The sequence below is a fragment of the Sorghum bicolor genome, chromosome 7, assembly GCF_000003195.3.
Source record: "Sorghum bicolor cultivar BTx623 chromosome 7, Sorghum_bicolor_NCBIv3, whole genome shotgun sequence".
NCBI classification, from domain to species: Eukaryota; Viridiplantae; Streptophyta; class Magnoliopsida; order Poales; family Poaceae; genus Sorghum; species Sorghum bicolor.
In genome coordinates, this window is record NC_012876.2 from 1,894,776 (window position 1) to 1,996,286 (window position 101,511).

Genomic DNA, 101,511 nt, shown 5'->3' on the forward strand with positions numbered 1-101,511 from the left:
ATTCATAACCTCAGTCTCAAATCATAGAAATGAAAGACAAAAGACATGCAATATAAAAATGAGCTATTTGTGCAATGCCCGCGGAGGTGGCACCGGGCCGTTGCCGGGCCGACCCCTAAAACTTGGGTGCCGTGGGCCAGGCTGTCGTGCCTCAAGGTGCATGGCTTTCTATAAACACAACCACAACTGCAGCACAAATGTTTTTACTGGTGGTTTACTTAATCTACCACCAATAGAAATATTTATTTTCACTGACAGTAGGTTATGTTGATCATCCATACAAATAATAGCGCCACTTCTAGAGATGGTTGTCTTCTTTTTGTGAAACCTAGAGGCATTTGTCTTATCCAACCTCCACTACAAAACCAATTCAAAAGGAACACTTATATAGAAGTGATAAATTTTCATGTAAGTTAAATGAAGATAAATTTTATATTAAAGTTATAGACAACCAGGCATACAAACTTCCACTTGAAAACCTTTTCATTTAAAATCATTTATTAGGAAAACAAACTTCTTATATCTAATATAAACAACACTCCATTTGAAAATAGGACCACGGTTCAAAATGGATGATACTTATGTGTTGTGGTATAGGATCAGAGTATATGGTGTGGTAACTGATAAGAAAGGCTCGCGCGAGGGGCAGGTTCTAGGTTCGAATCTAATTAAGAAATCACACGAATACTTATTTCCCACACAAAAAAATGCGACTTGGTAGGTGCACGAGGTGTAACGGCCATGGGGTCTTAAACCACACCATGAGTAGAAATTAATTCTTACCGCTGACAAAAATAGTTTGTGTGCTGGTGTTAGCAGCCACAGCTGCAATAAACGATCACTAGCAGTATTCTTAAAAGAATTGGAAGCAGTTTCCTTTTTCATGATGGAAAAGAGGATCACAAACAAGATGTTTTGCAAGCTCGAGAAACTATTACTCTATTTCAAATTGTTTGTCATTTTAGTTTTATCCTAACTTAAAGTTTTCTAACTTCTACCAATACATGTTTACAGTGAATATACTGACAGCTGGATTTTTTTAAAACATATTAACAACTGGATTTAATGAAACTAATCTTATGTCGTAGTTGCCTGTGTGTTTTTCTACAAACATAGCAAACACTTCAGAGTCTAACTTAGTGCGAAACTAAGACAACTTATATTTTAGACGAAGGGAGTATGTGCTAGACTGCTAGTTGTGAAGATGTTTGGATCCACTAGAGCTTATTTATTGTGAATTTTTAAAACTCTACCTAATTCAAAGAGGACGTCTTTCACAAATCCAAACTATACATAGATTGTAACAAACTCAGAAGCTGGAAAAAGCTTGGAGGCGCTAGCTTGCGCGAGGCAAAATTTAAAGATCTACAAGTGATATAGAGCTGATCCAAACAGGTCTTTACACCAGCCTTTAACAATGCACAAACCACATGCCAACTTTTCATAATCTCACTAGCTGATCTAAACCAGGTCTACCGTAAATCAAATCGCCCAAAATATTAAGCTATTGGGCAAGTATATTAATTAGCATTAATAGTAATAATAATTTCCTTTAGCAGAGACTCATAGTATATATGTTTGTTCATGCCTTGTTTAGATAAATTTTTTTTGAATTTTGACATTGTAGCACTTTTGTTTTTATTTGACAAACATTGTCCAATCATAGAGCAATTAGGCTTAAAAGATTTCGCGATTTACAGACAAACTGTGCAATTAGTTTTTATTTTCATCTATATTTAATACTCCATGCATGTGTCGCAAGATTCGATGTGACGAAAAATCTTGAAATTTTTTTTAATTTTTGAGGTAAACCAAACGAGGCCTAAGCCAAATGGGGAGCCCGGATAGGCAAGCCCATGAGCGTGCAAGGCACCTTTACTAATCTAACATTTCCATAACTAATAATTTTTACGCCCTAACTTGTCCCGCGAGTTGCATGATGAGGGTGAGAAATTTTTTCGAAAAAACACTTGCTTCACTACATTTTTTTTTGGATCAGATTGAAAGTAACAAAAGAGAAGTTAAGACGTCGTCCTTTATCCGATCCACGCGTGCATGTGAACGCTTGAGGCTGGGGAAGCCAACAAAATAGCTGATGGACTTCTCCCTTTGTTGCCTTGTACGGTTAGCATCTATAGCTAAGCTGTTTGTGCGTGTTGACACTTGTTAATTTCCTGATGGAGGCGGCCCTCAGTTAGCTAGGGAGCATTTTCACCTAAACTTGTGACTAAGTTGGTGCTTAACTCCGATCATCACTTTCCCATTTTCCTAACTGCAAGAAAGTGAATAAGATATCCACTTGCCCATCACATCCTTAAAGTACAACATGCATGCCCTAGCCTACTTTTTAGGTTTTGCTTGCTTGTTTGTCTGCCTTCCCACAAGTAAACATTTGGTTGCATACACAGGTGGTGGAGTGCCCATGATCCCTCATGCATCTATCTCTCCTTTTTTTTATTTTTTTTTTGTTAAATTCCTTCTCAGTTGTTAATTAAATTAGTAGATAGATGGTAGATGGATTAGAGGGGCAAGGTTTGGAGTAAAGCTTGTCATTAGCCCTATCTTAATCAACTAATCCGACTATCTTATATATATGTTGTTCTGCTTTCGTCTACCGTTGGGCATTGACTCCTCAGTGTGTCCGGCTTGATTGCCGCCGTTCGGTAATCATTATAAACGCATTCCGTCCAAATCCGCCCCAATAAATCTTTATGTTTTTGTGGCTTAGTAAATCAATTTCCTTCCATACTTGTCTTGGAAGAAAATGAAAGGTTTGATATATTATCTTGAGAAATAAAGTAGGAGGCAAAAATATTGTTGAAGTTTGATGAGCTGTCCCCGTGGCTGGCCCTTTCTGGACGTATGCTTATGTGAGTGTGTTTATAGATAATCAGTGTGGCTGTTGAATTAAGATGGCAAAGCAGTAGTAATAAATTGTTTTCCCGGCCCTTTGTGTTTCTTTAATCTCAACTGCTCATCACCTTTCGGCCTTCATTAGTGTGTGGCTCCCTTGTAATGCACTCAAATTTGAACACGGTAGATGAATCCAGAACATGCATATGCACCTAAACTTTTTGAAGGCAGGATATATTATGCCTAAAATGAAGAAGCATAAAACAAACAGTTTCCACTTTTGGACCACTTATTTCCCCGCCCCACTTTCAATTCGGATAAGCACATCGATTGTTTACTTTAGGTTTTATTAGTACTAATTAATCATTCAGCATTTATCTAAAAAATAATCATTCAGCAACACCTAACATTTGCAGGAAACACAGAGTGTGTAGTTAGGTTAGTTGTGCTTCAGCGCGCTCTTGACCAACACGGTGCCTAAGGCCATTGTTCTGAGTGCAAGTTTTAATTTAGGTCTACGGTTTCTAAGACTATCACAACACCTAAAAAACTTGGGACGTAATGTTAAATAATTAAAATTTCTCAGGCAAAGTTATATAATAAAATCAAATGAAAGATAGATGAAACATCCACTTTTAAATGAAAAGTTTCATTCTATGATTTTTATAGACATTTAATTTCATATCTCTCACAGATATTGATAATATTGTGGTAAGGTCACTTCTCCTTTCTCTTCTATAGACATGTTATAAAAAATGTCTACAGGATAGTCTATTAAATACAAATAAAACTCATGAAACTTGCACTCATAGCATTTAATATGGTGCTTTGCTTATGATTGGACATAGTTTGCGGGGAAATGATGTATATCTAGTTTAACAATGAGGAAATACTACATCTCTTCTCATTCGAAAAAAAAGAAAAAAATACACATCTCTTCTCGCATAATAAATTTCTTGCCATGTCAATATTTTTATCATGTGGGACACCCTTAATGATAATGAGTTAAAAGATCTCTATAAAATCTTTATTGAGGCTTTGTTTAGATCTAAGTTTTTTTGGGATTTTGATATTATAGCACTTTCGTTTTTATTTGATAAACATTATCCGATCATAAAATAACTAGGCTTAAAAGTTTCGTCTTGTGATTTATAGATAAACTGTGTAATTAGTTTTTGTTTTTATTTATATTTAATATATGTACCATAAATTCGATGTGACGAAAAATCTTAAAAATTTTAAACAAGGCCAAACATCAGGGCCTTGTTTAGTTCACCCTGAAAACCAAAAAGTTTTCAAGATTCCCTGTCACATCGAATCTTGTGGCACATGCATGAAACATTAAATATAGACGAAAACAAAAACTAATTATACAGTTTAGCTGTAAATCACGAGACGAATCTTTTGATCTTAGTTAGTCCATGATTAGATAATATTTGTCACAAACAAACGAAAGTGCTACAGCACCAAAAACTTTTCACTTTTCAGAACTAAACAAGGGACCGTTTGTTTTCACAAATGTTAGTACGTGCTGCTGCTGCAGCAGCAGCATGTACAGTCCGAGATGGCATCCGTACGTACACATGCGTGCCAGAGGATGACAGAGGAGGCCACGTACCTACAGTACGCTGACACGACATTGATCAATTTTCACAAAAATTTTCAAAATTTCATATATTCTTGAATCTTTGAACATATGTATAGAGTATTAAATATACACGAAAATAAAAGCTAATTACATAGTTTGTTTGTAATTTACGAGACGAATCTGTTGAGTCTAGTTAGTATATGATTGGACAATAATTGTCAAATACAAACGAAAATGATACAATAGTGAAAACCAAAAATTTTCGTGAACTAAACAAGACCTGATTGTCAACGTACTACACACCGCCACTAAAAACCAAAAGCTTTTCAAGATTTTCTGTCACATTAAATCTTACGACACATGTATTAAATATTAAATATAGACAAAAATAACTAATTTCACAGTTTTTTATAATTTATGAGACGAATTTTTTAAATTTAATTAGTCTATAATGAAACAATAATTATTAAATAAAAACGAAAATACTAATATAGTCAAAAAAAAACTTTTCACCTTTTTAGCTTATATAAAAGAATTTAAAAGAAAACATCAACGCCTCCGGCTCCGATCCGATCGTGTTCTGAGGACTTTCAGAGGTACTGTACTCCGTACGTCATAGCCTGCCGTCGCAAACGTACGTACGTACAGGTTGCTGGATCGGCGGCTCTGAGCCCTGTGACCATGCACGCACACTCATGGCTTGGACTGCGACCGGGACGTACACTACAGTACAGGTTCAGAAGCGCATCCATATCAGGAAAGACAAGTATTACAGAGACTTCCGTTCCGTTCCGTTTTGTGTACATCTGGACACGTACACGCAGGGCCGTCTACACCGTTGACTATGGTCTTATTTAGTTACAATTTTTTTGGCAAAATGAACACCGTAACACTTTCATTTGTATTTGACAAATATTATCTAATCATAGACTAATTAAACTTTAAAGATTCGTCATGCAAATTACAAATAAACTATATAATTACTTATTATTTTATTTATATTTAATGCTCCATAGGATATTAAATATAGACAAAAATAAAAACTAATGGCTTGTTTAGATGTGTGAAAAGATTTTGAATTTTGCTACTATAGCACTTTCGTTTGTTTGTGACAAATATTGTTCAATTATGGACTAATTAGGATCAAAATATTTATCTCACGATTTACAGATAAACTGTGTAATTAATTTTTATTTTTGTGTATATTTAATGTTCCACGCATTTGTCGAAAGATTCAATTTGATGAGGAATATTAAAAAAATTTCGGTTTGGGGGCGAACTAAAGAAGGCACACACACAAACTATCAAATCACATGTGATCTGATGCACCGTACGGTGTGTGTTCAATCATGGGAGCCTGTACGTACGTCTGGTGTGTCTGGTCCGTCCGGCCGAGAGTCTTTTGACCACCGACTCATCTGCGGCCGGTCTGCGGTCCAGCTCCAGCACGCACGTACTCCTACTTTGCAGCCTACTCCGTACAGTACGTATAGTAAAAGCTACGCCTCGCACTGCCGGCATGCCATCCGTCCACTAGTAGCTCACGTCAGATAATAATTTTATAAAAGATAATTACTTCCTAGAATCAGTCAAATGTACGCATAAAAAGCATTTTTAGCTAGAGAAACTAAACTTCTACACAAAACATAAAGGAAAAAAAAAGCTCTGCCAAACAAAACAAACCCACGGTGGCCCTTGCTCTAGTCACGCTACAGTCCAATCCATATACGGTATATACATGCACGCATACAGTGGCGCAGTAAGGACTGGTTCAGTTGGCAAAATTTTTTGGATTTCGCTACTGTAGCGCTTTCGTTTGTTTGTGACAAATATTGTCTAATTATAGACTAACTAGGGTCAAAAGATTCGTCTCACGATTTACAGTCAAACTGTATAATTAATTTTTATTTTAGTCTATATTTAATGTTTCATACATGTGCCGTAAGATTCGATGTGACGAGAAATCTTAAAAATTGTGGGAACTAAACAAGGCCTAGTAGTGTTTGTATTTCCAATACGTACGCAATGCACATGACAAAGCATATGTCTGCATGCATGTGCGGGCGCGCCACTGCTTAGCTTTACTGGGACACGTTCCCACGCACAGGACGGGGGCCAAAAAAAAATCCTCAAAGCTACTCTACCTCTACTCCAGCTAATAACCATGTGTAGAAAAAAAAGTGTGGCTTCTCCTGTGTCTACTATACTCATCTCATCTAGTATAGGAGTAGGAGCATATATATCCATTCAAGCATGGTTTCCTGCATTGTTTTAGGGAGAGCTCTAATATATTCTTTTTTGGGGGTATTGTTTCTTTATGGGTGAGAGATAAGGACCACAATTGTAGCTTTTGTTTGCTTGTTTGAGATCCAGCTAGTACTAGCTACTTGCATTATTATTGTTCTGCTTTTTAAGTGGGAAGTTTGGCAATTGGCATGGCTTTGAATTGATTTTCCGCTTGTTTTGTCTTGTATATGTTTGGAGATTGATTATTGGCCGGAAGCTAGGATAGATATGTTACCTTCATTTATTTATTTATTTATTTATAAAAATAGTTGTGCCAACAACAAAAAAGGGGTAAAAAGGTGGTGGTTCTAGCTACCAAATATATATATATATTCCGTTCACATTGAACTTGCGCCTGGCACATCATCAAGTGTTTGCAACTTTATTTCTTTGTTTTTTGTCTTGAATTATTCAGAGGAGGAAGTATTTCGTAAAAATTGTGTTTGCAGGTTTTTTTTAAACATTTTAACATAAGTTAGAAACAGGGTGTTTGATTGATGAGATCTTCGCACGACTCGTGTCACGACTCCCACGCCCTAGTGAGTACCGCCGCCACTGCTCTTGCTGCTCTCCCTTCCTTCCCTTTTGGCATCTCACGGAGGCTGGAGGTAGTGGGGATCCATTCTTTTCGATAAGTTTTCTAGTGGATCGAGTCTCGCAGTGTTAAGATTTCTCAATATCAAGTTTCTTGGTATTGGAGATTTATCTCCTCCTCCTCCCTAACAACGACAGGGGGTAGGATGGATTCGTTTCTCTATATCGGTTATGTGGAAGATGAGGGCGACAACGGCGTCAGCAACTTCCTCGGCTTGACGACATGAAGACTCGGCTTTCCAACCAGGACATAAAAGACGGAGATAATGTCGCCGACATGGAATATTTTTCTCTAGTTTCTTCTTTATTTTGTCATTGTTAGATCGGACCACGATGAAGGACCAGGGAGAATAATTTTTAGATCAGTCTTCCTTATTCTTTGGTGGCAGAAGAAGAAGAAGAAGAAAGACACACGTAAGAAGTTTCTCCACTTTGCCTACAGGAATGTTAGGCGTCGTTTGTTGGACACTATTCTCGGGTCTTTTGCCGAGGGTTTTTTTGTGCGGTCATCCATACGAATCGTCAAACATGTTTGGAGTTGAGATTTTGAGCTATACAAAGAGTGGGTACAATTTAATTTATAATTAAGTTTCTAGTTATACATAGTGTATTCCAGAGCGATTGTAACGTAATGATGTACTAAACTATGATCTAATATAATTCTTCTTTCTTTTTAAAAAATAAGTTAAAAACAAATTAACATCACTCTAATTTAAATCATAAATGGAAGCAGTATCTTCTAGTTGGATTGAAATAGAATGATACTTAAATAATAAATGAAGCAATATCATCATCACAAATCACAAACCCTTTTAATTAATAGAGGAAACTGCAAAAATGGTTGCATGGCCAGATCAAAAGAAATTTTCACAGAGAGAAAATTGAGCTTAGCATCATTTTGAGATCGCGACTACTAATTTTGTTTTATAAAAAAATGCGTGACTCATATTCCAAAATGTTTCTCATTGTAGTGGTTATTTTACTATAAAAAGGTATTGCTACATGATAAAATAATGGTAGGGTAGTACTCAATCCATCCCAAATTGTAAGTCGTTTGACTTTTTTAATATCAAGTTTGACCATTCGTCTTATTCAAAGTTTTATACAAAATATCACTTTTTTTGTTGTGTATTGTTTTATTAATAAAAGTTCTTTAAGAATGACTTAAATTTGACTATATTTGCACAAATTTTTTGAATAAGACGAGTGGTCAAACTTGGGGTAAAAAAAGTCAAACGACTTACAATTTGGGATGGAGGGAGTACCATTTATGGATTTCGACAGGTGAAGTAGTAGGATGAGACAAAAGTAACGTTAGTCTCGTTTAACATGGTGATTGTACCTTTATTTTTTTTTTGCATATCTAGGATTGTTTTAGGGAGAGGTTGTATTTATTCGTTTGTATTAGTTTATGGATGCCCATTTGATAAGGTGATGAGACATGATGATGACAATAAGCTTTGTTCAAGATCCAGTTACTTGTTGTTTTTCTTTGTATGTAGGTGGGGAGCTTGCCGCATGCCTTTTATTTTATTTTCCATGGTTTTTGTCTTGTATATGTTTGTATATTGGATGAAAGCAGGGGAGGATATGCTTTGGTTTCCATTTGTGCCAAGAGAAAAGAGTAAAAAAGAGGTGGTGGTTCTAACTATCGCACATGCATATATGTATTCATTCATTTGCGTACTGAATTTATAATTTGCGCGTAATACAGCATGTTGAGGCGTTAGTTATTCTCTGTTTCTTATTATTTCATTTGAAAAGTGGAAATATTTTGTAAAGTGTATGCTGTTCATGTATTTTTGTACATCCACATCTAAAAAGATGCATTTTTTTAAACCCTTGTACATCCACATCTAAAAAGATGCATTTCTTTGAACAAGTGAAGCAACACATCACATTGGAGTTTCCTAAAAAAACACATCACATTGGAACAAGAAATCTTCATTTTAAATGTATAAAACCCTATTGAGTTAGGAAAAAAAATCCCAGCAACACCACTTCCTCAAAAAAAATAAATAAAACCCACTTGTGTATAATATTATTATGGATTTCTTGGAAAATCGGCACAGCTTTTTAGGTAGGGCCAGATAAAAAAAATTCCTAAAGAGGAAAATGAGGTGAACATCATTATTTTGGCAGCAACTACTAGTTTTTATTTTTATTGTATAAAGATTCCAAAATGTTTCGTACTATTTTATTTTTTTTAAAGGGTACTATTTTAGTTATTTTATTAGCTATATATAAATCATCATCATCATCATCAAGATTGTAGTACGCGACAAAATATTGGTTACAGCACTATTTATCGATTTCGACAACAGAAATTGGTCCACAGATAAAAAGGTAGGCGAAACCCCTTTTTCTTCTCTCTCCGGATTGGTGAAAAAAAAAATCTAAAAAAGCTGTACTACAGAAAACACGTTGAATTCCCCGTCGTTGGATCCGAGCTGTTTCCATCCCATCTCCACAGTCCCTGTTCTGCGTCTGACGTGTCACTGTTCGCTTTGACACGCTTGACCCGCGGGAAGGGAAGGGAAGGGAAGCAGCCAGCGCCAGCGGCGCATGCGACAAGCCGACGACCAGTCAACCACGCCCTCACAGTGGCAAAACCGTAAATCCACCTCCCCCATCTGCCGTAACAATAAACCCGCGCTTATAATTAATTAATTAATTAACTAGGCCGCGTGACGCCAAGCGCCTTTTGCCGGTTCTGCCCCCCGGACCCGGGTTCACGGCACGGCGCCAAGCAACGGGCATCTCTCTCGGGTTCCCGCATTAAAAACCAAAGGACGAGCACGTGGGCCCCACGCGCGCCCCCGCTCTTAAACCGCGACAATTTCGGCCCCCGTTTCTTTACTGCGCGGGTGGCTAAATAAATAATTTAATATTCCCCCCGATAACCTAATTTATTTCGTTTTTTTTAATCCCGCAATTTCGCCCTCTCGGCCTCTCCCCAGCGCGCGCGGCGGCAGCGGCAACTTTTTTGCTTTTATTTAGTTTTGGCTTTTTTTATTTATTTCATTCGCTCGCCCCCCTTGCATTTCCGCCGCCCCCCCTTTCTTTTGCTCCTTCTTCGCCTCGCGACCTCCGCTTCGTCGTCCTCCTCCCGCTGCTGCTCTGTTTTATTTGGCGATTTTTTTTTCGCTGGTTCGAGGATTTTTTGGAGGAATATTTCGGGATTTTTGGGGGATTTTCTTTTTTGTGCGTGGATTTTTTTTCTTTTTTTTTTTGGGGGGGGGGAGGCGTCCGGGTGCTGCTGCTAAAGGAGGGGAGATGGGGAGAGTGTGCGTGAGCTCCAATGGCGACTGCTCGTGGCGGGAAGCTTAGTAGGAGGAGGACGACGACTACGAGCAGGCGGGCGCGTGCGGGTTGCTGCGTGCATGGAGGCCAAGCCGGTGGAAGCGAGTGCCGCGCCTGCTCCTGCGCCTCCGCCTATGGCGGTAGCACCGGTTACGGCGGCGCCACCAGAGGCGACGGTGAGCTTCCAGCAGGCGGCGCCGGCGGCGGAGATGGGTAGCTCGAGCGCCGTCCTGGTGCCGCCTCTAGCTACGGCGGCGGCGGTGGCGGGAGGAGGAGGCGGCGCCATGGCGCTGGGGCCGGTGCTGATGAAGGTGCCGAAGAAGCGCGGGAGGCCGCGCAAGTACGGGCCGGACGGGAGCCTGATCCGCCCGCTCAACGCCACGCCGATCTCGGCGTCCGCGCCCATGCCCACCGCCGTGGCGCCCGGGCAGTACACGCCCGCCTCCGCGGTGGGCGCCGCCATGAAGCGCGGCAGGGGACGGCCCCTCGACTTCGCCGCCGCCGCCGCCAAGCAGCAGCAGCAGCAGCAACAACACCATCACCAGCACCACCACCTCCAGCACCACCAACACCAGCAGCCGCAGCAGCAGTTCGGCTTCCACTTCAACTCCATAGGTAGGACTACTCCCAAATCTCTCGCTCGGATCGCATTTCCCCTCTGTTTTTTTTCCCTCGTACTAGTAGATTCATAGTAGATTAATTAAACCCTTCTAAAAAATGTATTAAAATTCTTTTTGGGATAATCCACAACCTATTCCAGAGATAAGGATTGGATTTTCTCTCTCGCTTTTTTTTCCCCGACAAATTCCTCGACTAGAGGAGATGAGCGGCGGTGGAGGGGCCAATGGCAGGAGGAGTTGTAATTGGGTGGCGGCGTCACCCGCTCACTCCTTGTCATGACACTGTCCGTGTCTGTCCCTCTCTTATCCGAATATTTCTTGTCTCCTCCACTCTACGCAGCTCACTCGTGCTGCACTGCATGATCAGATACTAGTAGTTCGCATGGTCAGGGACCTCAGGCAGGCAGGCAGGCTCATGCAGCCGGTTGGTGCGCTGTGTTCCAAGATTCGTGGCTCGGCCGGGGAGCAAAGTGGGGGCCAGATGGAGGCATATCCCTCTGCCTGAATCCGACCCCCGTTTTGTTGGTTGCTCTCAGGGCTTCTTGGTGTTCTGTGGTGGGGTTCAGCCGTTGTGGGGATGCCTGCCATGGTGGTGCTGCCTTGCTTGTGGTTAACAGTCCAGTCCTGGAACAAAATATGGGAGATATAAATCATTTGAAGATCCTCCTTGTTAGGTTCTACCACGGTCGGTGCCTTTTGTCATCCCTTGTCTCTAGGGTCTCTCTGGTAGTAGGTCTGAAGGTGATGGTCTGATGGATATAGTTCAGACATAGTACGGAGTATCTGTGTTTCCCAAGGTTGGTGGTGACAGTTAGTATGACTGGACTGAGAATGTAGAGTGAATGCTTGGGGGTACTAGAATACGGTGGTAATTGTTTGTATGACTGGACTGAACATTAACAGTGAATGAAATATTTATGGGATTCTGTACATGTAGAAGTGAATCATCGTTGGATGACGCAGCTGTGTCACTAGATGTTCATCTTTCTCATGATGTCGCACAGACCTGATTTCCTGATGAGATCACTGTCATAGATCCGTAATAGACTAAACTATCTTTTCTAGCAAATTGGCATTCTGCAGTCCTTTCATTTGGTCAGTTTGCTTTGCTACAATCTGCCGTTACTTTCTTAACAGCCTAATGTGTTGGCAGGTGACATGGTGGCATGTTCTGCTGGTGCAAATTTCACTCCGCATATAATTACCGTCGCTCCTGGTGAGGTATGGATCTAGATGTTATCTATGATGTGAACAGCTGCCATTTACACTTGAACTCATTTGGCGATTTCTGGTTGAGACTGTTTCTGAGTTCTGACCAGACAGTCTGTATATGTACCTTCATAATCTTTCTTACCTGAAATATCATTTTTCTGCATCTTCAGTTATAACATGTTCTTTTCTACAAATTTTGATGTGATCAGCTATATCATTTTATATCTGTTCACACATTTTGTTTCATATAATCACTTATAAGTAATGTGTTGAGCACAGAGATCCAAGGTTGCACACTCAGCTTTGTATGCTTTGCTTTGGTATGATTAGCCAAAGCAAGTCATGATACTCTTATTTCAGTATTCCTATCCATTCAGTTAGATAAGGATAGGTGAACACATCTTATTTGGCATTCCTGTTGAATTTGTCAAAGATTGAAATGAATTCTGCCTTTCTTTTGGCCTTTTCAATTCCTGTGTGTACATGCATTGCTCCTCTTACAGTTACAGCTACACTATTATTCCTTTTCCTGAAGTGGTCCGTATCCGTGTGCGAAATAGTGATCTGTATTTTCTCTGTTCGTTCAGGATGTGACGATGAAGGTTATATCATTTTCGCAACAAGGACCACGAGCTATCTGTATTCTCTCAGCAAACGGCGTTATATCGAACGTTACACTTCGTCAGCCTGATTCCTCTGGTGGCACGCTAACTTATGAGGTTAGCCATGCATGACGCTTTCACTCCCTTCATGGATTGACACACAAAAGTTCTTACTGGGCGCATGGTTTCATATGTATGTCTGTGTGGATGCAGACAAAGGATTTTGAGTGGTCCTACTTAACCCCATCTATCTGATGCCCTGTTTTGGTTGTAGGGACGCTTTGAGTTGCTGTCCTTGTCTGGGTCCTTTATGCCAACTGAAAACAACGGAACACGAAGTCGGTCAGGTGGGATGAGCGTGTCTCTTGCAAGCCCAGACGGTCGTGTTGTCGGTGGAGGAGTTGCCGGCCTGCTGGTGGCAGCAAGTCCTGTTCAGGTATGCGTTTGTTCACCCGCTTTTAAAGATTGAATGCCTGCCTATTAGTATGAAGCTCAATTGTACAGCTGAACTACCAAAACTGCATGCCTTGTGCAGTCTATGACCATAGTTGTTCCATCTATCCTTCTGATAACTATAGTCTGTCTGTTGCCTATATAAGCTCAAAGTGTAACTGAGTCAAGAGTATGTTCGGCAGATTGTGGTTGGGAGTTTCCTGCCAAGCTACCAGATGGAGCAGAAGAACAAGAAGCCACGGGTGGATGCGGCACCTGCCACCGTCCCACAGACGCCTCCTGCTGTCCCAATCTCGAGCACGGACACCCACAGCAGCGAGCAAGGGCAGCAGGCCCAGAGAGGGATGACCTCAACAGGAGCCTACGGCGCGGACCAGAGCTGGGCATCCTCTGCGCAGCAGCCGATGGCCGAGGTGTCCAGGACGCCGTCATCCGGGGACCTGAAGATGACTGCGTCTGGATCATGAGCCCTCTGAAACCCAGCTGGAGCTAGCCACACTGACTGGGAGCCAAGGTCCCCGCCGGAAGAGGGAAGGATGATGGATGTATTGGTTCATTTGTTCCTGACTTGTGAAAGATGTGTCTACTGCTGCAGATCTCGCACTAGGGCGGTCTAATTGTTGCTGTATGATGAGGCAGGCAGGAGGAGAGACTAACAACTGCATTCGCTGTAGCCGTGTGACCTTAGTGTGTTGTACCCAACCCCCCTACCTAGTAGGGTTTTGTAACACCCATTGTCGGAGAGTGCGTGCGTGTGTGTAGTAGCTATTACCATTACCACCACAGTTTGAGTGTGCTAGCTAGCGGCGTGTGTTGTTTAGGCGACCTTGTCGAGTAATTCTTGTGTTGGATTATTACCTTACCTTAAGTGCTGGATTAATTGGTACCCCTGTATCTGTATTGGATCTGGATCACCCCACTCCTGGATTAAATTAGCATCAGAAATTCTCCATGTTTACTGTTACTAGTCTGTTACTACTATACACACTATTTCCTCCTGTGTGTCGTGTGATGTCGTACGTAATTACGTACAGTACTGTTTGTTCACTGTGGCAGCGCCGCCTCGTTTTTGAGCTTGCATTGCATCACTGTGGCAAGTAGGAGTAGCTGGTGTGGGTTTATTATTTTCCATGTCTGTCAATGGGCCTGGGAGGACACGTCATCAGGTGACATCTTGGTACTGGAAGCTGTGTTTAGTTCAGGCCTTGTTTAGGCCGTGTTTAGTTCCTTGTGGGAAAAATTTTGCGACACTGTAACACTTTCGTTTGTTTGTGGTAATTATTGTCTAACTATGGACTAACTAGGCTCAAAAGATTCGTCTCATAAATTCCGACCAAACTGTGCAATTAGTTTTTATTTTTATCTATATTTGATACTGCATGCATACGTCTAAAGATTCGATGTGACGGAAAATCTTGAAAATTTTGGGTTTTGGGTGGAAGTAAACAAGGCCTAGTTCCGAAAACTTTTTGGTTTTCGGAACTGTAGCACTTTCGTTTTTATTTGACAAACATTGTCGAATCATGGAGTAACTAAGCTTAAAAGATTCATCTCGCAATTTACAGGTAAACTGTGCAATTAGTTTTTATTTTCGTTTATATTTAGTGCCTCATGCATGTGCCGCAAGATTCGATTTGACGGAGAATCTTAAAAAGTTTTTGGTTTTTGGGTGACCTAATTACACAGTTTAGCTGTAAATCGCGAGACGAATATTTTGATCCTAGTTAGTCTATAATTGAATAATATTTATCACAAACAAACGAAAGTGCTACAGTAACGAAATCCAAAAAAATTTCATATCTAAACAAAACCTAGGTTGCAATGAAAGATACTACTGTACTCCTACATCCTTCCTGCCACGGTCGCGGTCCGCGCGGCATCAAAAGAACCATCAAGTACCTTTTCTGGTCCACGGACCACGGGCTCCGAATTCCGATCCTCTCTGGACCGCGTCCGGTCCGGATGGATACAAAAGAAGAGAGATTATTTAAAATTATTAGTCGAACCTATTAGATATTTAGAAATATTTTTTATAATAAATTAACGAACAATGTTTTCAGCTATAGCTTTTTAGTCAAACAGCTCAGAATTGCAGAAGGTGGGGTCAGGCTCACGGAGCTCCAGCAACTCCTGCAATGGCCATGCAGGTGTGGCCGTGATGATTAGCACACGGTGGTCGTGGCTTTTTAATAACAACTAGTAGGAGTAATAATCAATAAAATACTCCTCCTAACTCGCGGTGATCAGCGAGCACGTGGTTGTGGACTTGTGGTTACGCTACGCACTGAGCATGGTTCATGGCACGGCCCGGTCACGAGGGCATACCAATACGACGACGAAAACGCCACAGCCATGCCACGCAAGCTTCAGCAGGTCACCTCCAGCAACGAACGACACCTTAGCTACTCCCGTTATCAACTTACTTGGGAGAGGGGGAAGAGGATTATACATAGATAAAAGCAAGGCTAATAATTACAATCGGCCACCGATGGAGTAAGATTTCTTCTCTTAGCTCATCTATATAGTAGTTAGCCTTTCATTATCAATATATAAACCACTTGCAGTGGTGGATCTAGCCAAAAACATAAATTTTATTAAGCTTAAATAATAATTACTAAGGTCTTCACAAAATTCGTTGGGGTCGACGGACCCGATGAACCCTCTAGATTCGTTCCTGCCCACTTGTCTCTCTTTTTGTCTAAGTTGGCTGTAAGTTTACGGTCCACTTCTCCTCTCTTCTCAACCTCAATATTTAGCCAGTTTACAACCTCTTATTACACTTGCTCTAAGGTGTCTTTTGATTCCATGATAGGCTCAAATGGATTACAAGGCATGCTTGCTGGCCTCACTTGTGTCCAACCCACTTCTCTGGTTCCACCCTAAGCCTGTTCGCTTGACTTTATCTATCAAATCTGTCAGTTATTCAGCAATATCAGGAGTATTTTTCTCTTATAACAAATCAGCAAACAATACTTTCAGTCATAGCTTCTCAACCAAACAAACAGGTTGTATAGCAACAGATATTTTTAAAGGGGCCGAACGAGACAAGCCAGGTGGGCCAACACGGCACAACTACGGCGCAGTGCCAGATAGTGTTCTTGAAAGATCAACACACGGCTTCCTTCAAACTCATCTGCGCGGTTAACTGTCCCAACAAAACAATTGCAGAGATGGTGTATGCACAGCATCCTGATGGAGGTGGTTGGTGCTTAGTATTCGCGGACATACGTGTTCAAGCTCTTGAATTTCAGTTTCTACGCCACAAAAGGGGTATACAAATATCTAATTTGAGCATCCTATGGGATAGAATCAACATACTGTTGCGGCCACCATGGAGTGGAGCATCACAGACCACACAAGATGCCCTAGCAACAATGAAGACAGGAGGAACTCTGCTTCTGTTAGTGAACACAGTGGTTGCAGGAACCAGATGTTTTTGGATCAAGGTTATGCCTGTCAGTGCAACAATGGATACCAGGGAAATCCTTATATCTATGATGGCTGCACAAATGATGAAGGTGATTTCATATATGCAAATCCCCTTCCCTAGTTTTTTCATTTTTCTTTTACCTATCACAAAATTGCTTAGTTCTTTTTAATTTGTCTTATACGATTATCTACACTTATGTATGTTAATGTAGATCACTTCAATGACTTCATTTTTGCATGGAATTATAATCCAAAACCAGTAAAGGAGAATTTTTCTCACCGGTGTGGGAACATTACTGTCCCATTTCCTTTGGCCTAGAAGTAGGTTGTTCTGCAAGGAGACTTTTCCAGCTCAACTGACCTGGCACATACTGTCCTTCAATACAATGACCAACTTCATGTGACATACATAGATGTGAGCGAGGGCCTTGTCACTTGTCAGCATGAAATTCAACTGAAGTTGGGAATATTTGACTACGGAACTGGATATGCTGATATATTATAATGAACCCGGCCTTTGTGGATCCTTTGGAATCAGCCTCTGCAAAGTGGGCGGTTGCTAATCTAACCTGCCAACTGGCAAGCGTCTGGACATGCTTGTGTGAGTAACCATTGCACTTGCCTCAGTGTTATGAGCTCCTCAGAAGGATATGTTGGTTACAGATGCAAATGCTCACCTGGTTTTGAATGAAATCCGTACATCCAAGATGGATGTTATGGTACTCCCTCCCACTCCTCCCCCTTTGACCTATTATGTATAACCATAATCTTTTTGCGTCGTTTCATAACAAAATTACATATTCTTTTTGCAAGTTTTGTGTCACCTTATATGTGAATATGGCTACAGATATTGACGAGTGTCAGCGGTCGCCAGGCATTTACAGAGGTGTAGTTTTTCATAATACCATATGAAATTTCACTTGCACTGAGTGTCTAAAAAGTCATGGCTGAAAATACTATTCGATGATTTATCGTGAGAGAAAAACACTGTTAGCTGATAGAAAAAATACGGCTTCTAAGACAAGCGAACGGGAGTAGCCAACAAGTTTCCTCCGATAGGATGCTATACTTGCGATTTTTGTGTAACAGCTTCTAGATTTTCAATTAACCGATAAAAAGTATTATTTAAAAAAACCGTGTTTTCCTCAGCTGCCGTGTGGAATGTGCCTGGCTGCTAGCCTGAAATTGACACATGTGGTTGTCTTTGGTCTATGCTCGGTCAAAATAGAGGCCACCATGACCAGAGCGAAGACTCTGTGATGTGTTTATACTACATCCAAATACACGCTTGAACAGGTAGATGAGCACACCACATTGAGAGATGGGCTGCTCTAACACCATGTTAGCTTTGCTCATTTTTTTTTCGCGAACAAGACCAACCGGCTCGTGTTTCATTAAGAGGTAAGGGAAAACAGCTGAAGTACAACAGGCTCGGCCATAGGCGAGAGACCAAGGCAGAAGCTCGAAGAAGACAGACCTAGCTACTGGAAGGCAAACCAAGTTTAACTTATTACAAAATGGTTAGAAGTGCGACCAGGAGCTAGCAAATGGCGAGATGCAGGAGAACCCTGCCTGAACCCACTCGTCGGCCTCAGCAGCAGCAGCTCGAGCAACCGCCACGATCGAAGATAAAATGTTGTCAAAAGTGCGCCTATTCCTTTCCTTCCAGACGCACCAACAGAGCAACATCACAAGGCAGTCGAAGATCGGCCTGGATTGGTAGTGGAACCGACCCCTTTGCTGCATCCACCAATCACCAATCCGCTCGTCGGACCAGGGCACGAGTACTTGTAACCCAACCGGCGCCAGAAGCTTGAACCACAACTCCCTAGTGAAAACACAGCCCAAGAAGAGATGTTCAATAGATTCCGGAGCTTGCCCACATAAAGCGCAATCGTCATCATCCTGAAGGTCGTGTCTTTTCCGCCGTTCAGCTGTCCAGAGCCTTTGATGCAGGACCAGCCAGAAGAAGAATTTCACCTTCGGCGGTACCTTGGTTTGCCAAATCTCCCTTGCCCCAAGCAGAGCCGCTGAACCATTGAAGAAGGCCCGATAAGCGGAGGAGGCAGAATACTTTCCGTCTGAAGACCATTTCCAAACAAATCGATCAGCCTGAAGCGGTTGAAGCACCACATCCTGCAACTTGTGCCAGACACGGAGGAATTGACAGATAACCTGTACTGTAAGCGCTCCCTTGATATCCCTTGCTCAACAATTCATTGCGAGGCCGTCTTTGACAGATCTCCGTTTTCCTGCCCGACTGACTGCAGCAAAAAGGTCTGGAGCGAAAGTGCATAAGGGGCCAAAGGGAGCCCAACGATCTGTCCATAGCAGCGCAGATGCACCATCACCAATAATCACTGAAGTGCTGCTAGCTGACATCGCCTCCACCGGCTTGCTTCCGCGGCAGGGAAGATCAGCCCAGCATCTCCCCGGGTCGGTCCTTCTCAGCCATTCCCAGCGCAGTCGTAAAGCAAAGCCAAAGAATCTGAGGTCCAGAATACCCAAGCCTCCAAGATGAGTCGGCCTACAAACAATTGGCCAGGCCACCTTGCAGCGCCCTGCAGCAACCGACTCAGTCCCAGCCCAAAGGAAGGCCCTGCGTCGTTTGTCAATCTGTGCAATTGCCCAATTTGACAGGCAGCAGGCAATACTAATATGGACAGGGATTGCCGATAGAGTCACCTTGACAAGGACAGTCCTTCCTGCATGATTAAGTAGACCCGACTTCCAAGTCGGGATTCTCGCTGCAATTCTGTCCACTAGAGCTTGCTCTTCGCATCTTCTTAGCTTTCTGAGCGACAAAGGAATACCCAAATATTTGCACGGGAAGCGAGTGAGTGTGCATGGGAACGCCTGCTGCACTATTGCCACCTGATCCTCAGAGCAGCAGATAGGGGAGACAACACATTTGTTAAAGTTGGTAATGAGTCCAGATGCACCAGCATAGAGGAGCAGCACCTGCTGCACACACTGAAGATCACTCTGTAGAGGCGCAACGAGTAGCACGACGTCGTCAGCATACAAGGACTTACGGTTGCAGGCCACTCTCTCGGGTAGAGGCGATAGTGCTCCCCGTCGATCAGCTTGAATAAAGAGTTCAGGCTTTCCATCACAATAACAAAGAGCATTGGTGAAATTGGGTCCCCCTGCCTAAGACCCCTTGCATGCGTTATCCTATTTCCTGGCCTTCCATTCATGATGATCCTGGTGCTAGAGGTTGACAGCAGTAATGAGATCCAGTCGATCCATCTTCTGGGGAAACCAATGTGTTGGAGTACTTCTAACAAGAATGGCCAGGAAACTGAGTCGAAAGCCTTCGCGATATCCAACTTCAACAATACTAGCCTTCGCGATATCCAACTTCAACAATACTGCAGCGACCTTCTTAGCATTTAGCCATCTAGAACTCAGCTGCACCGCTCTGAAATTATCATGGATTGATCTTCCTTTTATGAAGGCAGATTGGCTAGGTGACACAATCTCATGTAAACGCGGCGCGAGACGCCTTGCTAGACATTTGGTGAACAGTTTACTGAAACTGTGGATCAAGCTGATGGGCCTATAATCACCTAAGGAATTTGGCTGCTCCTTCTTCCGTATCAGGATCATGAGTGCACAGTTGAGGTGATAGAAACTTCTACCGTCCAGGGACCAAATAGCATTGAAAGCATTGACAATGTCTAGCTTGATTATCTCCTAGGCAACTTTGTAGAAGATACCGTTGAACCCATCAGGTCCAGGAGCACGGTCGGAAGGCAGGTCCTTCACTGCCGCCCAAATCTCGTCCTCTGAGAAGCAAGCGTCGATACCTGTCAGGTCAATTGTCGGCAAGAGCTCCTCGAGTTGCAACGAGTGCTGACGCTGATAGGGCGTCCCCAAGATCCTTTTGTAGTGGCTGTAAACCGCCTCTTCCTTGTCTTCCTCCGATGAAACCCAAGCTCCTTCATGAATCAGTTCCGGAATGAAGCTCTTTCTGTTTCTATGACAGGCCTGAAGATGGAAAAATTTTGTGTTAGCGTCTCCATCTTCCAGATATCTAATGCGCGACCGATGGCGGGCAATGGAGCGGGCCAGGGAAGCTAATCCTAGGCTGCGACACTTGAGTTCCCGACGCCAGGCCAACTCGTCCAAAGCTAGAGCTCTGGATTCTTGTGCTTTGTCTAGCTGGGCGATGATCTCCCTAGTCATGAAAAGCTGCGAGCGGATGCTGCCCACATTCCGCATGCTCCAACTTTGCAGCGCCTTCGCTGTTCGTCTGAACTTTATGTCAAGCAGTCGGCAAGCATCAACGTTGAGCACTTGGCAATCCCAAGCCCGAGCGACAGTCTCCAGAAAGCCCTCCATGCGCACCCAGAAGGGCTCAAAACGGAACCTCGGTCGAGCCCAAGGCTCCATGCATAGCTGCAGCAGCAACGGCGCGTGATCGGAACTGTCCGTTGAAAGTGTTCTTAGATGATGAGTGGTGTATTGTTCTGACCATGGGACAGTTGCAAAAGCTCGGTCAATGCGTTCCATGGTCGGGTGTCGGCGCTCATTGGTCCACGTGTAGAGCCTTCCGTGCAGGTAGAGCTCTTCCAGTGCTAAGTCATCAATTACACGCCTGAAGCAACGCATAGCTCTAAGGTTCAGCTGGTCATTATTCTTATCCGCAGCTTGATAAATAAGATTGAAATCCCCACAAACCAGGAGCGCCTGTAGGCTCTGCGCGTGTATCAATCTGAGCTCATCCAGAAAGTCTCGCTTGAGTTGATCGTCCACCGGCCCGTAAACAACAGCAAGCGTCCATGAAGAGGAGGACGAGTCCACTGCCTTCAGGTTGACAGACACAGAGAAACGACGACAGATCTGAGCCGAGGCTGCCCAGGCACTCTGCCGCCAGGCCACCAGGATGCCTCCAGAGGCTCCCTCAGAAGGCAGAAACACATAATCAAACAATCTTCCCATTATATCAAAGAGGATACAAGGCTGCAGCGCAGAGAGTTTTGTCTCCACTAGACAGATTAGGGAGACTCGCTCCCGAGTCACAAACTCACGCACTGCATCGCGACGTGCCCGCGAGTTTAGACCGCGGACATTCCAAATAAAGATTTTGTGATTTATCATGGTTCAATTAGACGACGACAATCCCTGCGTGCTTAGGCCGCATGAGCCCGGCGCGAATGCCGTAACGAATCGCCATGCAGCAGCACGTCCATGGCCTCTCTGGTGGATGGAGACAGCGGCAACTTGAAAGCTTCATGAAATTCCTCAAAGCTCGCCGCACCTTCGAGTTTCGTGCGCACTTGTATTCCTGCCTTCTTCATCAATACTTTCCTTGCTTGTGCTTCAGGCTTTGGCAGCCGGTTCTTGCTTTTGGCAGCTAGTCTTGCACTCCGCTTGGGCACAAGCTCAGCGTCTGATCTGAGACGAGTCTGCTCCATTCTAGTGATATGCGCCTTTGGAGTTGACGTCAGGATCGGCTGCTGCAACGGCTTCTTGAAGGCGGCAATGAAATCTTCTACTTTGTTCAGTGAATCAGCCTGCACGTCCAACCGAGCCTCCTGAACAGGCTGAATCACAGTTTCGTCTTCGACGGCCGCCTCGGTGGCCGGAGACGAGGGGTGGCCAGGGGATGCCTCTCCCTGCAATGGAGAGTTTGGTCCAGAGGACCCTTCAGGGCCAGACATGCACAAATCCACCTCCTCACCCAAGGGGCATGATGCGCCCTGGTGAAAGCCCTAGTTTGGTTTTGGATAATTGATGAAACCCTAAGTACTAACCTCTATACTAAGTGTGTGTAGACTTAATGAGGTTGGTACATGCCAAGTGATGGAGCAAGTAATGATCATGGTGATGATGGTGATGACCACAAGATGATCAATTGCTCAACTTGGAAAAGAAGAAAGAGAAAAACAAAACCCTATGGAGATCAAGGCAAAGGTATTGCTTAGGGTTTTGGTTTTGGTGATCAAGACACCATAGAGGGTGTGATCACATTTAGGATAGATAGCCGTACTATAAAGAGGGGAATTCTTTGGCTAAGCGGTTATCAAGTGCCACTAGGTGTCATTGTTCATGTGCATGCATTTAGAACCTAGTGAGCTAACTTAACTCCTTCAAAGAAAATGATTGTGAAAATGCTAACACACGTGCACGCTCGTTGGTACACACGTTGTGGTGTTGGCACACTTTGAGAAGGAGGTGGAGTTAGATTCTGACACGCGGCTGACGTTGGAGCACCGGACGCAGGTGTTGAGCGTCCGGTGCCCCTTTAAGAGCGTCCGGTGACCCCGTATTTCGCCCAGTGAAAGAGCCAACGGCTCTATTTGCTTGAGGGGCTATATATACGTGTTTGGCTGGCTTAGGGCTCTCACTCTTGGCATTCTAACATACTTGACATCCTTGTGAGCCTAAGCAAACACCTCCCACTCATCTCCTTCATAGATTACTCATCTTTGTGAGATTGGGAGTGATTCCAAGTGCATTTGCTTGAGTGATTGCATCTAGTGGCACTTGGGGATCGTTCTAGCTGCGGTTTTCTTGTTACTCTTGGTGGTTGCCGCCACCTAGACGGCTTGGAGCAGCGGAGGAGGATTGGCACGAGTTGGTGATTGTTCGTGGCCATCTCCCGGTGATTGTGAGAGGTTTGTGCCTACCTCGGCGGAGTGCCAAAGGCAACATTAGTGGATTGCTCGTGTCATTGAGTTACCTCACTTGTGGGTAGGTTCTTGTGGTGTCCTAGTGAAGACGAGGTTCGTGCAACACCTTTTAGCCACCGAACCACCAAGTGTTGGTCGACACAACGGGGACGTAGCGTGCCGGCAAGCACGTGAACCTCGGGAGAAAAATTGTGTGTCTCCATTGTGATTGTTCATTGAATTTCTCCCGGTGATTGGACTTCATATTATTGATTGGTTCATCCCCTCTACGCGGCGGTATAAAGATCATCCTATCCTTTACTTACCGCAAACTAGTGTAATTAGTTTAGTTGCTTACTTTGCCTTGTGTAGCTTAGTTCTCTAGTGTAACTTGTAGAGACTTAGTTCTTGTGTGCATAGTGATCATAGCAACTAGAATTGTTGGGTAGGTGGCTTGCAAACACCCTTTAGAGCTAGAACAAAAAGCTTCGCTTTGTTATTTACTAACTTCTTGCTCTAGTGAGTTTGTAGAATTTTTAAATAGGCTATTCACCCCCCCCTCTAGCCATATTAGGACCTTTCACCTGGGCCTGCGCCTGGCTGCTGTGAGACCGTAACGTCTGGTCAAGGTCCAGCCCCGTCGTGCACCTGATGCGCGCCAGACGACCTGCAAGAAGCTCGAAGTCGTCGTCTATGGCCTTCCGTATCAGCCCGCGTCCACTACGAAAAGTGTCGTGGCCACAACCAGGCCAGTCATCAATGGAATTTTTTTCCGCCTGCACATCGCCGGCACTGGACGCCCTTTGCGGCGTGCTCAAACATGCCTCCACGAGCATCGGGTCCCAGGCCCTAGTCTTGACAGGAGAGGGTGAGCACTGACGCGGGCAAACAGAGTCAAATTGCAGCCCCCCTTGAGCCGCGATCCGTGGGAAGTGAGCGTCATCCTCGGCAGTATTGCCGGGAAAGTGAAGAGCGCCCCTGAACGAGGCGACCGGGCACTCCCACTTCCCCACAACGATGGAGAGCCTCGAGTCACGTGGGCGACAGGCAGGCCCGGAGCCCGGCCCAAGTCTCGGCTCATCGGAGCGGCCGAATCTGGTGGTACGCGGGCGACGACGACCTCCGCCACTGCCTCCCTCGCGGAAACCAGGGTAGTAACCGTTGAAATTGCTGTCGCCACTGTCAGAGTCATCGTCCCCAAAATCCATTTCTTCATCGGACGATGGCGGCGGCGTATGCCAGTCTTGATACTCGATGATTCGGAGCCGTACTAGGTATCGCAAGGCTGGTACTTCATCGTGGATAATCTCATGGGGTCGTAGGTACAGCGGAGACCCCCCATCGTGAACCTCTTCCGGCTCCGGCACGGCCATTATGATTTCGTCCGGGATAAGGTCAGGATGAGCACACCAGGTAGCAACGAAAAGTTCGCGCTCATCATCGGGATCCGCCACAGCATCTGGATTGGCAATTTCCGCCTTGGCTCCAGCAGAACCAAGAATGCATTGGACCACCTCTGTCGAACGGGCGTGCGACGGTAAGCCCTTCATCCCTACCAGGCATCGGTAGCGGAACGCACCAGCCGATCCCAGGATCAGCCGCGACCAACGCCGCCAACGCAAGGTAAATGCTGCCCCCTCCGGCCTCTGGTTGTCAAGGACTCGCTGAAGGTCATCCAGATTGGTGAACCGCACAATGAAGTCATCCGGCCTTGTCCGCCGCACCGTGACCCGATCCGGCGAGACACCATAATGGTCGTGCAAATGTTGAAGAAGCAAGGCTGGAGTCACTGGCGGTCTAGTACCCAGCACCAGCGCTAGCAGGGCCATGGACAGAGCATCCTCGGCAGCTTGAAGCGCCGGCGTGCGGGGAACCACGACGAGCTGCCGAAGGGGTGACCGTGCACGCGTCCGCGGCGAAGCCGGCGGCTCCTCAGCCGCATGAAGGCGTGGACGGCCTCTGCCCCTCCCAGATCTGGAAGGGCCGGCGACAGCCTCCGCACCCGGCTCAAGGCTAGGAACGGTTCCCGCTGCCGAAGGCAGCGGCACCTCGTTCCCGCACGACGACCGGGCCGGTGCGTCGGCGTCGACTGGCAAACGCGCATTCCCGGAGAAGGTTGCCGCAACACCTTGCGCGACAGCAGCGGCGGGGGCCGGATCCGGAGAAGGGGGGCGCAGACCCGCGGGACCGACGGCGAGCGGCCGGTGGAGGCAGAACGACCTGAAATGGTGGACGCCGCTGATTCGCGAGAGCGACGACGATGGCCTCCTCTGCCCCGGCACCCGAAGTCCGCGGTCGGGGAGCGTCCCCGCTTGAAGGCGCCCCGACCAAGCGCCAGGCAGGAGCGCTCCTGGTGCCCCTCTCCTAGGCAGTGGAAGCAGCGAGGCGGCGAGGTGCAGTCAGCCTTGACATGGCTCTCCGACAAGCAGTTGAAGCATTTGCCCACGAGATTCGCGGGCACCGGGCGGCGTTGCACAGCCGTTCGCCGCCAGCGCCGGCGACTTGCCACCTCATGGAAACCATCCGCATCTGGCTGGGCCGACAGCCGCGGCGGATGGGAAGCCAGCACAGAGGGATGGGCGACAGGTGCAGGTGGCGGCGTTGGTGCAGCGGGCGGTCCCTGGAGGCGCCTGTGGCGACGGATCCGCCGCCGCCTCCGCCGCAAAACGGGAGCAGGAGTAGCAGCAATACCTTGGAAGGGCGACGCATCGTAGTCTCCAAAGGAAGCCTCGGAGTCGGTGAAGTGGATGCGGTCTCCGAAGCCTGCCCCAGGCGAGGAGAACGGCGTCGCATCCGGGTCGAGGGAGGTTGAACGCAGCACGAAGGACGCGTGAGCGGCGGCCGCGAGCGGCGGCAGCTCGGGGTAGACAGATCTGGCAGCATTCCTCGCAGCCCCAACAGCGAAGGTCCTTCCAGCCCAGGGGCTACGCGAGCCGGATCCAGAATCCATCTGGAGCGGAGAGCAGACTGGACGGCGGCGCCGGTGGTGGCTACCGGCGTTGTTATGGTTGGTGGCCGGCGGGGCCGGGGTGGCCGCCGGCGGGTGCGGACGGGGCTCTCGTTCCTGTCCGGTCACTGGCTTGCTAATCTAGGGCTTTGCTCGGATTCATTTTCTGTTTCTTAGGCCTTCTGTTAGCTTTGCTCATACTTGCATCCTTATGGACGGCAGCAGCAGGGACCTCAGAAGTAGCAAGGAGAACAGAGTCTCTTAGCCATCTAATCACCCACAAGGCCATGATCAGAAGGTTAGAGGCTAGATCTCTACAGGGGCATGGTGCCCATACAACTTCTTCCAATTACACCAGTCTTCCCTCAGCTGACACGCTTGCTGGCTGCCAAACAAGCTGCGGCAATCTGAGCTTTCAGTACCCATTTGGCATAGGACCTGATGATCGTTGCTTCCGGGGTCCTGACTTCAGGCTCTTCTGCAACGGCACCACTCAGGCCCCAAAGCTCTTATTACACGATGGTACCACAGAGGTTTCTAGCAGTATTGATAATTTCGTCTACAACAGCTTTGGAGCCTCTTTTTCTCCAGCAATAATCCCCATCAGGCCTGGTGTTCATGTCTACAACATGTCGCTCGAGTCTCCAGGGAATTCTTTTGCTATTATAGAGATCCTGGAGATTTTCATCGTTGGCTGCGACTTGGACGTGCTCTTGAAAGATCAGCAGACAGGTTCCTTCAAACTCATCTGCACGGTTAACTGCCCAAATAAAACGGTCGCAGAGATGGTGTATGCGCAGGATCCCAATGGGGCTGGTAATTGCTTCATGTTCGCTGACATACCTGTTCAAGCCCTTGAATTTCAGTTTGTGCTTCACAAAAGGGCTAGGAGGACTGAAAAAGTCTCTAGTTTGAGCATCCTATGGGATAGAATCAATATAACTGTTAATACTCCCATGGAGTGGAGCATCACTGACAACACAAGATGCCCCAGCAACCATGAAGACAGGAGGAACTCAGCTTGTGTTAGTGAACACAGTGGTTGCAGGACGCAGATGTTCTTGGATCATGGTTATGCCTGCCAGTGCAACAATGGATACGAGGGAAATCCTTATATCTATGATGGCTGCACGAATGATAAAGGTGATTTCATATATGCAATGCCCAGTGATTTATTTTGATCACCTTCCCTAATTGTTTAATTGTTCTATTGTCTGTCAAATTAATCAGTTCGTTGAAAAAATAATTTGCTTTTTCTATAGTTATTCAATTCAACTTCACAAAATTGCATAGTTCTTTTTTTTATTCGTCTGATATGACTATCTACTCTTATGTATGTTAACATAGATCACTTCAGTGACTTAATTTTTGCATTGAAACAGGGTATAATCCAAAACCAGTAAAGGAGAATTGTTCTCACCAGTGTGGGAACATTGTTGTCCCATTTCCTTTTGGCCTAGAGGAAGGTTGCTCTGCAAGGAGACTTTTCCAACTTAATTGCTCAGACCCAGCACATTCTGTCCTTCAATACAATGACCAGCTTTATGTGACATACATAGATGTGAGCGAGGGCCTTGTCAGCATGCAATTCAACTTAAGTTGGCAATATTTGACTACGGAACTGGATGTGCTGATATATTCTAATGAACCTGGCCTATTTGTGGATCCTTTGGAATCAGCCTCCGTGAAATGGGCGGTTGCTAATCTAACCTGCCAACTGGCAAAACAGAATGCGTCTGGATATGCTTGTGTGAGTAACCATAGCACTTGCCTCAGTGTTATAAGCTCCTCAGAAGGATATGTTGGCTACAGATGCAAATGCTCACCAGGTTTTGACGGAAATCCGTACATCCAAGATGGATGTTATGGTACTCCCTCCCACTCCTCCCCCTTTGACCTATTATGTATAGCCATAATCTTTTTGCGTCGTTTCGTAACAAAATTACATATTCGTTTTGCAAGTTTTGTGTCACCTTATATGTGAATATGGTTACAGATATTGACGAGTGTCAGCGGTCGCCAGGCATCTGCAGAGGTGTAGTTTGTCATAATACCATAGGAAACTTCACTTGCACTGAGTGTCCTCGCAACACGATTTATGATATAGGTGCAAATCAGTGCACACCAGCATCAAAGAAAAACTTCATGTTAGGTGAGTGCCATATTTGTCAATTCTGCACCAGACAATGTGGTCTTAATATATGCAAACTAAGGGGCATTATTCTTGTAGGTATCATAATTGGTCTGAGCTCTGGTCTTGGCATTCTTCTTCTAGGCTTAAGTGCAGTAGTGCTCATCAGAAGATGGAAAAGAAATTCCCAGAAGAAACTAAGAAGGAAGTATTTCCGAAAGAACCAAGGCCTTCTCTTAGAGCAACTAATATCATCAGACGAAAATGCAAGTGAGAAGACAAAGATTTTCTCCTTAGAAGAGCTTGAAAAGGCAACAGATAACTTTGATACCACCCGTATTCTTGGTCATGGAGGGCATGGCACAGTATACAAAGGCATCTTATCTGATCAACATGTGGTGGCTATCAAGAAGTCCAAGCTTATCAAGGATGGTGAAATCAATGATTTCATCAACGAGGTTGCAATCCTCTCTCAGATAAATCACAGAAACATTGTGAAACTCTTTGGGTGTTGTCTTGAAAGTGAGGTCCCTTTACTAGTATACGATTTCATTCCAAATGGTTCTTTGTTTGAAACACTTCATGCTGATTCTTCATGTAGTGGATCCTCGTTACCGTGGAATGATTGTCTAAGGATTGCCACAGAAGCTGCAGGAGCCCTGTACTATCTCCACTCTGCTGCCTCGATATCAATCTTCCACCGCGATGTGAAGTCCTCTAACATACTCCTAGATGGAAACTATACTGCTAAAGTTTCCGATTTTGGCGCTTCAAGATCTGCCCCAATTGATCAAACCCATGTCAGTACCAATGTGCAGGGCACCTTTGGTTACTTGGATCCAGAATATTACCAAACTGGGAAGCTAAATGAGAAGAGTGATGTTTACAGCTTCGGTGTGGTACTTCTAGAGCTTCTCCTGAGAAAACAGACAGTTTTTACGAATGAGTCAGGCATGAAGCACAACTTGTGCAACTATTTCCTTTCAGAGATCAAGACGAAGTCAGTTACAGAGATAACAGCTGCTGAATTTCTTGAGGAAGCCACAGTGGAGCAGATTGAAAAGGTTGCATCCCTTGCAGAGATGTGCTTGGGCTGAGAGATGATGAAAGGCCTGCAATGAAGCAAGTAGAAATGACACTACAGCTTTTACTAGCAGAAAGCATGAACTCATCTCATGTTCACACAGGAAACGTGCAAAACATTCAGCCTTTGCTGACAAGAAGAGTTGTAGCTTCTCGCATGCAATCCTCAATTGAACCAAAGGACAGAGGTAATGTAGCACCTCAGGGCAGCTACAACTTCTTTAGCTTGGAGCGAGAGTTTTTATCGTCAGCTAGTCTACCACGTTAGATGAATTATTGGTATTTATTACTGGCTACTGTTGAAATGGTTGGTTTTGCTTATCCCTATCAAATCTTATGTGCACAGATATATGACTACAGTAAGTGCTTCAATCTAAGAAGCTGAGCTGAATGTTGTCTGGAACCTGTAAACGCTGAGCATCGCGATATGCTGTTGCGTCTTTGTCTGAAGAAACCTAAAACTATTTCTTTTTTTGGGTCCTATTTGCTATTCTTATGGATTGACGCAGTGTCTCTAGAACTCTGAGTACATTTGTTATTTTAAATATGAATACTACATTTCTAGAAATAGCACCATTTTGAAGAATGGACTTATTTGGAACAGGATGTAATTAGTTAGTTGCCTTCAACTTAGATTGATCCACTTGTACAATTAGAAGCTATACTTAAGACAGTGAAAACCTGCACTGCCTAATTTCTAACAGGCAATCGTCAGTTCTCGCTGTCAGTTGTAGACCGGCTTCATTTTACTAGCTATAATATGCCTCAACTCAACCAGTTTCCGGATTGAAGTATTCTCCAATCGGAAGCAGTAGTTGTTTATTCTAAGACGAAACTAGCCCCAGAAATCAAAGAGAGAGGAAAACAAAAAAAAAAAGAACGCCAGCAAGCATTTCTGCTGGCTGTGAGGCATTTCAACAAACACTTTGGAAGCACTCACCTACAATTTCCGAGCTCAGACACCAGTCATCTCCAATTGTGATGCCCCATGGCGCGGCGCATCACCACCGTCACCGAGCGGCTGGTCCTGAACGTCCTGCAGCGGCAACTGCAACAGCGGGAGTGGCTGACATCGAACGGCGCGGGATTTGGGGAAGGAGGGAGTAGGGGGTAGAACACTAGAACAATGTTCACCTGAATTCAACTTGATAGCAATACACTCGTATTTTTTTAGATTTATTATTCAAGAATCTAATAGTGATATTAGGCGACGCGTCAATCAATCTCTTTAATGTTCATGGGAATAGAGTGTCGCAAGTCACTTTTCCAAATCGGTTGGTTTTTGTCACTTATTTCTATAAATAGAAAACAGAAATCAAAATTCAGGTGCTATATTCATGTGCCAAAGCTCAATTTACAGATTTGTTCTGTTATGTAAAGGTAGGGAAGTCACTGTGTTGATGCCTAACAAGGTTTTACAGAAACCGATACTGCCTATCAAAAGAAACCAATATCGAAGTCACAGAGCATCATCAGTATACAACTGGAGAAGGAAACCGAAGTTGCTATAAATCTCTTTAAAAAAATAATCGAAGTTGCTAAAGAGAAATATGACGTATCACATCCATCAGCACTAGTACATTTGTGTGGGCACTAGTACATTTGTGTGGCAAGTAATAAAAAAAAGTAAGTACAAAAAGAAATATGACGTATCTAACATGACAGCGTCAGATGATATCAACTACTCTTGCACGCACTTCCCATCGGCTTGCAAAACTTAGCATCCAGAACACATACGTATGTCCCAACCATGGTACTGACATAATCACCAAGAATGTGCTGATCCAATTGAACGCTGTCCATTACACAGATTTCCGTCTGTAAAAATGGGTCCCCTTCCATCTGACTATTAGCACTACATAAAAAGGACAACTGACTGTCACTTCCTCTAGTTAGCAATCAGCTTGGAAGGTGGCAACTCAAAAGTCAGTAAGTCAGGTACCTGATCCAGGAAAAGGACAAACATGTAAAAATCTACCTGCTTAAAAATTAAGGATTGCAAGACAGCCCTAGGCCGCTAGACGGCAGTGTGTGCACATTGTGTTCCTCTTTGGGGGTATAATGATTGCACAGAGCCCATTTATGCATCCATTTACTTCTGAGGCAACCCATGTACACATGATAATGACTAGAACCCATGACAAAGTCTCGCTAGGATCTAATCAAAATAACATGACCAGCCACCAATGTACCTAGCAATTGTCAATGAAATATAAATTGATAATAAACAGCATGGTACCGATTCTACAAACACATCAAGTGGAATCTGTCATTCATTGAAAACAGAGCAAAGGATGTCAATAATGGAAACCACAGGGGAGAAATTCATCGGCACAAACAACAAAAGCTGGGAAATAGTTTTTCCTATGAAAGATAAGCTATATACAATATATTGTTCCAAATTGTAAGTCGCTCTGGCTCTTCTACATACATAGGTGCATAGCCACAGCAATCTACTTAGAAAAGCCAGAACGACTTACAATTTGGAATGTTGGGAGTACTAGCAACCTAGGGAACCAAAGCGCAAACATAGAATTATAGAAACTAAAATCCCACAGATGCTCAAGCTAAAATGAAATAGTTTGTATAGTTCAACCTGGCAACAGCACTGTATTACTATGATTAAAACAAGTTCACAAACCATGTTCATACCTCAAGACATTAGCAGAATCATAATTGTAGTATCATGAGTCCTAATTCCAGCCATGATTAACTAGTACCAATCAAAAACATCCCCAAGATCATCATCATCACCACCATTTCCAAGATCATGCTCTTCTTGCACATCATCCATCTGTCCGCCGTGCTCTTCATTCGACCAATTTGAACTATTTTCCTCCTCGTTGAAATCATCCAGTACATTCTAGAAACGAAGAAAGTAAGTTATAAATCTAATTAGATAAACTTAACCTAATGTATGTATGTTCAAGAAAAACCTCATTTCCAGGGCCTCTTTCACTTGATGCGCCATCTTGTTTTTGTGCATTGTTGATCTCTGGCAGCACAACATCTTCAATGTTGAGCTGCTTAATTACCTTTTTGAAATACAAATTATCTGCAGAGAAAAGTTAAACTGGTAAATGACAAGCACTAAGCTAGATGAAAGATTAGAAAAAAAAAAATGGAGGTTGACCCCACTAATTAAGCGATATCTGACCTCCTGAGCGATGAAATATAGCATCATGGACTAGCAATGGATTTTTTTTCTCCTCAGATTTAAATTTTTGCCGCACCTGATGGCGAGTCTTATCAGGAAATAATTGTTGTATCATTGCAAAATCGCTACCAAATTGTCGAATACCCTGGTCCAAAATTAATACAATAACATCTTAGCAGAAGATCTAAGGTCATATGAAATTACATATAGCATTCCAAGCGCTTAATTTCTAATGAAAAATAAACCTCGTAAAACAAGTCAGTATCTGATTTTGACCATTTTCCTCGGGCTGGTTTGTTCATGTAGGATTGGTAGTTCAATTTTGTTGTATTTTGTACATGGTTCTCTGTTCCATCATTGTCAAAGAACCTAGCTTCCTCATCTCTGTAGTCCAAATCATCCATATCTTCAAGTCCAAAGCTTCTGTGCATAAGATAACAATATTAATGAAAGAATCGAATAAACGCAAATAAAAATTGAAACTATAGTACTCAATTTGAACCTTTAAATTTTGATCAAGGATGTTTTAGATATTTTAATCTTCAACTTAAATTCAGACAAACCAATCAGCCAGTTATAAAAATCATGGCTTTTAAGCTGCATTTCCAGGTGCGAAATAAAATGTCAGGAATGGAATACATAGCACAAAAAGGCTTTTATGCTGCCAAAACAATCAGAAGTTGCTTTTTGAAGGGTCGTGGCTATTCAACAGGTGTACATGAAATAAAATGTCAGGAATGGAATACATAGCACTAGCAGAGTGTGACAGAAGCTTTGATGCAGTCCGAAAAACTGAAGAATGCAAATAATGACTCTGGAACCAGCAAGAGCAACATCAATGTCATCTTGAAATAGCTTATACTCACTATATCTAGATGCAAAGCCAAAGTTATGAATCTAGAAAAGCCAAAACATCTTATAATTTGGAATGGAGGGAGTATGAAACACCAAAATATCCCCTTTGAAACAATAAGGAAAGTAGGGAGTGGTACACTGGTCCAATATGTTCATTTATGCCCACCCAAATGCGCTAAATCTACTTTGGTTGGATGATATCATACATAGAGAAATAAAAGAAAAAAGAAGTATACCTTGAATTAGAGGATGGCCCAGATGGAATCTCTTTTGGCTGAAGACGTCAAGAAAATCATGAGAATTAGCCAAAAAAAAACAAATATAACAATAAAAATTGCCACAAAACTCACATTAACACGTTCTCTAGCTTCTTGTAACAACCTGAGATGTGCTGCACTTAGCTTCATGGGATCTATCTCCTCACTTTCCAGTAAAGTCTTAATCTCTAAAAAAAAACCCAATATACAAGAGTCAAAACTCACATTATGCAAAAAAGAAGCTCTTTTTTTTTAGCCACCAACCTTTTGGTGTCCTCTGACGAATTCTGTGGGTCAGCTTCTTCTTCTCAGGCTTCGCTGCCAATTCATCCTTCAAGGTTCTTTTGCGGCCCCGTGAAGACACCTTGCTTTTATTTTTTTGAACTTTCTGCTGTTGTGACTCTTCTACACCATCCCTTGACTTTTTCCTAGCCTTACGCTTATTACCAGTAGTGTAATCATCACCACTATCATTATCTTCTTCAGCTAATGAAGGTTCAACACAGTCTTCATCAAAACAGTCATCAACAGTGTGATTAGGTGTCCCAACTTTTTGCAACTTTTTCCTGCAACGTAGTTTCATAGATGATGCTATTTCTCCAACATCCGAATTTGGTTGCTGTTCAACAGTATGATCTAGTGGCTCCCCCTCGTGGTCCTGATCATTTGAATATTGATCCTCGGTAACAGAATGCTAAAAGAAGAAAAAAGAGAGTAATGAGAAACCTTGTAGTAGCCATGTAAATATAGATCGTTACATCTTCTAAGCAGAAATATACTGACCTTTTCAGTCATCTGCTGAGATGAGTTACTTAAATTTTCATCAGTCAATTTGTCACTACAGGATTTGCCGATGTTACCCATCTCAGAATTGGTATCTGTAGGAGTAGCTACCCCAGAAGCATCCGATAGAGAAAAAGATACAGATTTTGATTTTCCCTTTTCTCTTCCTACAGTAGGTTGAGATTTAAAAGTGAGTACAGCTGTAATGAATATTTTTGCTCTTTATGAGAATACAGTACCGAGGATATTACCCAATGAAAGGCGAACTATTAACCATGATAACAAAATTATTTCTGTACATCCCAATATGGATAAGGGCTATGCAGATAATATCACTCAACTCGAAAAAGCTTCAACTGATAGTAAAGGAACTTGTGATACTTTACCTCTTGATTCCTTAGCTAGATTAAGCAAACTACGAAGGAAGAACAAAATTAACTGAAAATTGATCCTTATAAATATAATCACATTTTGATGTAGCTAAGCACAATTGATATTATAGTGTTACAACATGAGGAATTATGTATAGAGGTACAGGGAGAACAAACAAACCGCACCAGATTAAACCAGTGCTGCCCAAGACAGACATGTACTCCCTCTGTCCTAAAAAGAGTGTCGTTTTTTACTTCTATAAACATCTTGTTTGACCATCCGTCTTATTCGAACTTTTTGTCTAAATATCATCTATTTTGCTATGACTTATTTTATCATCAAGTATACTTTAATTTATTTATTCATTTTATAATTTACAGAAAATTTTTTTGAATAAGACGAACAGTCAAACACGATATCTGAAAGTAAAAAAACATCACTCTTTTTGGGACGGAGGGAGTAGGTACTAAGCGACACAATCCCTCCATGCCACGTAGGCCACCTGTGCTGACCTACTAGAACCTAGGTCTCATTGGGTTTGGACTTTTTTTTGTCATGTCCTGAGAAATCAAAACACATATCTGATTCTTGGTTAGAAGAAGCACATGTGTCTCACTGATCTTACAGAAAGTGGCAAAGGAGAGGAGAGTCCTCTGTGACATTCAGCTGGTGCCTGGGACTATGCGAGCTACTCCTAAAGTCTCCCACCTTGAACTCTTAGTCATTTTCCTGCGTGAGCTAGTCATATACATCTATGTGTATGACGATCCTATGGTAGATTGTATCACTGTATGTGTGGGTAGCAAGGGTCTTTATGCCCTCTTGGTTATATCTTTTTTCCTTAAACTTAATGAAATGTTTGAAAAAAAAAGAGAGTTTAATAAGTGGTCCACTATGATATCTAGTTAAATAGTTAAGGGGCTATGCATACTTATGGAAATATCAGTGAGTAAAATAAACTTGATCCTTAAATATTCAGGTAGCAAGTGAAGGAAACTATTATTTAAATAAACAGTTAGTTTAAACCTTAAAAAACTGTTTCAAAAAAACACTTAGTGTCTAAAAACAACACAGATACAAATTATGGCTTTAAAAATAGCACTAGTGATCATTGACCTAACCATCTGTGCATAAACACAAGCCTGCATGACAGAGCTCAAAGCTCATACTCAAGTATTATTGCAACAATAAGCACATATCTAAGAGAAGTATCTTCAATTCCATTTACTCTAGTGAGATGTTTCATCCATGAAAGTTAGCCCTCAAATAGTCAAATATAAAGAACAACAAGGTCACCAACACTGCAATCATTTAAAGTATAGAATACACAGTACATCAAAAGAAAGAAGTTCCACCAGTAAAAGCTGTTACCTGGGACTTTGCCCACCATTGATTGAGTACCATCGGTAGGAGGACTAATTAGTTCGTTGTGATAGTCTACATCAACAGTAGCATGCACAGCCTATAATATCAATAGCAGTTGATTAAGTGAACTTTTTTGCTATTATATGAAATGCCATAAAATAATTTAATGAAACCTCCTAGATGTAACCTGTGGTGACCAAGCGGCTGGACCGGTGATGGTTTCTTCCATTGGAGCAACAGCAGCAACATTATTTTTAGTCACAGCAACCTTGGATGAAGCCTTCCCAGGCTCCGGTTGCAATTTAGGATGAAACTTAGCTATTGTTTCCTCTTGAACTGACTCCTCAAGGACGAGGTTAGCTAAATTGCAACTTTTACAATTATCAGTTGCCAATAGTCCTTCAGAATCTGGGATCTGCACACTTTCATGACTTTTAGGATCCTGTAACTGATCGTCACGGAATCTTGTTTCAATATTATTGCCCTTTCCATTTTGTGTAACCACATCTACAGTGGAAGCTTCCAGCTTTTGGTTAGTCTTCCGAGATTTGGCTGTTTCCTTAAGGAGCTTCGTCTGTACCTTTGGCTGGAACTTTGGAACTCTTTCCTCTTCAACTTGTGCATCACACATGTCTCCAAATTCAACTATATCATCAATAGCCTTGCCACATGAACTGTTAGGTGACACATTGATATCTGATACCACTGAGCTTTCTTGGTGTATAGCTAACTTAGACGGATCATCATTGTGCTCACCATCTTGAGAAATCTTATCTGCAGCAGAAGCACCAGCCAGAGGACCCAAGGGAACTGTCAACGCATCTCCCGACGGTGTGCCGAGAGTACCTTGAGAACCAGCAACAGTATCAACTGACTCGCTACCAGGGCACATCAAGGATGTCCTTTCTTGGCTGGTGAGCTCTTTAGAAGAATTGACTTGATTTAAGGCTCCTACTTTCCCATCCCCAGTTTCTTCAGTAGGATTAGGCGCTGCAGATCTGGAAGACAGAGCTGTTTTTTGGGGTTTGGGACGTTGCTTGGGACGGAACTTTGCAGTAGCCTGAACTTCTTCTGCAGCATCAAGCATATTGTCGAAGTTGGCCTCATCATCAATCATCTGTGTGGCCGTTGTGGTCTACAGCAGGATATATTGAAAGTGTCACTGAAAGCCTGAAAGGAATATTGCAGGTTTAGGAAGCAGCAACAGGGGCAAACATAGAATCAGACAAGTAAAAAAGGAAATAAAAATCCTTAGGGCCTGTAGAGTTAGGATGGGGTATTCAACCAGAATGTACAATATAAATTTGAACTAAATAGACAACTACCAAATGAATGCCACAATGCAAAGAGCCTTTAATGGAACCAATAATTTACAAGGATCCGAGGCAGTAGGTGAAGGAAAATATGGTGCAACATCACGTGTGAGTAAGAACAGATTCAAGATCGAGGACAACTGGCAATGACATAACTAACTAAACCGCAGCAAAAGTACTCAGCGACAACAATGGATACAGGGCTACAGCAGAACGGACAAATAAAATCCAGGAAAGTTGGGGCAATGCCTGATTGGTTTACAAGGAACCCTCAGGGAAAGCCATATATTAGCATCATCTGTAACATATCCATGCCCAACTCTCAATTTTCTCAAGATGCCCTAGTCAGCAAATACTCAATAACTATAACAAAATGCATAGGCGCTAGGCAGGCGATGAGGCTCTGCCTAGCACCTGGACGTTTGTACTTTTTGCACACAGCTATAGTAATGTATTAAATTGAGGGAATTTGACGTGTTCAATTAAGTAACTTGACATTATCATGCAACTTAAATAACGTGACATTATCATGCATCCATGAGTTTCAAGGCCATAGTTTGTCTTTCTCCACCTCCGATTTGTCTCGCTTTTATAGTTTTCTTTATGACCTTTCATGCAGGTAAAATCAAGCGTGCACAGCGCTGCCTGGGGTTTAACTGTTTATAATAAGTGGACCCAAAAAAATTGCACTAGCACTTCAATAGGTGATGGATCGACACTGCGTGCATAATAAGAATAATCTAACAGAACAATGGGCAGATGGAGTTGGGGCACCATTCCGAAACCCAAAAAAAAAAAACTCCTGCGACAATGGGGATACAAAGGAAACTAGCTGGGTTTATTTAGGGTTTATCAGTGGCACAAGGAATCGAATCAACCACTGCAGGAGGCGATGCATAGAGCGGAGAGAGGGAGGCTGACCTCGGACCTCCGGCTCTGGCTCAACGAGGCAGATCTCCGACCTCCGGCTCAACGTGCGCAACGGCGGCGGAGGGCGGCCACGAAGCAGGCCGTGGAGGCGGCGCGTCCTTCCCTCCTATGGGTGGACCACGACTGCGGGTGCTCCTAATAAGGAAGGAAGGACGGAATTAATCAATCAGCCAACCGCGTCTTCTTCTGGAAGGAAAGGATGATCTCTCCCTCTCTTCTGTATCCCTAGAATCATTTGGGGGAGAAATTAGAACATCGACGCAAAAATCATAGGCGCGGCTCACAGACTCGCCAGGAGACTCGGTCTTGGGGTACCTGCTCACAGTAGCTACGGCGGCGTAAGATGGGAACGAGCGGAGGCAAGGGAGCAGACGGAGTCGGCGGCGTAAGATGGGAACGAGCGGAGGCAAGGGAGCAGACGGAGTCGGCGGCGTCGGACGGCGCCGCGGCGGGAAGCGGAGTGGCGGAGGCAAAGCCGGGCTGTGCCGGTGGGAAACCGAGCGACGGTGGGAGACGCGCCGCTCGAGGGTGGGTGGGGGCGGGCAGGGCGGCGGGAGACTGGCGCGCCGGGGCGGGCAGGGCGGCGGTGCCGGAGTGACTTTTTCGATTTTTGCCCTCGGATTCCTCTGGTGTTCGACGGGACGGGTTCAGGATTCTCTGTTGCTGAGTCACCTCATGACACGTAAACGTAATCCATTCTAGTGTCTTGGATCGAGATCAGACGGTCCAAATCAAAACAAGTGAGAAATGGACATCGGACAAATTGTGCTGGATAGAGATGACGCACGTGCAATTTTTACTTTGTTTTCAAACCCGTATCATTGCACGTTCTAATTACTCCTCTCATTTTTTTAAACAAAAAAAGTACTCCGCTGTTTTATATATATATATATATATATATATATATATATATATATATATATATATATATATATATATAGGTTTCTACAACAAGGCAAAGTTTTTTAAATATGTTTATTATGAAAATATATTCTATTGTAGGTTTCTAGATCAATGACCACGCACATCTCTTTGGTGAGTTTCAAAATTCTAATGTGTGGTAAATGCTACTCTCTTCGTTCAAAAACATGTCATCCTAATAGCATCTCCAAGAGACTAGGTAAAATTATATTCTAAACTACAAGATTTAGCTATTGCGTAAAATAAAAAACTCACTCAAAGTATATAGTTTCACAACAGCCATTGTATATGATAGCTTGTGACGACGACATGCTATATATAACAAGCGAGAGTTTAGGGATAGTAAACTTGTTGGACTTCAATTTGTGCTTTAAAAATGTAAAAATAGCCTAGATAACATAGATAGCATACCTGTTGGAGTTGCGAGGTTTGTTCTGAGTAGGTCAAACTTAAGGAAGTTTTACTAGGTTTATAGAAAATAATATCAATATTTATTTTTAAATAGGTTTATTATGAAACTATATTCTATTATCCATCTAATGAAAAATAATATCATTATTTGTTTCAAAATATGTTTATTATTAAAAAATATATATTCTATTATCCATCCAATGATACTTATTATGCACTAAAAATGAAAATATAAGGGATCCAAGGTTCAAAACTTATTTTATATATGTGTTTGGTTAAAGTGAAAATTGATTAACTCGACAAGTGTTGAAGGCATTCTTTACTACTCCTTCCGTCTTGTAATAATATAAGGGATCCAAGGTTCAAAAATTGTACCAACCCTAAGTTACCCAACCATTGTTCCTCTATTTTTGTTTTTTTGAACATGGGACTGATTTTATTCATGCCAAATAGTTACATCGTTTGTCAAAACATTTATGATGCAGCTAGGGGGGGTCATCTTCCAAAATATAATTTTGTCTAAGCGATCAAGCTCGCTGCGCTAAACTATGAGCAACCTGATTAGCTTCCCTGTTGCAGTGCTCAATTGAAATCTCCTGCAAACCACTCCACAATATGTTGCATTCATCATAAACTAGAGCCGCAGAGTTCGCTGAAAACCCCCTTCATGTATAATCTGCACCACTTTCATGCAATCTGATTGAATGATGAGTTTGTTGCATCCAATTCTTTGAGCTAACATCAATCCTTCCTTAAGAGCATAAGCCTCTGCTATTGGTGTATCTACTAAGTGCCTGATGAAGCTATGAGTGGCTGCTAGAAATCCCCCTGAACTGTCCCGTATCACCGATCCCACGCTACCACATCCACCATTTTCATCAAACCCGGCATCAACATTCACCATAACCTTCCCTGACGGCGGTTTCTTCCAGCCTTGTCTCAACCTGCCAGTTTTCTTCTCAGCTAGCATATAGTTTTTGGTGAGTGCGACAATTGCCATGGCCGATCTTGAGAAATTCTGAACGGTCTCTTCATGAGTAAATTGTCGGCGTTCCCACCAGTTATACCATCATGTCGTCAGGACCAGTTCTGCCAGTCCCACTTGCATTGCCTGAATCTGATCTTCATTTATAATAATCTCTTCCAGAATCGAAGAACCCGATCGATCAATGTCAGTAAGCTGCTGAATTTTTCCTCCTAGACCCATCGATCTCCAGACTGCTTTCATTCTGTCACAGGTGAAGATAAGGTGCTTGACATCTTCAACTCCCTGCTGACATACCGGGCAGTCTCCTGATTCACCAATATGCCGATTAGCTAGGATCATCTTACACAGCAGAAAGCCTTTGAGAGCCCTCCAACCGAAGATTTTAATCTTTGATGGAATTTTCAACCTCCATAGTCTTTCCACAACTTACTCCTTGATGTAGTCCCCGCTGTACTCTGGATAGTCTGGTTCCAAACTTCTCCTCCCATTGACAGTGGTATGCTGATTTCACTGAAAAATACCACTTCCGTTATAATGCCAGGCAACAACGTCCTCCCTACCTGGTGTGATTGGAATTTGCATAATTCGATACACATCGGTTGGCTAAAATATCAACTTTAGCAAATCCACATCCCAAGTATGATCAATGGGATTAATCAGTTCATCCACGGTTGTCACCAGTCTGTTACCCCTTCTCGTCTGCACTTTCAAATTATGACTTCCTTGTATCCAATTGTCTTCCCAGATTTTAATCTTTGATCCATCTCCCACTCGCCAGATATAGCCTTGCTTGAAACATTGGAGGCCAGCAAAAATACTTTGCCATGTATAGGAACTCCCACTCTTCAATCTTGCATCAAGTAACTTGCCATCAGAGAAATAACGTGCTCTGAGAACTCTAGCACAAAGTGAGTCTGGGTCACTCAAAAGTCTCCAAACCTGTTTTGCAAGCATTGCTAAATTGAAACATTGGAGGTCCCTAAAACCCATCCCTCCCTTACACTTTGGCACACACATTTTCCACCATTCCTGCCAATGAATCCTCTTACGATCTTCCTCATCTCCCCACCAGTATTGCGAGATGACACTTGTGATTCCTTTGCATATTTTTGTCGGAATTCTAAATACCATCATCACATAGACCGGCACGGCCTGAGCTATAGATTTAATAAGAGTCTTCTTTCCTCCCAAACTTAGAGTTTTTTCCTTCCAACCTGCGACCCGAGCTACCACCCTGTCAATTAGGTGCCTGAAACAATCGCTCCTATCAGCTCCCACCATGGCTGGTAGCCCCAGATATTTGTTTGTGAGTGACTCAGTCACAATATTCAAACTTTCACAAATTTCAGCCCTCACTTCCACATTTGTGTATCTTGAAAAAGATACTTGATTTGCTTCACTTATCTTTTGTCCGAAACTTGCACAATATCTGTCCAAAATATTTGCTAGACAATTAGCATTTGCCTTATCCGCTTTCATTAATATGAGAGTCATCCGTAAATAGTAGATGCGAGATTGCTAGTGCCCCTTGAAAGCCATAGTTTGGTTTTGGATAATTGATGAAACCTATGTGTACTAACCTTTGTCATGAGTGAAATATAAAGATAGATTGGTACACACCAAGTGATGGAGCTAGATGATGGTCATGGTGATGGAGGTGGCCAAAAGATGATATTAAGTGCTCCAACTTTGAAAAGAAGAAAGAGAAACACAAAATGGACTCAAGGCAAAGGTATTTTTAATAGGACCATTTTATTTTGCCACTCAAGACACCTAGTGGGTGTGAGTGGATTTAGGATAGATAACCGTACTATAAAGAGGGGAAATATTTAATTGCAATGGTTATCTAGTGCCACTGATTATGTTTCTCATTTGCATTTACCTAGCGCTTAGTGACGTGGTGAGGTGCATGAGAAAGCCTATAAAAATATTTGTGAAAAGCTAATTTAAATGTCCAATTTATTTTGGAATATTTTGGTAAAATTAGCTACTTGAAAAGATGCTGAAAATTCAAAGAAGATGAACTGTTGTCCAGACGTAAAGGAACTGCAAGCTGCTGAAAAGTTTTTTGTAAGTAGCTGAAACAAGTTGGAAGCAGTTGCAATCAGTTAAAACTAGTAGACAGTTTAAACAGCAAGCGGGTGAATATTTTTGCAAGAAGCTGGAAGCAGTTGTGACCAGTTGCAACCAGTTAAAATCAGTGCACAGCTCAACAGCAAGCAAATGAGTGTGGTTGCAAGTAACTGGAGGCAGTCGCAACCAGTCAAATCCAGTGTGCAGCCCAACAGCAAGTAGAAAAAAGAGAGCTGAAAGCAGTTGCAGCTAGTTGGAACTAGTTGAAAATATTTACAGCTGTTGTGCGCTGTCTGTCTCATGCGTGAGAAGGAAAAGGCAGTGACCTTGTTTGCATACGTTGCATGTGGTGGAGCTCTTGCCATAATAAATGAGAGAGAGAAAGAGAAAGGTGATTTGCATGCATGCAAATGTGAACACGCTTTGAGAAAAGGAGGCATCCATTGACCTTTGCTATTCATAGAGTGGTCCATTCAAGTACAAGGAGGTACTTAATTACTTTGTGTGCAGCTCGTCCCATTTAAAATAGAGAGTGACATGCGTGCATGCGCATGGACTGCAAAAGATTGCAGCTCTTTGCCACTCAGTCATTTATTTGATGGGGCCCAGTGCTGAGAAAATACAGAGAGCCACTCAATGCCTGTGTTGCTGTCCGTTGTGGAAATTGGTACTGTAGTTGCCCGTTGGGAGAGCTGGCTGGCCAAGTAATTTAGGCCGAGCGCTCCACTTCCTCTCTCTCTGTCTCTTTCGCGAACACAGAACAGAACGCTTCACTTCTTTCTTTCCAGAGAACAGAGAACTCGAGCTCTCCTCTCCCATCTCTCCCAAGTGCTAATCCTACGAGAGATTTTTGAGAGGCCTGCGTGATTGATCTAGTGAGCTCGTGAGCTTCTTCTCCCTCTCCTCTTCCTCTCATAGCTTGGTGCTCATCTGAGAGAGGATTGAGAGAGACCCTAGGTGCATTTGAAACTGCATATTCTTGTGGCACTAGGTGATTGTTGTTATTGTGGATTTCTTATTACTCTTGGTGATTGCCGTCACCTAGACGGTTGTGGATTTGTTGATTGGTGAGGGGATTTGGTGATTGTGTCCGCCCCCAATCAAGATGATATTTGTGAGGGGTTCTTGGGCTTATTCCCCGGCGGAGTGCCAAAAGCCACTTTAGTGAATTGCTCGTGTCATTGAGCTACCTCACTTGTGGGTAGGTTCTTGTAGCGCCCATTTGTTGGGCTAGGTTTGTGAAACACCTATTAGCCGCCGAACCACCAAGTGTTGGTCGACACAACGGGGACTAGCGTGCCGGCAAGCACGTGAACCTCGGGAGAAAAATATTGGTGTCAATATTGTGATTGATATTCTCCCGGTGAATATATTGATATACATTGTGATTGATTCATCCTCTACACATCGGTATAATTATCTCTCATCTCTTTACCTTCTTGCAAATTAGTTGTAACTAGTATTTCCTAGTTTTAGCTAGTTGTAACTAGTTGTAAAGAGTAGTGACATAGCCCTTGCTTGTGCCTAGAGATCATAGCAATTAGAATTATTAGATCGGTGGCTTGCAACTCTTGTATAGCTAGAGCAAAATTGCTTTACGTCGTTTGTTATATTAATCCTTTGCTCTAGTGCTTTGTAGATTTTTTAAATAGGCTATTCACCCCCCTCTAGCCATATTAGGACCTTTCAAGTGGTATCAGAGCCGTGGTCACCGTTTAATCAAGGCTTAACAACCTTCGGTGTCAAAAGATGGCTCAAATTGGGTTCAACCATGTGGGGGGCAAACCACCGTTCTTTGATGGTACATGCTATGATTATTGGAAGAGAAAAATGAAGATGTATTTGGGTTCAATCAATGATCAAGTGTGGGATGTGACAGAGAATGATTTTGTGATTCTTGATCCCACCAATCTCACCAACCAAGATAAAGCAAACAAGCAATGCAACACTATGGCTCTCAACACTATATATAATGCAATTGATTCAAAGGTGTTTGAGCAAATCAAAGATTGTGATAGAGCAAGTGAAGTGTGGAAGAGATTGGAGGAAACATATGAGGGCACATCGGCGGTCAAGAGTGCAAATTGTATATTCTCAAAGATAAATTGACAAGCTTCAAGATGAAGGATGATGAGAGCATTCCGGAGATGTTCCATAGATTGCAAGTAATTGTGAATGATTTGAAGGCCTTGGGTGAGAAGATAAGTGATGATGATGTATCTCATCGGTTCTTGATGTGCTTACCTCCAAGATTTGAGACACTAAGATTAATTATTATAAGAGGAGGATTGAAAGAGCTTACCCCTAACCAAGTACTAGGTGATGTCATGACACAAGAGACATACCGTGTGGAAAGGGAAGGGGTTAACCAAGATGAGAAGAAGGATGAAGATAAGAAAAAGAAAAGTGTGGCATTCAAGGCTAGTTCATCCAAGAGCAAGGGCAAAGCAAAGAAAGAAGAATCAAGTGAAGATAAGGAAGCTAGTGACATTGATGATGAAGCACTAGCTCTCTTTGTGCGCAAGTTTGGAAAATTTATGAAGAAGAAGGGCTATGGTGCAAGAAAAAGAAGAGATCAAAATAAGAGCAAAGAATATGTGAGAAGATGCTACAAATGCAAGAGCAAAGATCATGTTGTAGCAAATTGTCCATATAATAGTGATAATGATGAGAATGAGAAGAAGGAAAAGAAAGAAAAGAAGGAGAAGAAAATGATATTCCAAAAGAAGAAGAAGGGTGGTGGCTATGTAGTGACTTGGGATAGTGATGCTTCTTCGGATAATGATGATTCTGGTGATGATGATGATGATAAGAAATCCAAGAAGAAGGCACTTGCAAGCATCGCCGTCAACAACAAGACTTCTCTCTTCAACACTCCTTCGACATGCCTCATGGCTAAACCCACTAAGGTACAATATGATGAAAGTGATGATGATTGTGAAAGTGATGATTGTAGGAGTGATGATGATAGTGATGATGAGTCAAAGGAGGAACTCATTGACATGTTGGAGAATGCCCACACATGTCTTGAGATGAAGAGAAAGGAGTGCAAAGAGTTGTGGAAAGAGCTTAAAGCTCTTAAGCAATCCTTTGATGAGCTCCAAGCGTCTCATGAGAGTCTAAAGGAAGACCATGAGGAGCTTGGCAATGCTCACTATAAGCTTGAAAAGGCTCACTCCTTACTCCTCGAGCAAGCTAAGAAGGAGGAAGTTATTGTGACTTGTGACAAGGGCTCTACTTGTGATTTAATTAATGAATCTTTCTTTGAGCCTATTATTATTGCCTCCACTAACTCTTCTTGCAGCACTTCCACTTCTACCTCATCTACTAGTGATGGTTTCACTTGTGATGCCACATTAATTAATGAAAATGAGACCCTCAAGAAGGAGGTCAATGAGCTCACTCGCGCCTTAGGCAATGCCTATGGTGGTGAAGCCCGCTTGCTAAAGTGCTTGGGTAGCCAAAGATTTTCTCTCAACAAAGAGGGATTAGACTATACCCCCAAGAAAGGCAAGGCGGCCTTTGCTACTCATAAAGCTAGCTTTGTGAAGGGAAATGGTCGGTTTTGCACTACATGCAAGCAAGTTGGGCACATAGAGCAATATTGCAAGAACAAGAACAAAACAAATAATGTATCCTCAATTAAATTTGATTCTTGTTATATGCTTACCAAAAGTGTTAGTGGGGTGCAAGCTAAGTTCATTGGTGCACCAATTGTGGGCTCAAAGAAGAAAGCTATTTGGGTACCAAAGAACTTAGTCACTAACCTTCAAGGACCCAAGAAAGTTTGGGTACCTAAAAAGAATTAATTTTCTTTTGTAGGTGAATTATAAAGCCGGAGGAAGGCATTGGGTTCTTGATAGTGGGTGCACTCAACACATGACCGGTGATTCAAGAATGTTCAATTCAATCAACACAAATGATAATGATGGAATTCATAGTATAACATTTGGTGATAATGGCAAAGGCAAGGTCAAAGGGCTTGGTAAGATTGCAATATCCAATGATTTGAGCATTTCCAATGTGCTACTAGTAGAGAGCTTGAACTTCAATCTATTGTCAGTAGCTCAACTTTGTGATCTTGGTTTCAAGTGCATATTTGGTGTGGATGATGTAGAGATCATAAGTGTAGATGGCTCTAACTTGATATTCAAAGGATTTAGATATGAGAATCTATACTTGGTTGATTTCAATGCTAGTGAAACTCAATTATCAACATGCTTGCTCACTAAATCTAGCATGGGTTGGTTATGGCATAGAAGGCTTGGTCATGTTGAAATGAAACAATTGAACAAGTTGATAAAGCATGATCTAGTTAGAGGCTTGAAAGATGTCACATTTGAGAAAGATAAGCTATGTAGTGCATGTCAAGCCGGAAAGCAAGTTGGTAACACACATCCAAAGAAGAGCATCATGAGCACATCTAAGGCATTTGAGTTATTGCACATGGATTTATTTGGGCCAACAACATACACTAGCATTGGTGGAAATAAATATGGCTTTGTGATAGTGGATGATTTTACAAGATATACATGGGTATTCTTTCTTGTTGATAAGAGTGATGGTTTTGCAACTTTCAAATCATTTGTCAAGAGAGTTCTCAATGAGTTTGAAACAACCATCAAGAGAGTGAGAAGTGACAATGATAGTGAATTTAAGAATACAAGAATTGATGAGTTATGTGATGAGTTTGGAATTAAGCATCAATTCTCGGCTAAATATACTCCACAATCAAATGGCCTTGTTGAGAGGAAGAATAGAACTTTAATTGATATGGCAAGGTCTATGCTTAGTGAATACAATGTTAGTCATTCATTTTGGGCCGAAGCAATCAACACGGCTTGCTATTATAGCAACCGCCTCTATTGTCACCCAATGTTGGAGAAGACACCATATGAGATCTTGAATGGTAGAAAGCCCAATATTGCATACTTTCGGGTTTTTGGTTGCAAATGCTATATATTGAAGAAAGGCACTAGATTGAGCAAGTTTGAGAAGAAATGTGATGAATGTTTCTTGCTTGGTTACTCTACTACTAGTAAGGTTTATAGAGTTTGGAATTTGGCTAATGGTACTCTTGAGGAAGTTTATGATGTTGAATTTGATGAAACAAATGGTTCCCAAGACGAAGATGAGAATCTAGATGATGTGAAAGGTACTCATTTAGTCAATGCTATGAAGAACATGGATGTTGGTGATATAAGGCCTAGAGAGGTGATTGATGTTGAAGATGACAAAAATCAAGTGCTCTCTAACTCAAATGTGCAAGCTAGTGGTTCTCATGATATATCTCAAGCTAGTACAAGTGGTGCTCAAGTGAAAGATCAACAAGTGGCTAGTTCATCATCTCAACAAAATGACCAACCAAGTACAAGCAATCAAGTTCAAATACTCCAACCAACCAATATTGCAAGAGATCATCCATTGGATCATATCATTGGTGATATATCAAGAGGTGTGCAAACTAGATCAAGATTGGCATCATTTTGTGAACATTTCTCATTTGTATCATCCATTGAACCAAAGAAGATAGAAGAAGCTTTGATAGATGTTGATTGGGTAAATGCTATGCATGAAGAGCTAAACAATTTTACTAGAAATCAAGTATGGGAGTTAGTAGAGAGGCCTAAGGATCATAATGTGATTGGAACTAAATGGGTCTTTCGAAACAAACAAGATCAAGATGGGATAGTAATAAGGAACAAAGCAAGATTGGTAGCACAAGGATACACACAAATTGAAGGTCTTAACTTTGGTGAAACATATGCCCCGGTTGCTAGATTGGAAGCTATTAGGATCTTGTTAGCCTATGCTTGTGCCCACAACATAAAGTTATATCAAATGGATGTGAAGAGTGCATTCTTGAATGGGTACATAAATGAGTTGGTTTATGTTGAGCAACCTCCCGGTTTTGAAAATGACAAGAAGCCCAACCATGTTTACAAGTTGAAGAAAGCATTGTATGGTTTGAAACAAGCACCTAGAGCATGGTATGAGAGGTTAAGGGATTTCTTACTCTCTAAAGGGTTTATTATGGGTAAGGTTGACACCACTTTCTTCACTAAAAAGATAGGCAAGGACTTATTTGTGTTGCAAATCTATGTTGATGACATTATATTTGGCTCAACCAATCAAGAATTTTGTAAAGAATTTGGAAATATGATGGCAAATGAGTTTGAGATGTCCATGATTGGAGAGCTTAGTTACTTTCTTGGTCTTCAAATTAAGCAAATGAAGAATGGTACATTTGTGAGTCAAGGCAAGTACATCAAAGATATGCTCAAAAAGTTTGGCATGGATGATGCTAAAGCTAATAGTACACCTATGGGGACAAATAGAAACTTGGATAGTGATGCTAGTGGCAACATGGTGGATCAAAAGTTATATCGGTCTATGATTGGAAGCCTACTCTATGTGACTGCATCAAGGCCGGATGTGATGTTTAGTGTATGCATGTGTGCTAGATTTCAAGCCTCACCAAGAGAAAGTCATTTGAAGGCAACAAAAAGAATATTGAGGTACTTAAAGCATACACAAAATGTTGGATTGTGGTATCCCAAAGGAGCAAATTTTGAGTTAATTGGTTATTCTGACTCTGACTATGCGGGATGTAAAGTTGAGAGAAAGAGCACATCGGGCACATGTCAATTATTGGGAAGATCACTTGTGTCTTGGTCATCAAAGAAGCAAAATAGTGTAGCACTTTCAACCGCCGAAGCAGAGTATATTTCAGCTGGTAGTTGTTGTGCTCAATTACTTTGGATGAAGGCTACTTTGAATGATTTTGGAATCAAGTTCAAACAAGTGCCATTGCTATGTGACAATGAGAGTGCAGTAAAGCTCACCAACAACCCAGTTCAACATTCAAGAACAAAGCATATAGATGTTCGTCATCATTTCATAAGAGATCATCAACAAAAAGGGGACATTTGTATTGAGAGTGTGAAAGGTCCTAATATGGCTAGAGGGGGGGTGAATAGCCTATTTAAAAATTCTACAAAAACACTAGAGCAAGAGGTTAGTAAATAACAAAGCGAAGCTTTTTGCTCTAGCTCTAAAGGGGTGTTTGCAAGCCACCTATCCAACAATTCTAGTTGTTAAGATCACTAGGCATACAAGAGCTATGTTACTACTTACACTAGAGAGCTATCTAAAGTTTCTATACAAGTAAGTAAGCTACTCTAGTTTGCGGGAATATAAGAGAGATGGTTTGATCTTTATACCGCCGTGTAGAGGGGATGAACCAATCAATAATATGAAGTCCAATCACCGGGAGAAATCCAATGAATAAGCACAATGGAGACAAACAATTTTTCTTCCGAGGTTCACGTGCTTGCCGGCACGCTACGTCCCCGTTGTGTCGACCAACACTTGGTGGTTCGGTGGCTAAGAGGTGTAGCACGAACCTCGTCCTCACTAGGACACCACAAGAACCTACCCACAAGTGAGGTAGCTCAATGACACGAGCAATCCACTAATGTTGCCTTTGGCTCTCCCCCGAGGTAGGCACAAATCTCTCACAATCACCGAGAGATGGCCACGAACAATCACCAACTCGTGCCAATGCTCCTCCGCTGCTCCAAGCCGTCTAGGTGGCAGCAACCACCAAGAGTAACAAGAAAACCGCAGCTAGAACGATCCCCAAGTACCACTAGATGCAATCACTCAACCAAATGCACTTGGAATCACTCCCAATCTCACAAAGATGTATAATCTATGAAGGAGATGAGTGGGAGGTGTTTGCTTAGGCTCACAAGGATGTCAAGTATGTTAGAATGCTAAGAGGGTAAGCCCCAAGCCGGCCAAACACGTATATATAAGCCCCTCAAGCAAATAGAGCCGTTGGCTCTTTTCACTGGGCAAACTGCGGGGTCACCGGACGCTCTTAAAGGGGCACCGGACGCTCAACACCTGCGTCCGGTGCTCCAACGTCAGCCGCGTGTCAGAATCTAACAGTAACCTGCAGAGCACCGGACGCTGAGCAAGTTAGCACCGGACGCGTCCGGTGCACACCGGACTCATGCGTAGAGAGTTCCGCAAACCTGCGGGTCACCGGACGCTAAGCACCGGAAGCGTCCGGTGCTCACCGGACCCATGCGCAGAGAGGGTCGCAAAACGCCCACACACTGGACGCTAACCACCGGACGCACAGGCCTACGTCCGGTGCCTGTCGTCCGGTGCCTTACCCTAGCTGGGCCAGGCACTGTCTGCACCGGACGCTTAGACGCAGCGTCCGGTGCTCCAGAAGCCAGCGTCCGGTGAGTGTTTTCTCAGCGAGAAACACTCCCGCGACTTCTCCAAAATTCCCACCAGCGCATAGAAAATATGCACTTCATTTTCTCGAAAAGCACCGAATCCCGCCGAACAATGACACCTAGTGGCACTTGATAACCGCTTAGCCAAAGAATTCCCCTCTTTATAGTACGGCTATCTATCCTAAATGTGATCACACCCTCTATGGTGTCTTGATCACTAAAACCAAAACCCTAAGCAATACCTTTGCCTTGATCTCCATAGGGTTTTGTTTTTCTCTTTCTTCTTTTCCAAGTTGAGCACTTGATCATCTTGTGGTCATCATCATCATCACCATGATCATCACTTGCTCCATCACTTGGCATGTACCAACCTCATTAAGTCTACACACACTTAGTATAGAGGTTAGTACTAGGGTTTCATCAATTATCCAAAACCAAACTAGGGCTTTCAGAGTGTGGGCACTGAAGATCAACTTGCCGATATATTCACCAAACGACTTGATGAGAAGAGGTTTTGCAAGCTAAGGAATGAATTGAACATACTTGACTTCTCAAATATGTGTTGATGCACCCCCCAATATGACATGCCTCACCTTCGAGCAAAGCAAGTTAAAATTGTTTGACATGTCATCCATCCTTTGCTAAGGACTTGTTTAGTGCATCTAGTCATTCCTCGCATATCCTAGGCTCATTTATGAAAATAAAATGAATTTGATGCTTGTTTGGTACCACTATTGCTTCTATGTTTGAAATGATCTAGTGGTAGCATATGACATGTTTGTGGGCTTGCAATCCTAGTGTTTGATCTAGAAAATGAGATATAAGTGTTTAACTCAACATTGTCAAGATAACCCTTGAAATGAGGTGTGAAAAAGCCTGTCATTGGATCAAACCGAGTTAAATATCTTAGGCAAGTAATCTAGATTGAACCAAATTTGGGAAAATGATTCTCACATAACATGGTTTCACATACAAGCTATCTAAAATTTGAGCTCACCTTTTGTGGTCATCGATGACAAAAGGGGAGAAGTAATTCACAAAGATAGGTTTTGATAAAAAAAAGAGGGGGATCAAATTATTTTGAAGCACACAAGTAGGGGGAGCAAGCTCATAAACTTGTATGTTGCATTTGGATGTGCATTACATATGCTTGCTTGCATAGCACATTTTTTTAATACATGCTTGTGTGATGTATGCTAGTTGTAAAATTGATTGATGAAATGAAAAACTAGCATGCATAGGATGATAGTTAGATGTACCTTGATATTTTATGTTTTTCAAGTGGTACTAGAGCCTTGTTTATAATATTGATCTCACGAGGTATCTAGTGTTTATGTTTGCAAGAGACATCTAACTAACCATGGTGCTAAGGATGGTGTTCAAATGGCAACTTCAATTGGTATCACGCTTCAAAGGTCCATTATTTACACCTTAGCATCATTTGGTAGCCATTGTCTCCTATGTTTCCTATCTAAGCATATGTGCAAGCTTTCAAATCCAAACTCTTAGCACATATGTAGGGGGAGCCAATGCTACCAATTCGGGTTTATGAAACTTGTCCATATACTTTACACATGGTAAAATGCTTGGGCAAGCAACATGAATCTAAAAAGTTTTTATTGAATATCTTTGTGAAAAGGTTGTCATCAATTACCAAAAAGGGGAGATTGAAAGCCCTAGTTAGGTTTTGGATAATTGATGAAACCTATGTGTACTAACCTTTGTCATGAGTGAAATATAAAGATAGGTTGGTACACACCAAGTGATGGAGCTAGATGATGGTCATGGTGATGGAGGTGGCCAAAAGATGATATTCAAGTGCTCCAACTTTAAAAAGAAGAAAGAGAAAAACAAAATGGGCTCAAGGCAAAGGTATTTTTAATAGGACCATTTTGTTTTGCCACTCAAGACACCTAGTGGGTGTGAGTGGATTTAGGATAGATAACCGTACTATAAAGAGGGGAAATCTTTAATTGCAATGGTTATCTAGTGCCACTGATTATGTTTCTCATTTGCATTTACCTAGCGCTTAGTGACGTGGTGAGGTGCATGAGAAAGCCTATAAAAATATTTGTGAAAAACTAATTTAAATGTCCAATTTATTTTGAAATATTTTGGTAAAATTAGCTACTTGAAAAGATGCTGAAAATTCAAAGAAGAACTGTTGTCCAGACGTAAAGGAACTGCAAGCTGCTGAAAAGTTTTTTGTAAGTAGCTGAAACAAGTTGGAAGCAGTTGCAATCAGTTAAAACTAGTAGACAGTTCAAACAGCAAGCGGGTGAATATTTTTGCAAGAAGCTGGAAGCAGTTGCGACCAGTTGCAACCAGTTAAAATCAGTGCACAGCTCAACAGCAAGCAAATAAGCGTGGTTGCAAGTAACCGGAGGCAGTCGCAACCAGTCAAATCCAGTGTGCAGCCCAACAGCAAGCAGGAGAAAGAGAGCTGAAAGCAGTTGCAGCTAGTTGGAACCAGTTGAAAATATTTACAGCTGTTGTGTGCTGTCTGTCTCATGCGTGAGAAGGAAAAGGCAGTGACCTTGTTTGCATACGTTGCATGTGGTGGAACTCTTGCCATAATAAATGAGAGAGAAAGAGAAAGGTGATTTGCATGCATGCAAATGTGAACACGCTTTGAGAAAAGGAGGCAGCCATTGACCTTTGCTATTCATAGAGTGGTCCATTTAAGTACAAGGAGGTACTTAATTACTTTGTGTGCAGCTCGTCCCATTTAAAATGGAGAGTGGCATGCGTGCATGCGCATGGACTGCAGAAGATTGCAGCTCTTTGCCATTCGGTCATTTATTTGATGGGGCCCAGTGCTGAGAAAATACAGAGAGCCACTCAATGCCTGTGTTGCTGCCCGTTGTGGAAATTGGTACTGTAGTTGCCCGTTGGGAGAGCTGGCTGGCCAAGTAATTTAGGCCGAGCGCTCCACTTCCTCTCTCTCTCTCTCTCTTTCGCGAACACAGAACAGAACGCTTCACTTCTTTCTTTCCAGAGAACAGAGAACTCGAGCTATCCTCTCCCATCTCTCCCAAGTGCTAATCCTACGAGAGATTTTTGAGAGGCCTGCGTGATTGATCTAGTGAGCTCGTGAGCTTCTTCTCCCTCTCCTCTTCCTCTCATAGCTTGGTGCTCATCTAAGAGAGGATTGAGGGAAACCCTAGGTGTATTTGAAACTGCATATTCTTGTGGCACTAGGTGATTGTTGTTATTGTGGATTTCTTATTACTCTTGGTGATTGCCGTCACCTAGACGGTTGTGGATTTGTTGATTGGTGAGGGGATTTGGTGATTGTGTCCGCTCCCAATCAAGGTGATATTTGTGAGAGGTTCTTGGGCTTATTCCCCGGCGGAGTGCCAAAAGCCACTTTAGTGAATTGCTCGTGTCATTGAGCTACCTCACTTGTGGGTAGGTTCTTGTAGCGCCCATTTGTTGGGCTAGGTTTGTGAAACACCTATTAGCCGCCGAACCACCAAGTGTTGGTCGACACAACGGGGACTAGCGTGCCGGCAAGCACGTGAACCTCGGGAGAAAAATATTGGTGTCAATATTGTGATTGATATTCTCCCGGTGAATATATTGATATACATTGTGATTGATTCATCCTCTACACATCGGTATAATTATCTCTCATCTCTTTACCTTCTTGCAAATTAGTTGTAACTAGTATTTCCTAGTTTTAGCTAGTTGTAACTAGTTGTAAAGAGTAGTGACATAGCTCTTGCTTGTGCCTAGAGATCATAGCAATTAGAATTATTGGATAGGTGGCTTGCAACTCTTGTACAGCTAGAGCAAAATTGCTTTACGTCGTTTGTTATATTAATCCTTTGCTCTAGTGCTTTGTAGATTTTTTAAATAGGCTATTCACCCCCCCTCTAGCCATATTAGGACCTTTCACCCCTCTTTACACTTTAACCCCCCTCCAATTCTCCTCTTTGCTGATCATGCACGACAGGCCTTCAGCAACCAACTGAAAGAGATAGGGTGATAGAGGTTCACCTTGTTGTATACCTCTGGTTGGTGTGAACATTTCTGTCTCACAATTATTGAATTGGACTCTATAGAGGAAACACATGCCATAATTAATCGAATACAGTGATCAAACCCCAATTTGGACATAATCTTTTCCAAAAAAATCCACTCCACCCTGTCATAAGCCTTGTGCATATCTAGCTTGATAGCACAAGCTCCCTTGCTCCTTTTTTTCTTCTTCATTGTATGTATACACTCATATGCTAATCGTCCAGATAACATTCTGCTGGCATATGAGTGTATACATCACCAGAATGTTACATGGACGATTAATAACAGATAACATTCTGTTGGCATATGTTATCTGTTATTAATCCTCTATTTTTGTTTATAGCATGCTTTTTTTCTTTATTACAAACTAATCACATAGTCATAATCCCCTAAGGAAAGAAATAACTGAATTACTCCCTCCATCCTAATAAGTGAGAGGCAATGTCTTCTTTTGTTAGACTCCTTATTTTATCTAAACATCACTTGAATCACTAATAACTTTATAAGACTGGAAGGTACTTTACTTGTTGTATCTGCTCGTATGAATGCGGAACAGAAAATAGCTACAGCATGTTGTAGCATAGTTTGTCCTTAAATCTGGACTATTAATTGCATATTTGGCATGTCAGCACAGTTCACACGCCTTGGTACAACATTGTGCTAAACTTTGACAAGCTCCCTGGTGGGCACGTATTCAACTCTGCTATGCATAGTAGCCAACCGTAACATGATTTTCCATCTGTCACAACTTCCAACTACACTAGGCTAGTACAACAGATTGTTTAACAGCGTGAGTGCCTACAAACCCGCCAAACTCACAGAATGAAGTTTGACGAATTGAGTCCGTATGGCATATGTACAAGATCACAGGAATGCCACTTTCGTGACCAATAAATCGTGTGCTCATCGTGTTGGTTAAGTCAGATTAATAGCTTTGCACTTATGTTCAGCCGCGAAGATAAGCCCATGGCCCTTGTGCCGTCCCTATCCTGGAAGAACAGAACAAAGAGCGGTAAGCCATTGTTAATATATGCGTACTAAAACAAACAGCTGGTGTAACACTGAGCTGGCTCGAGCACAATGTTTGGGGAAAGGAAAAACAAAACAAAGATCACACATGTGACACCAAACTAAACTAAATGGTGTCATCCCTTCCCAAAAGACGGATGTGGTTCTCTCACGAAGATCGCGAGTGGTGTTTTTTTTTTTCATGTCCAAGATGGCAGGATGTGACCCATACTCTCCATTCATTTGTCAGTGCCCATGCCCACACACACATGCACTGGCCAGCGACCAGCTTGACCAGCCTACCAGTACCAAGTACCAATGATGGGAATGCAGACCACTAGTTATTCAATGTTGTGGCATATTGCACCATTATTCATAATAGATTCCGGCACTTACTACTCTCCATAGAGATCAAAATCTTGTGTCAGAACAAAATGTTTCTGTCTGAGGCTATTTTAATTTTAAAAAGGGGCCTTATGTGCACCCTTGGAGCACGGCTAGAAAATCCCGAGCTCAGGGATCAACTGGAAAATGGCCACTGATGTTCAATTTCTAACTTTGTCTAGCTTATAGATAGTCAGTTTCTTAACTTGAGACACGTTTGGAGTAACTCCAGATCAAGCTTCAGTGAGTTTTTCACTGTAATGCGACAAAGTTGTATTTTGGCTGGCATAAGAATAGGTGTGACGGGTTTCAGTTTTTGTGTTAAGCTGCATAAGGTTTGAAACATTCATGACCAAATAAAATGTTGGAATTGTTGAATAATTTTACCTCCAAAATCCAGCAAACATCCGGAGGCTCATGTAGATCACCAAAGCTATCCAGATTCCAATAAACCCACTATAACTTTCAAGAGTGAGGATGCAAATGATACTGACAATAGCAACAAGGACCTGATGATACAGGATTCAATAAAATTCATAAGAGAAAAAGTTTAAAAGTACAAGACAACTAGAAGAACAGACGTTTGTCAACTTGCCATTGAATAGGCAGCATATCCAAAATCTGATGCTCCATAATTGATACCATCAAAAACAAAAGCCAAAGCATTGATTGGTTGAGTAAGACAGACAAACTGCACAAGGAAAAACAAATATGGATAAGTACAGTTGATTTTACGTGTCGTTTTGACAAGGAAACAGAAACTAAGGAATGGTTAGTTTAGTCATTTGCTCTTGTTCTTTCCTAGCCTCTCTCTGAAAGGCTTGCATGCATATTTTCTCTCTTAATGTGTCTCAGGAAGCATGCAGGAGTAGTTAATTAGGGGCAAAGGTGGAATAATGACAACAAACACACAGAAAGTCATGTATTCTTGAGCCTTTTGAAATAGCCTCCAGCTTCATGTACCAATGACAAGAGGTAGTAATGCAGTACTCATTTCAAGCTATAAACTACACCAACACAATAATATGACAGAATAAAAGAAATATGTGAGCCTAACAATAGGATATGAAGGCTGAGACTTGCCATTCTTCGCATTTAGCATAGAAATCATACCGGTATTCCTATGTAGATATGATGCAGTACACCCTGATCAGATGTAAATAATCTAGATCCTATGCGCAGACCAATACCAAGAAGTATGCTTAGGATAAGTCCCAGGACCAAAGCCAGCTGCAAAATAAGAGGTGCCCCTAAGGTCGTGGAAGTGTCAAATAGAAAATCAAGATAAATAACATACCTGCAAGATACGAGAAGCTGTGGCAGTAGCCTTTGGATAGTCCTTACGAGCAAATGCACTTGCAAGTATGGCCTGTTGAAATGTGATCCAGATTTATAAGAAATAAACTAAAAGATAAGATGCATCCAGAAAACCCATTGTCGATCATATTGACTGGAGCTTAATTGTCATATAAATTCCAATAAAGAAGGTTAACGGCCAAGGGAAAGAAAGAGTTCCCTTACCTGTCCAGCAAAAGCCAATCCATCAGCAAGAAGTGAGCAAGCCAACCAGGTTTGCAAGCAGATCTGGAATGCAGCCATTGGAGTTGAACCTTGTCGTGCAGCCATTGACGCAGATAGTGTCACACAAAATGTTGCGGCAATAACTCGTGCAAGTAACAGAAAACCTGAAATGTGAAAAAAATAATATCTTAATGCAATATTACAATCAGTGTGTGATTTAAACAGCTCAAACTACTGTGACCTTCTTCAATATGGATTAAATGATGTAACAATATTGTGGAAGAGATACCATAAATTCATAGCTCAGATGTAAATAAGGAAAAAAGATTTGTAATGACAATGTCAACTATAAAAATGGACAGGTAAATGATTCACTTGTAATAATCTCGTGATGAGCAAATTTTCAGTACACAGTACAGTAATCAGTATAGTAACAAGGCATATGTTACAATCTTCTATAGTGGAAAAGAGTATCATATCTTAGTTGGAGTCAAGTGTATTAGAAATAAATTACCATTTTTAAGAAACCGGCCAAACTGCAGATGTTTAAAGCTAGGTGGCAACAAATCAACATGCAGCCTTAACCTCCATAAGAGTATGGATGCAATGAAATATCTGCAGAATGTTCCACCATACACTATCACAAAAGATAGAGCACAAGAATCATAAACTTTTGGATGTATTGCCTTCTATCTTAACAGGGAAAAAGCAAAAGGTATGTACATACTGTGATATAACATGAGCAATGGCGGCACCACTAACACCATATTGGAAGACAAAGATAAATATTGGATCCAAAACTATATTGATTGCATCTCCAGCCACTGGTCGTCATAAAAACATTAGACACATAAGCAAAAACAGAAATCCTTCCAAGAAACATTGCCACAAACCATTAGTATTGCATAATAAATCATGTAAATGACTAAATATTGTCAACTATCAAATGTTGTCGTGAATACATTGCAGTCAATGTTGGACCCTTCAGTTCAAATTCCACGTATTTGAAATATGGGTTGAAAAGAATGTGCTAAAAAATATTGAGAGCAATGCTTAGAGTTAGAGCATCATAACATACAGTTATTTGAGAAATGAAAAAGGTTCAATTTACTCCTCTCAAGTATAGGCATAGCTCAGTGTAATCCAGATGTTCACATACCAGATAACTTAACATCCGAAACCAGTTTGCTTAGTAGTTTTATGGTATCAACTTACTTGAAGGTGGAATTGCACATATGAGCTCTATGTCACCCATGATGGGAGTAAAATAGAAGATTTTTTTAGAATTCAATTTGCCAAGTATATATGGTTGGTTTACTATCTAAGAACTGAAATATTACTATACCAGTTGCATATAGAGGCGTCTTTGTATCCTTAAATCCGCGAAAGACTCCTTGTGTTGCCAGAGATAACAGGACAGCAGGAGCACCAAGAGATCTGAGAACCAAGTACTGCAATGCGGGCTTCATCATAGCAGAATCCTGTTGGAAAATAGGCAACTGCTTATGGGGAAAAGCCTTCATAGAATTTTCAAAATCTTCACAGCTTTCAACAATTATCCTGATGATATGAGCCTACTCTATTGCAACAGTTTCTTACTACTAAACAGAACTACAAGAACAAGTATATTCTCTAAATTTTTTGCATTGGATGTTTTAGCAACATATAAAAGAACATTTATTTAACTAGTACACTAGTTTAGCCAGTTAAGTAAAATGAACAATAGCAGCGTCCTTGATTAAAAATAAATTGGTGGACTTTCGTCCCTTGCTATAATTTCAGAATTATAGGGAAAATCATTATGCTATCACTCATGCTTTTTTTTCCTGAAACAGACTAAAGAACATTAATAGACAGGAAGGAATAAAGAAACTATTACCGGTGTGACACCCATGTAGCCTAAGATAGGTTTTGCAGAGAAAACAAGCAGTACGGTTTCAAGTAGGCCAAGAACCCCACCAAGTAATAGTGCTGTAGAGACTGATGGAATATTTTTCCTCTTTTGCTCAACACTGACCTCACATGAATCAGTTTCAAAAGATGATATGCTGGTAGTGGCACTAGCACCTGCAAGTAAATTTCGAAGTGTCAAGAAAAATATGGAGTGATTATCTATCCAAGCTTTTTAAAAGAAGATCACCTTCAGGAGAAATTAGTTCCTCCATTTCGCTAACAGAAACACTGCATTCGTTTTCTTGATTTATTTTGTCATTGTCTCTGCAATTGGACATAGCATCCTCCTCAGCAACAAATGATGTTGTGACACTAACAAGGGGGAACACTGCAATTCTTGAGACTTGATTAAACACAGCAATTGATACACCTACAGCTCCAAGTTCAACGGGACCTGGTTGTCACAAATTACAAATATCAGAGCAATCAAAATACCTGTATAACAGAGTAACCAAGCTTCCTGTCAAAACATCTCAAGAGAAACACACTACTTATGTGGACTTCATTTAGCACTGAATGATCAGGCCCAGTGGGAGTCCAAGGCAGTTAGAACTTAGAAGAGATAGTTGACTAGATTAAGAAGCTGAGGGAGTCCAGTTAAGGTAGAGCAGAGTCAGTAGCCCACTAATTAGGCTAAGGTGAGTTGAGGTTAAAGGTCAAAGTATCCTATTGGTTGGTTTATACTGTTGAGCTATGCAGAAGATTAATTAAGCAAGAAAGGATGGCTATTTTCCCCAGTCCCCTCTGATTTCTGTATTTTCTGTATTCTATCACCACAGTTCTTCCTCGTACCTTTTGCAGTAATGCACACTGACTGCACATATGCTTTTCCTTTGATTCAAGGCATGACAATATTATTCCTAAAAGACGCCAGGAATCTCTATTGAAGCCTTCTTGTGACAACGTGAAATGGAAGGAGCCAAGGAGGGCATGTCAGTCGGTGGCTATCATGGCTCAGGTGCAGACAGCAAGCCCCTTCACTGAATAAAATCGCATTGAACAAGCAGGTGCAGAGCATGATACTTGTCGCAAAGTCTCCATTCTTAGCATGCTCCTATTTTTTACCACTATATTATACTATTGTTCGGAAATCCAAAGTGCCCAACCTTAACATACTCCTATTTCTACTACTATACTATATTTGTTTTGGGGAGTTAGGATGGAGGCAGGTTTAGGACGGGAGCCCGAGGCTTGGAAGGAACGAAGAAAGGCAAGAGCAAGAGCAAACCTATGTGGCCAATGAAGGCGGTGTCGACGAGGGAGGCGACTGGGTCAGCCATGAGCGCGAGCGCGCCGGGCACCGCGATCTTCATGATCTCCTGCCCGAGCTCGTCCCATCTGAAGGCGAGCCTGAAGACGGGAGAGCGCGCGCGGGGATGAAATAAAACAGGTGGAAATTGAACAGCAAGCTATAGCCATGGATGGGCGGCTCACCTCGCGTCCCGGAGGAATACGCTAAGCGGGTGGTGGTGGTGCTCGCCGCCCCTTTCCATGGCGTCGGCGCTGCGGTGGAGGAGGAGGGGACTCTCGCTCTCCCCGCGCATCATCCACACACACGCAACTACACAAGCAGGTGGAGGTGGAGTGGAAGGAATCGGAAAGGGAATCGGGTTCGGAATTCCTGATGGGTGACCGCGTGGGTGGGTGGGTGGATGCCACGGGGGAAGGCAATATGTGTGCCTATGGGGGCGACGGGGTAGCGCCGCCGGCCGAGGCCGGGCTCAGATGGTGGCGCCGCCCTGCGGTGAAGGCTGCGTCTGGGTCCCCTTCCGGAATGGTATCTGCTACTGTACGGTGCGTTGACGACGAAGCGGAAGCGGAGAGGTCATCCATTCTCAGGGAGACGGGCGGCGGGGTGAGTGCTCGCTTACGCCGCCGACAGCCGTGGCGTTCCAGCCTCTGCATGGTCGCCGGTGCTTCGCCGTCGCCGCCGCTTCCTCCGGCTCCGGCCGTTACACTCTTTGCGCGCCCAGCCCATGGCACGTGGGCCGTGGCGGCCCATTCCATACGTCGACGTAGGCTTCGCGAAATAAAGGGGGAAAGAAAAAGGTCCATTCACCGACCCAAGTTCGATTCGATTCGTTCCACTATTTTTTTATATAATTAAAAAACACCAAGTCTGATTCGCTTCCTGTTAGACCAGTCTCAATGCATGTTTTATAAGAGTGTCATACACATTAAATAGAGTGCCACATAAACGTAATTGCTGACTTGACAGGGTTATTAAATGAAGGAGTTTCATCAGACGAGAGAGGAGTTTCATCCCCATGAAACTTCTGTGGTTCGGTTACCTAGTTTATAGTCTTGGTAACTGTGCCATGAAACTATGCATTGAGACTGGCCTTAGGCTTTTTTTATTCTGTTTTTTTTTGGATTTATTAGTTACGGTAGAATTTTTATTTTATTTAGTAATTAATATCAATGATAAATTAATTAGATTTAAAAAAATTATCTCATAATTTACAGCTAATTATGTAATTAGTTATGTTTTTTCTATATTTAATATTTAATGTATATGTTTAAAGATTCAATGGGATAAATGAAAAATCTTTAGGTAAGAAACTAAACAAGGCCCTAATATCAAAAAGGGTTCCGTGGACTTCTTCAACCTGTGAAATTGGATTACTGCGCTTGTTGCGGTTTTAGCTAACGTGACGTTATGTTAATTAATCACAAAAAAACGAACTACTATTTTAATTCTAAAGTATAATATTTTATTGCGAGACTTCTAAAGTATAATATATTTTGAGTCATGACTTATCAGCCAAACAAATAAGATGACGTAATCAAGCTCAATTCGTGAATCTATCCACGCATGCCTGGAGCTTTGAATGAATCTGGACTCACTTCGTGAATCTTGTGAACTGCCGACTCAGTTCATCGAAGGTGCTCATGAGAGTAGGGTTTGTGTATATGTATTTGAAGAGGTGAGTGTGTGTGTTGTGAGTGTCTGTGTTGTACTATGTAATTCTAAACAAAAATGAGTTGCCAGGAGGTCAACTAAAAGTGGAACAGAGGGAGTACAGTATACCATAATTATTTGTTGTTGCTACTACAACAACAGACCTATTTTTCAAATTAGTGTCATTAGATATCTTATGAAAATGAACTTTGATACTATACATATTTGAGGTCATTTATATTAATATTTTTTTAAAATATGTTCAAATTTATTATAGTTTGACTTGGAAGAAATTCAAATCTATTTTATTCTAGGAAAGTGGAGGTACGTTAATAGTCGTAGACTAGCTTCCTCAAAAAGATAAAGAAAGAAATGCAGTTGTTAAAAATTATCCAAATATTTCGACAAGAAATGATTTATTGCTAGACAACTCATTTGACATTGTTTTAGCTCGGAAACAATTGAAATGTTTTCCTATAATCATGCTCTATCTTATCATGCTTAATTTGGATGAAGTTTTGATATGATTTGACTAATTATTGATATCAACGTTTAAATTTTTAAATACACACATAAAGTACTATTTTGGTTGATGGATACCTCATGTTCTGTTGTGCGTATCGTTTCGTCTCTCGTAGCGTAGTACATCCACTGTCCTCTAATCCTCGGTTTAGTTTGTTTGTAGTTAAAATTACTCGTACTACCACATAAAGCCGGAGAGGCCGTGTCAGCTTCTGTTCATTCTTCGAGGCTTGACAAGAGGTAGTACAGTAGCAGCGTGCATGGCCAAGCACGATCACATTCCTGCCTTGCCTCGGGGAGTTGGACATTGGGACTCCCCCTATGTCATGCATGCGGACATGCCAACTGATCCAGGCGTGCAGCCACAGTTTCGAGTTTCAATTCAAAAAAAATGGAACCGCAAACGGATTCCAGGGCCACATCTGGGTTTCAAGTTCCAAACATACGTACACATCTATCCAGCAAGGGTTCAGCAGGGACGAGGCTTCCGACGACGGCCGTCGTGCTCGTGCGATCGGCCGGGATCACCGGCGCCGGCGATCCGTCCGTCCTCTGCGATCAGCGTTCTGGTTCCGGGTTCCAGTCGACGATCCATCTTCGCACGAACCTGGTCGTTTAGATTGGCTACGCTTCGCTGATTTGCTGTGAGAATTCAGCTGATAAACTCAAACGAACAAGAACGTTGGTCCAGCATTGCATTGGTCCGGTCAACACGCATGCTGCATAGACGGACGGAGATGGAGATGCGCGGGGCGGCCTGGACGTTGCGCTGGCTGGGGATGCCTGTCCGGTGCCGCTTGTCGCCACCTACTCCCACCTCCATCGTCACAATTCACAGGCGGCCACACGCAGCAGCTACAACCAACCAACCAACCCCCCCCAACTGGTGAGTGGTGACTGACTGGTGGGTGTTTGTTTAGAGTTCATCCCAGACCGGCATCCGTTTGTCGTGATCGCCTTGATCCATCCCGAATCGGACAGACAGGACAAGCACGCACGCATGCACTCACAGCAATGCAACACCTCTCCGCTTGTTTCTTTGCTGTTGGAGCAGGCGATGTGCCTGGTTCCGGACGAATCAAAACCGGCTGCTGGGTATTTTTGTATACTCGACTACTCGTTCCTTAATTGGTTTAGAGCAAGGCTAAGCTCATCGCCATGATGATTACATGAGCCATGCTGCTAGTACGGCAGAGTACCTCATCTGCTCTCTGGGGGGGAAAAAAGGCCAAATCCCTGCTTTTTGCCGCATCAGCGTTTGACCGACGGGGGAATCTTGAGCGTGAGGGCAGAGCTAAAGCGTCCTGCTTCCCTTGGCTGCTTGCTTTACCAATAATTCTCTCTCGCTCTCGACTCTGGTTGCTGTTATTATCGGACCTGATGAAAGGTACTCCTACACGACAGCAGCAACCAAATTCAGTTACGCGTGCTCCCGCTCTTCAGCAGGCCAAAAGGCCAGCCGGTGGTGATCTTGGGAGTTTGAAGAAAGGGGGGGATAAGCTGCTGCAGCCTACTTACAGGCGTTGCAATCTTGCTTGGACAAATGGTCTTCTTAGCAGCAGTTTCTATAGCCGAAACTGGTTCATCTCTTTGTGAAATTAAGGACCTTTTTGTTTCCCACTACTGGTTTTCCTCCGGTATTCTAGGACCTTTTTATTTGGAACGCAGGAAAACCCTGAATCCTGAGTTTTTCCTGAATCCTGAGTTTTTCCTGTAAATTACACCACATGATTCCTATAAAAATTGAACGTAGTGCTATTACAACGACTTCAGTCTCAGGCTCTCATCACCCAGCAGCTGTTTCATGCCAACTTGAGAGGAGAGCTGACACTCTCTGTCTTTGTGAATTGTGAGTAGAGTGCACCCATTTTTTGCTATTAATAAGTAGCAGGACCAGAGCATTATTGCAATCACTTGCATTACAACAGCCTCAGACATTCCACAAGAGGAAACAAGACAAAGGAGGCCTAGCCGTTGCCCCCTCTCTACACCCTACACACACAGGCCTTTGCTCAGATTGCAAATCACTCACTCTCCCCCCTGGTCCAAACCCAATCACCTTGTTTCCCTTGCAAGCTACTACACCTAAATCAACCAAACCCACCACCCTCCCCCCTCCCTCTCTTTCCAGATCCTAAAATGATAAAGGCAAGATTAGCCACATCTGGGATAAAGCAAGATTACCCCCATCTGGACTATGTCCTAGGGTACAGCAAAACCCATAGTACCACCAGCACAAAGCATCCCTCACACATTTTCCTCAGATCCTAAAAATGAAAAAGGTTACTAAAAAGATTAGCTAGCCACAATAGGGCATGATGGTCTGCATCCAACAGATTTGAGCAGGAAAGCATCAGAGTCACTCAACAGAACAGAACACAAGGACAGACAAGAAAGACTGAAAGAGCATGGTTAACGAACGAAACGAACGAACGAACCCAAAGAATGCTGTTTTGACAGAGAGACAGAACAGCGGCGCCGGTACGGAATTACAGATCACGAATCGTCCTCCCCTTCCTACTACTAGCCCTACACACTGCAAGCCGCCCAAACCCAAAGGCAGGCACGATGAATGCACTCACTAGTACTGACAGCAACGAATTTTGTCTATGTACATGGCTACACAAATTCCTACTCCTAATCATCCTGCTCCACCGTCCAGTGTCCGTCCATCCATGGCGTCGGTGCCGGGTGCCGGTTCCTGGATCTGATCTGATGACCGACGACGACCTTCCTCACTCCCAACATCATGCCTGCCTGACCCAAACTTCACCATGCTTGAGCTTTCACTGTTCATTCATGGCGTCGTCGGTGCCAGTTTCTGAACCTTGTACATGTACAGTACAGCAATGGCCTGTCTCCCCTCCATGCGCACCGGGGTCGAACCTTCTTGGATCGAAGCATCCTTCCTCACGAGCAGGACTTGATGAGGCCGAGGTTGTACAGGTTCCTCTTCACCAGGTTGCCAAGGTAGACCAGACCAAGGCCGCCGCCGACGCTGTCGTCACGGTCGCCTGGCCCGTCCTTCGAGAACACTTGCGGCGGCCGGGGCTCCTCGCTCACGACGAGGCGGTCCATGCCGACCCTCTCCCTGACGGCGTCGATGGCGCTCTGGTCCGCCGCCTTGCCGGCAGCGTCGGTTACGTAGAACACGTTCGAGGCCAGATCGCCCTTCGTCGACACCTCCGCCTGGACGACGAGCAGCCCGTTCTCGCGGAAGGTCCGCGTCACCTCCGACAGCAATCCCGGCCGGTCCGGCGTGCACAGCTCCAGTCTCACGCCCTGGAGATTCGAAGATAATCCGTTAGTTAAAAGAATGCGATTTTGATGCCAACATTAGCATCGAATCATCATCATCGTGTAATCGAAACGCCGTAATTGAATTCAATTTACCTCCAGCGATCTCCGTTCAATGGCGGCTTGGAGGCATTGGTTGAGCCGCTCCCTCTCGGCCTCGGACCGGATGGGGCTCCCGTCGGCGCGGCGGATGTAGAACTCCTGGCGCGCTCGGTCACCAGCGGTATCGACGGTGCCGTGGAAGACGACGTAGTCCATGTCGTGGAGCGTGCAGACCACGTCGAACAGCAGCTTGGGCCGGTCGCGGCACAGTACGGTGACGACGGAGTACCCGCGCTCGGCCCAGCTCTGTACGGACACGGCTGGGGACAGTGCTGGGGCCGGGAACGACGGCGCGCGGTCGAGGTCCGCGGCCATGAGCTGGTGGAGGCAGCGGTCGGCGTGCGCGACGCCCGCGGCGGGCACGGCAGCCACGGCGCCCGGGGCCTCGCCGTCGCCGCGGAGGAGGTGGCCGAGGCGAGCGAGGATGCGCGCCACCCTGTCGTCGTCGTCCGCGCTCGCGCCCGAGGCCAACTCCTCCCCGCGGAGGAAGACGACGCACGCGAGGCGGCCGCGGTGCGTCCACGCACGGGCGTCCACCACGCTGCACTGCATGTCGGCCAGCACGGCGAAGACCTCGGAGAGCAGCCCCGTGCGGTCGGGTCCCGTGAGTTCCAGCGCCGTCAGACCCTCGAGCGCCGCCGGCCGGGCAGGCTCGTTCCACGTCCCCAGAGACTGCAGATCGAAGGGAAGCCCCGCGTCGTCAGTGAAAGGCAGCTCATTTATCTCCGGAGGGCGAGGGCATGGCGAGAGGATGGGACGGGGAAAGGCCGCTCTAGCTACCTGCTGGATGTAGGTGATGACGCTGTCGTCGGTGAGCTTGCGGCCGAGGCGGTCGGTGACGTGGAAGACATCCATGAACCAGCGGCCGTCGGAGGAGATGTAGGCCTTGTTGATGGAGAGGTCGAGGTCAGCGAGCACCTGCACGGCCTCCAGCAGCAACCCTCTCTTCCTGGCGCTGTCCACCTGCAGCACAGCACAGCACAGCACACGACGGACAAGAGTCCCCCAACCAAAGTCAGCCACCAAGAACCGGAGGACGACGAGACGGAGAACGGTGGGCGACGGCGGACGCAGCTCGCTCACCTGCACCAGCGTGGCCGTGGGACAGATGGCATTGTCGATGACGACCCGGGGCATGTTCATCCGGATCACCAGCTTCTCGTACTCATCCAGCCACTCCATCGCCGGCGGCCGGTCTTCTCTGGCGACCTCCGCCTCGGCGCTTTTCTTGCAGGCAGGCAGGCAGCGAGCCCCGGCACGCGGGTTCTCTGTATATAAAGGCGAGCGCGCGGCGGCGGCTGTGACAGCAGGGACGAAGGGAACAAGGAGGTGGCGGAGGACGCCGACGCTTCGACGGGATCGCCTGCGCTTGGATGCTTCCCCGCGCTTTGGCGTGGCTCTGGTCGCCGGCCTTGTTGGCTCCCCCCCCTCCCTCCTCTAGCAGAGAGCTGGAATTTGGAATTTGGAATTGGAATGCGTGGGCGGGTGGGAGTGGTGGACGGGACGAGGACGGGGACGGGGACGGGCGCGCGGATTTAAGAGTTGGGACGGGGGCCGGACGGTGGTGGGTCCCGCGCGGCACATGCCGAGGCGACTGCCGAGTGCCGAGGGCTCGTGGGAGCCAGGTGGGTCGCCACGTGGAGGGCCTCCGTGTGCTGTGCCTGTTCATTGCCTTGCACTTGCACTCTGCTCACACTACCAGCCGCGTCCGGCTTTAGGGCATGTTTAGATTGGAAATGAAAATTTTTTGGATGTCACATCGGATATGTCGGAAGGATATCGGGAGGGGTTTTTACAGACTAATAAAAAAACAAATTAAATAGCTCGTCAGGAAACTGAAAGACAAATTTATTAAGCATAATTAATCTATCATTAGCACATGTGGGTTACTGTAGCACTTAAGGCTAATCATGGAGTAACTAGGCTTAAAAGATTCGTCTCGCGATTCTCAACTAAACTGTGTTATTAGTTTATTTTTTTATCTACATTTAATGTTCTATGCATGTGTCTAAAGATTCGATGGGATGGATGAAAAAATTTTGGGTGGGGAACTAAACAGGGCCTTAATAAATTTTTTTTACTTATAATTAAACGGAAATGTACAAATAAGGAAACTGACCGGGCAGCGTCTTTTTTTTTGGTTTTCAACAACGCACTTGTAGTCACGGGATAATCAGTCGATCAAAATCTTGTATCAGATGAGAATGAGTCTATCAAAATATTGTAGTGACGGGATAACGAGTCTATCAAAATCTTGTATCGGACGAGAATGAGGCCTTGTTTACATCTAAAAAGTTTTAAGATTTTGACACTGTAAAATTTTCGTTTTTATTTGATGAATATTGTTCAATTATGGAGTAACTAGACTTAAAAGATCCGTTTGACGATTTACAGACAAACTATACAATTAGTTTAAATTTTTATCTATATTTAATGCTCAATGCATGTGCCGTAAGATTTAATATGAAAGAAAATTTTGAAAAGTTTTTTGTTTTTAGGGTGAACTAAACAAGACCTAAGTCTATCAAAATCTTGTAGTGGCGAGATAATGAGTCTAACAAAATCTTGTATCTGTACTATTTAAAAAAAACACTCGGGTAACTATTAACTGTCTTAGATAAGAGAAACTAGTTAAGGGACTGTTTGGGATAGCAGTGACTAATTGTTATCCAACTAAAATTAGACATAATCTATTCAAACAGAAGCCTAATATGTGAGCTAGTTTTTTAGCCAAATCTCTAAATACTCCCTCCATTATAAACTATATGATGTTTCTGCATTTCTAAATTCATTGATTTTATTATGTATTTAGACATAAGTATATACATATAGATACATAGCAAAGTCTATGTATCTAAAAATGTTAAAACGTATTATAATTTAAATAGAGGAAGTACTTGTAAATCTTAAGAACCGACTGTTTGGATCGGTGGAATTTCATAATCGGCAACTTTGAGAAAATCCTTCTCCCAAACCTCTCCTTATGCATGGGGGTAATTGTTAGCTAAACAAGTCGTAATTGTTTGATGAATGACAAATTTACTCTAAGAATTAATTCTTTCGTGGATGGAGAGAGTAACGATCAAACAGGCCCTTATAAAAAATTTATCCGGCTAAATTTCGTGGAGGCCTATGGATTTAATTACTGTACTGAAATGCCAGATCTCTAGGGTATCAACACGAAAAAACAATAGACTAAGGCCTTGTTCAATTCCAAAAAAATTTTCGTTTTCGGGACTGTAGCATTTTTGTTTTAAACATTGTCCAATTATAGAGTAACTATGCTTAAAAGATTCATCACGCGATTTACATGTAACTGTGTAATTAGTTTTTATTTTCATTTATATTTAGTGCTATTTGCATGTGCCGCAAAATTCGATGTGACGGGGAATCTTGAAAAGTTTTTGGTTTTTGGTATGAACTAAACAAGGCCTCAGTTTTAAAAGAAATAAAAATACTGGTTTTGTATATTGTAGCATTTTTATTTTTATTTGACAATTATTATTTAATTATGGACCAACTAGAAAAATCAAAAGTTTCGTCTTGTGATTTATAAGCAAACTGTGTAATTAGTTTTTTGTTTTTGTCTGTATTTAATACTTCGTACATGTGCTGCAATATTCGATGTGACGAGAAATTTTGAAAAGTTTCTGGTGTTTTGGTACTTCCACCCAAAATCCAAAAACTTTTTCAAGATTCTCTATCACATCGAATCTTTAGACGCATACATAGAGTTGTAAATACAAATAAAAATAAAAACTAATTGCACAGTTTAGTCGAAATTTACGAGATAAATATTTTGAGCCTAGTTAGTCCACGATTGGACAATAATTACCAAAAAACGAAAGTACTACAGTGTCGTGAAAAAATTTCGGAAAGGAACTAAACAAGACCTAAGCTACTAATGGCAGTAAAGTAACAACAAGTGGCATTCCATCGTTAAAAAAAAAGTGCCATTCAAATCTCTGGTGCCAGTCCTGCAAGGAAATCTTTGGCCTTGTTTAGTTCCGAACCGAAAAGTGAAAAGTTTTCGGTACTGTAGCACTTTCGTTTGTTTGTGACAAATATTATCCAATTATGGACTAACTAGGATCAAAAGATTCGTTTTGTGATTTACAGCTAAACTGTGTAATTAGTTTTTGTTTTCGTCTATATTTAATGTTTCATGCATGTGCCACAAGATTTGATGTGACGAAGAATCTTGAAAACCTTTTGGTTTTCAGAGTGAACTAAACAAGGCCTTTGTTTATTGGACGTAATACTAGTACGGCTGAGCCCTGTGTAACGGGGAGTAACGGAACGCCCGAACTGTGAGGAATTTTTGTTTGTTTTTTCGGCTACAGCAGGCCACGTACTCCAGTCAGAGCGGCAGCTGGCGGGGTGGGTCCGGCGGGACCCGGTCGGGAGGCGGCTCGCGCAGTTGTTTGCTTGTTTCTGCGCACCACAGCGAAAGCGCTAGCTGTTGCCGGCCGACGCGCGCCGTTTCTGCCGTCGTTTACGTGCGGCTGGTGCTGACCTGTCGAAAAGTCGAAACCACCCCTTGCCGCACCCACCACGCCGCCCTTCAAGGGGAGCGACGAGGGTAGTTTCGTCACTGCCCAGCGTTGCCACGGCCGGCGTGCCCGCCCGCAAGCCAGCGCCAAGAAGCCCGGCAAGTTTTTTTTTCCTTTTGGAGCTTCCAGTGCTCGCTTTTTTTTTTTGGGTCCACCAGATACTTCCTGGCCTGCGGTTTTTTTAGTATTAGGGCATGTTTAGATTGGGAACGAAAATTTTTTGGGTGTCATATCGGATGTGTCGGAAGGATGTCGGGAGGGGTTTTTAGAAACTAATAAAAAAACAAATTACATAGCTCGTCAGGAAACTGCAAGACAAATTTATTAAGCATAATTAATCTGTCATTAGCATATGTGGGTTACTGTAGCACTTAAGGCTAATCATAGAGTAACTAGGCTTAAAAGATTCGTCTCGCGATTCTTAACTAAACTGTGTAATTAGTTTATTTTTTTATCTACATTTAATGTTCTATGCATGTGTCCAAAGATTCGATGGGATGGATGAAAAAATTTTGGGTAGGGAAGGCCTTAGGCCTTGTTTAGTTCTCAAAAAATTTCAAGATTCCCCGTCACATCGAATCTTATGACACATGTATGAAATATTAAATGTAGATAAAAATAAATACTAATTACACAGTTTACCTGTAATTCGCGAGATGAATCTGTTGAGTTTAGTTAGTCCATGATTGGACAATATTTGTCACAAACAAACGAAAGTGCTACAGTAGCCAAAACCAAAAAATTTTTCCAAACTGAACAAGGCCTTAGTGCTAATCTTACGTGGAAGTTGCAGCGGATATTTCCACGCGTTACCAGCTTGGGATTATTGCCAGATTTGGAAGTCATGGAAATGACGGTGGTTGAGACAAAGCAAGCAGGTGCATGCTGTCTGGCTTATTGGCTTTTTGCCGGATTTGGAGTATTGCCCTGCCTCCAAACCGGCGTTTTTTTTTGGGGGGCTAAGCTCGTTGGAAGAGACAAACGGGCAGAATTCCGCTCGAATATACCGACCGTGTGTGTTTTGTACCGGTGGCGCGTGTGTATTCATCCGATATCCATCCATACGAAACGAAACCACCAAAAAAAGACAGCAATGTGGCCAGCCACGGCTGCAATTGAAAACTGCCACTACGTATTTTTTTGAAGAAAAAAAACAAAAAGAATCAAAAGGCCTGCCAAGAATATCCCAAAAGTGTTTAAGTGCAGCATGTTCGGATAATTTGAGACGAATGTCGTGGGTAGGAGAATTTGAAAATTAAAACTTCGTTCACTACTACATGTTGTCGGGGGGGTTTGGTTGGACGAATGGTACAGGACGACCGCTCTTGAGAGCGGTGGCACGTACGTACGTACGAGTAGTACTGTACAATACGATACGTGCTCCTCCTGGTTGTGGGGCGAGCGGCGAGTTGAATGGTGTGGTGGTGGAGCGCGTGGTGCCGTGGTGGATTTCGACGGATCCAGAGGTGGATTTATGGCTGCATTGCACGCCCCAGCCAGGATCATGCGACGCCGTAGGCCGTACCGCGCATTCAATGGAACGAACGCCCAAAGATGCATGGGCCAGGCCATGCATGCGCGCGCGCATCCAGCAGCCATGCATGCATGCATGCGCCATACGTGACGGCCATTAATTAGTGGCGGCCGGACGAGATGGATCCGGATCCAGATGGATGGATGGATCGGACGCGAGCGAGGTCATGTTTAGTTCAGTCCTTGCATTCGTGCGCGGGCATGGCAACCAATGCCCGCCCCGTACATGCTGCCTGCCACTCACTGCCCAGCCAGCCAGGCCGCCGGCTACGGCCTGTTGAGTTCGCCCGAAATCCAAAAAATTTTTAAAATTTTTCGTCACATTGAATCTTGCGGCACATACCTGAAGCATTAAATATAGACGAAAACAAAAACTAATTACACAGTTTATCTGTAAATCACGAGACAAATCTTTTAATCCTAGTTAGTTCATAATTAGACAATATTTGTCAAATAAAAACAAAATTGCTACAGTAGCGAAATCCGAATTTTTTTCGGGACTAAACAAGGCCGACGTCAACGTTGCAGCTAGTGTTTGAATAATGATGATGCTGTTAGCTTAGCGGCGGCGACGTGGTGTTTGTTAACCAATTTCCCCGCAACAAAGATTTGCCCTACAGCGATCCGATTGGTGCCCTTGGCGCGGCGCAGGGGGCGGGCAAGGAGGCCGGGCGGGAGAACGGCACGAATCCGGCCGGGGGCCGACGACGACCTACCCTACCCCCGAAAGGACGCGACGACGTGCGCCGCACACCGGCGCTCGTGACCGGCGACGGGCGACGACGTGCGTGCGTCAGTGCGTGCACGCGTCGTGCCGTCGTCTCCCAGCGGCCTTTTTCCACACCCACATGCATGCCGGGCCCTTTTGCCGCTTCGAGGGTCGCGCCCGCCCGCTGCAAGGAGAGGCGTGGAGGTCAAACCTACGCTGCGCGTAGCTGTCGTAGCTACTGTAGAGGGTTTAGAGTACTATGCTGTTCCTGTTCTGTTCCGGCGTCTGGCGTCAAACCGTGGAGGAACGTGCCAGTATTCTCCCGCAATTCCTCGGGCTGTGTGTAGTGTATGAGTGGTGTGATCGTGCCCACAGGCCCCAGGCAGGCATCACTTGTTTTCTGCCGACAATTCATGACCGATCGTTGCCAAATCAAGGGCACTCTCAGTTTAGATTAATAACTACTCAATCCGGTTCAATTTATAAAGTATTGTTTATTATATTGTAATAACAATTTATGATTATGAATAGTATATTTGGTTTCAAATCTAACATTATCCAGTTTGTATTACACAATTTAAAATTGTTGATGAAATTACTGATCAAACATTATAAGCTCTAGCCTAGGCCCTAGGCCCTGGCATACACAACTAGATTTTGGATGTTGGCTTTTCATAATCCGCATAGCACCCTAGGCCCTGGCATACACAACTTATTGAATATGTAGAAGCTCAGATTATAGAATTTGGTAAGTTACTGTGTGTTTGGATGATTTCCACATGTTCGTAGAAACTAGGTTCATTTAGCTTTTGAAATTGTGGAAGCTAAGAGCACCCGCACTGTATGTGTCGAAGGTGGTTCTATGTATTTAATGCAGCTATAGTAACTGGTACCATACACTTTTGACCTTGTATCGATGAAGGAGCATGTCCATACATAAAACCAAACCTATATGTAATAAAAATATATATTACTCTAACACAAGCATGACTCCAACGGCTCAAACCGCCATGAGCGGATGAGTGTATCGATTCTAAGCATTGCGGGCTGAGAAGCAGGACCCATCATATCATTGGTGGAGCCCTCCATCGAACTGAACCCTGGTGCTCCGCACTGCGGACGCTCTAACCTGTAAAGTTGGTGGATATTTAGAGACAACCTAGATTGTACAATCTGGTGAGATCAAACAGGTCTTACGCTGGAAAATCCCATCCTCTTGTGACTTTATAATTTTTTTTCTTGAACAACTCTTCTAGACTTCCAAACACAATTATGCCCTCCACTTCTACAATAGTAGTGGCATAAAAAACCAATGACTAACAGTGCTATAGTAATCATACACTAGAATGCAACTATTCTAAGCTTTCACACTTTACGGATCCAACCAACCATTCAACCTAGCTATATTCTATGATCCATCTTTTTACGATCTAGTTTTTTTTTCAGAATGTATCTTCTGTAGACAACGATGTATCTAAATAAGTCTTTAGTTTTAGAGTTTGTTTAGTATAATTCCTCGAGTCGTTTCGATAGCAGGTTCGATGACTCGCCGAGCAAACACATCATGGGAAAATAGCTTCCCGCTTATAGCTCCTTGAATAATCACACTAGCGGATGAGGTATGAAGGAGAGGGAGCCGTCTTTGTCGGCCCCTCCTTCATGCTTGTGGGCCCAGGTGAAAACGCCCACCGCCTCGACACTCGGTCGGCCAAAATGCCAAAGCAATGCTGTTGGGGAGGGTCGAGGTGGAGGGGAGCGGGTCCAACACATCACTACAATCAAAAAACTTTTTTCGAGGTGTTTTGAAATTATTTTCAGAGGCAGGGAGCATCAAAAACAGCCTTAGTTAATGCCTCGATTAGCCGTGGCGGTCACTTTTGATTAACAGAGGCGGTTTTTTTGTAACCGCCTTGTAAAATCCATTTACAGAGGTGGTTATAATAATAGAGCCTGCTTCTAGAAATCAATCTATTTTTTAGGCGGACCGTTCATAAGGTCCGCCTCCGTTAATATGCTCCGGACTAGCCAAGCCCAAGAAATTTGCGGCCCATTCTACCTTATCGGGCTACTATATATGCAGAACTTCGGGTTTTCTTTACACACACTTCTCTCACCCCCTTCTCTCTCCCACTTCTCTCTCCAACGGTGCCTCCACCCGACGCTCCCTCCATCTTCCTCGTCTGGCTTCCTCCCACCTTCTCCCTCGGCAAGCCCCTTCTCCCTCCCACCCTCTATCTCGATGAGCGCTGTGCAGTGTGAGGTTAGCACGGGCGCGGGTGGCTGCCCGCCCAGGGCAGAGCGTGCGTGGGCCGCGCGGATCCAGGGCCGCGCACATGGGCGGTGCGGATCCATGCGATGTACAGCTGCAGGCCAAGGGCGTGCACGACGCAACAGCTGCCTTGTCGGGGGCACTTCGGCGTGGTGGATCTGGGCCCCACCACCACGAATCTAGGCCTTCCTCGACCAAATCTAAGTGCGGCGACGCGTCCCTCCTACTCCTCTAGTGGTGGGCCAGTAGCGACCTCCACCATCTCTGGCGTCCTTTACCACCTCGCGAGCTCGTGGCGTAGGATCCAGGGCGGTGGCGCCCCTCGGTGATGGATCCAGACGGAAGGAGCTCTCCGTCGATGGCGGCGGTTCCTGCAGCGACAAGCAAGCCAGGGCCGGATTCGAGCAGGAGGAGCTCAGTGTCGACCCTCTTGGCGGTGAGCATGACCGCAACAGTGGTGGCATCATGGAGGCGGTAGTGGCCGGGTCCGTCGTAGAGCGAGGCCTAGATCGAGGCCCGATAAGGGCTGGATCTGAGTTTTTTTTGTTATTTTTGGATTAACCGTGGCGGGCATGGAACCGCCTCGGTTATGTTCACATTAATCGTCACCTTACCTCCGAGACGGTTGCAAAAATCATCTCAGATAATCCTTTTTTGCCCGCCTAAAAAATATATGTAGTAGTGCATGTGCTTGTTGTTTAAATTTCAAAGAAATAGTTTGAAAAGAAGAAGAGAAAAACACAACTATCACATATGTGAGATTCATACAAGTACAAGTACACGAATCCATGACAGATGTCCACATCGGTTACTTCGCGGACCAATTCACGATATATGTTCGTTTCTTTTTTTCCGTTAGGGTTTAGGGTTTAGGGTTTAGAGATTGATTTCAAAGAATTTTGTTTGACGTTTAATCAGACGACGACCCATAACGTTTTTTTTTCTTATATTATTATCTGACTTGCCGCTAGTTTCAACGTTCCAGAGCAATTATCACAGTAAATTAAACGTTGACAAACCAATTCACGATATATGTTCGTTTCTTTTTTTCGTTGAAGAAGAAGAGACGGCATTGGCTACAGCACGTCTTTGGCCCACGCATGCAGCTGCCTGGCTGGATGGACCTGGAGCGGATCAGTATAATAAACTCGGGCTGAAGAATATCCAGACACCGCCACGTCCACGTAGTGCAGGTGCGGCTCCTCCGGCGGTGAGAGGCCGGCTAGCTGGGACGGGACTTGTGGTTTGCCGGCGGCGAAAGGGCAGCGTCGTCAGCCGATCGATCGACGACGTGCGCGTATGCTACCGGTGGATCGCACGCCATGCATGGTTCCGGAGGGCTGGACCGGCCGGAGACATGTTTTCCTGCTCGACGGGGCGACCGACGCAGACACACCCATGCATTGCAGCGCAGCGGCACGTCGCGAACGCACACCGGACTGCCGGTGGCTGCTGCTAGTGAGTGCTACGCGACACACGCCGGTGTCTGTCCGAGCACGGTGTGGCCGTCGCGCTCGACCACGACGGCAGCAGAACCAGTGCGCGGCAAAACCGCTGCGGTGTGGGGTCTCGTCTCGACCAAGCAGGATCTCGAACCGGCCCCGCGCGCGCGATGGCCCCATGCCCCGGCGGCATGCCGCATGCAGCACGGGCCGAACCGTTAGCGCGCGGGCGCTGTTCCTTGGCGCCAAAAACGCGCGGACGCGCGCGGCTCTTGGCGCCAAAGATGCGCGAAGCAGGCGGCCGGCAGGAAACGGCGGGAAATGCCCGGGGCCCCACCACCAGTCCACCACCAGGGTTTGGATTTGAATTGCTGGCCGGGCGGTCCGGTGTCCGTGTCCGGCTGTACAGTACTGTATGAGATGAGAATCGGCGACGTTTGGCGCCAAAATTCCAACGGCGGCGGCGGCGTTGCCTGCTTGCTTTGGGCAGAGGCAGAGTTGCTTGGTCGGGTAGGCATGGCCCACTCCATTGACGGCCGGCGGGCTGCGGTGCCCCGGCGTTGGCGTGTCAATCAGGTCGCCATCGATGGCCTCATCATCCCCTCCCTCCGGGGCCGGCCACCAATCCCTGGTTCGTTGGTGTCTGCTCGACTCGCCGATTGCGTTGCGTCTCCCCTACCCCTAATCCCCTGGCTTTTGCTTTTCCCGCCGGCTGGTCGGCCGGTCGCCGGGGCCAAGGGGCCAAAAGCACACAGAGGCGGTCGGCACCATTTCGGGGTTTCGGAGGGGGCAGGCAGCCCCGGATCGAGGCACGGGAACCGATGCGACACGCGAGCAAACAGCAAGCAGCACCCGCACGCCGACGGCGTGTGTTGGGATCAGCAGCATTACAGCCGGGCCGCACAGGGACGGACACGCTTCCGGGGTTCGCGTCGCGGTCTTCGATGGGATTCCTCTACTCCCTGGAATGATTCGCCTCGCCTGGTCTGCTGGGCACACGGCACGGCACGGCACGGCAGCATGCGTCAGGTCGGGTCGGGACGGGACTCGAGGCGACCGACCGTGCTCGCCCAACGTACGGCGCCGCGCCACCTTTGTGTCTGCCGGATGGCACACGGCAAGACGTCACCGACAACAGCAGATGCATGGAGCAGTAGTGGGCCGCTGTGCAGGCTCTCTCTCCCGGTCCCGGCCCACGGCGGGGGGCAACGTCTGGACTTGGCGCGGCAGACGGCGGCAGCAGCGACAGGGGGAAAGGAAAGGTGTTACGGGAGCGCTTGCTTTGTTGCCGGCCCAGTTTTGTGAATGCGTCACAAGGACTCTCGGAGTCGGAGGCACGGCACCTTTGCCTTTGCCTGTCGCCGTGTGCTCTCTTGTGTTGTGTCCGCAACTGTGCACTGTGTGTGTGTGTGTTGGGTGCGGCGTGCGGTGCAAAAGCCAACTTCGTGGATTGTAGTAAACTCTATCTATATGGAAGGTCATGTTTCATGAGGGTGTCATGCACATAAGTAAAATTGTTACTTGGCAGGGTCATTAAATGAAAGAGTTTCATCAGAAGAGAGAGGAGTTTCATCCTTATAAAACTCATATGGCTCGGTTACCTAGTTTATAGTCTTGGTAACTGTGTCATGAAACTGTGCATTTGCATAAAGGCAAATTTCATAGTGATAGATAAACAAGATACGCTGAAGGTCATGTTCATTATGCATTTGCATAAAGGCAAATTTAATTAAGCCGGGTAACAAGTAAGTACTAATGTTAATTATGGATGATAGTAAAGTTCAAATGTTTAATTAAATTTATACTGACAAGTACTAGTGTTTATGGTATAATTCAACTATTGTATGTATTATCCAATTCATCACGGAACTAATATAACGACTGTTTGATGACAGTCATAAATGTTACTAACAGTCATCTTCTATACTAAAACCTGACCAAAGTTGAGACAGTTTCATTTCAAAAAAAAAAAAAACGGAACGTCAAGACGCGTTTGTGCTCATACCAGCTGGGCCCGTTTCGCGGTCGTCCGATCTCTGCGTTCAGTATTCGGGCCTGCATGCATGGCGCCGTCGGGGTCCATCGGGGTACGTTATGCAGGGCACCACCCGCTACATGGGCCTAGGACATCCGACGGATCTTGCAGTACATAACTCACCACGTCCATGGGCCACCACACCATCGACCGTTGAGTCCAGTTCAGTCTCGATCGCCCACTAAACAAAAGTTCAGTCTCAGCCATTGTTGAGTTTTTTTTTTAATTCTCAACCACGTCGAATCTTTAGACACATATATAAAGTACTAAATATAAATAAAAAATAATTAATTATATAGTTTTCTTGTAATTTAAGAGACACATATTTGTACCTAATTAATCTACAGTTGGACAATGATTTATTAAATATAAATGAAAGTGCTATAGTAGTCGAACCCAAAAATTTTACGAAATAAACAAGATCTCAATCAAACGCAGGAAATCAATACTTTTTTACTTCAACTAGGCACTCAGGGCCTTGTATTAAACTCGACAAAATTGCGAGTTACCAAACTGTTTACAAACACTAGAAGGAGATCGTTTTACATATAGGATTGATCCAAGTCTCAACTTAAAGCTAATTTGGCAATCTCGTGCGAAGACGAGTTACGAGAATGCAGAATATTTGAAATCTTATTACAAAGGAAGTAGTCTCTGTAATCACACGAGATACCCACCGTATGATCCGGCCGTGCATTTGCTTGTTTATATTTTCTCGATAATTAACCTTTGCAGAGCTGGAGTATAGTCATCTTCTATTTGGACTGGTTCTCTAATTAAAGCACACACAAAATATAGAGAAACTGTTGAAGGATGAAAAATGTATATAAAACAATTTTTATTTAAATGACTCTCCAAATAATGATTTAGAAAGCAAGTTTAGGAGATATGGTTAGATATTCTCTTAGAGGATCAAAGAGAATTATTTTTGGAGAGAAATTCATTCCATACATAGACTCATTGTACGTATAAAGTTTAGTTTAGAGAATTATAAATAATTTTTCTAGAGAATCAACTTAGTTTAGAGAATTATAAAGAATTTTTTTTAGAGAATCGACTTCCACAGAGAATTTGAAGCAGAAGAAACTCAGATGTTGAGCCAAATTTCATCCGTCCAACAAACATGCGTGCATCCAAGGCCTTTTCTGAGAGTTGATTAAGTTGTGTTCCACCAATCTATATATATTCCACCCATCACAAATTACAATTTACTTTTTTTTTTCAAAGAATTACAATTCACTTTAAATTTACCATGAATCAAAATTTTCAAAAATTGACCAGATTTTAAGAAAAACGTATTGATACATGTGGGATCAAATAAATGTACCGTGAAGACATATTTATAAAGAATTTAATAGAAAGAACTTATTTGGTTCTAGAGGTGTTGATGCCTTTTCCCCTAAAAATCGGTTAATGTTATAGTAGTTTCATTTAAAACATAACTAAATTAAACTAGTTTAAAGTGTAAACGATGGAACAATTAGAATGATGGGTTTTCCTAATTACAACCTACTGTCGGTGCATTGGTTTGTAGGTCGGTGGATATGGGACATGTGCCCCCTTTTCTTAGGGCCAGCTCCCCTAACATTTACTAGTTGCAGGCATGAGCGTGATGTTCCTTCCATCGTCATTTTGAATCAACTGCATACTACACCTTCCTTTTATCTATTAATTATCTCAAAACTAACAGTGTTTATATTTTTCATCTTATCATCCATCCGACCTTCCTTTTATCTAATACTAATCTTAAGGGGTGACACTGTTAATATTTTTCATCTTATCATCCATCCGCACCCTTCTATATTCTACAACTTCTTTTGTTATTCATCTCAAGGGGTGATGCTATGTCTTCTTTTTTATTATCCATCCGGCCTTCTATTCATCTTATGTGTCTAATATTCTTCATCTTATATGAGTTGACAAATCTGCTCCACTGAATAAAATTTGTTCGTTGTTCCTTTATGCCTTCTTTCTTTTTTTTTTATTTTTATGCCCCCTTTTATTCGATCCCTATTTTTCATTTTACTATGCATGGCTAGTTCATGGATCATTTAAGATGACATACTCTCTCTCCTTTGACTTTTCTATTACTATTATTTTATTTTAGTAAATTTTTCTTAGGAACACCGTTCTTCACTTATATGCAATATGCCGATAAATACACACAAACTCTTAAGTTTATTCAGTACCATCATACAAACGTGCACCTTTGCAAGAGAGAGTATGTGTACTCACCAAAAAATCTACACTCATGTAATGGACTACAAATCTTGTACCATTGTATGAATTAAGGAATTTTGAACAACTTAAAAATAACCATTGTACATATTATCTATTAAGTTGTCTTAAAATTATGTGACGTTGAGACACCACAAATGTACTTGCCCTAATCACAATTATTAGGATCAGACTAGATAAGTGACTCGACCAGGAAAAACCAGAACCAGGACCCTCATCGGTTCGATCTAGATAAAAGACAAGTATGCGAGTGAACCGGTAAGAAATCGGTGAATCGATGGTTTTTTGTTTAAACCGGCTGAAAACTAGAATATTAAATAATAAACGAACCGAGGAGTCAAGACAATGCGTACGATAAAGGGGAGTAGAGAGCGCAGGTGTGAGCAAATCAGACAGAAGCTGTGCGGGAGTATCGTGGGAGGGATTCGAACCCCAATACACTCCTAATAACTATGGGCCTAATTAATTGGTTGTGCTGATGGGTTGATGGGCATTGGCCATGGAACATGTGCCCCTTTTTTTATCTAGGGTCCAATATATGAGGAGTTGCTAGCTATCAGGGTATTGGGTACGGTGTTGCCTAATGAGACACTCTAGAAGGAGGTATCTATCGAGGAGGCTTTGGGTGTTGCCCAATGATACGATCATCTACGTGGTGGCTTTGGCGTTCCCTAATGAGACCGTGTGAAAGAAATTATCGATAAGACTGTGCTTGCACTTCGGCACCATGTCAATCTCACCAAGCATTTGTCGGGCTTGCTTTGAGGCGACAATGGCATTACTGGAGTGGCGGCAATTACTGTGACTATGTCGACCTAATGGACGTCATAGCACCCTTGAGGACGACGAGGGTGAAAGAATGGTGTCGACAACTTTCACCAATCACCAGTTGATGGTGGTGGAGGCACTCTAGAGCAGGAGGGGATGAGGAGTGGGCAAAGAGGCCAAGATGGTATGAAGCGTAAGTCGAGGAGACAATGGGAAAGAGCGGTGGTAGCGGCGGTGGATCGTGATCAGCGGTGGTGGGGCACGGTAACATTAAGCAATCTCTCATCCGCTTCCTGCAGGGCATGCACCACCTGGAGGAGAGGCAATCATAATACGAGGAGAGACAACATGGTCAGGCATATGGATCTACCACTGTTGAAGACCTATGGCCAGACATCATGGTAACAACAACACACGTGTGTGTCATAACTTTTCCCTCGTGTTCCAAGTGTGCTCTTATAGTGTACGAAACATAAGATTATGTTATTATCCGTTATATATAGCTCACTACGACATAATATATGATGCTATATATAGTCATTTTCTTGAACAATAATAGGCTATGAAGATTTTACTTATGCAAAAAGGTTAAAAGTTTTTAGAGATAATATTACCTCGATGTAATATTCTGAGGGTCAGCAAATTAGCTTTCTTTATCTTAAAAAAACTGTCCCCCGGCCCTCTTTGACATAGATCCTTGCACCCATAAGGCAAAACATATCCTCCTCGTTTTTTCTCTAACTCTGCCCCTATTAGTCAGTACAAGTGTTAAGTAGATACTAAAAGCTTAAGAGATTGTACCTCATGCAAGAGGAACAGGCAGTGCAGGGAAGAAAAATAACAAAAAAGTGGAAAAAAAAGAACTTAAGAGATTACTGCAGAAGTTCTAAATTTCTTCCACCACCTACCTTGTGGTATGGGCTTGTGGTGGCGGCATGTGAAGTCTCATCTCGCCGCCGCTGGTTTTCATCTCCAGATCAGCCTGGTATGGAGAGCACACTGTACAGTGTGTTGGACAACTTTGCAGCTCGAAGATGATGCACACACCCACACGGCCACACCCCATGTGCTCGACCCTGCTTCTCGGCCTCTTGCATTGCAATTTGCAACCATGCATTCGTGCAGGCGAGCTATAAAAAAACTCAACTCGGACAGCTGCACTGCACACTGTCGTCAACCAATCTTTCTGTAGTGTCATAGTGTGGATGCAGATGATAGCACTCCATACATGACGGATACGTACGTACGTACACCGAGCACATGAACACACGATTCCGTATTGCAACCACACGCCTGCAGCCGATCGATTCTCTGCACGCACGCATGGGCTCAGTGTATGAGTTCAGTGAGACGCACTGGTGGTGCCTGATTGCCCAAGAATGGACCGACCGGCCGCCGTCCGCCTGGGCAGAGCTGCCTCATATCTTGACATGGTCGTCGTGAAATCGTGGTCGGCCCCTCCGATCCTCACCCTGCAAAGTGCAATGCATCCCCACCGTATGTTGCCCCGTAGCACGCGGCCCCATATGTCTACTCGACTAGCTAGGGCATGCTAGCTACTAGCTACTGTTGCAAGATCAAGATCATCATGTCGATGGTAGAGCGAATTATTGAAGATATTGTATACCATATATATACTTTTCTGAGACATTACTCATTAGGCCTTGTTTACTTTCACCAAAAAATTCAAATTTTTTCAAGATTCCCCGTCACATCGAATCTTTAAACGCATGCATGGAGTATTAAATGTAGACGAAAATAAAAACTAATTGCACAGTTTGGTCGAAATGTACGAGACGAATCTTTTGAGCCTAGTTAGTCCATGGTTGAACAATAATTACCACAAATAAACGAAAGTGCTACAGTGTCGCGAAATTTTTATCTTCGTGAACTAAACACGAAACTGTATGCCCAGCTTGATGATCGACATGTATGCCCAGCTTGATGATCATCATATCACCAACAAGAAACTGGAGCACTACAGGTCTACAGTACATACTGCAAGTAGCTAGCTAGTGCCACTACTACTGCATGCTTCCATCTCTTGATCTTGATTGCATAAAGTTTTTCTTTATTTGGTAGGCGTTGTTGGCTGCCATGCCAAGGTTGGCTCCATGCTGATACTGAGCTGGTCTGACTGAGCTATAAAAAGGCAACCTTGGCTTCTAACAGGTCGCCACAGCTCTCCAGCTCACACTCACTGTCAGTCTGTCACTGAGCAAGCTAAACAGCAAACATCTACTAGCACACTCTAGCAGAAGCTCAATCCTCGGCCTTCATTAGCTAGCAAAATCTTGCTTATTCAGAGTAGATACTTGTGCAATCATCAACATATATCTAGAGATCATGGCGGGAAAGCTGGGGCAGCTGATGACGAGGCTGCACCTGGCGCGGAGCCGATCGCCGGCGTCGGCAGCGGCGGACGTGCCACGGGGCCACCTGGCGGTGTACGTCGGCGAGGGGCGGAAGCGGCTGGTGATCCCGACGGCGTGCCTGAGCCACCCGGCGTTCGTGACGCTGCTGAAGCGGGTGGAGGACGAGTTCGGCTTCGACCACCGCTGCGGCGGCCTCACCATCCCCTGCGCGTCGGAAGGCGACTTCGCCGACATCATCGCCGCCGCTGTGGACGAGCACCACCACCACCACCGATGAGTGATGATCGGCCGAGTCCGGTCGATCTTGCTGCAGATCATTAGGTTCCACTTCCAGTTCCAGCTACCTTGAACAAAATTGTTCTTGGAGTGTCGTAGCAGTGTAGCGCGCCAATGTTCTGTTACTAAGTGTAGCTAGCTCGTGCTGGGATTGCTTGACCCTGTAAAGATTATGATTAGAAATTGGAATGAGCTCTTCTCTCACCCAGAGTGTAGTATCAGAAACCCGTGGCAATATAATGGAACTGGTATTCGAAGCCATCAAAATTCAGGAAGCATTTACATGCCTCTGGCGGTATCCTCTGCTTCTCAAGAAGAACAACCCCCTCCCCCGCCCCTATTGGTTCTATAACTTCTATTTGAGCATAAGAAGTATAAGCAATTGAGTAATAACAAAGTAAACAAATATCCAAAGACATTTTCTAATAATGAAGCCCTTTATTGTAATTTGATTAATTGCTCGCTATGTCAAGGAACCATCTACAAGATTTTTTGTGATGCATGTTGATGCTTTTAATTTGTAACCGAGGATCACAACTATGATATCAAAACTAAACACATTTTATATTCTTATTATATGTATATCTATTCACCCACAAATTAAATCTACACTCATGTAATGGACTACAAAACTTATGAGTGCCACAGAATTGGTTGTAATGATACATCAATGGGCGTGGGGCATGGGGACATGTGCCCCTTTTGTCCAGGGTCAATATAGAAGTCTATGGAAGGAAGTATTGACAAGGTTTCATTTAGGGCACTCACGATGCAGACTCTATCACAGAGTTTAAAATTATTTATTATCTCGAATAATGTGGACTTAGAGTCTAAATAAGACTTGGAGTCTTATTTTTTCTACCTCTTTCTTCAATAAATATGTTGGCACATTAGCAAAATACCATAGATAATATGTAATTAATTATCTTGAACTCTGTGATAAAGTCTTGCATTGTGAGTGTCCTTAAGCTTTTAGCACCATGTGGAACTCATAAAGTGCTTGTCAGGTTTGCTTTGAGGCGACAGTGATGGAAGGGGCGAACAACTACTTCAGTAACCATGACACATTGGTGGAACCGATGGCTTTCACCAATCACCAACAGGTGGTGGCAGAGATGCTGCTCGCCTTGACTCCGGAGTAGGAGGGGACAAGGCGAGGGGAAAGCAGCCGAGACGGTTCAAAGCAGAAGATGACGAGGCAATGGAAAAAAACAAGCGGTAGTGGCAATGCATCAAGCTGCAATTAACTCGACCACTTCCTTTAGAAAATGTGTGACCTGGAGGAGAGGCGAGCACAATGCAAGGAGAGACAAAAATGGTTAGGCATCCGACGCTGTTGAAAACCAAGCTATGGTCAGGCATCATAGCAACAACGAACACTTGTGTGTGTTGTGATGACTTTCCCTCATGTTTCAGGTATGCTCTAATGATAGATGGAACAAAAGTTTATGTTATCCATTAATAGCTCGCTATGACACATATGGTATCTCTTTGATGTTATATAGTTATTTTCTTGAACAATAATGCATTATAGTTATGCAAAAGGTCAGGAGGTTTTAGAGGTAATAATATAATGTTACCTCGATGTAATAGTCCAAAGTCAACAAATTAGCTTTCTTTATCTTAAAGAAATTGGAGATTTTTTCGTAAAAAAACATTGGAGATTAGTCGGTACACAAGTGTTAAGTAGATACTGAGAAACATGCAGGATTATTTTTTGATAAATAAAAGACTATAATGCAACAAATTAAAGATGGTGGCGGCGAACAAGCAAATAGGAGGAAAAAACTAAAAACGACGAACGGCGGCGGCGAGCTGAGCCGGCCGGCGGTCGGTGATGAAAGACGAGTAATCTACAATGGCCAAGAAACATTGATGGTATGCAATTTTTTGTTTTTAGTCACTTCAATACTTCATCAAGTTCAAGTATACATACATCTACCTTTTTTGGGCGGAAAACACGCTGAAATATATACACTCCCTGTTTGAAAAAAAATTCTTCCTCCACCTACCTTTATGGACTTGTGATGGTGATGCATGTGAAGTTTCATTTCGCGGCCGCTGGTTTCCATCACCGTCAGCCTGGTATGGTGGCGGCACACAGTGTCTAGTGTTGGACAACAATTTTATTTGGAGCTCGAAGACGCATAGAATCAATACCACACCCCATGTGCTCGACCTGACGGCCTCTTGCAAGTCGTTGCAACCATGCATTCGTGCATGCTTTATTAGCTATAAACTAAAAAAAAAAAACTCCAGACAGCTGCACACGGCGCGGCCTTCAATCTCTGTGCATGCAGATTGCAGATGATATCACTCCACACATGACGGCGAGCACATGAACAACGGTTCTCTGGGTCCGTACTGCAGCCGATCGATTCTCTGCATGAACGCACCTGTGTGTGATTGCCCAAGAATAGACGGGCCGGCCGCGAGCAGCCTTGAGGTTACGCTCGAAATTTAAAAACTTTTCAAAATTTTTTTATCATATCAAATTTTTTTATTAAATATAAATAAAAAATAACTAATCATATAATTTATTTATAATTTGTGTCGTGGTCGCCGTGGCCACCGTCGTCGTGGTCGGCCCCTCCGATCCTTACCGTGCAAAGTGCAATGCATCCGTACCGTATGTGGCTCCGCAGCACACTGGCCCATATGTCTACTCGACTAGCTAGCTACTGTTGCAAGATCAAGATGATGTCGATGCATGGTAGATGCGAATTGCAGATATTTTTTCAGAGATATTAGTTTTCAAAAATTTTAAAATTCTTCGTCACATTAAATTTTTAGACACATATATAGAATATTAAATATATATAAAAAATAATTAATTGTACACAATTTACTTGTAATTTACAAGGCGAATCTTTTGAGTTTAATTAGTTCATAGTTGAATAATAATTACCAAATCCAAACAAAAGTCGCCGAATTTAAAAATTCTTTGCCGCAGTGGACCATGTGACATGCCCTGCTTGTGCTTGGTGATCATCACCAACAAGAGAACTGCTACTGGCCAGTACTACAGTATATACATACTGCAAGTAGCTAGCGCCACTACTGCTTCCATCATTCTTGATTGCCTAAAGTTCTTGTTTATTTGGTAGGCATTGTTGCCTGCCATGCCAAGGTTGGCTCCATGCTGATACTGAGCTGCTGGTCTGAGCTATAAGAAGGCAACCTTTGGCCAAAATCTCACAGGTCGCCACAGCTTTCAGCTCACACTCATTGAGCAAGCTAACACAGAGCCAGCAAGCATCTACTAGCACTCTATAGCAGCTCAGCGCCGCTCGGTCATCTTCAGTAGCTACTGAAATCTTGTTCGTTTAGAGTCCTGTGCTTCGCGCAAACAAGATAGCATAAACTTCTGCAATCAACCAATCATCAACAATGGCGGCGGGAAAGCTGGGACAGCTGATGACGAGGCTGCACCTGGCTCGGAGCCGATCGCCGGCGTCGGCAGCGGCGGACGTGCCGCGGGGCCACCTGGCGGTGTACGTCGGCGAGGGGCGGAAGCGGCTGGTGATCCCGACGGCGTGCCTGAGCCACCCGGCGTTCGTGACGCTGCTGAAGCGGGTGGAGGATGAGTTCGGCTTCGACCACCGCTGCGGCGGCCTCACCATCCCCTGCGCGTCCGAAGGCGACTTCGCCGACATCGTCAGCGCCGTGGACGACCACCACCACCACCGTCACTGATGATGATCGTGTCGATCGAGCTGATCGTTAGATTCCACTTCCTGGACAAAATTGTTCTTGGAGTGTCGTAGCACCAATGTTCTGTTCTGTTCTGTTCTGTTCTGTTCCTAAGTGTAGCTAGTGTTGGGCTTACTTGAGCCTGTAAAGATTTTGATTGGAAATTGGAATGAACTCTTCTCTCACCCAAGTGTAGGTGTAGAATCAAAATTCAGGAAGCGTTTACATTCCTCTGGCGGTATCCTTTTCTCTCTGCTACAAATTACAACCTAACCTATGGACAGTGGACACACGAGAAATTCAGAGAACTCTAAATACATCGAAATTTTGAACTTACTCAACAGATATGCAATCACACATCATTCAAAGCAAGGCCCTAACGATAACAGACGCATTGGTCCCTACAATAACCCGGCCGCCTCATTCCCAGTAGAGCTGCATGTTTTAGGCTTTATTCCCATTTTCTGGTAGAGCTACATGTATTCACTTGTTCTCCTCCCACTTGTTATGTTGTTCATCTTAAAGTATTCTTCTCTTCTTCAGTGTCGTACTATGCCTTTAGTTATTATTATCCCCGTCTAGACTCAGGAATTTGGTTGTAGCTTAGTCACTAGAAATCATACCAATCAAGTTATCTTAGAGCAACTCCAACACTACCCTAAACTTCACTTGGCAAATCTTGGATTTTGCCAAGCGTAAAGCTCAAATGCCAAGTGAAAAAAAAGAGGCTTCTCCAACAGTTAGCTATTTTTTTTGGCAAATTTGGACTATCTTGTGATTTCTGAAAAAATCAGAGAGACTTTTATGCAAAAGTTGCAATCTATTTAAGGCATGCGTGCATGCTGAATGTGTGGGTCCCACCGCGTAGGCAGGATGCCAAGCGCTCCCAACGCTCCTAAGTTTGAGCTAGTTGGCCCTCTTTTTGCCAAGCATCCTATTTTGCCAAGTGCATATAGGGTAGTGTTGGAGGAGCTTTTTCCATGTTTTGCCAAAAATTAGGATTTGCCAAGTGCATATAGGGTAGTGTTGGAGTTGCTCTATGCTATGGCCTTTGTTACGGTACTCCCAAATGACTGATTGACTGTGGACCGTTCATTTATTTCGATCAGACGGTCACGATCATCTATTACCTCATAGGAGGTAATATATATGAAATGTATATTTATTTAATTTTTATTTTATAAAATAGGGCAAATAAGTAAACTTTTAAATATAAAAAATCTTCTTTTGATGCATACATGATCTTAAACTGATATGGTAAATCTTTTTGATTTATAACTTTGTGTTTCATATATTTTTATTACCATATTTTTTGTATCACTTTATAAACTTGATTTTGCATGTGGTAGCATTCACATGTTTACGTGATTACCATGTGATGCATGTAGCGTGTGTGTGGCCGGCTAGTCTAGTTGGTACGTTTAGCTAGCTAGCGTGCGTGCGTGTGTATGAGAAAGAGAGAGAGAGAGAGAGAGTATGTGGCCAGCTAGACTGATTGGTACTTACATTATATTAGCGTGTGTGTATATGTGGAGCGTGGGAGCGTGTGTGTGTGCGCGCGTACGTTAGCATGCATGTGTGTGTGTGTGAACCTGGTTCGATCAACCTTTTGATTTATATATAACATTTCATTCGGGTGCCGCACGAGGATGGAAGGGAGCGACTATGATGGCTAATGATGGCTAGGCGCCGCACGAGGAAGGTGGATATGTGATTTGGGAAATTGGGACGTGAGATTTCCCTTCCCATTATTAAGGGGATATTGGGGTTTTATTTTAGTTTTTCTAGATTTATTAATTTATTTAGTAGTTCTTTAAATTATAAAAATCAATGGCTCATATTGATTCTGATATTACCTTCTTATAGGTAAAAGGTGTATCTTAGCATTGCCCATGACCGGTATTTTAGTGGTAGTCCCCAACTATGACATGGCTCACGAGTGGTGTATGAACTATGTTTAATAAACTCCCATTGTAGTATGATGTGAATCTAGGTGTTGCTGAACTTATGTTGTAGGACTTTGAATGCATGTGCTTCTTCTATAAGATGTTAAACTTGTGTGAATTATGTGTGTCTCTATGTGACATGATCCTAGATGACATGTAATTTCTAGGGTGCCCGGCTAGGCTAGAGTGTACTGAACTTTCTCACTTCTCAATACAAAAATACACAACTCTCTTGCGTATTCGAGAAAAAAGACATGATCCTCGATGAAGTCTACCCAGCTAGTGGATTAGCATGGATGGTGCTACCAGGAACAACCAGGTTAGCTAGATTAAGTTAAGTGTGAGGCAAGGATGGCAGTTCGATATAACTTAGTCTAGTTAATTGGAGGGTCCTTTCCTTGCATACGGTCACTTTAGTGTAAATTTTAGCTAGAATTGGTGTAAAAAATTCTGGTGTGGATTATAAATATATTTTTACCTGATTTGTACAACATCTTTAATCTGGCACGTGGAACTCCTATAAAACTCTTAAATCTTTTCTTATAACATGCTCACAAATTAAGGTGCAGGAGTGGTCCTTGCATCAGTAGACAATAAAAACACGGTTATTCTTATTTTCGAACCACACGATTAGAATCGAACTTTTGCTACATGTGTATTGTAAACACATGCATGCATTGCGTGTTCGATGTGTATATTGTAAACAAAAAAAAAAGAAGAAAAATATGCATGCACGAGTGGCAATCATGAACAATGCATGGTTCTATAGGCTGAAGCTTATAGTACCATACAACAACATTATATGAATATATCATAGGCAGCATTAGCAATGGCGCTGGAGTGAGAGAAGGGTCTTAAAGATGCCGATGAGGACGCCGGTGACAGACAGGAAGGCGGCGATGAACTTGTAGTTATTGTAGACGAACTTGTAGACTTTGATCCTCACCGACCTGTAGCGCTTGTACGAGTCGATCTCCTCCAGGGCGGCGAAGTAGCGGCGGCCGAAGCGCAGGTGCTGGCCGAGCCCCTTGAAGAACCCCAGCGCCTGCTTGTTGCTCAGGGCGCCGTGCACCAGGCCCCGCCGCCGGAGCTCGTGCACGTCCTCCTTCCTGTCCATGAGCATCGCCAGCACCGACAGGTACGAGCTCACCACGAAGCCGTCCGTGTCGTCCCTCGCCGCGCCGGCGGTGCTCGCCTCCAGCGCCGCCATGTTCACGAGCCAGCACGCGGTGACGTCGCTCAGGAACACCGGCGACAGCGACAGCTTGCCGTACAGGCAGCACCGCTGGAGGCTCATGTCCCCGAACCAGGCCTCCGTGCTCGGCGTCAGGACGACGCCCATCTCCGCGAGCTCCACGGCGCTGCTCGACCACGACGACGACACGCCCCTGTAGTTCTTCGCCTGAGCAGGCATGCAGCTCATCTGAGTGAACCTGAGGAGACCGAGGAGATGCGGCGGCGGCGGCGGCTTGTGCTGTTCGGTGCTGCTGCTGCCGACGCCGCGGCTTTCTTCATCGGTTTTGGCCAGCGCCGTCGTCGTCGGGATGCATGATCCACAGTGCATCCCCCGGCGGCAGCAGCGGCGGCCATCATCCTTGGGCTTCTTCTTCATCCTTCCCTTCCAGGGGAGGAACTTGTCGCCCATCCCGACGACGAACCCGCGCACGTCGACGAACATGAACTCGGCGAGCGCGTCGAGCACCAGCCATGGGATCTGGTTCTCGAGCAGGAAGATGTCCTTCTGAATACTGGGCCCCGTGGACAGCGTCATCCGGTTCTGAAGCACGGGTGGCGTCGCGTCGTCGTCGTCGGCGTCACCGCCGGCGACCATGTACTGCAGCAGGAAGCAGCCGTCGAGGAACATCATGGCCGCGAACTGGGCGTCGCCGAGGCCCACCACCGCTGGGTCGTCGGCGTCGTAGCAGCCCCGGGCGGCGCCCGCGACGGAGCGCACCTTCTCGTACACCTGATCGGTGGAGCGGCCCGAGGCCCGGCAGAGGTAGTACGCCGCCGCGAGCTTCACCTCCTCCATCTTTTGCAGGTGCGGCGCGCCGTGGTGGTACGGGCCGATGGCCACCACGCTCGGGACGACGTAGCGACCGTTGTCGCCGCCGATTCCTCGCAGGCTGCCGGGGAACCGGTGGATCTTGGTCTCCACCTCGGAGAAATCGGCCTCCAGCCTCGCCGTCGTCGTGGCCATCCTCTCGGCAATGGCGGGAAGGTTGTCGTCGATGACGAGTATCGTTCTTGTGTTAGTGTCCATGGCGCCGCCTGCTGGAGGATTGGATTGATGGGAAACTGGGGAACACGGGTAATAACACGGAACAGTCATTTCGAATTCGACGTTGTCATGCATGCACTGATTGATGCACGTAAGCTAAGCTAGCTAGCTTAATTATATGCATGCAGCTAGCATGCATGGTTTCACTAGAGTCCAACAGCTGTCAGATACTCAGAGTGATGGCTGAGCATGCATGCATGCATTGTTCTTTATCACTAGAGGATAGGATCCCTTGCTTGCCTAGACTGGTTGCCTAACTCTGATTCCAAGCATGCAAGCGTCATTGTGAGACCTCGATCGGTTCATCTTCATCAGCATGCCCGGCTGGCCCTACGTACTGGTCTTTTTTAACACGCACACACACATGCGTTTCTAGAACTGATAAAGAGTAAAGTCCATCAGCTGTCCCTAAAACTTGTTCGGATGTGTCATCCCGGTCCTTAAACTCGCAAAATGACCGTTTAGGTACCTAAACTTGTTCGGTTGTGTCATCCTGGTCCCTAAACTTAAAAATCTCCCATATAGGTCATCAAACTTGTTCAGTTGTGTCATCCCGGTCCCTAAACTTGTTTTTAAGTCTTATCTGGGTCAAAACAGGACGAATCTAAAAACTCTATATTGAAAAATAATTCATAACTTTTTCATATGAACTCAAATGAAGATAAACTTTATATCAAAATTGTAGGCAGCAACATGATCTACAACTTTGCAGTTGAAAAGTTTTTAAATTAAAATCGTTTAGGTTCCCAAAATATTTTTTATAAGTTTATAGATTTTAAAATTTAAAATTAAATTTTATAACACTAAACGACTTCAAATAAAAAACTTTTCAACTACAAAGTTGTAGATTGTGCTGAGGACTATAACTTTGGTATAAAATTTGTCTTCATTTGAGTTCATATGAAAAAGTTATGAATTATTTTTTGATATAGAGTTGTTAGATCGCTTTGTTTTGATCCAGATGAGATTCAAAACCAAGCTTAGAGACCGAGATGACACAACTGAACAACTTTGAGGATCTAAACGGATGATTTCTAAGTTTAGGGACCGGGATGACACAATTGAACAAGTTTAGGGACCGAGATGACACAGATGAACAAGTTTGAGGACCTAAACAATCGATTTGTGAGTTTCGGAACCGGGATGACACGACAGCACAAATTTAGGGATCGGTGGTGGACTTTACTCACTGATAAAAGTGTTGAAATGGAAGCATCGACAAGACGTGGTGTTCAGGTATCTGAAAGCTTAGCATCGGTCACCCGTCTGACTTCTCGGCAACGGCAGGGAGCGAGGATGCCTGCCTTGACCTCGCGCGGTGCGTGACAACGACCTGGGACACCCATATTATTCCTTGGTACCTCAGTAATATATGCTCACATTATCACGACGCAATATATGTGAATCATCTCGTTTGTGTAAGGTACCTCAGTAATAATGTGAACTTGCAAGCTTATAGGAAAATGTTCTATACAACATTAGTATCGAAAAGTACAAAGGCGTGTGAGCTTAGTTCTTCATGGAGAACTAACTTTATTAGCTCTTCTTCTTACTCAATAAAATGTTCTATAAGCTAGAAATTTTAACACTATTGGAGCTATCCTAGAACTCTTTTTTCGAAGTCATTACTGCTGAAGTTGTGGTTTCTTTTTTCTTTTTTTTTTGCGAGGAAAAGTTGTGGTTTCCTGTCACAGGACAAATTAGGGTACTTTTTTTTAAACAAATTAGGGTACTGTTAATGGCAAATCTTGCTGTTGTATATAAATTAAGGTTGCTCACGCAAAAGGTTGCTCGCGCAAATAGCACGGATACTCAGGTTTTTATTTTATTTTATTTTATTTATTTATTTATTTATTTATTTATTACTTGACAATATTTCTTGTAAATAGCTCCGTTTGTTTTGACTATCGTGGAGTACCTCTTCTCATTTTTCTTTGTTTCCAACGGTGCTTGTAGAGGTGAAAAGGCCGTTCAACTGATGCTGATGTATAGGTATGGTCTTATGGCTGGATTTTTTTGTCTTTTAGTTGTACTTTTTTGTGTTTGTATTCACTTAAAGAGCATCTCCAACCGTCCCCCTTTCCTCACCTCCAATGAGAAAAAAAAAACTATTATTTTGGAGATCTTGTAGCTCTAGTAGTTTCCTAAACCCAACCCCACAATAAGAAAAAAGAAATTCTCACTCCCTCGAATCATAGCCTCTCACCCTCAAATAAAGGGGAGACCTATCCTCTCCTAATCCACTATTTTTCTCATTGGGGATGTTCGGTTAGGGAGAAGACTTTTTAAACCCCAATCCACTATTTTAGGGGTTGGAGTTTTCTCCTACCGCTGGAGATGGGTCTTTTGGTTGGAGCCTTGGAACCAGGCAATGTGGCCAAGCATACATCTTCACCTACGATATCCACAAACCACTTCCAAACCAAACAAACTTAGCTTAATCTATGTTCAATACATGTCCAACTAATTTCTTACCTAGTTATGGCTTGATTGGATTTTCTTGGTAGCATGTGGGTGGAAATCTAATTCATTTAGGGCAGTCGTAAAGCTAAAATCACATTTAGTTTCTATTGCTATTAATTTATGTAGACACTAATAATGTAGAAATTATGTTTCCAATAGACAGTTTTCATAGAATAATTTTTTATCTAATTATGCATCTTCTCTCTTCACCATCTACCTAATACATCTCTTTATGTCTTGATTTTTTTTGTAGACATGGTTTCTTATTAAAAAAAATTCTCGTCTCTTCTTTAATTGAAGTGTGACGGCATCATTTTACTTAGTTGACACTCTAGTTAATGAATTAAAACCCATCTAGTTTCGGTTGGAATACATCAGTTCATATGATGATCACTAAAGTAACATTTTCTGCTTCTAAAATCCAAGTGGCCTATTAGCTCAGTTGGTTAGAGCGTCGTGCTAATAACGCGAAGGTCGCAGGTTCGAGACCTGCATGGGCCAGAAAAACCTTTTTCTTTTGCCCTCTATTTACTCTATTTTATACCACGTTGACAGCCCCTTTGTTTTCCCCCTCTATTTACTTTCTCTTTTTTAACCATGTTGACTACTTTATTTACCCTCTATTTTGTACTACTGTTTTTCCTCTATTTTACTTTTATTTTTTTAACCACACCCCCCTTTGTTTACTTTCGGTTTTTTTCTTGTTTCTTCGCCCTCTATTTACTCTATTTTATACCACGTTGACTGCTTTCTCTTTTTTAACCATGTTGACTACTTTATTTACCCTCTATTTTGTACTACTGTTTTTTCCTCCATTTTACTTTTATTTTTTTAACCACACCCCCCTTTGTTTACTTTCGGTTTTTTTCTTGTTTCTTCTGTGTACTCTTTTTTTCTATTTCCTATGTGTACTTTCTATTTTGTACAATATTCTCATTGTTTACTTTCTGTTTTCCATTTCCTTTACATTATTCATTTCGTTATCGCGGAGTGAATAGAAAATGCTATTTGCTCATGCCATATTAAAAAACCTAAAAAAGATTAACGAAGATCACCTTAAAACGGTGAGCACTAAGTGGCTGCCTTGCTCGTTTAACTGATAATCCATGGCAGAAAGTACTGTTGGCTGATTTATTGTGAGAGAAAAACACTATAGGATGACTAACAGATTTGACTGATAGGCTCAAGCGAAACAGGCTCTGAAAAGTGTTTTATGCCTATTTTCTCTGCTACTATGTAATCATTTTTTTCTTTGTTTACCTTTTGCTTTGCACTACTGTTACCTCTACTATATTGGATAATTATATATTATTCGGCCTACCTCTTAGATGGGCCATTTTATTTTTTTCTGTTTCTTTTTTTATTTTAGTTTTCTTCTACTTTATTTTACTGCTAGATAATTATAGATTTATCCTCTCTCTGCCCTATAATAAAAGGGATTCAAGCGACTTTAAAATAAGAAGACTAACAAAAAACTACTTTGTCCCTCACTAATTAGGATGAAGGGAATAGCTCAGTTGTTATTTTCTTAATTAATGTTGGTTGTGTTAGGTGATACTAAAAGTTTAGGGATTGAGGACATAGAATATCTTGTATTTATGTACATATTTTGAACTTTTGATCTTCTATATCACAGGATGGAGCGGTATTTGAGATACTGATTTACAGTGTTGATGTCATGGAGAAGTCAATGTGTTCATGTTTTTTTTTACCGTGTGTTTGGTTGGGGGTTGAGTGAGTTGGGTTGGATCCAACCCAGTTTTTGGGGACGGAGTCAACCCATCCAGTGTTTGGTTGCACTTCTGCTTTTGGGGATGGAGCCAACCCATTTTAGTGTTTGGTTGAAGGATTGGGGACAGAGCGGCTCCATCCAGTGTTTGGATGAAGGAATTCAGTGTTTGGTGGGAGCTAACCCGGTTGGAGCGGCTCCGTCCGCCAGATTTTGAGGGACGGGTCCAACCCGCATCTGAGAGGAATATTCCACCCTGGAGCCAACCCAACCCTCCCATCCTCCAACCAAACAGCCACGAGAATGGGTTCGCTCCGACCCAGCTCGCTCCGCTCTCCAACCAAACACACGGTTAGAAAATTGGAGGGGTTTACACCCCTACAGAGAATAATTATAATTAAAAAAGTAGTCTTACAAAAAGAGAAGCTAACAAAGCTAAAGAGAGCAAAAGTAGAACAAAAAGGGGTCAATTAAGAGACTCAAAAGGAAATAAAGAAGAGCAGTAATAGGACTACACAAAGGAGAGCTAACAGAGATTTGCTATCCATACATTTAAACTCGGGGGTGTAACTGTTCTTTGCCCGTAGAAGTAGCAATTCAGATTCATCTATAAAGTTTTACTTTGCCATTAGAAGGGACGGGGCCACCTGACGGAAGATTAAGTCATTCCTTGCTTTCTAAATCGTCCAACACATAATAACGATAATAATTTTCATGAAGAACGGAACCTGCAACTGAGTTCTAAAACTCTGTACGCTCTCAAAAGGGTCTAGAGAATGGTCCACCTGAATGTTACATAAGGTTTTTTTTCCATTTTCTTTTGTTTACTTTCTAATTTGTATTGTTGTTTTCTCTACTATACAAGGTAATTATATATTATTTTACCTACCTACCTGCATGAGCCATTTTATTGTTTTTCATTTGCTTTCTTTTTTCATTTTAATGTTTTCCACTACTGTTTTCCTTCTAGGTAATTACATATTATGTTTGACATATCAATTTACATTACATTGCTTCTATCATGGAGAAGTTAATCAATTTATTCATAGTAGAGAATTGAACTTCAGGTTTTACCGTATCGAGCAAGTGTTATCGATCTGCTCATGCAAAAGGCACTTCAGACTCCATCTGACATAAGCGCAAATACTCTCTAGATGGCACTACTTCTACAACAACTATGAACTGCATTCTGAATTTTCATTGGATTGAATTCTTGTCAATCTAGAGCGACACAGTTCAAGAACTACAATCACCTAGCTTAACTATGAAAATTTAAATTATAGCCAAAGCTAAGCAACTTTAAACTTAAAGTTATAATTAGTTAGGAATCAAAGGCCTTGTCTACAATGCAAACGTTAGAATTGGTTTGGGAGGCATTGCCAATTATAGCAAGTGAAGCACTCTAAAACTTAAATAGTATTGGTTGGGGTGTGCCAGGCCTTGCCAATAGTGCAACGACTAAGCGACACTTGAGAATCCTAGTAGCAAGCTACTATAATGGATTCTCCCCCACAAAAAATAAATTTAATATCATTGTAAGACAATGTCTCACATATCAGATATTAAACTGATAAGAACAGATACTACACTTGATCTTAGCCAAAAGGCCGAGAAAGGTATGATTTTGCTGGATGACCTAGGTCGCCTTATATAGTGAGTCTACGCCTCCATGCTTCTTGGTTAGGTGAGCTGGTACTAAACAGATGAGCCGGCTGCAAGCTCCATGGCGGCCATATGTAATGGGCCTTCTCTACTTAATTAGGCTCACTAATCCTCCAAAAAATACTAGTTAGGCCCGCCGGTAGGACTTGTCGAAGCCTCCTAACGCATCTAGTTAGGCTTGCTTTTCTTTTCTTTTCTTTTGCCAAGTAGTATTCTATATGAATTACTATTATATATATTCAATAAACTAATGATTTTACCATTAATTGACATAAACATTCAAGAAACTCTTTTGGCAAAAAAAAAACATTCAATAAACTCTCAAGTTGGTAAGGACGGAACCTCACTTAAACAGGCCGTAATAGCATGTGCATATTTGCTACTACACCTAATACTGAAAGGTGGAATTTTATTTCTCTAAATTTTGATCATCTCACTCTTCTTCCCTTCCCGTCCATGTGTCCCTCCACTCATTCGGTTTTACTAAGAATGGTGGAACATGAGGAATTAGAAATTAGAGTTCTAACTGGTTTGTTATCCCATCCTTGATTTGAACTTAGGCTAGTCTCAGTGGAGGTTTCACCAGGATGTCATGCACATTTATTAGAGCGCTATGTCAGCAAAACTGCACTTTTTGCATGAAACGAAGAGGAGAGAGAAGGAAGTAGTTTCACCATGGTGAAACTCCGCTGGCGTTGTTTCCCACGCGGTGAAACAGGATGAAATCCCCACTGAAGACTAAATCGTTTCACCATCTTGCATGTGATCCAATCATTTTACAGTAATTAAATGTTTTGCCCAGTCTAGGAAACATCAAGGTGAAACTCATGCATTGTGGAGGTTGTTTCATTGTTCGTTTCATTGATGCTCTGTCAGCAGATTTGTTTTGGAAACAGTGCATTGAAATGGGCCAATGAGACTGTCCTTATGACTCACACTCATATGAGGAATTAGATATTAGAATTCTAACTGGTTTGTTATCCCATGCTTGATTTGAACATAATTGAGTTAGACTCTAAAATATTTGAACATATGAGGCAGAGTTGTAGATCTTGTTGCAGCACAGAGGCAGGTAATAGATTAATAAGGAAACATTATAGTCCAAACACAAATGTCAAGATGGCCGAGTTGGTCTAAGGCGCCAGTTTCAGGTACTGGTCCGAAAGGGCATGGGTTCGAATCCCATTCTTGACATTTTTAATCTGCATTCTTTGCTGAATGGACATGTTTTTTTTTTTCCAAATTCAGTGAAGGCCAGCTTTCTTTGCTTAATGCATGGTCAAACCTTTTCTTTATATAAAAAGCTTACTTGGCATGGGTTCGAATCCCATTCTTGACATGTTTTTTTTTTCAGTTTTCAGTATAGGTCTGCATTCTTTGCTGAATGGACATGTTTTCTGTTTTTCACTGAAGGTCAGCTTTCTTTGCTTAATGCATGGTCAAACCTTTTCTTTATATATTCAATAGCAATATATAAAAAACTTACTTTATTTAATATGTTTTGTGGGTGGAAACACATATGCTTGGACTTGGTAGAAGTTCAAACTTATGTATCTTCCAGAAATTATACATAGAAGTACAGCAGTTTTCTTTCGTGAGTCTTGACACACACTCACGTATTGTTTAGTTCGTAAAATGAAAATTTTTAGGTGTCATATCGAATGTGTCGAAAGGACGTCGAGAGAGGTTTTTAGATACTAATAAAAAATAAATTACATAGCTTGCCTGAAAACTGCAAGACGAATTTATTAAATCTAATTAATTCATCATTAGCATATGTGGGTTATTGTAGCAATTATAGTTAATCATAGACTAATTAAGCTTAAAAGATTCGTCTCGCGATTTACAACCAAATTGTGTAATTAGGTTTTTTGTCTATATTTAATGTTTTATGCATGTGTCTAAAGATTTGATAGAATTTATGAAAAGTTTTTGGATGGGGAATAAACAGGGCCTCAGCACACTCGTGGGAGCTACCCAAGTACTGTCCTGTCCGGGAAATCAACAGACAAACATGTCATAGACATCAGACATGCACTGATGCAATGTTGCCCAAGGAGCAAGGATCATACTGCCATGTGAGCCAACCTATCACATGCATTCCTTTGTATTAGACTGTCATGTGGGGCAACCTTTGGGAAAGAGAAGAGCTACAAAAAGGAGCATCGAACAAATTAATCAGAAAATAGTACTCGGGTAGAAAGCTGGTATCTGAGATCATTCTGTGATCCTCTGTTTCTACTCACGTAGTCGGCTTGATCTCACCAGCGGCTGCGGGTTGTGACAAAACATTGAGCTCGAAGTAGTTACAGCTCTAACCATAAACCATGCAGTCAGAACAACGAAGAACAACGCTTACTGGCGTACTTGCATCCTGTCTTGTGTGGATATATTCGTACGTACAGAACATAGTTGCCACTGCT

At 43.4% G+C, this 101,511-nt stretch overlaps 8 protein-coding genes and 2 non-coding genes across 17 annotated transcripts; 6 read left to right on the top strand and 4 right to left on the bottom strand.

The window, feature by feature from the left end:
- On the top strand, nucleotides 10,254–14,467 carry LOC8066110 (AT-hook motif nuclear-localized protein 1). The gene is made up of 5 exons (XM_021465872.1): nucleotides 10,254–11,239; nucleotides 12,398–12,465; nucleotides 13,044–13,175; nucleotides 13,333–13,494; nucleotides 13,694–14,467. Exons 1-5 carry the CDS (start codon nucleotides 10,705–10,707, stop codon nucleotides 13,976–13,978), a joined length of 1,182 nt encoding a protein of 393 aa, XP_021321547.1. The 5' UTR covers nucleotides 10,254–10,704; the 3' UTR covers nucleotides 13,979–14,467.
- LOC8074020 (wall-associated receptor kinase-like 1) lies at nucleotides 26,795–30,202 on the top strand. The gene is given in 5 exon segments (XM_021464895.1): nucleotides 26,795–27,650; nucleotides 27,890–28,375; nucleotides 28,504–28,659; nucleotides 28,738–29,727; nucleotides 29,730–30,202. Coding segments are annotated over 5 exon segments (2,748 nt in total). The 3' UTR covers nucleotides 29,990–30,202.
- On the bottom strand, nucleotides 31,062–39,300 carry LOC8074021 (transcription factor TFIIIB component B''). Of its 7 annotated transcripts, XR_002455013.1 has the most exons (14): nucleotides 39,069–39,299; nucleotides 38,745–38,978; nucleotides 36,698–37,680; nucleotides 36,517–36,607; nucleotides 34,774–34,940; nucleotides 34,255–34,684; nucleotides 34,084–34,178; nucleotides 33,970–34,007; nucleotides 33,124–33,301; nucleotides 32,879–33,023; nucleotides 32,658–32,776; nucleotides 32,374–32,584; nucleotides 31,700–31,913; nucleotides 31,062–31,576 (listed from the first exon to the last, which is right to left on the bottom strand). XR_002455013.1 is itself a non-coding variant. In XM_021464969.1 (12 exons), the coding sequence occupies exons 3-12, from the start codon at nucleotides 37,625–37,627 to the stop codon at nucleotides 32,435–32,437; spliced, it is 2,343 nt and encodes a 780-aa protein (XP_021320644.1). In that variant the 5' UTR covers nucleotides 37,628–37,680; nucleotides 38,745–38,978; nucleotides 39,069–39,299; the 3' UTR covers nucleotides 31,982–32,434. The 7 variants fall into 7 exon arrangements, 1 of the variants encoding a protein (XP_021320644.1); XR_002455014.1 differs by lacking the exon at nucleotides 31,700–31,913 and having other exon boundaries at nucleotides 31,062–31,663; nucleotides 33,124–33,298; nucleotides 39,069–39,300; XR_002455010.1 differs by lacking the exon at nucleotides 31,700–31,913 and having other exon boundaries at nucleotides 31,062–31,663; nucleotides 38,745–38,888.
- On the bottom strand, nucleotides 55,952–62,258 carry LOC8074023 (protein DETOXIFICATION 42). Of its 2 annotated transcripts, XM_002444901.2 has the most exons (13): nucleotides 61,728–62,238; nucleotides 61,522–61,643; nucleotides 60,481–60,687; nucleotides 60,220–60,407; nucleotides 59,686–59,821; nucleotides 59,068–59,164; nucleotides 58,855–58,955; nucleotides 58,341–58,504; nucleotides 58,117–58,188; nucleotides 57,933–58,049; nucleotides 57,415–57,510; nucleotides 57,207–57,328; nucleotides 55,952–56,416 (listed from the first exon to the last, which is right to left on the bottom strand). In XM_002444901.2, the coding sequence occupies exons 1-13, from the start codon at nucleotides 61,838–61,840 to the stop codon at nucleotides 56,374–56,376; spliced, it is 1,578 nt and encodes a 525-aa protein (XP_002444946.1). In that variant the 5' UTR covers nucleotides 61,841–62,238; the 3' UTR covers nucleotides 55,952–56,373. The 2 variants fall into 2 exon arrangements, 1 of the variants encoding a protein (XP_002444946.1); XR_002454605.1 differs by lacking the exons at nucleotides 55,952–56,416; nucleotides 57,207–57,328 and having other exon boundaries at nucleotides 57,933–58,069; nucleotides 61,728–62,258.
- Nucleotides 66,105–68,612, bottom strand: LOC8074024 (ACT domain-containing protein ACR8). Its single transcript, XM_002444902.2, has 4 exons — nucleotides 68,200–68,612; nucleotides 67,897–68,079; nucleotides 67,111–67,788; nucleotides 66,105–66,999 (listed from the first exon to the last, which is right to left on the bottom strand). The coding sequence occupies exons 1-4, from the start codon at nucleotides 68,296–68,298 to the stop codon at nucleotides 66,628–66,630; spliced, it is 1,332 nt and encodes a 443-aa protein (XP_002444947.1). The 5' UTR covers nucleotides 68,299–68,612; the 3' UTR covers nucleotides 66,105–66,627.
- On the top strand, nucleotides 84,851–85,581 carry LOC8074025 (auxin-induced protein 15A). Its single transcript, XM_002443735.2, has one exon. It carries the CDS (start codon nucleotides 85,010–85,012, stop codon nucleotides 85,313–85,315), a length of 306 nt encoding a protein of 101 aa, XP_002443780.1. The 5' UTR covers nucleotides 84,851–85,009; the 3' UTR covers nucleotides 85,316–85,581.
- On the top strand, nucleotides 88,395–89,288 carry LOC8066114 (auxin-induced protein 15A). Its single transcript, XM_021464600.1, has one exon. The coding sequence runs from the start codon at nucleotides 88,705–88,707 to the stop codon at nucleotides 89,008–89,010; it is 306 nt and encodes a 101-aa protein (XP_021320275.1). The 5' UTR covers nucleotides 88,395–88,704; the 3' UTR covers nucleotides 89,011–89,288.
- Nucleotides 91,548–93,395, bottom strand: LOC8066115 (UPF0481 protein At3g47200). The gene has a single exon (XM_002444903.2). It carries the CDS (start codon nucleotides 93,307–93,309, stop codon nucleotides 91,777–91,779), a length of 1,533 nt encoding a protein of 510 aa, XP_002444948.2. The 5' UTR covers nucleotides 93,310–93,395; the 3' UTR covers nucleotides 91,548–91,776.
- TRNAI-AAU lies at nucleotides 96,125–96,198 on the top strand. The gene has a single exon. It is a non-coding gene; the product is annotated as a tRNA-Ile (tRNA).
- TRNAL-CAG lies at nucleotides 100,202–100,282 on the top strand. Its single transcript has one exon. It is a non-coding gene; the product is annotated as a tRNA-Leu (tRNA).

Bases quoted from the DNA above. Each gene is read 5' to 3' on its own strand.
- LOC8066114 (XM_021464600.1), top strand. From the start codon at position 88,705: ATGGCGGCGGGAAAGCTGGGACAGCTGATGACGAGGCTGCACCTGGCT.
- LOC8066115 (XM_002444903.2), bottom strand. From the start codon at position 93,309: ATGCATGACAACGTCGAATTCGAAATGACTGTTCCGTGTTATTACCCG.
- LOC8074023 (XM_002444901.2), bottom strand. From the start codon at position 61,840: ATGATGCGCGGGGAGAGCGAGAGTCCCCTCCTCCTCCACCGCAGCGCC. The intron at 59,822-60,219 runs GTAATAGTTTCT...ATTTTCCAACAG, and splicing joins GCTACATGGGTGTCACACCG to GATTCTGCTATGATGAAGCC. The intron at 56,417-57,206 runs GTAAAATTATTC...CTGTTCTTCCAG, and splicing joins ATGTTTGCTGGATTTTGGAG to GATAGGGACGGCACAAGGGC.
- LOC8074021 (XM_021464969.1), bottom strand. From the start codon at position 37,627: ATGATTGATGATGAGGCCAACTTCGACAATATGCTTGATGCTGCAGAA. The intron at 36,608-36,697 runs GTTACATCTAGG...TTGATATTATAG, and splicing joins CAGCCGCTTGGTCACCACAG to GCTGTGCATGCTACTGTTGA. The intron at 32,777-32,878 runs GTCAGATATCGC...TTTTCTCTGCAG, and splicing joins TATATTTCATCGCTCAGGAG to ATAATTTGTATTTCAAAAAG.
- LOC8074024 (XM_002444902.2), bottom strand. From the start codon at position 68,298: ATGGAGTGGCTGGATGAGTACGAGAAGCTGGTGATCCGGATGAACATG. The intron at 67,789-67,896 runs GTAGCTAGAGCG...TTCGATCTGCAG, and splicing joins TCATCACCTACATCCAGCAG to TCTCTGGGGACGTGGAACGA. The intron at 67,000-67,110 runs GTAAATTGAATT...TCGAATCTCCAG, and splicing joins TTGAACGGAGATCGCTGGAG to GGCGTGAGACTGGAGCTGTG.
- LOC8066110 (XM_021465872.1), top strand. From the start codon at position 10,705: ATGGAGGCCAAGCCGGTGGAAGCGAGTGCCGCGCCTGCTCCTGCGCCT. The intron at 13,176-13,332 runs GTTAGCCATGCA...TTTTGGTTGTAG, and splicing joins GTGGCACGCTAACTTATGAG to GGACGCTTTGAGTTGCTGTC. The intron at 13,495-13,693 runs GTATGCGTTTGT...TATGTTCGGCAG, and splicing joins TGGCAGCAAGTCCTGTTCAG to ATTGTGGTTGGGAGTTTCCT.
- LOC8074025 (XM_002443735.2), top strand. From the start codon at position 85,010: ATGGCGGGAAAGCTGGGGCAGCTGATGACGAGGCTGCACCTGGCGCGG.